The 140206-nt window shown below is 48.9% G+C and overlaps 23 protein-coding genes across 23 annotated transcripts in view; 10 read left to right on the plus strand and 13 right to left on the minus strand.

Annotated features, from left to right (window-relative positions):
- Nucleotides 1-14329: 14329 nt before the first annotated feature.
- UCRPA7_6629 (hypothetical protein) lies at nt 14330-14829 on the minus strand (the record flags this gene model as incomplete). Its single annotated transcript, XM_007919166.1, has 2 exons — nt 14330-14632; nt 14692-14829. The coding sequence occupies 2 exons, from the start codon at nt 14827-14829 to the stop codon at nt 14330-14332; spliced, it is 441 nt and encodes a 146-aa protein (XP_007917357.1).
- Nucleotides 14830-18898: 4069 nt separating this feature from the next.
- On the plus strand, nt 18899-20109 carry UCRPA7_6630 (putative annexin-like protein; the record flags this gene model as incomplete). Its single annotated transcript, XM_007919167.1, has 3 exons — nt 18899-19008; nt 19066-19099; nt 19153-20109. The coding sequence occupies 3 exons, from the start codon at nt 18899-18901 to the stop codon at nt 20107-20109; spliced, it is 1101 nt and encodes a 366-aa protein (XP_007917358.1).
- Nucleotides 20110-24919: 4810 nt separating this feature from the next.
- UCRPA7_6631 (putative permease of the major facilitator superfamily protein) lies at nt 24920-25547 on the minus strand (the record flags this gene model as incomplete). The annotated part of the gene is made up of 4 exons (XM_007919168.1): nt 24920-25005; nt 25063-25183; nt 25236-25393; nt 25445-25547. 4 exons carry the CDS (start codon nt 25545-25547, stop codon nt 24920-24922), a joined length of 468 nt encoding a protein of 155 aa, XP_007917359.1.
- Nucleotides 25548-30256: 4709 nt separating this feature from the next.
- UCRPA7_6632 (putative gibberellin 20- protein) lies at nt 30257-31321 on the minus strand (the record flags this gene model as incomplete). Its single annotated transcript, XM_007919169.1, has 4 exons — nt 30257-30399; nt 30449-30674; nt 31026-31231; nt 31282-31321. 4 exons carry the CDS (start codon nt 31319-31321, stop codon nt 30257-30259), a joined length of 615 nt encoding a protein of 204 aa, XP_007917360.1.
- Nucleotides 31322-36423: 5102 nt separating this feature from the next.
- UCRPA7_6633 (putative alcohol oxidase protein) lies at nt 36424-37936 on the plus strand (the record flags this gene model as incomplete). The annotated part of the gene is made up of 4 exons (XM_007919170.1): nt 36424-36432; nt 36480-37128; nt 37341-37372; nt 37445-37936. The coding sequence occupies 4 exons, from the start codon at nt 36424-36426 to the stop codon at nt 37934-37936; spliced, it is 1182 nt and encodes a 393-aa protein (XP_007917361.1).
- Nucleotides 37937-40629: 2693 nt separating this feature from the next.
- Nucleotides 40630-42444, plus strand: UCRPA7_6634 (putative dynactin arp1 p62 subunit ro2 protein; the record flags this gene model as incomplete). The annotated part of the gene is made up of 2 exons (XM_007919171.1): nt 40630-40925; nt 40983-42444. The coding sequence occupies 2 exons, from the start codon at nt 40630-40632 to the stop codon at nt 42442-42444; spliced, it is 1758 nt and encodes a 585-aa protein (XP_007917362.1).
- Nucleotides 42445-42620: 176 nt separating this feature from the next.
- On the minus strand, nt 42621-43549 carry UCRPA7_6635 (putative 40s ribosomal protein s7 protein; the record flags this gene model as incomplete). The annotated part of the gene is made up of 3 exons (XM_007919172.1): nt 42621-42987; nt 43045-43127; nt 43388-43549. The coding sequence occupies 3 exons, from the start codon at nt 43547-43549 to the stop codon at nt 42621-42623; spliced, it is 612 nt and encodes a 203-aa protein (XP_007917363.1).
- A 2741-nt stretch (nt 43550-46290) lies between these two features.
- Nucleotides 46291-46732, minus strand: UCRPA7_6636 (putative integral membrane protein; the record flags this gene model as incomplete). Its single annotated transcript, XM_007919173.1, has 2 exons — nt 46291-46658; nt 46714-46732. The coding sequence occupies 2 exons, from the start codon at nt 46730-46732 to the stop codon at nt 46291-46293; spliced, it is 387 nt and encodes a 128-aa protein (XP_007917364.1).
- A 2146-nt stretch (nt 46733-48878) lies between these two features.
- UCRPA7_6637 (putative glycoside hydrolase family 31 protein) lies at nt 48879-52418 on the minus strand (the record flags this gene model as incomplete). The annotated part of the gene is made up of 10 exons (XM_007919174.1): nt 48879-49166; nt 49241-49363; nt 49415-49521; nt 49572-49836; nt 49895-49936; nt 49984-50251; nt 50340-50738; nt 50803-51766; nt 51823-52280; nt 52345-52418. The coding sequence occupies 10 exons, from the start codon at nt 52416-52418 to the stop codon at nt 48879-48881; spliced, it is 2988 nt and encodes a 995-aa protein (XP_007917365.1).
- A 3087-nt stretch (nt 52419-55505) lies between these two features.
- UCRPA7_6638 (putative fg-gap repeat-containing protein) lies at nt 55506-57092 on the plus strand (the record flags this gene model as incomplete). Its single annotated transcript, XM_007919175.1, has 5 exons — nt 55506-55548; nt 55671-55744; nt 55877-55968; nt 56019-56701; nt 56755-57092. The coding sequence occupies 5 exons, from the start codon at nt 55506-55508 to the stop codon at nt 57090-57092; spliced, it is 1230 nt and encodes a 409-aa protein (XP_007917366.1).
- Nucleotides 57093-61893: 4801 nt separating this feature from the next.
- Nucleotides 61894-63279, minus strand: UCRPA7_6639 (putative alpha-amylase protein; the record flags this gene model as incomplete). Its single annotated transcript, XM_007919176.1, has 1 exon — nt 61894-63279. The coding sequence occupies one exon, from the start codon at nt 63277-63279 to the stop codon at nt 61894-61896; it is 1386 nt and encodes a 461-aa protein (XP_007917367.1).
- Nucleotides 63280-67254: 3975 nt separating this feature from the next.
- UCRPA7_6640 (putative membrane protein) lies at nt 67255-69342 on the plus strand (the record flags this gene model as incomplete). The annotated part of the gene is made up of 11 exons (XM_007919177.1): nt 67255-67495; nt 67559-67604; nt 67671-67702; nt 67760-67884; nt 67969-68132; nt 68194-68277; nt 68327-68503; nt 68567-68650; nt 68699-68982; nt 69036-69138; nt 69192-69342. 11 exons carry the CDS (start codon nt 67255-67257, stop codon nt 69340-69342), a joined length of 1491 nt encoding a protein of 496 aa, XP_007917368.1.
- Nucleotides 69343-76274: 6932 nt separating this feature from the next.
- Nucleotides 76275-77565, plus strand: UCRPA7_6641 (putative endoribonuclease l-psp protein; the record flags this gene model as incomplete). Its single annotated transcript, XM_007919178.1, has 3 exons — nt 76275-76357; nt 76409-77447; nt 77506-77565. 3 exons carry the CDS (start codon nt 76275-76277, stop codon nt 77563-77565), a joined length of 1182 nt encoding a protein of 393 aa, XP_007917369.1.
- Nucleotides 77566-83398: 5833 nt separating this feature from the next.
- Nucleotides 83399-84532, minus strand: UCRPA7_6642 (putative snare complex subunit protein; the record flags this gene model as incomplete). Its single annotated transcript, XM_007919179.1, has 1 exon — nt 83399-84532. One exon carries the CDS (start codon nt 84530-84532, stop codon nt 83399-83401), a length of 1134 nt encoding a protein of 377 aa, XP_007917370.1.
- A 1145-nt stretch (nt 84533-85677) lies between these two features.
- Nucleotides 85678-86635, minus strand: UCRPA7_6643 (putative microtubule-associated protein rp eb family member 1 protein; the record flags this gene model as incomplete). Its single annotated transcript, XM_007919180.1, has 4 exons — nt 85678-86204; nt 86265-86377; nt 86469-86540; nt 86622-86635. 4 exons carry the CDS (start codon nt 86633-86635, stop codon nt 85678-85680), a joined length of 726 nt encoding a protein of 241 aa, XP_007917371.1.
- Nucleotides 86636-87356: 721 nt separating this feature from the next.
- UCRPA7_6644 (putative atp-dependent rna helicase drs1 protein) lies at nt 87357-89699 on the plus strand (the record flags this gene model as incomplete). Its single annotated transcript, XM_007919181.1, has 1 exon — nt 87357-89699. One exon carries the CDS (start codon nt 87357-87359, stop codon nt 89697-89699), a length of 2343 nt encoding a protein of 780 aa, XP_007917372.1.
- A 10402-nt stretch (nt 89700-100101) lies between these two features.
- On the minus strand, nt 100102-101896 carry UCRPA7_6645 (putative general amino acid permease protein; the record flags this gene model as incomplete). Its single annotated transcript, XM_007919182.1, has 3 exons — nt 100102-101066; nt 101337-101693; nt 101749-101896. The coding sequence occupies 3 exons, from the start codon at nt 101894-101896 to the stop codon at nt 100102-100104; spliced, it is 1470 nt and encodes a 489-aa protein (XP_007917373.1).
- Nucleotides 101897-107619: 5723 nt separating this feature from the next.
- UCRPA7_6646 (putative short-chain dehydrogenase protein) lies at nt 107620-108672 on the plus strand (the record flags this gene model as incomplete). The annotated part of the gene is made up of 3 exons (XM_007919183.1): nt 107620-107642; nt 107754-108064; nt 108539-108672. 3 exons carry the CDS (start codon nt 107620-107622, stop codon nt 108670-108672), a joined length of 468 nt encoding a protein of 155 aa, XP_007917374.1.
- Nucleotides 108673-121932: 13260 nt separating this feature from the next.
- UCRPA7_6647 (putative solid-state culture specific atp-grasp domain protein) lies at nt 121933-123489 on the minus strand (the record flags this gene model as incomplete). The annotated part of the gene is made up of 1 exon (XM_007919184.1): nt 121933-123489. The coding sequence occupies one exon, from the start codon at nt 123487-123489 to the stop codon at nt 121933-121935; it is 1557 nt and encodes a 518-aa protein (XP_007917375.1).
- Nucleotides 123490-125417: 1928 nt separating this feature from the next.
- On the plus strand, nt 125418-126452 carry UCRPA7_6648 (putative flavoprotein oxygenase protein; the record flags this gene model as incomplete). The annotated part of the gene is made up of 2 exons (XM_007919185.1): nt 125418-126185; nt 126246-126452. 2 exons carry the CDS (start codon nt 125418-125420, stop codon nt 126450-126452), a joined length of 975 nt encoding a protein of 324 aa, XP_007917376.1.
- Nucleotides 126453-126932: 480 nt separating this feature from the next.
- UCRPA7_6649 (putative camp phosphodiesterase class-ii protein) lies at nt 126933-127460 on the minus strand (the record flags this gene model as incomplete). Its single annotated transcript, XM_007919186.1, has 1 exon — nt 126933-127460. One exon carries the CDS (start codon nt 127458-127460, stop codon nt 126933-126935), a length of 528 nt encoding a protein of 175 aa, XP_007917377.1.
- Nucleotides 127461-131802: 4342 nt separating this feature from the next.
- UCRPA7_6650 (hypothetical protein) lies at nt 131803-134211 on the minus strand (the record flags this gene model as incomplete). The annotated part of the gene is made up of 2 exons (XM_007919187.1): nt 131803-133976; nt 134052-134211. 2 exons carry the CDS (start codon nt 134209-134211, stop codon nt 131803-131805), a joined length of 2334 nt encoding a protein of 777 aa, XP_007917378.1.
- Nucleotides 134212-136185: 1974 nt separating this feature from the next.
- Nucleotides 136186-140206, plus strand: part of UCRPA7_6651 (putative acyl- ligase protein) — a gene marked incomplete at both ends in the record, with an annotated part of 5848 nt that continues 1827 nt past the window's right edge. Inside the window, 3 exons of the mRNA XM_007919188.1 lie at nt 136186-136245; nt 136378-136400; nt 136500-140206. The exon at nt 136500-140206 is cut by the window's right edge and continues 886 nt beyond it. Of these exons, the coding sequence (XP_007917379.1) occupies nt 136186-136245; nt 136378-136400; nt 136500-140206 (3790 nt within the window). The remainder of the gene's footprint in view (nt 136246-136377; nt 136401-136499) is intronic.

The raw sequence follows: 140206 nt of genomic DNA on the forward strand, positions 1-140206 counted from the left end.
ATATAAGATTGATCTTAAGTCTATAGTTGATAAGGATGGTTACGTTACTATACCCTCGATCAAGAAAGATCGTCAGCAGTATATGTCTGCCTATGCTAGATATTTGGCGTAAGAACTCTTATAGTCTAATATAAGATCGTATAAGCTAATATAAACTAGGTTCGACCTTATATATATTGGTATAGATTACTATAATAACTGTAGAAATATATGTGTTGATAATCCTTTTCATATATATGTAAGCGACACTGGTTATACTTAGGGTAGTGTATATACCTACTGTCAGTTTCGTTCATAGGCTAAAAGATGCTTTTATAAGTTAATATAGTTTCTATAATAGTATATAAATCTATACTAACTTATATAGTCTTGACTATATTCAAGCCTACTATAAAGTCTTTTAAATATACTTATGATAACGATAATCTAAAGTCTCTTCTTAAGTATAACTTTCCTTCTAAAAAGATTAAGCTTATATAGTCTCCTATTCTAACTATATAGACTTCTTCAGAGACCAACTTCCTTAGTCTTATAAGTAATAATACTCTTTAGGCTTTATAAAATGCTATAAAGTATGAGTTGACGATGCGCTATAACGAGTAATCGTATACGACGATATAGATAACCGTATAGATGAGTACTAAGCCTCTATAAGCCGGTATATAACCATTTGGTTAACATCCTTTCGTTATAATAACATTTTGATTCTATACGATTCTATATGTCTTCGTTTAGCTTCATTCAGCCTAGTATATAACCTTATTGGTTTTGGTTGGCCTAATATAAACTTCTGCCATAATAAATATACTTGTTGGAGGGAATCTTGCTTTTTTGCTTCCTTTGCTTACCTTTATGGTATTATACTTTAGATGATACCCTTACGCTAGGAAAATACCATTCTTATACTCTTTAAAACGGCTCTATACTAACTTATACTATAATATATGTGCCTATATACCGCTATTTCGTTATATAAGCCATTTTTAATAATCTTTACCTATAAAATCTTTTCTTAAGTCTAAATCTATAACTTTATATAAGCTTATTTTTGGCAAATCAATATTGATTATATCTAGCCATCCGTCAATCAATCTTGATCAATATCAAGATATTATAAAAAGTCTATTAAAAAATAGTCAAACAATTATTAAAGTATATAAATATATTCAGACTCTTATATTAGTAAACTTCTAAAAATATACCTTGATATGCCAAATTTAGCAATGAAGGCTTAGGCGTCAAAAGCATATAAAGCTATCTTCTAAATTATAAGATAAGGTGATATCGATGTTCTATAAATTTGGTTTATTAGATTAACAACTATTTATATACCTTTATAACAAAGAGTATATAGTATCTCTTCATAGTATTTTCTAGATCCGAAAATAAGTAGGTATATTCTATCGATATAATGATTTAGAAGCTTTTTAATCGATGATCATTAAAGTACGATACTATTTTAAGACTAAATCAACTTAAGATAACCTAGTATATAATATAGGAAGAACTTATCTTTATATATATATTTAACAACAACTATTCAACATTCTACAAGATTCTTTATAGACGATTTACCGCAAATTCTATCCAAACAAGATTAAATAACGTCGACAGAAGGCTTATCAACGCTATATAGGTTAGATCTATGATGAACCAAACTATATTTAGTTAATTGATAGATATTGTAAATTATAATACTAGGGAATCAAGATCTATGCTAGAATTAATGTATATTCTCGATATATTATATAGTTTTATGTAGGAGTATCTACTTTAACTATATAATCTGTTTTGGCTTAGTATATTAATGTTACTAGTCAGTATAGCTTTATATCTGCTTGAATTCAAGTAGATTAAGGAAAAGAAACACTACTTATAGTAGGAGCTTATTACTAGCTTATATCTACTAAACTAAGGCTAATCTGATTTCAACAGCTTTAACCATCTTCTTTCGATAATATATAATCGTCTATAGAAGAGTATTCAACTAGATCTCCTTCAATTAAGTCTCTAGATAATGACTTAAACTCTTTATCTTTATCTATAGTCTCTTTCAAAGATTGCTAGATATATAGAAAGAGTATATAAAATATCAAGATTGAAAGCTAGTGGGGCCAGTTATATGAAGGGTATATACTCTTTTGGCATATAAGTACTGTCTTTTACAAAGCTATAAGATAGTATACTAATAAGTAAAAAGAAATACTTTCTTTAACTATCAGAAAATAATCTCTTCTCTACTAGTAACTTAGCTGATTAAGTTACCTTACTATATATCTATATATTATAGCTTTGTTTAGACTTTGCTAGGTTTATATAGCTTTAGAATATTCATCCTATCTATAAACAAACTTATAAAGAGTATATTGTTTCTAAGATTCCTTATATACTTTATCATACGCCTAATCCCGTTAAAGTAAGAGACTATAAAGTCTTATTAAACTTTGAGCGATAGAGATCTCTTAAGAATATTGTTGACTAAGACAATATTGACCTTGATTAGTATCTTTTATCTAGTATAAAGTAAATCTATGACTATATCTCTAAGACTTTTGGTAGAATTCTATTATAGATCCTTAAAGATTAATAAGATAACTTATACTTTCTTTAGTATAATATTTTATAGTATAAATTATGATAGTATATTGACTAAAAAGCTTAGCTAAAGCTTATATTTCTCTTATCAACGTTAGGAGGCAAACAATATATTCGGTAATTCTTTGAATAAAATGAAATAAAGTTAACTAGCCTTAATGTTGAATCAGAGGCTAAAGAAGAGACTACTTTAAACTATATCTAAAGAAATAGCTAGTAACTTGGTTGTTTTTATCTAATCATACTTAATCTATATTGATTATATCTAATATATTAAAATTCTCTTTTATTTGATTATCTTCAAACCCTAATATATCCTAATGACTTTGCTTTCTCTCAAGACTATAATTAGTCTAGCATATATTCATCTCAAATATAATCGATTCCTTCTTAACAATACTTTACTATACTATTGGTTTGTCTTCTTTAAATATTAGGATAATTCTAATTTTAGCCTTAATCTTTTTAGCTATAATCTTCTCTTTACTATCATCTCTTTAGATAGCTTCCTTCTTTATATAAGGGTTTGACTTTGATCCTACTTTCTCAGCCTTAACTTTTGCTTTATCGATACTTATAGATACTATATTTACTATTAACCTACTTTGCCTTTTATGTTTAGCTTTGTTTATACTTTTTTATAAGCTATCATCATCAATCTTCGATATAGAATCTTGTATATTATCGTCTAGTTTCTCTAAGCCTTTAGCCTTAGGTCTTCTATATTATAGGATCAGAATTTCCTTCTCTATAATAAATTGCAGAAAATAAGGAGGCTGTTTATAATCTTTATAAGCTAAATCAAGTACCTTTCGAAGCGATTTAAGCTTAGTCACTTCTATACCAAAGTATATAATACTTAGACTACCTCTAACAGTCACTTTTACCACTAAAGTCTATTATTCTTTCAAAACCTTCTCTTTAATATTAAATAATCGAAATAATATAAAGTAGAACTACTTAAAGCTATTATATATATAGTCGAATATAATTATATAGGCTTCGAATTTCTTATATATCTATATAAGATAGTATTTCTTATATAGAAATCCTTAACCTAACCAGTAGAAATCTACTAAGTATAAATAAAGTTTGACTTATACTATAAGCGACTATACAGTCTTCTTTATCTCTTATATACTCTATAGACAGTCCTCATTGACTATTCTAAGCGATTCTTTAATAGTCAAAGGTATAGAAGATACAAAAGTTGTTAACCTAAGATAGTTTGTTTATATACAATATATTTTACAGATAGGTTGAAAAGATATAGTTCGTTTAGACGACAAAGTAAGATCATATACGATAGATAACGAAAGTATATACTAAAGATAGGTAGAAAAACTTAAATTTTCGCTTATAATAATAGAATAAGACTTATTTACTTCTATATAAAGATATTTATCCCTATAAGCTAGAATATCTTTATTATCGTTTATTATATAAATGCTTAAGAATCTATACGATTTTATACAACTTTGAAAAATCATATATATTCGTATATAGCTCAAAATCCAACCTATATAATATAGTTCTAAGGCTAATCACTATAGTAATATCATCCTCTAAATCAATTATGTCTATTTTTTATTGAACAACTGAATACTATTGGCTTAAAGTATGTACACCCTGATACTGCGGGGTGAATGCATTGACAAAAAATGATTTTGGCACAGTTCGCCTTATCGCCTTCCGTACCCAGCGAGCCCAGCTCTCTTTTTCGCTACAAGGGTCTTTTTCGAGGATCGCTGCAAGCACCTGCATGAAGGCACTAATGGAAAATCAGTGCAGGGGGCATGGTGAATAATCCTGGATGTGTGCAGGTGCTCTGCAGATTTAGTTATCTCTCATCACCGAACGTGTGAGAGTTTCAACAAGGAAATTGACGAAGACAGAAAGCCATAACTTCAATTGTCTCAAGACAATGGGACTCGGTGGCCTTTTGACAGAGCCTCGAAGCTCCCTTCCCCGGAGCTGCCCCCTCCCTTTGACGAAGATCTCATGCCGGCAAGAGACCGATCCAGAGAGTTGTACCGTACCGATAAGGCTACGGCTACGCACAAGCCGAGAGATGCTCACCACACCTGCGGCGTCAATGGTGGAGTGTTGGACTGCTCTGGCTCGTCTAGGCTTGCACGGTATTCCTGTCGAGCTTGATCCCGGGCAAGCCACGTCTTAGCCCGAACTCCGCTGGCTGGCCAGGGTCTTCCACCCGGACGGGAATACCCCTGTAACACTTGCACCGAGGGCCAACCATGGCTGTCCCATCAGCACGGTGAGCTGGCAGTCTAGCAGCCTCCTGTGCAGCTCAATGGCCCAGCTATTGCCACCAACCTCCCTCTTTGGCGGAAACCTGCACTTGGGAGGGTCTGATATTGCACAGCTGAAAAGGACCCAAGAACGCCAGCGGAGCCTCCCGAGCCTCGAGTATTGCCGCTCGAGAGACAACGGAAAATTGGCACTGAAGACTGAGAGACGGCAGGTCGCCAGGACGACCAAAAAGCTACGATCAATCTATGATGCAGTGATTCATGACAGCAATTGCCGCTATAACTTCTCATCACTCAAATAACTCATGCCGACAGTCGCCGCGACAAGTTCAAAATGATCGATCTTTCCCAGTCTCGCCGACTGGGCGTGCGGACTCGTTGGGGGGATCATCGTCTTGTTTGATGCACCTCTCGGCGTTCGCCCACAGCTGAATGTACCCAATCGTCCCGCTGTGATTCGCCTAATCCTCCACCCGGGTCACACTAATCTGATAAAGGCTAAGCTGTGAAATGACATTGCCCTGAGAGTCTTCGGTTATCACCATCTCGCTCTCCCAATTCACGGCGCCAAAAGTTGACAGGTCCCGTCGATCTCCCGGACGAGATGACAGCCGTGATTTGCTCTGCGTGTTTTATTTCACTCATCTCTGGGAAGTCTTGACATCCGTGACATCATTCGTCTTAGCGGTTTGGTTTTAGTCGACATCGTCTATGAGCATCTAATCACGGTGGTGGGTGGGGGTGCCAGTAGTTATGGTGAATTTGCAAGCCCGGTGGCTGAACAGCTCATAGAACGGAGTCGCTGAGCTCCTAAGCCTGTTTCACGGCAGTCATTTGGTGTGGCAGCCGGCATTCATGCGTCTGAGACAACAGCGGCTTGTGCGTCTTACTGTTCTGATATTCTAGGCTGTGTGGTCTTTGGGTCTTGGGTGACTTTGGCAGAAGGACATCGCCCGGTGGATGTAAATTTCGACACTCTCTCACAGCTCCCACGGTGGGATGTGTTCGAGACCTACTGCTTAAACAGGGCATAAGCACAAAGGTAGTGCGCATGTGATTTGCTGTATTCCTGGGGATCTGCTAGCAATGTGCACTGGGGAGTCAACGCAAGGTATCCATATATGTGGTATCCATGGTAATGGAAGCACCCGATCTATCTCCTGCGGCGTCTCGCAATCGCCAACAAAGAAGTAGCCTCATCAACCATATGTATCACGTCCGGGACAAAAACCCACAAGAATGGTTCCAGTATACCCAAACCTACCATCTCGATAACCACGAAGAGATAAATCAAGAAAAGGAGTAGTATACTCGTTCTAACGAGTCTTGAGCTATACGGATCATATTCCGGCGCCTCCATGTTATGGGTTCCTCGCATACTTGTGGCACGGCAATTGTTAGCATCATTTCATCAGGTGGTATTTCGCTGAACATACCTTTCATGATTGCTATTCTCCCTATGCAGATTTGCCAACTGCTCCGGATCCGCTTCGATAGCTTCTTGGTCCAATGCTTCTTGATGATCACCCTCGCTCTCTCGGGTGTTGTTAACGATGTGTGTCATATTTCCGGTGATATTAGACAATCTGATATCGGAATGATCTCGCTGAGTGATCGCTAGAATAGTGAGCAGAATTTCGGAGATGGTGATGAAATCGAATGCGCGTACCAGGTTCTTGTTCAAAAAATGCTCCAACGAATGAAAGTATTGGCAATATCAACAAAACCAATGGGACTATTTGGCCAAAACCCATGCTCAACGCTGGAGTGAGACATGTAGCCGGATCTTCACCTTGATTCTCTTGGAATCGATTGAATGAGTAGCATAAAGTCCAGCTATCTATGCTTATTCTGACTCCGTAGCCAAAACTGTAGACAAGCCATATGATCTGCCACGAAAAGCTACCCGAGAGCTCTATATATGCAAAATACAAAGCATTAGCACGGAATATCAGCTTTTTGCTCTGGTGGCTGTTGGCCTCCAATTTGTCTAAGACGCGGTCGCGGACTGTGCGCTTATGATCAAGTCGTATTCTGAGGCGGTCAAATATGCGGTTATGACCGGGCGCCGATGGCTCTGATACAAACACTTGGATCGTCTTCGTAATGAAAGCATATATTAGCCATATCATACTGAAAACGTCGATGCCCATATCCTTGGACTGCTTTCTGTATGCACAAAACACGGCGTCTGACGGCTGGTTCACAGAAAAGGATACGTCTGTGCTTGTGCTTATCACACTAGCTGCCAGGAGGAGAACGACAACTACGAACATCATCACAACTCGAAGGATTCGGGACCATTTATTCCTCCGTAGATATCTAAAGTGGATCGGTTAGTGCTTGGGTGTCGAGTCATCACCTACGTGATAAGGTACTTTACCTTCTCAGAACGATCAAGGTGGCAAGGTGGATAGTGGAGGAGAACCAAGCAACCGCCGTAGCGACCTGAAACGAGTAGATAGTTATATCTCCCTTGGTGAACATTGCTACTAACATAGCGAAGCCGGTGACAAGCTGTTGATCACTGAATGAGAGGAGGAATCCTTCAAGGGCCTCTTGAGTCCTCGACAACTTGTCTTGTACAGGTTTGACGGGTACACTCCTGCGTTCTTGTCCCTCCTCTGACCTTTGGTTTGAGGCCGATAGAAAGGATTTTAGAGACATTCTCCGCCGGACAAGGTCTTTGATCAGGCGGTCTGCCTCGTTCTGCGAAACGCCTGGGAGGACATCACCGAAGTATCCAGTTACGATAGTCAGAAACGTGATTGCTGCCGACACCCAGAACGACACCATGACCTAGGAGGTTAGTTTCCTTTTCTCTGGTGTGATCTCTTGGAGTTTACGTACGCCAATTCCAGCAACATCTGGGTCAATAGCCTCGTCTTGCGAACAGTTGTAAGTCTTGCCGTCAATATAAACGAACGTCTGGTTGTCTAGGCTCATAGTGTCGTAGCAGGCAAGCCTATCGCCAGTGCTACATTTGTCTCTTGCCGATTCAAAGGACTAAGCAGACTATGTGAGCTTTGATGTCGCTATCGACAGCCTAGATGCATTGTTGGTTGCTATGGTTTTGAAGATGATCTTCAATCAGGTCTGAGCGCTAAGAGGCGACATTTGTTAGGCTGAAACAGCTGCCGTCTACGAAGGATGTGCAAGGGTTGTTCAGCTGCGGGCTGACACCAATGGAACCCCTGCACGCGAGGCCATTCGGACAGGGGTTTGCGTAGCATTCACAACTTTCCCATTCGTTAGGCATATCAAGCCTTTGGCACTACAAATTGATCGGACCTGGTATTTTTCATCGCTCTATAATGTAGATGAACTAGGGTCTGACCGAACTACAAATGCGTCCCATGTCTCCAAACCAAAATCATCGGCTTGCCAAGCAAGTGTCAACATGCAAGGAGAAAGATCTTGATACACGCAGGAAAGCGTAACAGGTGCACACGGAAGGAGCAGCTTTGCGGCAGATAAAGGTCAGTCCATTTTTGCACCTGGTCTGTTACTCGAGGTGTGTGCTACTCTTAACTACTCCTGCAGGCTTCCCTGAACGAATTTCAACTTGTCAGTTCTCTGCCTGAATTTTCTCTCCCGGCTTTACGCCTCTTAGGAATGCCAGTCTGGGCTCTTTCCCCACGAGGAGTACCCCATCTCAAATATTTAGTAAGGCTGGCGACCTACCTTTGAGCATCTGGTTTGCTTTCTAAAAACCTCTCGCAGGCCATCTCTTCCATGACTCCTCCACGCTCCTCCATTCCAGTCGCTATAACTATTGAACAAGCCCGCTCTCAGGTAGCCCTCTGGTGAAGAGATACAGAGAGTTTTCAAAAAGAATTGCATTTTGATTTAGTAAGGCAAGTTTGACAAAGCACGAAATTGGGTATCGATTGCTAACACTGCCACCTACTGTTCTAGTCTTGCTTCAAGATAAACATGAGCAGCTAGACGCCCAAACAAGTTACGGCTGCAACCGCAGGCTCGAGCAGCGACCAAAAGGTCGCGCTCGAAAGCGAAAAAATAACACAAGATAGGTCCTTACCCGAAAGTCTGCACAGAAAGAAAGAGCAATTGTCAAAGCCCAGCCATGGGAAATCACTCATGTCGTCGATCCGGAGGATTTGCCTAAGCGAATTTCTTCATGATCTGCCTTGGTTTGCCAATCCTGACTAATATCCTCTGAGTGATTCGGATTATGGGGCTTAACTCTCTCTTTTGAATCTCGGTGTTTTTGTATTGTATGACAGTTCTCAAACTCGGGCTAAGGAAAACATTTCTTCACCCTGATGTCGTGTTTGGAGCTATGAATAGTTATGATAGTCTTCTCGCTTACCAAAATAGCTTGCCAAGTTTGAATAATAGAAATATAATGCAAATGGATTTGTTTTGAGCTTCTACTCTTTGCATCGGCCCATAACCATCCTTCTTGTCGGATCTCAAAAGTTGCATTACCCCTAAGCAATGTTGCCATACATTATCAGTAGGCTGTTGGTCATTGAAACAGAGAAAAGGTCAAATAACAACACATGAGTGGCCGGGGAACATCCGGAAAGTGGACGCAGGTTCTTGATAGAGCCAATTACTGCAATTGATTCTGTCTCGCTTCTGTCAAACCCTGCGGCACAACTGCCTTTCCGGGCCTACCGCCATGCAAAGGCCTGCCAACTTGGCATCTGTATCATTCGCCATTCATGAGGTAAAATGATGGTCCTTTCCTAACTTTTCTTGATAAAACAACCCTCGTCCCCGCACAAGGAGTTAATGATTCCGCAATCTGTTCCAAGACAACAGACTCTCGACGGTCGCAATGACCACAGAACCAAGCGATGCGGAAACGCCCGCTGAAGTTATTACCGCTACCTCAACTGAAGCCCAATTACCTTCCCCAGCAGAAGGTCTATCAGTTCTTCCCCCAGACCACTGGACAGAAGTTGCACAGGTCAGTCGGGTGATCCTGCTCTATGTGATTTGTACTAACATTATGCATAGAATGCTCAAGATGATGTCGATTCAACACTTGGTGAAGATGCGGCGCAGTCCACAGCGTCACTAACGTCGTCAATCCTCAGATACAGAACCATACAAGGACGGACATATCACACTGAGAGTGGCAGTGCTAGCTACTGGTAGGACAAAATCTTTTTTTTCCAGTACCGATTATTTGACGAATGCTAGGGGTGCAAATGATAAGGGACACAACGAGTCTCTAGATATAATGTGAGTATTTGTTCAATTTTCCCGTCTCGGCAGGGATGAGAGCTCAAATCATAGGCACCACTTGTTCACCCTTTGTCTCGGAGACAAACTCTACCTCGCGCCTGTCGTTAACCCCAAGGTCGGTTGAGTCATATAAGGCAAGAACGCTATACTTGCTAAATGAACCTAGAAAGTGCTTGATGTAGGAACTGGCACGGGTAAATTTGTCTTTCATCCCCTCACTCTACTCAAGAGACTGACATGTCACATTTATTCAGGTATATGGGCAATGTAAAGCCTCGGGTTTGCCAATAGAGCTCTGGGCTTTGCTAATGGTCACCAGAGACTTCGCCGACAAATTTCCTCAATGCTCTGTGATCGGAACCGATATTTCGCCAATCCAACCAACCTGGGTCCCTCCCAACCTCGACTTGTTCGTCAAATCAACATATTTGGTTTCCTAATAATGTTACTGATCTGACTTCTTAGCGAGATAGAAGATTGTACGCGTGAGTGGACTTTTCCAGAAAATGAGTTTGACTACATTCACATTCGCTACTTGATTGGATGCATTACGGACTGGCATCAGCTCTTCAAAGAAGCATACCGCTGCACTAAACCTGGTGGCTTCTTTGAAACATATGAGGCTTCTCCTCATGTATACTCCGATGACAACACTCTCCCCGAGAACAGTGCAACGGCTCAGTGGGGCCCTCTCTTCATAAATGGCGGTAAAACAATTGGAAGGAGTTTTACAGTTGTCGATGAAGATCTACAGAAAAAAGCAATGGAAGAAGCAGGATTTGTTGATATTCAGGAAACAAGAATAAAGGTAGGGCTTAGCTATCCTTACAGAACCACTGGAAATAGGCTAATTTTGGTTGCCATGATAGTGCCCAACAGGTGGATGGTCATCAGATCCCAAGCTCAAAGAAATTGGACAATACTCTTTACTAGCTGTTTTGTCGGATATTGAGGGTTTCATCCTATTCATGACAACCGTTCAAGGTTAGTGTCAACTACACATACTTAAATCGGATGACACTTTTGCTAAAGTATACAAGGCTGGACCAGCGAACAGGTACAAATTTATATAGCTCATCTTCGAAGAGAACTTCGAGCTGGAAAATATCATGTGTATTACTGGCAAAAGGTCGTTTGGGGAAGGAAGCCAGAAATATGAATGATTGATGAAGCCAATGGTTTACATGGGTCATTGAGACTCGCGCTCAATGTTTTGCTCCATTCTCCTCTAAGAAAGTATCGTCTTATTGTCATTGGGCTCACGAAATCTGGCCCACTGTCTATTGGTTAGTGATTGGCGGGCTGGGGGGTTTGACGATAACGTTTCCCTGATTGTAATCAGTAGTCTAAACCAGATAATGGGTAGCAGTATCGTCGATAGCTGCGGGGAATGAATCTTTTCCATAGGCTGGACTTGCATGTGTGAATGTGCTGTTTTATTGGTCCCAGATCAAGCCAGTAGACACCGAAAACAACCCTCCAATATGGAAACATTAAATGAGCGGGGCTCCCTGGACTCATGAGACTCTGTTGAGGTTTATAATCATGTAAAGGGCCAGGCAATCAGTGGAGAATACAAATTCGGTCTCTAAAGGCAGAACTGATACAAAATTCGCACCTTGTGTGTAAAATATCGCTGCTCATGGTGGTATGCTTGGACATGGCGGGCCGTGGTGCTCCTCGATATACACAACTGAGGCCCTGTCAAATAGGTCTGAGAGTTACTTACCAATGAAACACATGGGTGCCGCGGCATCGTACTATATCCTTAGATTGAGCCAAATAGATCTGAGAATTTAATAGTATAGTAAACTTAGTTATAAAATTCAAATCATGAGGGGTTAAGATTACTACAAAAGTCTACCTCAATATGACGCGACGAAACACCGATGGATACCAGTTTCGGCCGAAAAGGGGACTGAATCGATTCGGCCGACCGCGGACGAAGTCGTGCGGCCGCAAACCCCGCTAGGTAGAACTGCAAAAATCAATCATTCTCTCTTCATACCCATATTTTCGCTGCAATAACCTTACTCAATTCCCAGAAGATTTCCTTTCAAGTAGATTTCGTGCCCCTAGTGACTTTCGCTAAGACCATACTATATCCCTATGGCTTTCTGTACGGTATTTCGTAGCTCGGACTTCACCATGGAGACCTCGCAATTGTGTAAAGAACGCGGCGCCAATTTGTAATGCACACTCTCCGTCACTACGTGTTTGCGTGGTCAATAGCTGCAAACCGTAAAAACTACCACCCGATTCATTTGGTCGGCATTTAGATTTGTCATGCCGTTTTCATGGGCCTTGGTGTTATATAACATCACCACACCACGACCGGCAACGTCATCCTTGACAGAGCGAAAGCATTCCTTCTTGCTCTAGTTGTCAACAATTTAGATAATTAACTATGGCTATCCCGAAAACATATTCCGCTTTTCGGCGTACCACGGGTGACCTTCCCCTGACCATCGAGCAATCTACCGAGACTCTGCCCGAGACGCTCGGTTCACAAGATGTTCTCATTAAAGTCCACGCCGTTTCGTTAAACTTTCGCGATGTTGGGATGTTGGTCGGACGGTATCCGTTTCCAACTGACGAGCGCGGAATCGTTGCATCGGACTGCGCCGCCGAGGTCGTCCAGATTGGATCGGATGTCAAGGACTTCAAAATAGGCGACCACGTTGCACCAAATTTCGATCTAAATAACATCACAGGATATGAGGATGGCGTACCCCTTCTTGGCTTGGGAGGGAATGCAACAGGCGTCTTGCGTGAATATGCTATTTTTGAAGCTAAGCACCTCGTGCAACTGCCGAAATACATGTCATGGGAGGAGGTAAGTTTAGAATTGGTGCAGGGTTTTAAATCACTGACACTCTTCTTTCCAAAAGGCGTCAACGCTCGCCTGTGCTGGAGTTACAGCATGGACTAGCCTCGACTCTCCAGCTTCCGTAGCACGACCGGATGCCAGCGCTCTCTTGGAAGGCACGCGTCTCTTAAGCTTTCTATCTTCATAAACCTATATGCTGACAAGCAGGGCAGGGACCGGTGGGGTCAGTATGATGGCTGTTCTTATTTGTCTGGCCGCTGGCATCAAACCGATCATCACGTCTTCTTCCGACGAAAAACTAGCGTCAATCAAGAAACTTGGCCAAGGTGTTGAGGGGATCAACTACAAGACCACGACTGACATAGTGGCCGAAGTACAGCGGCTCACTAATGGTAAAGGTGTCGATTTTGTCATCAACAATACTGGAATTGGTTCGATCCCTGAGAATATCGCATCGTTGCGCTCAAAAGCCGGGGCCATATCACTTGTTGGTTTTCTGAACGGGTTCACAGCGGACTGGAATCACAGTGTGTTGTTAAATTTGATGAGCAAGAGGGCAAAGTTGCAGTAAGTTACATTCCACTTCCTTTCTCAGCACCACATCATGGTAGACAGCACTGACTTCTGTTACTATCAGGGGCATTGGAGTTGGATCCAAAGCTGATTTCGACCGGCTCAACAAGTTTCTCGAGGAAAAGAAAATATCATTCGCTCCAATCATTGATAAGGTATTTTCTTTCAATGATTCAAAAGCTGCGTTCGATTTCCTACTCTCTGGGAAGCATGTTGGCAAGGTTGTCATCAAGATATGAGACCTAATGCTTTCATGAAGCTTGCACATCACCCTAGGAAGATCCTATGGTTAAAAATGGGTTTTTTGTTACTGTATTTAAAGTTACGTCTTCTTTGGAAATCGATCCTAGATCCATAAGTCACACAAATATATAAAACTCAATAGGATTCACATGGGTTCAATTTATTTCGGATAACGTGAACACTCCTCGAAACTTCCGTGATGACACAATCTTGGCATTTGCAATCTTCAAACCGACCCTTGGCTCAAATCCGGTCATGCTCCGCGGGATGCCCTTTTCAACTCGTGCAATATCTCAGCATCAGCCAAATCATTGATCCAATAACTGGAACTACCAACGCAGCAACTCTTAACATTGCTATTTTTATGTGAGGAGTTATGACGGCCCCAGAAGCTGCTTTAAATTTCTCTGGTTCGTTTCGTCCAGGATAATCTGTATTTGGGACAGGTTTCTGCAAGAATGGGCAAATCTCTTCCCATCCGAGTCCGTCCTCCAGGCGAATCACCAGTAGCCTCTCTGGGGGTATTACACTTTTGACAGTTTTGATGCTATAGAAGCCTTTAATTGCGTTTTAGTGCGAGAATTTGGATTGAGCCTTACTATTGTATGTAGTTTTGTCTCATGTCGGCATGTGAGTTCTTGTCCTCTGGGCTCTTGCCATTGCTGAAAACCCAGTACATCAATTGATTCAGGTAGAAGAAGCGATTAGCCCAATACTCGAATCGTTTCAAAACGGCAAGTGGGAACGTGTCGACATCCTTGATCAATTCCCCTATTGACGAATTCATTGATTGGATCCACTTGTCGGGATCTCTTTCAGTGAGGATAAACTTGACATCGGGGTCTTGGAGATACGTTTCGATCACATCAATACCTAGGTAGCTTGCAATCTCGACAATGGCCTGTAGGCAAGCAGCTACTTTAGCACAATTGGCGTTATATGCTCTCAAGCGTGACTTACATCGTAGCCAGCAAACCATTTTTTATATTCAGGTGGTCCATACTTCTTGATTCCACTAAATTTGTCATATTTGGCGAGGAGAGCGTTGATGAAGATGTTCATATGAGAAAGACCTCCGATTGATACAAGCTCAAGCATGTGGTAGGGTCGATAGCCCAGAATCTTCAGAGCCTGGTACAACCCAAGAGTTCCTGTTCTATGTCAAGTAAGAACCAGAGCTAAAGCTTTCCTGGTAATGATGGGATGTTGGCCCAAAGTCCACTTACCGGCTACAGCTCGCAACCACTAGCTTCACGCGAAGTTCAGACTTCGGCGTAGATAGATGATCGATCTCTCGAGACATTATCAATTTTGCTGTCAACTCAACATTCAGAAAATAGGTAGTGCGTGGCAACTGTTCTACATAGATGGTGGGCTTAAGGTCTCTCAATATACTCGCCAGCTCCTCTCGTTCTGAGATTACCAGGTCGCACGGGGCGGGTACGGAGGCAAGCTAATCGTTTTCTTTTCGTCCATTAGCTACTGTTGCACCAGCTAGACTAGGTTTCTGGCTGATTCCGATAGCTAGCGCTGACATCTCAAGTGTCACAAAGAACCAGAAAATATGGCCAAGGATTAATTACCTAGCTGGGTATAATGTCTACGGAATCACCACAATACAGGCCAGGACGTACAATGCGGTAGCACGGCGTCGGCCACACGAAGTGCTGATTTCACATAAGATAAAATAGAGGCAGGGACAGAACAGTTTCTCATTCGGCTAATGCTTGTGCACCGCAACGCCTTCCCCGTAGATTCAATTCAAATCTGTGGCTTTCCCTTGGCTCTCTGGCACGTGGCACGCTCCTTTGGTTTCAATCAACAACCGCGAGCCGCTGGTATTAGAAGAGGTGTTGAAGGTATTTTGGGAATGACTACTCTGTGCATTCTCATTTTTCTTTCTCATAGAACACGGATTTCGAAGTAACAATAACATATTTGAACCTTCTACCATGCCCTAATTTTACGGAGTTGGTAATTACTGGGGCTCCTCGAAACAAGGCCTGACTGTGGCGGTTGTTCTAGCCGATTCCAATTCATCTCAAATTAAGAATACTCCACTTCCACTTTGGCATCGCAAACTTCCTCAGAGCTGTCCCAGTCATGTATATGGAGCCTAGTAGTGATGTCGGATGCGAACTACCATTCTGTTGGGTACTGATTTGGAAAAGAAAAGAGAAGAAAAGAAAAAATAGAGAAACGATCGTTGTGAGACCTGTTGCAAGACTTATGCTTCATCCTTATCATCGCAGTCCTTCTTTCCCTGCATGAAAGCCCTCGATGCATGTGATTGGCTACTAACAAGTCGTGACCACTCAATTGCAACTAGGTCATGTGTCAACGGCATCTGAAGTCAGGCGAGGCTGCGCAGCTTATCTACCTAATTCTAATTCAACAAGTTGCCGCTCCTGCACCACTGATCGGAACTGCTCGCTACTTGCTATTGGAAAAATACTTTATGTTTGAGGATTTCCTTGAAAAACAATGGCAGACAATAGCTTAGATGCCAAGCAACATGAGGCTCTACCGCCCTTGGCATCTCTGCTAGCATCGGGCTTTATCCTTGATTCAAGACCTAGAGAACAACAGCTGGATCCAACCCAACCTCAAATCCGAATACTACGGTTACTACGAGGCTTTTGGACAGATCCTATCCGTTGTAACACTTTTGTTGCCTATCTCAGAGATAATCCGGTGTACACTGCACTTTCATACGCGTGGGGCAATGAGCCTCCTCTCCGGGAGATTATGCTAAACGGCGTTCAATTCTTCGTCACTCCTAACCTCTTTTCTGCTCTGCGGCGTTTACGCAAACCCGATGTTGAAAGAGATTTGTGGATTGATGCAATCTGTATTAACCAGGAGGACAATGCTGAGAAATCCCACCAAGTACAATTGATGGGGACGATATTCTCGATGGCAACGGACGGTATTATGTGGCTCGGAGACTATATTGAACCAAGCCTTGCATCAGATCCGAAACTATCGCCGCTCGTCACATATGCTGAAAGGGGGAAAATTTCTTGGATCTATGCAGCTCATGATTTTGCTTGCATCAGCCGCCTAGCCAATAACGCACATTTGGAAGCGCATGATACTGGTACCGAGACATCATATCGTTCAGAAACACCAGACAGGGCATCATCATTGGAGTCTATAATGACGTTATCCTGGTGGGAGAGGGCCTGGACCGTGCAAGAAGTCGTTCTAGTCCCGAGCGTCACCTTTCAATGCGGTAGTTTCTCGATTGGGCTAGAAGCTGTTGAGAAGGCGAAAAACAACTACATGAGACACACAACTTACACTCGCTGCTGCAAGACAGATTCGCGGAGACAGTATGGCCTCAATATGATGTCTACGCAAATTAACATGATTATGATGATGCGGAACTATCGGAGCGAGGTTTATGACTTCGTCGATGCTCTAGACGTAGTCCGCAGACGACATGCATCTGATAAAAGAGATAAAGTGTATTCCCTCTTTGGGCTCTATCCAACAGGCTTAACTCCTTTATCAGTCGACTACTCTTTGACTGAAACAGAGGTGTGTAGGAAAACTTTGTTAGAGCTCATTCAAAATTCAGGCGACCTCCTTCCCTTTCTGAGAGGTATTGAAACAGATCGAAACCCGATATTGCCTTCTTGGGTGCCGGACTGGTGCAACACATCGAAAACATATGAGTCCATCACACATGACCTTTCACATTACCGTCATCACAGTGCAGCCAACAGTCGGCGTGCTGCCATCGTTGAGATATCATGGAGAACAATATCGCTCCTTGGCCATTTCGTGGATTATATAGCACGCATTACTAGAAATAACTTTGAGGAAGATGCCTTAGACGAGTTGTCTGTTCCATGGAGAAGTTCTCCGGCGTACCCCTGGGGTGGGAGTTATTCGGATGCTTTCCAGAAAGTCGCTGATTCATGTTGGGGCAACAACAATGGCGCATATGTTTACTTTGTCACGGAAAGAGGACTGCTCGGTGCTGCTTTACATGACGTGAGGATTAGGGACCCAGTGTATCTTTTATTTGGTGGGAATGTGCCATTTGTTTTACGGCCATCGTCTGCAGACATACCTTACCCAGCCCACACTTACGTATCGCACTCATATATTCAAGGAATAATGCAAGGAGAGGCAATGAATGATGATAGCGAAGGTCAATGGGTTTTCTTGGTATAACTACCCTCTCAAAATGCGACAAGTCATGGTTTGTCTTCCGAGTCATTTGCTTTCATTTGCTTTCTGCTTATGGGCTTGTTGCTTAAAGGTAACTCTAGGATGAAACTTGGAACGAAGTGACGAGCTGCGATGAGTTCTTTTGTGTAGGCGGCTTGTAGTTGTTTTGTTGCTGTCTGTTGGCATTCGGCGCATTTTGCGATTTCATTATATGGACAGGTGAATTGCCGCAGTCGTCCCCAATCAGGAATCGAGTGGCCTGATCGACAGTTATGGCTAGCTGCTGCGGCTGAGATCTTCTGGTGTTTTGGTCTGTTCTTGGTGGTTGGAGGAGCGAGGAACGGGCCTTGGCACGGTTGCTGCGCCGTTTTTCGTGACAACCAACGATTGGCTCTTAAACGCCATTTTGAGGCTGTACCGCCCGGGCTAGTCCGCATTGGGGGGAGGCCTCTTCCCTCGCACTTGATACGATGGTTGGGCCGGGTAGCTAACGTTATCTATATCTAGAAGCGACTCGTCCCAACAGGATGACGGGATTTGATTTTCTGTCTGCCTGTCTGACTGACTGACTGACACACTTTTCCCGCATCTTCATCCAACGTTCAAGAATACCAGTTCAAGTTCAAGATGTCTCAGCAGCCATACTACGGCGCGCCACCACCGCAAGGCGGCCCACCTGGCGGACAATATCCCGGTTACGGCGCGCCCCCGGGACAGCCAGGAGCCCCGCAGTATTATCAGCAGCCCCCGGCGGGCTCACCAGCTCCAGCTCCGGGACAGCCTCCGTATCAGCAACCCCCATACCCGGGCTACGGCGCTCCGCCTGGGCAGCAGCCACCACCCCCCGGCCAGTACCAGGGCTATCAGTATCCAGGAGGCGCACCTCCTCCTGGGCAATACTCTTCGCCCGCACCGGGCCAGTATCCTAACCAGCAATACCCTCCGCCTCAGCCCGGCGCCTATGGCCAAGCTCCGCCTGCGCCATATGGCCAGCAGCCATACCCACAACAGGGCCCGCCCATTCCCGGTGGCACTCCGGGAGCTCCTCCATATCAGCAGCAGCAAGGTTACCCTCCGCCGCAAGCTGGAGGCCCAGTAAGTGCAAGCACTCCCTGATTGGAGTCTATGATCTTGCTAATACAAGTAACGTAGCCTCCTAACCAACAATGGGGGCAGCCACCGCCAGGTGCGTACAATGCGCCGCCCACCCCAGCATCGCTGGGCTATGACCCTGCCCAGAAGGCCTGGGTTGGTCATGTGGACACATCCTCTGATGTCGAGGCTGTGCGCAAGGCCATGAAGGGCATGGGCTGCGACGAGAAAGCGCTCATTCGCGTCTTCACCTCGCCCAAGTATGCCAATCCGTGGGCCATGGCCCAACTTGTGCACGACTACAACTCGCGCTTCATCCGCGACCTTGCCAAGGACATCGAGAGTGAGACGCGCGGCGACCTGGAGACAGTGCTGCTGGCGCTCATCCGTGGCCCGCTGGAGAACGATGCCCGGACACTGCACAAGGCGCTCGACCGGGCAGGAACGGACGAGGACGCCCTGATGGACGTGCTGCTCTGTCGGTCGAACGCCGACGTGCGCGCCATCGCGGCCGAGTACAAGCGCATCAAGAACCGTGACTTGTTGACCGAGATTCGCGAGGATGTGAACGATGATCTCTTCCGCCTCTACAGCATGGTGCTCGCGGCGCACAAGGCCGAGGACGCCGCGCCGGTCATTGCCACCGAGATCGACCACAAGGTGACGGAGCTGCAGCGGGCGACGGAGGGCACAATTGGCGCCAATGCCGTGGCGACTGCCCAGATCTTCACAAGCAGCAACGCGGCGCAGATCCATGCCATGTCCGAGGCATACCAGCGCAAGTACCACCGCTCGATGGAGGATGTGATCGAGAAGGAATTCAGGGGCGATATGGAAGACGCGTTGCTCAGAATGTATGGACATGCGATGGATCGTGCGAAGATGGACGCTCAGAGGCTGAGAGATCCGCTCTACAAGACGGTGAGGAAAGACCGCCTGTTCATCAACCGTGTCGTGAGCCTGTACTGGGACCAGAACCGCTTCGAGGCAGCCAAGGCCGCCTACAAGAAGAGATATGGTGTCAGCTTCGCTAAGGATGTCAAGGACATCCTGAGCGGTGACTATGAGGATGCCATTCTAGCTTTGGCGAGGGAGAAGAAGTAGAAGACGGCATCGTGGGCGTGGTCGGGTAATGAGCGTGTACGATCTTATGGTCAAATAGTCGACAAATGATAGTTATGAACTAGATCCGCGCTCCAAAATCGACGGCAAAGTTGTCTGAAAACTGCATGGCGATATCGTTCCAATTCTGCTGCGCAAACCATTCGTCGTCCAGATTCGGTGGTCCACTTGGTGTCAGAGCCACTGGGTTGAACGTCTCATTCAATGCGGCCCAAGAGGAGCTGCTTTCATTGCGTGGCGTATTCGCAAAGGCATCCCCCCGGCGGTGGTTAACGTCTATCACGAGAATCTGGTCGATATAGTCATCGACAGTGCGACGACCTTTGTGGGAGTTTTGCTGGCGGTACTGCGTAATTGTGTCTGAAAAGGTGCCCAATATCTCTTCGTACAGTCTTGACTGGGGGCTTGCAACGCCGATTTTGCTCAAAACCTCTCGAATTGCGATGATGGATTCCTGTGTATTGGGTCCCATCTCCCCAGCAAAGGATGAAAATCCAAGGATTAGACCCGCCCCAAAGGTCCACGTCCTACATGGCATTAGTGATATTCGACATTAAAGGTGTGTGAATAGCCTTACGTGAAGAGACAGAGATTACCAACTGGAAATTCCGACACGGTAAAAGCTGCAGTGATCTTTTGGCATAGTTCACCCACATACGCAGCCGATCTCATGCAGACATGTGCTAGCTCAGCTGCTTTCGGATCAGCCACCTCAATAAGTGTACTTCCTCGACCATTATCGACCCTGGAACGGAGTTTCGTCATGAGATACCGGATCAGAAAGGGTCTTGTCACGAGAATCACTGAAAAGTAATAAACGCTAGAGACATGAACCTTGCCGAGGAAGACTTGCCGCTCCGTAGAGGTCAATGACGTAGCATCGTTGCATGAAAATTGGCGGAGCGCATAGGGGAGGTTGCGACTCCATACGCGCAAGTTTTCGAGGAGACCTTCTGCTGTGGTCACATCGATCATGGTATTCCGACTTAACACGCGACATACATCATCCAATACCACTGCTCCTTTCAAGATGGCATTGAATGCCGGTTGATTCGGGTCAAAAGGTAACGCGTTGATGTCGTGTCGAGTTGCTCGAGGAACAGTGATTGGCCGTGCCAAAAGAGAACTTGTGAGGACATCAAGTATGCACAAGCTGTGCCATATTCGCAGCCTATGGCCTTGTCAGTGTCTAGAGTAGGGAACATTTGTCAAGTGGGAAGTGGTTCCGGCTACCTTGGATCAGGTCCATTGGGTGTGTGAAGTGTCTTCCAACTCATTGGCTGGTGCAAGCCGATTGCAATTGCAGCTTTGGAGGCAACGCCCAAGTATATGGAGGCTGCGTTTTGGCGGCCAGCACCCAGCTTGTGAAATGCCAGAAGGACAAACAGTCGTACCATGGCCAGGCTAGGGTCAGCCAACATGCCTTCGAAAGCCACTTGTCGAGCTCTTTCGAAACATTTAGCCCCGTACTGTAGGCTTTGAGGGCCGGATGCACGAGCCTGGGTGCCTATCGCTATGGCTATATCAAACGCAGCGAGGTCATGCTTGCTCAGTTCTTTCGGAGTAATAGTATTATTCTGCTCCAGAAAAGTGTCAACTTCGGACACGGTAAATACGTTCAATAGGCCGCTGGTCTGTCCCTTGTCAGCTTGGAAGCTCCGAATGGAGCGTCTGGCGTGCCTACAGCTTCAAAATATGACTGCAACATCAAACGTTTCTCCTCCAGCGACAATTCAACATCATCGGGTTGAGCTTCGCCAAAATCCGTTTCTACGAAGATATTCTGGCCTTCCCCATCCGTGAACGCTGTAGGTCCGACATGAGGTTTCAGGGCTTGTCGCAAGAAATGCAAGAATGACAACGATGCAGAATCTCCGATGTAGACTTAAGATAAAAGTGGTCAGCAATATCTTTCGGAAACATTATGCTAGATGAATGCCCACCATTGTCACCATTTGTCCCAGGAAGGAATCTGTCTCTTGGTGAGTCGTGAGTGTGGCACGTCGTGTCTGGTGCAATAGGTATGGATATTGGCGGTGCGTGCTGAAGAGATTGAGCCGCTCCGTATGCTGAAGTGCTGGAGCCGTAGAGTGTGGGACTTGTTGCTACAAGGGATGGGGTCATCCCCTGGCCTGTGTCGGTGTCGTTGCGACGACTCGGCGAGCTCGGTTGACTGGGATAAGTACATGTACCTGGTCGGTCCCTCCTTATGCAAGAAGCACAGGGCAGTTGCGCATCACACCGTATCTTAGAAGCCCTGCATGAGTTGCAGGCCTTGGAGGAACGTTGCCGTTGTTCCGGCCGCACTCGGGGACGGGGCATATTGGGCAGGTTTGGGAGACTCAAGGCCGACTGGTGGCAGATTTGAGAGACTCGCTTCTCCCGTGAATTAAATGATCGCGGACCGTGAAAGGGCTAAGCAAGGGATCAACGGATTATTGGAGTTATCATCTCGGCGAGTGAGTCTCGGGAACTGCACATGAGTGTGATGATATGTGGTTCCTGGGATAAGTACGCCTCGGATCGGTCAAGGTTCTTTCGTCCTTTTCCAATCAGCACTGATAACGATCTCAGGTCAATTGCAATTGTTGTGATTGGCCAATTGGGTCGTGGAGTCTTCAAAAAGATACCACTAACACTAGACCAAGCCACCAGGTGTCTATCTTGATAAAGCCAATGCCGCCAGTCCGGAAATAGAACAAGGTCGACACAAGTGCCAAGGATACAACACCCTCATAAGGGATGCTTACATCTCGTTCTTTTCAGCCTCGATCTATTTCTTGTTCGCCGACGGCTGCCAGTTGGGGAAGCCCTGGTCTCTTGACGTGGGAATGGCTGGCTGTTGGGGTAGATGGCGCTAATAACGACCTAGCAGGGTGCACGAACCGAGCCCCTTGTTGGAATGATAAGAAATGTGGAGTTCCGAGACAATGCCTTGGCAGAAAAGATCGATGGTGATAATAGAACATTGTTCTGTTCTGAAGCATGATGATTGTATTGACTGGTCACGAGCCGAAGTAATGCATGGATGTGTATCCGCACCTGACTGGTGAAGCAGCAATGTAGCCGAAAGTTCACCTTACTTCCTCACCTTAAGACTGACTTCAAGGCTAGTTCACATCAGCTTTAATTTCTTGAGAAGTTTGACACGGCAATGGGTTGTAGGTGGGTGTGCTTTTTGTAGTCTTATCGCGTGACTCTGGGCAGAAACCTCTCAACCTTCTCAAGCAGTCCAAGTATGGATCATTCGAGTATCGGATAGACAGTGGATAACACTTTGAATAATGTTTTGGAGAATTAAGATTTTTTTTTACCTATTTGGTGCAGAAGGACTGAGTCCTGGCATGATTTTCTCACATTTTCTCGTCAGACGTATGCTCTAACAATTAAAAGAGGCACTCTCGTAATATAATTTACTTGAGTAAAGTACTGCACTTTTGTTTGACTCATTACAGTCCACGGCGTGTTTCTCACCCTTCATGTTTCCGAAACGCCGCCCACAAAGCACCGGTCCCAGGACCAAAATACGATCGCAACTTATCGATCTCTTCTGCGAACTCGGGGGTTTCGGTAGCGTCTTCATGAAGCTATGAAAATATCAGCACGACGGCAAAGGCTCTTTAGAGTGAGTGAATACAAACCTCTCTGCTTTCCCAGCCTAGGAAGTATAGACCTAATCTCTGGTCTGCCGGGAGCACGGTTTTCTCCGGTTTATAACACGACACTCCAGAAACGTCATTTGTGTTGATGGCATACGCCCAGTAACCCCCAGTAAATCCTAGAAGCTTGTATGTGTCTGTGTAGGTCTTATGCATAGAGTGTTGTAGCGAAGCGTCAGACAAAGGCGCGATGTCGGTAAGTCGAATACATGCCTAGGTAGACACATCAGCAAAGGGATGTAGTCGCAAACGGTGGCGAAGTAAGCGGCAGGGTTGCTTACGAACTCGCAGACTGGTGCTTCAAAGGCCTTTTGTAAATCCGACAATCTACTATCAGCAAATTTGAAGAGCAGAGTCTTCGCATCTTTCGTCAACTCATTGAGTTCGGAAAGTATTGGGCTTCGGTCGCAATCATCTGGCCAGTCTACGAGATTTAGCTTTCTATCTTGTTGAAAGAGAGATACGCATTCCTACGAATTGTCCAACATATCTCATGTCGTTTCCTTGGGAGAGAGAATGGCCTAGGAGACGATGTGTAGCTATAGTATTGTGCTCTCGCACCAGCTGCTGCGGCGCTTTGCCGAAGCTTCGTAAAAGCCTCGGCAGAAATGGTTAAAGGGACCGGGAGCGTGAACCGAATGATTTGTGATAACATTGTGTAATCGAGTTGCAGCAAACTCGATGATTGTTTGCTGCTTGGCTCGATTCTTGACATCTACGAGTTTTCTTGTAGTACGATATTTATCCCTTCGCTGCCGTTGTTGCCTAGCCCGGAGATGTACCGAGCTCCGTGGCGCTGTAAGATCCGGCGCTATTTCGAAACCTCCGTGGTACCGTGCACCGTGATTAGCAATTCGATCCGTCAGCGATCAAATCACAGGGGAGCAACAAGCCTAGGGAGAGACGTGATTACTTCAGCTGAAATGCTTTCGGTGGATTTAAATTAGAACTTGAAGGAGTATGCGTATTTGCGGCTCATAGGAGATCGAACACGTAAACTTTGTATCTTCTGCTCTTGGCACTACCGACTCGATGCGTCCCTCGTCCTCAATCATAGGCGTCCGCACCACAGCGACTAGTCCATACATGTCGCGTGCTTTCTAGAATGTCCGCCAATTTATGATGTTTCCAACCTAGACTGGATACCGCAGAGACTTGATTTGAAAGTCTGTCAAATCTGCGAACTCCTCATTCTCAACGTGTTCATGCACAATGCCATCTACAAGAGCGTCCATGTTAGCAAGTGCTTTGATTCAAGAGCGTTAGGAATCCTTACTCTGTGTATCCAGGGCATCTTGTCGGTCCCTTTGCTTATTCCAGTATACATGGATGCAACCCATAACTCCAAGAAGAATGAAACAAAAGACTAGAAACGACAACATTGTGTATTTGGCAATCTGTACGAGGAAATATTAGCAGTATATTTCAACAGCGAGTTGATTCACTCACATTGTAGTCCGGTGCATCCGACTGCCTGTATGTTTGCGGCCCAATGATGTTGCCAACGGTATATCCAAGCTGGTATGCCGCACCGAAAGCCAGTTTCTTTGTAGAACCACCAACTCCAGCGGTCATGAAGGTGATAACGAACAAAATACAGATGGGGACTAGTTCGAGTTTGTGAGAAATTTTTCAGAAATTTGTATGGGGCCACTTACATTGCATCGTCAGAATGTATCCTCCGTAACGAGCCGTGTTGTTAGCAGCCGGAATGGTGAACATCATTACAACTCCAGTGCAGGAAAGCGCCAAAGTGTACATCCCAGCAATGGTTCGATTGGTATACTTGGCTACTACCAAGGCAACAAATGTGCCAACGACAGCCGCAGCGCCCGGTGCCATACTTAAGAGGGTTGTTTGTTCAGTGGTGAAACCAAAGGCAGAGATGATCGAAGGTCCTGCCAAGGTGAGTTTAAATCACAGACACTGAAGTTAATGATGACTAACCAAATACAGTAATTCCTCCATTTGGTAGTCCAGTAGAAACGAGAATGAGGAAAATTAAGTAGAACCGAGGATCGCAAAAGGCTTCCCAGAGTTGTGACTTATTGAATCTCCAAACTTCTGTTCCGGTTCGATTGCTTCGACATCGCTCGAGAGCAATGACCTTTTCTTCCTCGTTCAACCATTTCGCATCAGTAGGTGAAGCGGCAAGGAAAAACCAAAGCAAAACGCCAAGGGCAAACGTCAACCCTCCCTCAAATATGAAGAGGGCCTGCCATCTAAACGTTTTCGCATGCCAGATTATCCAGGCAAAGAATCCGCCAAATAGATTGCCCCATCCCGAGCTAGTATACCATATAGCGACGCGCGATACTTGTTCTTCTTTGCTATACCATGACCCCAAAATATATATCACGACAGGTGCGGTACAGCTGCCACATCTGGAGTCAGTAATTTCCTTCTGAAGACAGAGAAATAGCAGGGAATTGCTGAATAACGATGTCTCGGGAGTAATTGACCAAATTGGGATCGTGTCTTTGTCTCTATGCTCGAACGATGGCTAAGAGATATTAAAATAAACTCTAGAAGATGCTTACACTTCAATGGCCCCGAGAAGAAAGCGTACAACCGCAAGTCCAGCAAAGTCATGGCATACAGCGTGCATTACCACGATGGTACCCCACATCATGACCATGACGGAGAAGAACTTGGCAAGGGGAACTCGTTGCATGAGGAATGTGACCGGTATTTCACCAGCAAGATAGCCAAAGCTGAGGAAGAGCTACGTTAGTCTCCGAAGAATAGCTCACAGACACATGAGACGCACTAAACGATTGATCCCAGCCATGAATACTGACTGGCAGTGAGATGTGTCTCTTGTTTAATGCCCATGATATTAGCGAATGATAGACTGTTTTTGTCTACAAGCATAAGAATATAGACGACAAGAACCATTGGTATGATTCGTCTATCGATCTTTTGCAAGACGCGTTTTGCCTCTGGGGAATTGGGGTCAAACTCGACATTGTGAACGGTCAGAAGATTCAGTGCTTTGTCTTTCATAGCTGCCTGAGTATCGACGGCTAGCTTTTCGGACATGGTATGGACATCGACGGTAGTGCCCTAGAACGGTAAGAATCGTTCCATGACATCTTAGGAGCTTAAATGAACAAGCTCACCTCGTCTATGTCGGGGGCAGCAGTCGAGTCTGCTGTTTCCTTCTTCGAGATCGCCATTTTTATGAGAGCGTAAAATATGAGAAGACTCAATAATTGCTCATCGGAACTCGATTAGAACAGACCGCTCGTCCTTATTAAGGTATTCTTTGGCTGTAATACGACTTGTACTTGCCACAACTAGCAAGCCCCGAGCCGGCACCTAATTTTGAGAGCTCTAGGCAGGCCGCATTATCTCGTTGGTCGTGGCTTTGATAGGGGTTGAGCGACGGCGCCAGGCTCATCACTACCCATCACTACCCCCGCACCAAATCCTAAGGCCGGAGACTTCGAAACGATAAGCAGATCTCTATAATTCTGATGTTTGCCTGCAGCAATTGCAAGCATTCCCATGCTGACCGGGGTCTCGGCCCGGTGGACGGGGCTTACTTATCTTAGTGGACCGACAGCCCCCAGAAAGTTGCGGGAACTTATCATACGCCACTTCAGCGATAGCTTTCACATTAAATTAGGACTGCTTCCATTGGATAAAACACAACATACAAGTGATGCCCATTGAGAAACATCTCTACTAGATAATAATTGAGGAGCCAAGAATGGCTGTATGTAGTTTGATAAACTAAGTTCTCCATAATTCACACGACATTGCTCCGCAAGTAGGTACTGACGAGCTCGGCAGCTAGTGCATTGCATCCGCTTTATATCTTAGAGCAGGCACAAGATCAAATTTGGAGCCTCTCAAGACCCTCAAAGTCTCGGACCGATACCTCAACGATAAGCATCAGGCTGGGAGACATCTCGTAGGTTTTGATTTCAAAGGGCAAGACGATTCAGGACCGTACTAGAGTTTCCGATACGTTGCAAGTGTCCCGAGAACCGTTCAGAGGCAAGTCTCTCACACACCGTCATGGTGACTCGGTCGGTCTAAGCCTCAATGCCATTCTTTGAACAATTCTAACGAACATAATAGAGCTGAGGTCAGCGAACATTCAACCAAGAGTAGTTGTTGGATTATTCTCCACGAGAACGCATATGATGTAACCGAATTCTTGGACTCTCATCCTGGCGGCAGAGCTATCATTCTCAAATATGCGGGAAAGGATGCGACAGATGCATTTGAACCTCTTCACTCGGAAGACACCCTAGCAAAATATATGAGGCCAGAGTGAGCAAACAATATTTCAAGCCCAATGCTTGAATTACACATTAAAATTTGTCGCAGTCAGAATCTTGGTGTTGTCATAGGGCCACCACCAGCAAATTCAATGGAGCAAGCCATGATACCGCCCTCAAAACCCGGAGAGCAGCACCAACCATTGAGAGAGAACAAAAAAATCGAACTTCGTTCCATCATCAATTTAAATGACTTCGAGATTGCTGCCTCTCAGCTGTTGGCGCCGAAAGCTTTTGCATGTAAGTAGAACAGCCACCTCAACATACTTGTGTCTGACTAGTATCGGCCAGTCTTCAAGGCTGGTGCTGACGATGAAGGATCAACCACCTGGAACCGTAAATCTTGGCATGCGATTAGATTTCGGCCACGAGTGCTCAAACCTATCAATGATGTGAGCATATCTACTTCGGTATTTGGGAATCCCTTCAGCGCTCCCTATTTTATCAGTCCTGCTGGGGGCGGAAAACTTGCCAATAGTACGGGCGAGGTCCTCATGACGAAAGCCGCGAGCAAACACGGCGTCTTACAGTGGGTGTGCAACAATGCGGGATGTACACAGAAGCAGATGGCAGACGCAAGAGGTCCCAACCAGGCCTTGTTTTGGCAAATTTATGCGATGAAAGATCTATCTGTGACTGAGCGGGAGATTAGACAGGCAGTTGCATCCGGCTATAAAGGATTTGCCTTGACTGTGGATGCAATACAAGTCGGGAAGCGTGAACGAGATATGCGGCTCAATATTGCAGAAGATGCGGTTAGTCGACCCCAATTCTTGACAAATGAATGTACAGCCAAATTTACATTTTGAAGGATATACCGGTGGAAGAGGATGATGAGACGAGTGGACTCACTGGCGGCATCTCAGTGACGCGACCGTGAGTCGCTTTCCTCAAAAATGGCATAGCTTATTGCTAATCAAGTTTGCTTCATAATTAGTGCTGTTTTCTCTGACTTCGATTGGCCTACAGCTATTAAGTGGCTCAAGACGATCACTGACTTGCCGATAGCGATCAAAGGAGTTCAATGTTGGGAGGATGCAGCCCTTTGCATGCATTATGGTGTGCACCCTTGGCTTTCCAACCATGGAGGTAGGCAGCTTGAAGGAGCACCATCAGCGGCTGAAACCTTAGTCGAGATTCGCCAGTACTGCCCTGAAGTCTTCGAAAAGTGTGAAGTCGTGGTAGATGGAGGCATTACTCGAGGGACGGATGTTGTTAAAGCACTGGCTCTTGGTGCGAAAGCCGTGGGGCTTGGCCGCCCATTTCTCTTTTCTCTGGTGTTCGGGGAGCCGGGAGTGTCTCGCGCCCTGCACATTTTGAGGCAGGAAGTAGAGACTGCAATGGCGCTTTTGGGAGTCTCATCTCTAGATCATTTGAATCCCTCATACGTAAGGCTGCAGTCTAGTAGACGCCTCAACTCTTTACTAATTCATGTTTAGGTTGATGGATCGGGGTTATCTCACGCTGCTGCTGTTGCACGAGCACATTTGTAGAAAACGGCCTTACGGTGATTAGAGATGCTTACGACGGAAAAGGACAATCACAACAGCCGCGCTCGTGGTTCATGATTTATACTTATGTATACGTTGCAGATAGAGGTCGTAGCTACAGATAGCCGGATTTGGTAATTGGGTTGCCATTATGAGCTATTATAATGTCTGACTTTGGAACTAAAGTCATTTGCTACCAGACTGAACGTCAGATATAAGATCAACTTCATGATGCTTCTGTCTGAGAGATATATGTGTCTCCCACAAACATGATCATAATGGTACTGTAGTAGACTCCGCGAATACGAACTATCATCTACAGAGAGGAAAGCTCCGGTAGCTTTCACTGATGGTCCCGTTCGATGTGAATAACCATTTCATTAAGTCTAATTTCACTCTGCTAAGTGGTGCTATACAATCGAAATCTGATGCAGAGAGCTCTCATTTACTTAAGTATATGTTCTATCCTAGACTGCCACAGTCGCGGCATTTGGTTGCTCTTTCTTAGCAAAGTTGTGACTATGTTCTCAATTAGTTGAAGTTCCTAATCATATCGCTTGAAACTATATAGCTCACCCAAACTGAACCTTGGTCTTTTCAAGGAAATAGTCTCCACATGTAATTGGAGGGCTGAGGCAGATTTGTGAGCTTTCAATCTTTCCAGAACTCAGATCTTGCGAGCTACTTACTACTTCTTCAATGGTCCTTGCATAACCACATTCTTCCGTCCAGTGTTGAAATATGCAATAGAGTACCGATCCGGGCTTTTGCCGATGTCCTTGGCACGAACTCGATGGAAGTTGGCCTTGAGGCGGTCATCGGACCATGCCACTACGGATAAATTAGCAATGGACAAACGTTCAGAAATCACCTGACTTACTAAGCATATCACCAATGTTGACAACTATTGGGCCGGTTTCCGCAGGAAGAGGGGTGAAGGTATCGCCGATAGCGAAGTCATTGTGACTTTCGCGTCCTGGGCAGATTTCTAGACCATCTTCTCCATCTCTTTGGAAAAGAAGCGTGAGGCATCCAATGTCAGTGTGATTGCCAGCTCGCCAAGTACCCACAGCATTTTCGGAGGCCATGTAGTGAATCATGCGCATCTGTGTAAGGTTGTCAGGAGCATGGACATCCATGGCCTTGATCAAATGGTCTTCGGGAAATCCAAGAGCGATGGATAGGCAGGCCACTAACGGCAAGGTCTTCGTTAGAAATACTGATACTAAGTGAGCCGACGAGATAGAACCTACAAACTTGCTCGGAGATGCGTTCGCATTTAGCAATGAACTTTTGTGTTGTGTCTTTGAAGCCAGGCACGTGCTCATCACTTGGCCATGCGGAGTTGCGTTGAAGCCAAAATGATTCCTTCTGGTCTGGAAGTCCTGTACTCGGGCGAATTTGTGACTAGATTATTGTCAATGACGAGCTCGGGTTCTATAATTTGGTTTGCATACCTTATACTCCCACCCATTATTCGTCCGAATATCGTGAGGAATTCTGGCCTTGATTTCCTGAGGAAGATCAAAAAACTTCCGAGAGAGCGCGAACTGGCTTTCTATCTCCTCAATGGTAATGCCATGGTCGACTAGTGTAAAGAATCCAGCCGTTTCAGCAGCCTCAACAAGCTCTTTGGTGATTTGCTCCTTTCTAGCCTCGAAGTCTATGAAATGTCAGGTCATTTCACAGTAAGGCCACTACAAAACATCTTACCCTTCAGAGAAATTGCGGGTACCGGAGGCTTGGAAGCCATCTCAATTGTTTAATGGCCACGAAAGGTAAAAGGAAACGCTAATTAGCTCAATAATACTGAAGAGTTGACCTCTACTTGTTTTAATGTGTGTTTTGAAGCTCGATCTGCTCCGTACATGCCTCGTAAATATAAATTTTAGCATCTAAATTTCGCTTCGTATTCCCGACGTCAAAAGTTGAACGTACTGTTTGAAGGCATCGGATCGCCACCAGAACCGACCACTCCTTGACGACGGCATTCACTTACCTGCCATTAATTACCTGTCAGCCTACAAGATCCGAATCTCTAATACTCAAAAAAGTTAGGGTGGTAGCGTCAAGGTGCCCGGCCCGAAGGGATCCACCTTTACGGCCCGAGATCCAAGTATGTTATCTTTCAAAATCAATGTACAAACGATCACGATTTCCTCAATATCAACCTACAAGATCAGAGATAGATAGGAAGTGATCGCTGTCTTATCCCCGAGACTATGCAATTCAGTAAACAATTACATGCTCTCGCTGTATATTTAATCCTATAATAAGAATATGCTCCACACAACATGGATAGTAACTAAATAAGTCACATACTGTTTCCGATCGTAAGTGGCCTGGATAACGTCAGAAATTACATTCTTACTAAATAATCTAGACCCTAAATAATTCGTCACAGAGAATTCTTGGCCATTTGGAGTGAGACCCAAAAGGGAAAGCTACTTGTTGCCTAGCCAGACCTATCGCCGCCCTCAGCTCCACTCGAGCCTAGTGATATGGAAGGGCCATTGATCATAGATCTACATTACCTTTAGAGGATTAGCCGAATGTCAACTCATTAGTCCAAGGTGGCTAACTTGTCCCACGTTTCACTGCCCAGGCAGCTTGTCGTAGAAGAGCTACGTCGTGTGATTTTAATCCAGTGAGCCCAAGACCCTCTACGCGTCCGACGTTCCACTTCCCAAGCAACTTTTCATTGCGCCAAGCATATATGTTGACATCAGCTGCACTGGTCGCTCCTTGGTTCACTTTAGCCCGGGGTATCTCGTCCGGAGGCATTTCCACGGTATAGAGGCGTGGCTCTTCCTCAGAATTACACCTGATTAAGTCTTTTGTTGTGATATTTCTAGGATAAAGATTTCGCCAGTTCCTTCGTAGTCATATGACAATTGGAGGTGGGTTGCTGGATAGAGTGCATTTGTCTCGCGCGCGGAAGGTATGGATATAGAGAGACGGAGTGGGGAGGTAGCAGATGCGATCGATGGTATAAGTGGGGAACGGAAGGCGGAATGTGGTTCGCCAACTGGTTGGGATGGTAACGTGGGAGGTGTGAAAGAATGGACGGAGAGACTGAACTTCGACATGCTGAATCCGTACTGAATATGATGATGTTATCAGAGGATGCTGATGGGATCTACTTATTCTGGTCCATTGCATGTAAGGACTCCGGAGCAGTTTGATGCGGGGTAGACCTTCACGTGGGGGCCATCTAGATTCTAGAAGGTCATGCTGGTCAGCGTGTGATAAAGTTTGTTACTTGTGGAAAATTCTGTCTACTAAATAGGGTATAAACTCTACAGAATCACCCGTTATTGCCCCTTAGCTCAGGCAGGTCAAATTTTGAAGTGTAAATTCTCAGTTGCTTGGTCGGTTTCAATTAGCGTCTGTTGAAAGCTCTCTTCGACATTCAACACTTATGTAGAACCTGCACAACAGATGAGTTTGCCTTCACACCCTGAGTATCAATTGCCTCCACTCTAACGAATGACATGGTCCCAGACATAACCGCCTTCGTCTCAAATCCGTCTCTGGGTTTCTCGTCGAGGAACTCAAGATTCGTGCTGGTGGTGCCTCCGTAGACCTTCCATTGCATATTATCGGTAGCCCCCATCCAACTCATATAGATGGCTGTGTTATTATTATGGTCATTACATGCGATTACATCGGGTGGGCTTTTTGGACGGCCAGTCCACGGCGAACGGTAAGCCCTGTAAGACATAATGTTACCCTGCCCTTGACCGAATTTGGCGGTCATTACGCAAGTGCCGTTTGAGCTATATTCTTTCATTGTAGGAGCTGCACCGTAACCCATAACAGCATGCCCGGTGTCCGAAAGGAGTTGGAGATTGCCTTGGGAACGGGCGAAAATTGGATCCAGGGAATCTACAAAACTTTCTCTCAATGTTGCCGTCATTGCCTCTGCGTCTAGAGTTAAAATGATTCCCGTAGTTTGATTGACTCCTACATGCTCAGCATTGTTGTCATTGTTGAAGAAACTGATTGTTAACAAAGATCCAAATTCCTGCCTGATGCGAGCATCATGTTGATAGCAGAAGGATATCCCAGCTCCTAGACTGAAATCGCCTCCATCGCGGCCCTTTGCCAGTATAAGTTAAGTGTGCAATATCAAAGATGATAACAATTGGTCTCACATACCTGTAAGGCCCACTCAACAGACCCATTTGGGGAGATTTTGAATATGGAGCAGTATGTTCTAGATGAGATGAGGTAAGAACCATCTTCAAATTTATCAACAGAGTTGATGTGGAAGTATCCCCATGGGTAAGTTTGATTTGTTCCCAGGTCCTCCAATGGATAGAGTTGAATAACGTTCTCTAGTGGTACTTGATCGATGTAGTCCAATGAGCTCCACCGGAAGAGGACTTCATTTGTGTGGACATCGATTTCGTAGAACAAAGAATCAGCAATCCATCCGTCACTTGGCCCTCCTATTGCACTCAAATCAAACTGCGTTACATTAATAACTGTAACGAGGATAGTGTTATCAGTTGTGATCTTGGACTCGTGCATATCAATGTAAGACCAGACATCGGACGAATCCATGATGCCTTGATATCCCTCGTCTGCTGCTGTCAAGGAAATGTTGTAGATGTTCTCATATGATTCATTTAAAATCTCGATAATTCCATAACCAAAACCCCAGGGTTCGGGGAATGATATTCCATTGAAGTATATCAAAACGTTTTGCCCGTCCAATACTTGAGGTTGGAAGGCGCTGTAATCACCCCTGGCACTCTGCCAGATGAGTTCATTATTGTCATCCATGATAAAAAGACTATAATTGTGTGCGTAGTCTCCATTTTGGTCAAAAAAGAGATAACCAGGACTTGTCGGACCTGTCTTAGTAACTTGGAGCTGAGGAGGTTGGGCAGAGCTAGATTTGAAAGTCTGCCACGGCCAGTTTGTTGAATTTGAGTTCTGGGCTCGTGTAAATGTAATGTGCAAGAGAATAGCAAAGCCACATGTGAGAGATTCGAGGAGCTTAGTCATTTTGAGTCAGATTGAAGGATACGAATTTGCAGAGAAATTGGGAGACTTCTTGTGTATTCGCACATTCGGCGGCAGCCATTTTCTTGTAGGCCTTCCAATGCTGCCGGTGTCGCTCTTCAACGCTGATCATCAATTGTTGCATCCTTGCAGCATTCTGTGGAGATGCTAGCGGACACTGTTATCTGCCGAGACCTTTGAAAAGCTTGACCAGGTTCTGAGATTTCTACAGCATCGTGAAGTGGATCCTACAAGGACTACCATGCGTATGTCAATTTTGGAATTTCTCCGATAAATGCCGAGGTCACGCTTGCCTCCGGCAACGATCCTCTTAAGATCTAGTAGGTAGAATAGACATGGCTGCTCTGATTAGGATTTGCGCCTTTCACCCAGAGTGGATTCAGAACGTAGTAATACCGTGCATGTCTCTTTGTAGAGCACAGTCTTTCCTCTGAAGTGTTTCCAGACGTAATGAGTGGGTACAAAGCTAGTCTGACACCCAGCAGCTGTGGGTCATACTCAGGTGCGTTATTTATCTGATAATCTGATAATCCACAGATCGCCATTACAGTCGGTCCAACTACTCTCGGAAGACCCATGAGTTGACGTAAAGTACCGCACAATTTACAACACATACACCCAACCATTATTCTGCGAATTTCTTTTCGCAAAGCGAGAAATCTTCTCAATTTACAAAAAGACGAAAATTCCCATAAACTTTCTCTCCAACATGTGATCAAAGCATCACATCTCAAGCAGAACAAGATCGATCTTTCTTTTATGAAAGTCGATCGACCAAGGTAATCTTAGAAGCTAAATGACTAGCCTAATAACGCAATCTAGAACAGTGTCTTCAGGGAGTTGATATTTGGGAGCCCAGTTCTTCTATCAAAGATGGGGTCGTTATTTCACGATCAACGATCGACAGAGCGCTGAAGTGACGGCTGACTTGGTGCAGAATAGTTTCTTGAGACCAATGATTCGCCTTCACTAAAGCCTTCAAGTGCAACTGCAAAGATCAGGATTCAGTGAGTGAACCTAATTCACAAGAAACGACTGAATAGGATTCGGGCCCTTCAAACTTTTCAATTATTGACATACAAATCTGGTGTAGCTTAAGTCAACTCTGAGGGAGTTTCTTCGTTATGATTGGGGCGGTGCTACAGCAGCTCTGACCTATGCGGTGCTTACTGGGAGCTCTCTTCTCTGTGGTATTAGCTGTAAGAAATTCAGTTTCTCTATGATTCTTTCTTGATAGAGGGTATTAGCTTTGAGATGAAAAAATTGACGAGAACGAATATGGCATCATTTCGTTCCATCTTCCATCTTGGCGCCTCTGCAATGGCTCCATTGGACATAGCTATATGATAGTGATGACTACCAAGCCCATAGCATTCGCGAAACAACAACTTAGCGCACCTCACTTATCTTGCCACGTCAATGGATTCAAGGACAAACAAGATAACGCAGCCCTCCGCATCTCTTACAGCCCGAGTGCTTTTCAAGTTGTCCCTACCGCAACTGCTTCAGTTGTCGGAAACTGTCATTCCTATTACTCGTGCTATATATATACGCAACCGGAGCGTTAAAGATGGGTGGAATCTACAAGCATATTGTCGATGATCTTCATGATGTCGATGTAATAATCGTAGGAGGTAGGTGATCTATGAGACCATCTTTCTTGCATTCAAAGACCTGACAAAGGATCTAGGTGGGACGGCAGGTTGTGTTGTAGCCTCGAGACTCAGCGACGCAGACCCGAGCCTTTCTATCCTAATTGTGGAAAGAGGTCCGGACGGTTGGAGAATGCCTGGCTGGTCGGCTAACGATCTAATACCTTACATGAGTAAGGTAAGATGAACACAATAATCATTTCCTTGACTAATTTGATGTGGCAGTTTGAAACCTATCACTGGCCAGGCTCACCTAGCGCTCACGGCACTGACGGACCCATTCATATCTCAGAGGGCCCATTTGGTCCTACAAAACTACAGGGCCAGTTTATCAAGGCCCCTGCCAGGGTCGGCTTTCCTGAGTCAGTCGATCTTCAGAACTTAGACTCCAACCAAGCTGTGCAACGAACCCTCCGCTTCGTCAGCTCGGACGGTATCCGGCAGGATGCTGCGCACGCCTACCTACAGCCCAGGTTCCAGAACGGCAACGATCGTAATCTCTTCGTACTTGTCGAGCACGAAGTAGTGCGTGTGATGGTTGAAGATACTCGGGTGGCTGGTATCGAGGTGCGCAGCAACCCTGTCTTTCAGAATAGCACTCAAGACCACAAGATCAAGGCCAGCAAGATGGTTGTGGTATCTGCCGGCACCCTCGGTACTTCGATGTTACTTGAGCAGTCGGGAGTGGGCGACCGGAATGTGCTCTCCCTTGCCGGAGTTAATGTCGTTGTCGAATTACCCGGTGTTGGCATGGGTCTCCAGGATCACAACACAATGCTGGTGTCGTACTACAGTAGCCTGGGCTCGGATGAGACGTACGATGACATTCTGGACGGTAAAACTATGTATCAGAAGCTATTGGAGCAGAAGTCACGTATGCTAATCTGGAACACTGCTGAAACCACGTCAAAAGTACGCCCAACTAATAAGGAGATTGAATCCCTCTTAGGATTACCAGCACTGAAGCTTTGAGAGCGCGATTTTAAACATCAAGCGAACAAGCCAGTTGCCACGATATCAACTGCTAACGGGTGAGTACCAGCTGTCATAGGTTTGGGTATAGTCTAATGAATCTAACAAGTCCAGATTTATCGCTCCAATACCGCAATCTGATTCAGGTGAGAGTTTCTAAGCACCGGCTCTTTCTCCTTTACCCTTATGCACGTGGTCATGTTCACATCTCTGGCCAGGCCCTGGATGGTGAGATCGACATGAGAACGGGCATCCTGACTGACTCGGCCGGCTTTGATCTCGCCATGGCTATGTGGTTGTACAAGAAACAGCTTGAGATCGTCCGACGATTAAATGTCTATCGTGGCGAGGTTTCTGCTTTACATCGTCCATTCGATGTCTCATCGGACGCTGTGTGCACGAAGCGGAGCGAGCCGCTACCGCCGGACGTCAAGGATATGGTATACTCAGCTGCAGATGACGCAGTGCTCAAGGAATGGGTCTTCGAGAGATTGTCTCAGAACTGGCACGCTATTGGAACTTGCAAAATGGCACCGTCGGGTAAAGAGGGAGTCGTGGATGAGGATCTAAGTGTCTACGGAGTTGATGGTCTTAAGATTGCTGATTTGAGCGTTGTTCCCGTAAACCTAAAAGCGAACCTAGCTAGCATGGCGTTCGCAATAGGGGAGAAAACAGCTGATATCTTTGCTCTAGACCTTCAGAGGCTTTAGAGATTGAAAAAGATAGCAGTGAAATTCCATTGGTATTTCAGTTCAAGCTAGACGAGAGAATACAGCCGAATAATGAAACTGCAGAAGTGAAGCAAACCTTCGTTGTCGTCTCGCCTTTTACAACGCGCTGAGTTGATATACAATTAAGAGATCCTGGATATAGCCCTTATTGGCTATCGAGTTGAGAATCCTAGGAGTTATAATAGCCGAGCATCGCCAACTTCAGATGAAAGCTTACAAAAAAGGCAGACAAGGGTTCGAGGTGAACAGATTTCAGAAAAATTACCAACCATTTCTATAGCCCAAAATGTCGCTTCATTAGTGAACACAACAAATATTATTTACATTGCCCCTAACTCCAACTACTCCTACCTACTTTTTCAGCCTTTCTGTAAGAGGATATCAGCGCATTCCTGACTCTGATTATGCCGTTACACACATATCTCTCCAGGGAAAGTGCCATAGAAGGGGATGATTGGCCCAAAAGCTAAGCGGGCTGCAGGTGGCCAACTTGCTCCGCCTCATGCAAGGCACAGCCCTCCTGTCCTTTCTTTTCTTTCCTTCACGATGAGCGCGCTTGGGGAATTATTATCTACGAGACATCAAATCCATCTTACCGAGATGGCATGCCAATATGTCAAAAGACAATATTATTCATGACTTTGAGGCGGTTGTCCTCGACCATTCAGAATCAGCATACCCGTACCGAAGTCTGGCGAAAAATGACATCCGACTTCTGAAAATTTTGCCCGGTGATGGCATCCTGATCAAGTGCTTACTCTTTCGTGTCTCGTTAGAGCAAGAGCCTCGTTACTGGGCTCTCTCATATGCGTGGGGAAACTCGAAGAGCTCTTTCAAGATCCTTCTCAACGATCAGCCCTTTGTTGTGATGGAAAACCTTTATGCAAGCTTACAGCAGTTCCAACAGATGACGCAGGGTTCTTTGAACATCGCGCATCAGTATTTGTGGATCGACGCAATATGCATCAGCCAAGAGGATACTACCGAAAAGAATATACAAGTGCCGCGGATGACCGACATCTACAGTTTAGCGGACCAGGTCATCCTCTGGGTGGGGATAAATCCGCCACTCGATGACAAGGGGATGGCGCTTCTATTTGAGCACGCCTCCGTCGTCGGAAAGTTGCTGGACACCATTCTCGAGGGCTAGGACAGCAATGAATGGATGAAATCTTACCCAATTGCTCAGGAGCTGGGATCGTCCTACTCTGCCGTTCTGTCCGCTCTAGAGAAACTTACTACTCGGGATTACTTCCGGAGGATCTGGGTAACTCAGGAAGTTCTCTTAGCACGCAGAGAACCTGTTTTGCTTGCTGGCCCGCATTCGACACGGCTAACAGATATATTTATGCTTACTATGATAATGGAACTAGACGATTCCCGATCATTAGTTTTCAACAAGAACTCAGGCATGAGCCAGCTGCTTATCGCAAGAACCCTAATCTGTTACGAGCCCCGTGCAGACGACGGCATGCGACGTATGATCCGGTTCTACGATCCTACGATGAAGGCAGCCGATGTTCTTGTGAGACTCTTGGGTATGACTTGTAGCAAACAAACGACTGTACCTCACGACCATTTCTATGGTCTATTGGGTATTGTCGGGGCCGTCCAGGGCGATGAATTGCCAGAGGAGCTTGCGCCAGACTACGACCAATCGTTTGCACAAGTGAGCCACCAGTACATGGCTTATATCATCGAAAGGACGCAATCGATTGCGATCTTTGGATGCTACAGCAATGATCTTTCTGGGGATGTCCCCTCTTGGGTATGCGATGTTCGGCACCTGCGAGGCGCCCCCTTCACAGATCGCGAGATGCCTACGACCACCCCGATCTTATCAGCAGACCGGATGAAACTTACACTCAGGGGCTCAGTCTGGAATACTGTTAATTGCCACATTGACGGCGACTGGGAGATGTTAGCAATTCTACGCAACAAGGTTGCGACGTGGAGAAATTATCCCCGTATCCTAACTAGCCGCATTACGCTCCTAGAACGAAGTATTTTCGCGCCGGCAGCTGTGCTTTCAGGACTTCCCCTTGAGACAGTCCGCCAACGTTTTATCCACGCCATCGATGACAGGGATGCGACCAGGGGAAATCTGGCCAAACTCTGGACTAAGGTCCAAGAAGGCGTAACCCATGACCAAGTCCAATTTCCGGAATTCGATAGTTCTCTACAGCTATTTCTGAACCGCTGCAGCCCACCGTGGCTCGTTCTTGACGATGGAACCATAGCACGCAGCGCCAGGAAGGATGCCATAGTGGATAAAGGGGACATGATATGCTTCTTCGACGGGGACACACAACCCGCGATCGTGCGCCGTCTTGAAGAAGTGTATGTCCTCATCGGGCATTGCACTTTCGTTGACCAGATTTGGTATTTTAAAGATTTTCTCGAAAGTCATCTTCAAAAAGAGGTGGATTAGGTGTATCTCGGGATCTGCTTGGAAGCTCCGGGGCCAGGGCCGTTTATTGCTGGCTCACGGAGATGCACGGGCCCTCGGCAGCTATCAGAGAAGTACCCACTGAAACGACTTCTGAGCATACAAACGGTGACCCGACCAGCTTAATACTGCAATTGTTCAAGATTCAGTATAACATTTCTTCAACTCGGACACTTCTTGCTCATTGATTGGTCTGGCTTCGATTCGAGATGCAGCACTCAAGATGGCGCCAATGAGTCCTTACACCTTCATTCAGTGTCCCTGCTCCGACCCCTCCACGATCTTGCAAGCCGATGCTAGCAGCCCGACGCAAGCTGAGCTAGACGATGATGATCGCACATTTGATCCTCGCGCTCCACGCTCTAACTATAGCCTATATCCCCTCGAGTATTTGTTGTACTGCGAGGACTGTCACCAGATCCGATGCCCGCGGTGCGTAGCAGAGGAGATTGTCACATACTATTGCCCAAACTGCCTCTTTGAGGTGCCGGGAAGCAACATTAAGAGCGAGGGGAACAGGTAAGCCGTCTTCTATGACTGTCAGGGCATTCCAGCACTGACGAATTCCCTCTGCAGATGCACACGTAGCTGCTTCCAATGCCCAATATGTATCGGGCCGCTCTCTGTGACAAATCTCGAGTCCGCGCCAGACCCGAAGCTCCTCGTGCCCGAAAACGCGTCGACGACGTCTGGCCCCTACGTGCTTACTTGCTCATACTGTAACTGGAGCTCAACCGAGATCGGCATCAAGTTCGACAAGCCTAATGGCATCTATAGCCAGCTGCAGAAGATTCGCAACGGCGGCAAGACGCGCCTAACCCCCAAGGAGCGGAAAGACAAGCGGAAAGATGCATCCTCTGGGTCGGCGCTGGCATCCATATCGGAGACGCCAAAGGAGGTGGTTGTTGAAGGCGACTTGGATATTGAGACACAGTTTGCCAACCTGAAAGCCTTCTATCAGTCCCAGCTTGCTCAGACCAATCCTGCGGGGCCGGGCCTTTCGGCATTGGGGGATCTAGGCTTCAGCTCCCCAGGTTCGCTTTCCAGGATCATGAGTCTATACACAGGAGGGAGCTTGGTAGACAAGAAGGCCAAGTCGCGAGCCGGAACGATGCGAGAGGCGCTCGAGGCCGATGAAGGCTTGAGGCTCGCCAATCTAGACGAACAAGGTGCTATTCACCAGTTACAACAGTCCGGCTGGGACGGCACAGTCACAGCCGATCAATTATCGTCGCAGCCTCCGAACGTCGGAGAGATTGATCTATACGGTCGGTCACGTTTTGCAGACGAGCTACGACCTATACCTTATCTACTGCGCACGAAGCGCTCAAAGCGATGTCCCATCTGCCGTCACATTATCAGCAAGCCCGAAGCGAAGGTTGCTACAACGCGTTTCCGCATCAGGCTCGTCGCCGGAAGCTACATCCCTAGTATAACCATCCGGCCACTCACACTGCCGACATCATCTTCAACGGGGGCAATTAACACTCCCACAGACCTGCTTGCTCCGCTCAAGCCTGTGCAGTATCTGCTCACGTTCAAGAACCCTATTTTTGAGACAATCAAGGTGACACTTGCAACCCCGGCTACTACACCAGGCCGGTTCGCAAGCAAGGTGACGGTTCTCTGTCCGCAGTTTGAGATCGACGCCAACACTGATGTATGGGATGAGGCGCTCAAAGACGGCGAGAAAGAGCGGCGACGGAGAAGGGGCGAAGAAGGTCAGCACCAAGCCGAGGCTGGAAAGATCTGGGAACGTGGTCGCAACTGGGTTAGCATCGTCGTCGAAGTTGTGCCAGCTTCGCTGCGCCTCGACACTCTTGCTCTGATGAAGAAGGATGGGGAGGACATTGATCTAGGGCCGTTAAGGACGGACGAGGACATCTTAGAGATACCCATGTTTGTACGAGTGGAATGGGAAGCAGACGCTGCCCATGATGAAGTCGGTGCAGCGCCAGGTAAAGACAAGGAGGCGAGGGAGAAGCGCGAAATGGCGTATTGGTGCGTGCTTGGAATTGGACGCATTAGTCAGGATTGAAACATGCAAAAGCCACGATACCCCAGATTACGTTTTGAGAATATTGTAATGCAGACAGGCAATGCAGAACCAAGCTTGTATTTGCACAACAAGCTATCTAAGACGCCATTTCCCTTTTCACATCCGTGATCAATGCTTTCATGAAAAGACGACCAAAATTCCGACCCTTAATCCGCTTAGAAGTCCGAGGCACCAGTCTGGGGGAACTCGAAGATGACACCGCGGCCAGTCAACCGCCTGTAGACCTCGGAGTAGGTGTCCAGTCTGTAGTCAACACCACCACGCTCCTTCTCGTCGAGGATGACCTTCAGGGTCTTGGAGCCGTCCTCCTTGGTGCGGAGACGCTTGCCAACAATCTCAACGGGGTAGACGAGATCGGTCAAGACAGCATCGTGGACAGCGGTGAGAGTCCTGGAGCGGGGGCGCTTCTGCTTCTGGGTGTTGCGAGAGCGGGTGGAGCGCTTGGGCTTCGGCAGGATGCGGCGAGAAGCCAGGATCAGGACGTGGCGGTCAGAGAACTTCTTCTCCAGCTCGCGGGTGAGGCTGCGAAAAGCTATCAGCGAATTGAAGAGCGAACAGATGTCATTGAAAAACACTTACCGCTGCTGGACACGGTGGAAACCCTGCAGGGAAGGGACGGGGACAAAGATGACAATTGCCTTCTTGCCGTGGCCAACTTCGATCTAGTCAAGACCCAAAGTCAGCATGCGAGCTCCAGGATGCTGAGAATCCTTGGACCGCTTCCCGTCCTATTCCACGAGCTGTGATGTTATCTGGGTGTCGGGTTTCGTTCAGGCGCCGTCAAAGCGCCCTTAGAAATGTAGACAGTCCTGCGCGTCGGTGACGACGAGAGACCTGATCACGGGGGACTCGGTGGAATAGGGATCTCGGTTGCGATTCGCGGGTTCATAGTCACTCATATCAGTGCAACGGCATTTCTCACCTCTCGGGCAGAGACAAACTGCAGAGGTCGGAGGGCGACCTTGAGATCGGCAGTGTTTGTCTCGAGATCGTACAGAGCACCAGCAATGCTGGTCTCCAGCTCAGAAGGGTTCTGGCGGGACGGGCTGTTCGCCGCGATCTTGTTGAGGGCTGGGCTGGACATGATTGCGGTGTTGTGTGTTTTGAATTGAAAGCACACTCGCGATGTCTGGTCGGCGGAGCGAAGTAAAAGTTTCGAGGTCCAGGCCCACCTGCCCACCAAAAGTCCTCGCTTAGTTGGGGTTTGCAAACCCTAACTCCACACCAGTCACGTGCAACCTCTCTGGGGCTGGGCTGTCAGCAGCTGGTCACCAGCTGCGCTAGCAAGCTTGGTCCCCCCCTTTTTCTCTCAACACCACACGTTCGTCTCGGTGGATTGCTGAATCAAATGTGATGGATACCTGAGCTTTTCGACATACACTTAGGAAGCACAAGCTTGGGGAAGGATCTGGCAGCAAGAAGACTTTCCGCAACAACAACAACAACGGATTAGGGTCATTGCCACGCCCTGGTCTTAGGGTTGCTCTTGCTGCCACTTTCGTACAGTGATTAGGTCAATAGTTCAATAACGTGGCACGATCCAAGAATACTGTGCTGACAGCCAACCAGCTCGTAATTTACACACCAGAAGATGTTGATCATTCTAAGGGCAACAAACTACTCTGGTAGGCTAGTTACACTCATAAGCTCTATAATAGGCGTAAACATGGTAAATGAATCTACCTACAATTTTGATCTGCCTGCAATATTCTGTCATTGGCGCCTGCCATTTACCACTGGTGACTGCCACGGCAATTGCGGTCGACAGTGCTCATCCCTAAGCTGGCATCGTCTCGTCCACGTTCTCTCTGAAACACGTTTTCAATCATTCTTTCAAAGAATTTCAGTAAAACTTCTCCTAGGACTCTTCACTTCTTCTCTATGCTTAGCTTTCGCTCATAGCAGCCTATTGCAAGCGCCTTGTTTGCATTCAGCTTCCGCCTGGTCCGATTGTCATGGAAAGCCGGATCGAGACGCCGGTGCTGGGCATAGCTCCGGAACTGGGTGCTAACCTGGCCCACCGGAGTAACGGGACTACGCGGAGATCTAAGCTGCTGGCATTCTACTCTCATCCATGGACTCAAATCATCCTAATCAGTGTAATTTGTTTTTGCTGTCCGGGAGTAAGAGGTTCTCATTAGCGTCTCGCATTTCACCGCTGACGTGATGCTCTCGTTAGATGTACAATACTTTGAGTGGCCTCGGCGGATCTGGACAGGTTGACTCTACCGTTGCGGCAAACGCAACCGTTATGATGCTTTCGACGACTGCTGCAACTTCTCTATTTTTCGTAGGTCCCATCTTCTCGTGGTTTGGTCCCAGGATTTGCTTCCTCGTTGGAGGCTGGACCTATGCCCTATACAGCGCGAGTCTCTTAAACTACAACCGTTAGTATTGGGCTTCAGCCGAGTATAATTTGGAAACTAATATTAGGACAGACCATCACAATGGGTTATTCGTCATAGCTGCCGGTGCCATATTGGGTGTTGGAGCTTCATTTCTATGGATCGTGCAAGGGGCAATCATGACCACCTACGTTCCAGAGCCCCAGAAAGGACGTGCAATCGGGATTTTTTGGATCATCTTCAACCTCGGAGGGGGAATAGGATCGCTTGTGTCATTCGCTTTCAACTTTCACTCCAAAAGTGGAACAGTTTCAGACTCAACCTACATAGCCTTAATGGCGGTTATGTTTTCCGGCTGGGTTCTTGGCTTATTTATCTGCAGCCCTTCCCGGATCGATTTGTCTCAGCTACACGTCGTTACCGCAACGGAAAAGCACACTATCAAGGGCACCATCTCAATTGCAGTGAAGACGATTGTCAACTGGCGCGTCGCTTGTAGTAAGTAACTCTAGATTTCATCGTTGACTTGATAGAAATGCTAACACGAGGATGTCAGTGCTGCCTCTCTTTCTTTGCGCGAATGTCTTCTATTCTTACCAACACAATGATGTAAATGGTTTGAATTTCAATCTTCGCACTCGCTCACTCAATGGCGCGCTGTATTGGATGGCGCAAATGATAGGAGGTCTTCTAATCGGCGTCATCCTCGATTTACCTTCCCTCCAGCGCCCAACTCGAGCCCGCCTTGGTTGGTTAGTGCTCTTCGTTACCGGCATGTCCATTTGGGGAGGAGGATACGCGTTCCAGAAATGGAAAGATAGGCGTACCGCAGCTGGTTACAAAGATAGTATTGATTACACTCATGGATCTGTCTCAACTGGGCCCATCTTTCTCTACCTCTTTTACGGCGCGTACGACGCCTTGTGGCAAGGCTTCTGCTACTGGATCATTGGAACAGAGTCAAATTCGACTAGTCGCGCGGCAGTTTTGGTCGGAGCATATAAGACATTTCAGGCCACTGGAGGTGCAATGGCATGGCGTATCAATGCGCTCAAAGTGCCGTCCATGACCCAGCTCGCAATGAACTGGGGCCTGTCAATGGGTGCGCTGGTCTTGGTCCTACCGACTGTTTGGACTGTCAGCAAAACTACTAGTGCAAAGGAAGAGACAGGATTCATCACCAACCTGCCAAGTCAGAAGGGTGATGCACGTATTTAATATTTCATCGTCACCCCACCCCCTCCCCCCGTATCACGCAGCCTTAGAACCTTATAGCAGATGGTAGCTTAGATTAAGCAATGTAGTATCAGTACAAGCGATACTTGAGAACAGACTCACATCCAAACAATGCAAGCATAGAAACTATAATTATTGTAATCCTAACTTTTCTCCAACCAAAATCTGGGTATACCTCTTCCCTGCCGCAGTAATGCAAAAAGTTCTTCCTTCCCCACGATATCAAGAGGTTCTTGGAGATCACCTAATTTCGAACATGAGCCATCTCAAAATGAGGGGCACCCTCACTGCCTCGATCCTGGAACTCAACCGCAATCTCCTTTGTCCGCATAATGCCCCAAGAGTCGGTGCTATTCTCAAGGATGCTCCTGTCGCTACCGTCATCACGCTTGCCACCGCTTTCTTGTCGGGAGTTATGCTGAGCGCTGACAACAACGGTATTGGTGTTTGAGCGCTTCAGGCCATTCTCGTCTCCTTCATCATTGGCAATATAGTATCTTCTTGCTGTTGTTTTAGCGTCGCGAATGAGCACGCGCAAAATTGGGATGCTGGCAGCGATGATGGTGACGCATGATTCCGCATTGCCCCAAATGAAAAGATCGATACCATCGTCTGTTTTCCTTAGAATTAGTCAAGGAAAATATTCTTTGAGGAAATCAAAACTTACAGTTGTCCATAGATCTCATTGCTGGAATCTTGCTTGTTTTGACAAGAGCTGTGATACCGGCGCTGGTAGCTATTAGCTTGTAGGTTTGCGAGCTAGCAAGAAGAAGACTTACAAAACGCCACAGCTCATAGCCACGGCAACACCAAACTTTTCCTTCTTTCTCATTTGGAGACCCCATACCAGTTTCCACGGAAGCAAAGCTAGAGTAATATCCATAACTGCGGAGTATACTATACATTGAGGGTTAGTGCTAAGCATTCCATCTAAAAAGAACCTTGATGATCTGTACCAGCAGAGAAGATATCATAATCAACAAGCACGTGAAGCGGCCAACACGTTCCGGCTACAAATATGTTCCTATGCGATTCGGAGTCAGTTATTACCATATAGAGAGAGAAAAGACTACAGGAAATCCTCCTAGGATATGTCTCGGGAGCAAGACTCCAAAATTTAACAACATCTTCAATACTCAAAATATGGCTACGAGAAGTCAAAGCAGACTCCGGAAGCTGCTTACCATGATCTCTCGACGGGGGAGCACTGAACCCAGATGAAGAGTGCGCTTAGGCCCATGGCAATATTTGACGAGATTATGATGAACCAGACGGACGCTCTCATCCAGCCTTCAGTAAGTCTCAAGAGGGTGAGTGCAAAACTTGTCTTGGACCAGATAGCCGCGGTCAATGAGAAGGTGCCCGCTAAGTTGATAACTTTGAGCATCTTTAAGTAGCTGGGATATTTATCAAGTGGCAAGTCCCAGATATGATAGCCATAGCCAAGTGTCACAGCATATGTCAACAAACAAGTGGTGACAGAGATGCACATCTACTGTATATCAATAAATGATTGCGGTGATGTGGTTTGAATACGCAGAGCTTACCCATGAAGCAATAAGAATAAGATCGTCCCACCATAGGCCGCGACGCCGCAAAAACTTGCAGTAAATTCGAAGTCCTAGGAATCCTGCGGCGAGTAGTAGTAACACCCAAATTGATGCTATCAGACGGCCACCGCCATTGTCATGAGGGAACGAAGCTATCTGCTCGGGAGTCCATGGCCAAAAAGAAGTTGAGCTGTTTGAGGAACCAGTCGAGTTAGAAGTTGATGACATTTCCTCGATCTACAGTGGCTAATATCATAAAGTATAATTCAAAAAAGGTGTAAGTGATGTCGGCTAGCTGAGATATTGACAGGTCTATCAAAGCAGCTATATAATTGCCTCGTGGCATCAGATTAATGAGACAGGGTACTCAACCGCAAACTCGGTAACGTGGGTCATGTCGATAGCATCTTATAGCTATTCTTGCTCCGTTACGGAACCAGAGATTCAGACTTTCCCGCACTCTACCATTATGCCTCAAGGTGTCTGCCGCACCTGATCAGGTCCGAGCGCACGCTGTAGATCTAGGACACTTCAAGGCAGGGGTGCTTCTGCAGCTGCCGGAACAATCAGAGCTCAGCTTGAATTTAGCCGGATGTGCACATCGTGTGGGGGAGGGTGTTGCGGGTGCACATGGCGTCGAATCAACTTAGGTGACCGACTCTTCAAATGCAAGTGCCCGCTCGCTCAGACACGCCAGCAAAAAACCAGTGTCCGCGAGGAAAGCTGATCACCTGAAGGCCGACCAGGCTGGTATTTCCCTAAATAATCACAGAGGGACTCGCTCGGAATGTTTGACTCGCGTCCTAGAAAAAGGCTTTGTCTGAAGGCTGCCCTGTGAGAGATAAGCTGAATGCATACAGAATTTTCAAACGCTCCAAGTTGCATGAAAAACTCGGACCAAGATGCGACTTGGTCTGGGCCAGAGTGGTGGCCAGATTCTAGGGTCAAGTTGGGGTAATTCTTGTTTGACAATCTGCAGGCGCGCCGTGGCTTGCATCGTAAAATCATCGTGAATGGCTCAATGGAACGAACTACTCCGCACAGCCTTAAAGCGGAGAGGGTTGCACTTTCAACATGCCATTGGCTGTTGAATCTGGAGGACCGCTCGAATCAACTCGATCACTCGTTGATGATGTCGTGACAACCTCCAGCAAGATGAGTAGTATGTGTCTGTGCGTGAGTAATGGCACAAATGTAGGACTTCCTGATCCATGAAGCAAGCTATTCTTCATAGAGATCCAAAAGAGCTCGATATGCAAAACAGATGTAGATCAGCTGTAGGTCACAGGTGAGCCAGTTGGATAGTAACTCCATGCTCGGAGTGCGCATCCGCAACGGGCAGGAAGACAACAGTCGCGCGTGAGTCATTCAGAGTCTTAGACGAGATTGTGGCAGCAGAGTCCACCCTGGCCGTGCTGATGTCAGCGGATGGATCGTGCCAAAAGACCACGGTGTACTCCCCGCCAATGATCTCAGAGAGGTCACCAAACCCGTTGGAGGGAGACCTAGACCTAATAGTCAGGGTACGTGTGAATTGAATGACCGAGTGTTCAGAGGAGATCTTGGTGGCCTGTCAAGTAAGTAGTAAGTTGATGTCAGAACAGGTCGGGTCTTGTCAATGGAGGGAGCTTTGTAGGCACTAACCTGCTCGATCGAGACCTGGCGGTACTTGTTGCCAGCCATCTCATCGTCAATGCCCAGGCCTGGGTCGCCCGTGATAGGGGCGCTTTCTCGCGAAATACCGTCGTCGAGGTACATTTGATATGCCTGTAAATCAGTCAGCTAATGTCTCACGCCAACACTACCATTTATACGTACACTATCTTTGCCCGGGTAGATGTGTAGAGTAATGGGATTGGCAGGCTGCTTTGGCAGGGAAGGGTCGGGGATGTAGTCTCGGACCTCGATCTTGGGAATGATACCTCCTTGTCGGTGTCAGCAATTGTATTTCAGGACTCATCTCATTGTGCTTCACCTTCGCGAATGTACATGGGAGTGGTATATGGAAGCTGAGAATCTTCATCACTGATGAGGCAGTTGTACTCGATCCGGCTACCACCCTCAGCGGGAGGGGACAACGCCACACCCAGAGGGTCATCAGGGCGCAGGTTCATGGCATACCACTTATCGGGATATGGCAGGTAGAGCTTGCGGGTTCGGCGCTTGTCTTCAGGGATTAGAGCAGGCGCAACGAGTAAGTCGTTTCTGACCATATATTGACTTCTGGTAAAGTATTGGTTCTAATACAGCCAGGTGGTAAGTACAACTGTTTTGTGGTGACCAGAAGAGCTAGCTTACGTCGGCCGAGAACAGACTTCGATCAACTTCATCGGTGATGACCTAGAGACGCGTTAGTACTGTGACTTGGAGGACACTTATGGACTTACCATGGCCCTCGCAATAGGCAATCCCGTTATGAGGTTCTCAAACATGGCATCGTACATGAGCTGCATCAAACTGTAACGGAGTCTAATTTGATAACGGCAGACAGGAAGAACAGCCCGATAAAGCATCGCTTCATGTCCCTGATAGTTGTCCTTGTTGTCTTCGTAGTGCTTCTGGTAGGCATAAGGCTCCTGGAACTGCTTGCCATCCTTTCTCATCGTACCCTGTCTGGGCCCGTCGACCCAGAAGCGTTTCTTGGTGTAGTGATTCCTAATACGCAGTGTAAGCCCACATTCGAAGCAAACAGGGAAGATAGTAGACTTGCCGGAACCAAGGCAAAAGAGAGTATGCGCAATACCAACGAATGAGAAGCTCGGGGTTGACAAAGTCATGCTCAGAGTCGATGAACTCGAAACCACCAACATCCTGCCCCGAGATAGTGATACCAGACATGCCGAGGGCTAAAACTTGGGCCACTGAGATGTTGAGAAAGTCCCAGGTAGAAGCGTTGTCTCCAGTCCAGAGCCCTGCGAAACGATGACTTCCAACGAAACTGCCACGGCCGATAATAAAGTTGCGCCTGTTCTGTCTCCAAGACAGTTGTGGACTGATCTTGTGGATGTTGTTCAGGCCATGGTAAGTAGCTTTGTGCAGATTGTAGCTGTACAGAGCCCATATCTCAATAGCTTTCTTCTGAACTGCTCGGTTGGAGTCCTTGGACCAGCCGTCGGAATCGAGTTTGAGCCTGAATGGTAGACTAGGACATGGATGTGATCAGCATATTGTAAGAAAGACCAAGGCCGGGCCATGCACGAGCTTACGCTTTCATGTCTCCGTACTCCTCTGCAATGCAAGGTCCGGTCATATCTTGCCAGACGAAGTCAAGCCCGCACTCAAAGAGATACTTGTATTGCTCTCCCCACCACTTTCTCACCTCTTTTTTGTTCAAGTTAGGATAGTGTCCTGGATGGCCGTTACCCCAACCATAAAAGACACCACCATGGAAGGGCTGTTTGTTGTTGAAGGTTTGCGCAAAATCAGACTTGTCGGGCTCGAAGTAATCCGGCTTCTGGTCAATGGGCGATATGAATATCTGTTTTCCAACACTCCAGCCCTGATAGCGTTGTTCATGAGCATCAGGTGCCGACGGATCGATATCACGATCATCAATGATAAAGTTCCCGTTCTTCAGGCCCTCATTTAGGGTGGAGTAGGTATCGCTGGGAATGGAGCTGATATACGGCGTGATGTTAGTACCGCATTTGACGCCTTTCTCTCTCAGTGTCTTGAACATGTTGACGGGGTCGGGGAAGTGCTTTTCTCTCTTGTCAATGGTAAAGGTTCGGTAGTCATCCTGCATATCAACGTCGATGTGCATACCATCAATTGGAAAGCCGCACTTGCGATACTCTTCAACTGCTTCGAGAACTGATTCCTGATCATCGTAGCCGTAGCAGGCTTGGTGGTACCCCAAGACATATCGGGGCTTGAGCCTGGGTTTGCCAACAATGGACGTATATGACTGGATCAGATCTTGCATGCTGTCTCCCGCGACCATGATGGCCTGAAAGCTGTTGAAGCGCGTAGCAACGCGCACAGCACCCTGGTCCTTAACCCCAACGTCAACGCAAATATGCGAGTAATTATCAATGAACGTCGAAATTTGAGACCTGTATCCAGGGTGCGAGTCAACTTCAATCCAGAACGGCTCTGAGTGATACAGAGGCTCTCGGTCATCGGTCGGTCCCTTGCCGTAGACATTCTGGTATCTCATGTTGTCAAAATCTAGAAGAATTCAATCAAAGCACTGATATTACCATAGAATGAAGAGATAAACTTACTGAAGTAGTTCATGTACGTCTTTTTCTTGAACAGGTGCTTGCCACCCTGTTCACCAAAGCCCATAAAGTCCGCTGTGACGGACTTTTCGATGGACAGAACAGTCGCGTTACCCGAGTATTGGAGACCTCTAGGTCTGGTCTTCCAAATAACGGCAGCCTGAGCGCCCTTGGAAGTGGACAGTTTCATTTTCTTGACAGTCTCAGAATCAAATACTTGCAGCTCAGGAAGCTTTTCTACAGGAAGACTGCTCTCCAAGACACGGACAGCACTGATCCTGAAAGGGTTTCTTTGTACCCACAGCTGGAGCTCGACTCGACGCTTTGGAGTCTTAGGATACAGCACGGACTGGAGAATGTAGTATATCGGGTCTTCCAAGATTTCAACGCCCCATTCAATGTTCTCAATGCCATCGAGAGTGGCGATGAGCACGCTAAGAGTATCCCGAATGATAGTTCGACTAGAAGTAATTAGAGAAATGGCCAGTCTCTTGGGCAGCAAAGAGTGATTGAGCAGTAACTGACGTGTTGAAATCAGTGAAATCGGAACCATTCTTGTTATTGGGGTCGAACCGGATCCTCCAGACCTTGGGACGCATAAACTGAATCAGGAGAAGGGAATCATCATTGAAACGAAACACAGCTCCATGACTGCAGGCAGGGTTTGGCTTGCCATCGCCCAGCAGTTGATCATTCTTTTGAAACGAAATTGTGACCGGCTGCTTCACATCTCCGGTGCCGGAGTCAAGACTTTGGAAGAAGTCATCGGCCTTAACAAAGGTATAAGGGTCGCGACGCTTGATATCCTCATAACTTCCCATTCTGCTCTCTATCGAACTAGGCCTGTATGGTATTCCAACGTATATAGCGTTGAAAGAGGTGATTGAGTTGTAAGAAGAGCAGATAATGGAGTGTTGATTCTTATATGTCTGTCGTTCCCGGGTTGACCGCCTGTGCTCGCTTATGTTGTGTAACGGGAGTCTGGTATGTAGTTAACCGCCACAAAAGTTTTGTGGCTGGAATGCTCCCTTGCGTGGCAATATTATGCAGTTTGACAGAAGTCATGGTGCATCGCTGTCATTGAATTCTGGAGTGGTGCTCCTTGACTGGGTTTCGGCCCCAATCACCTGTCATTCAGACGAGCGGATCAATGCAGGTGCAAGTGTAAGCTGAAATGCGGTGGCAACTGCAACTATTATTGCAACTATGGGTGTGACTGTAAATGTGAGTGTGAGGGCATAAGTACGTCTGTTGAGGGTGTGGTAAGAGTCCCTTGCGGAAAGGGGCACGCGGCTTGTGTGTCTTGGACTAGTGTATCTCCCGAACTCTGGACTAGTTTTCCTTACAAAATATTTAAAGCGGCTTGGATTGGAGGTTTGGCTCATTCAATACTTCTCCCGGCTTCTGATCTACTTGCTGTTACAGGAACTACAGCACCACGAAATTTGTGTTACTGGAATCGCTGTTGATCAGCCGCACAAAACGTCCACAGTCAGAGTGCTCTCTCGCCCAATAATCAGTTCATACAGATCGACAGGACAAGGAAATTAATGGTACCGCACCATCCGTTAATTTTTGAGTGATGATTCTGAACTGGACTCGGCATCATCTGTCTTTTGAGCACGCCAAGACTACCGGTACAAGTGCAAGTGTAAGGGAGGGTGTAACTGAAACCGTAATTGTAATTGTAAACTGCAACTGCAAGCGTGAGTGCAAGTGTAAGTAAGGGTGTAATTGCAGCTGCACATGTGCACAAGGATACAAGTAAGCCAGAAGGGGACGTTGTTAGAGTTACATCTAGCTCTCAAGCACACATCTCCTTCTCGGATCGCATGTGCATACATGGACTCTAAACTTGTTGTACAGAGGTAACACTTGGAGTAGATTGTATTGGAGGCTTGGCTAATTGCTGCCCAACATGATTCGGGTACTACTTCATCTCCCCAACCGACTTATTATTCTAGGAAGTATATGGATGATCAGATCCACTTGCGAAGGGTCGGCAACGAATTTAAGGCAACCATACAAGTATTGTTGAGTGTATGTGGCAAGTATCGCAGGAAAGGTTATATGGCCATTTTGAGAAGCCGAGCGCTATGTTATAGATTTGGAAAACCGATTGTTGAATGCCGATGAGTAGATTCACAGACACAGAACCAAACACAAACACAGGCACAGGCACAGGATACAGCGACAGTAGCAGAGATTCCAAGGACATAGCCGTGACTCCATCCTATACGCCTGCGATGGTTCGGAGTTCACAATACATTTAATTAGACCGCTGACAAACATAAATAGGGACGACTTACTTTGAATGAATCTAGTTCGCATAAAATAGGAACCAAATTGCTTGATCCTGTTCCCATATCACTTCGCACTGGGTCTTGCGCACCGTACTTCCTACATACTGTATCTATGTGATCATGTTACCACATATTTCTGAGCCGTCTTTTGGTGCCTCAGTTATTGAGGACACACGTCAAGATGGTTACTGGGTGGAGACGTTCCACTTCAGCAACACAGACCCTGTTCCAGGTGTTATCACGTAGGGAAAACACACACTTCTATGAGAGGAATGAGCTCATTCGATGATAGATCCGGATTAGTCTCGGGGGAAATAGGATTTCTTGACAACCCGATCGCTGCTCGGGCAGCTGATCAATGTGCTGACACTCACAAAGTGTTCGAGGCGGATGTCACAAAGCGTAAGTATCACATCATCTTACCTATATGGCCTAACTTTACTAAAGAGATAAGCTTGGACCAAATACTTGATTGGAAAATTCGTTAGTCCCGTCGCCGTAGTCGCCTATGATATTACAAAAAACGGCCTCATGGACTTGATTATTTGCCATGACTACGGGGGTTCTACGCTCGAATGCAACATGAAAGGAGGATGGATCTCTTGGTTAGAGAACCCCGGGCGAGATAAGCTTGGAGATGGGTTCTGGAAGCAGCGTAAGATCGGCCGGTGGCCTGCTATGTATCGATTGAAAGCTGGTTACTTTACACAAAGGTCTGTAGTATCTTGCCGCGACTTGGAGAATATTCGTGTCAGATAGTCTAACCAGGGTAGATCATTTCTTGAAATTGTCGGGGCATCCATAGTCCCGGGTGAGCGCGACAAGGTAATTTACCCCATTCCATACCTAAGATCTGACCATTTGCTGACTTCGGAAACAGACGACTCCGGTTCCAATTATCCGCTTTCTATCACCAGAGAACATCCTTGAGGCGTAAGACAGAGGAGTTCACTTTACGCTTCAAAGCTGACACCCATAGAATCGAGTGGCCTCGTGAAGTCATCGACGATGAACACTTTACAGTCATTCATGAAGTCACCAAGAAAAGGTCAGTCTAGTGGTCCTTCTATCGTAGTATGGTTTTAACAAGTCATTCCCAGGATTGGCGGGCCAGACAGCCTCGACTCTCTGCTTATATCGTCTCGCGAGGGCATAACCTGGCTGTATTTTGAGGGTGGTGTTTGGAAGCGGGATCGGATAAGTATTGGAGAGCCACAGGAGCCACGGCAGCTTCCTGGCTCTCTATCTCCAGGCTTAGGAGACCACTGGGGCGTAGGCTGCGCTGATGTTGGTAAGCTGGATGGTGATCCTTTCGCGTACATCGCAACTCTGGAGCCATGTCATGGTATCTCCGCTTGTGTCTATACCAAGACCAGCCGCGGGATGAAACATAATCTTTGGAAGAGACATGTGCTGGACACCTATGGTACGCCAAACCAAAGGCTCAAGAGAGGAGATGGCCCCGGGCAGTACATTGTCTGTGCCGATTTCGATGGCAGGTTCTCCATCTGAAAAGCCGAGTCACGCTAGATGCCTAACACAAGATAGGTGATGGTGATGACGAATTCCTCCTGGCGCTCGTCGGACCTCTTGACCGGAATGATGCGCAAGACGCTATTCCAGTGAGAGATATTTGCTCCCTCATTATAACCTACTAACAGCCGCCACTTAGCCGCCACCTGGGTCTCATCCTTACAAAGTAGGCGTATCCTCTGTTAATTGAGCCTCAACTTCCATAACTAATTTTATCATAGGGTATCATGTACTACAAAGCCATCGACATCCGAAGAGGATTGTTTGCGAAGTGGAGAATTGCTTCGGGGTCATCCGCTCGTATTGCTCTTGGGTCAGTCCACCTGATTCCTTATAAAAGTCGACAGTTTTCTCTTCTGACAGGCTCAGTGACTTTGGTGGCACCGGAAATTTAGACCTTGTGTCCACCAGCTTCAACGTCCGACTTTACTATGAAGAACCGAAGCCTGTTACTACTCTCCACCTGAACCAGATCGAGAATCGGGATAAAATCCCAACTGTTTGTCCCATTGTCCCTACTGCTTGGGATAATGAATGTCTAATATATCTTGCACGGGCTCGAGAGGTTCGAGAGCTGCACAAGTTATCTCTAATAGAGATTGCCAACTATGCGATAAGCGTGGAAATCCATCCCAAAGATGGTAAGATCTCTCTCCCGTCCGGCCAGGGTATCAAGGTTTTGTATGGATCAGTACATGGCGAAGACATCCGAAAGCCACTAGGACGTTCCGGCTTCCCTACAATTTCCCCGGTCACCAGTAATGGAACAACTCTCACAGCTAGCGTCGACAAGGGTGCTATCATGCTGCGTCTGGTTCCTCTAGGTGAGCCGGGAGAGTGGGGAAACACTGAAGACGTGCCAGTCAAGACGATCGTTGACTTAAGCAAGATGGGGCTCAAGCTTCCGCCTCTAAATTTCCGAAAGGTAGAGGACCTTTGGTTCGGCGGCAACTTCAAGGGCAAGAATTTCTGGAACCTGTCGGGGTTTCATTTCCGCTTTGCTGACGACAAGTCGGAGATTGCCCATATGCAATTCTGGACTGCCGGTATGTGTAATGAAGACTCTTGTCCAATATGTCATGCTAATGAATGCTGCCAGGACCTAATGTTGACTGTGGCGTACACAATCACAGCGCAGATATATTCCAGGAGATCCATATCTGCCTATCTCCCGGTACCGGCAATGGAGGGATGTCTCGTCTGATTGAGTCCAAGACAGAACCAAAGGTCAATGACTGTAGTAGCCAGGATTTTGAGCATGTCGTGCTTCCCCGGCTCTATGAACATGGAGGCATGTGGTATCGGGACTCGTACGGCACTGTAGTGCGAAATAAAGAGAATGCGGTCGCGTATCCTTATCACAAGTGGCAGGCTGGCAGTGGGCCAAATCTCGACATTTGGCTTGCCCTCGAATTCAACCCCGACCAGGACCTATAGGCAGATACAGCCAGTACCATAGGAGAGGTCCCAAGTGTAACCTTCAGCAATTGTTGAAGAAGCACGGTCGTTTAATTCAATGTCTATTCCTGTTACAGTAAATTGGAGCTTGGTGTCTTTGTGTTGGCTCTGATAACACCTACACATTATGCAGAGTGTGTCTCATGGAGCGCGGTCTGACATCTCAGCGACATCTGTGCGACGAATCTCGACAATTGTGCATACAGTTGACGTGAACGATTCCCCAGATACGACACTGATGGGTTACTAGTGTGTTGCTTCGTAATCAATATCGTCAAGACTAATGCAGGTTCATCTTCAAGCCGATGCACACATACACACAAACTCCCAATCTGTCTCTCTGGCCGCCGGCTCCTCTTGTACACAACAGAGCCAGTAAGAGGTAACTTTGGTAGCACTGCTCAAATTTTGAGGATACACGCAATTCAAACCATTTACAAGAGGCGTCTGGGCGCATCCTTGCTGCTGCTTCGCTGGTACCGCAATCGCTTCGGACCCCCTTGACGTCCGACGGGCTCGAGTCTTCTTCTAGTGAAGATATGGGGACAATCATTTCCTGGCTGTCACCCGTGTCATACGAGTCGTCGCGGCCAGGTGTACGATCGCGGGCAATAGTCTCCTGTGAAGGTGGTGGAAACGTGCGCCACAAAGACATTTCAATAGCTTGAATTGCTTTCTCTGGCTTTTCTCGCTCATGTTAGCAAGTGCTTGATGCTTTGTTGCTCGTGTATAAACTATGTGTCCTATTAGTACTTCGATATGTGAGTAAGGGCCTTCAGGTTTATGTCCCAAAGTAAGCTAAGGGTTACTTGAGCAATACTCAAAGGGGCAGGTGATCGTGATCTTGGCGGTCCTATTGAGTAGACCGTAGAACTGTATTGATAGCTGAAGAGCTAGTCTCTTCATCTTTAGGGTCATGGCTATGAGCGTGGTCTTATATAGAACTATGAAATGTTTAGCCCACACTGATGATCACCGCTGCTCAGTGGGGCTCCCTGACTCTCAGTGACTCTGGGTGAGCCGGCCTTGGTCTTATCCTTTTTCTTATGTGTATGTGATCCTTTGCCCTACCTTGTCAGGCCGCCACGCTCTGGCTCCTACGGGGTGGTCAGGTTTCTGGCCGTGACAACTACCCAGTCGCTTTCATGAAACCGGACAAATTACATGATAATCACCTAGAGATCACCTCGATTACCTCAAGGAAATAGCCTAGGGTGAGCTTATAGCAGCAAAGCCAATGCAGCTCACCCTATTGGTCGGAGCTTAGTGACCCGAGGTAAGTCCGTCTGCAAAACTGCCGTATTGGTATGTTTAGCTGGCTTTCAGTTGTCACAGCAAGACCGTCTCCCAAAATTCGGGCGTTCCCAGGTTTCCGAGGAAGGAAGCCTCAAGCTCAGCCTGTCATTACGGAGACCATGGAGTTTGGAAATTTGAAAGTTTATCATTCGGGCTTGAAAATGTAAGCTTGTGCCCGCGTTTAGCTTCAAAAAGATATATTTCAAAGGGGCCAGTGGCTTCACTTCGAGGTTTTGTAGTCATTAGTTGCTTGTATGATAACCTGGCATCAGAAATCCTTTTTAGCTTTTGCCAATTGAGCTTACAGAGCATGAGTGTATTTAAAATCCTCGATGATATACAGATCTCTGTTTTCGTTGAATAGGTCCCGACAACTATCGGCGTGAGAGAGACAAGTAGTAGAAAATCGTTCGAGAAACGTAAGCTATCAATATCAATGGAGTTCCAGGCTTATTTAAACCCAAGAACAATGATGATAGCTAGACAATCTGACAAGATGCTGTTTGTCAGGCACGGCAGCTCGCCACTATTATCGCGCCGCAATGAAAGATGATGACGCAGCCACTGGCGGATTCCACCCTGGCGGCGCAGGATTCGGGCACCATCCTTCCCCTGTTTCGATGGTGTAAGCCCTAAGTTACAAAACCGCTAGCCTGTTGATTGGCCGAATAAACTTTTGGTGGTTTGGATCAACATGACATGGCGTACACTGATTAGAAAGCAGAATTTTGCGAACACAACTGTTCGACAGTTACTTATCTCCACTCGGAAAAGGTGATACTTGTTAAGTCTTACTATGTATAATACTATTACTCTCCAGAGACTTATTGCTCTAAAGTCATCAAATAAATACAAATTAGAACTTTGAACTCTACGATGTTTACAAATCGAAGTTGCGGCAATTGCCATAATTGGGCTCCGCATGATGTACAGGCGTCGCAATAGTGAAAGTAGCGAGATATGTGGGGCATCCCACCTCCAGTGATCCTTCGCGCAGAGACATAAAGCGGCCGACAGTTCCCATACTCGAGCTTCGCCACGAATTCTCCCTCTATACTTCAAGGTTGTCCAGAGTGTATGCAGTGGACACCTACATATCAACATTGGAAAAACCCACTTGCAATGGCGTCAAGTATTAGCAGCTCGGGTAATGTGGAGGCGAAGGGATCTGTTGGCTCTGGAACGGATAAGCATACGAAAGGTACAACAAGAAAAAGCTTCAGCTTGGCCCATGCTTACAAGGTCTAAAGCCTATCTGCTCAACACCGCTGCTGAGGTGAGTCCAATTACCTCTCTAGTTCTTCGATAAAGTGGCTAAATCTAAGTAGGAGGAAAGGTTACGCCTTCGTAAGACTCCCAATTTGATAGTGATTACTTGTACTCACAAGTTCAGATTATCAGCATCAAGCTCTAGTGACATTACAAGGCGGAGACTTGCTTGTTAGCTCCTTGAACAAGGAGCCCCAGGCAGCACTCGATCTGGCAACTGGCACAGGTGAGCGGATAAATCTGCCCACACCTGATTTGCTTTGTGTACCTGACAGACATTAGCAAATTGGGCCTATGACTTTGGTATGCATATCTTGACGCTTTCAAGGAGCCATCTCTGATTTCAGTGCAGCAAAAAAGTATCCCAACGCAACAGTGTACGGAGTTGATATTACCGAAGGCTTGGACCCAGAGTATGTATCATCGCTGTTCAGCTTTCTAAGCACAACACTTACATGATCCGGAGCACACCCTCAAATTTCCAATTCCAAGTGTTGGATATACAGCAAGAATGGTCGTTTGCTGAGCTCTTTGACGTCATACATGGCCGCCTCCTGATGTCGCTTCAAGTGGACTTTAAGAAGGTGATGAATCAAGCCTACAACAATTTGAAACCCGGAGGCGTCCTCGAATTTCAAGAGTATGGGTTCCCACCTTCCTATAATGAAGGCCAGGACCCGAATGCTGCGACCAGATACTTCTTTGATTCTCTCGTGAAAGGCATTGGGCTTCTGGGACAAAACTGGGCGAAACCTGCCGAGTTCGATGTTCTGATGAAACAGCAAGGGTTTGTGGACGTCCATGTCCAGCGCCTGAAGCTGCCAATGGGATGTACCTCCGACGACTTGAACGAGAACGAATCCAGCAAGATCTATGTAGGAGAGGTTCTTCCTCGTCATAGGTCGATGTGGAAGATGGTTCTCAGTAAGACTCTTGGCTGGTCCGAGGAGGCCATTGTCAAAGCTATAGACGCAATGTTGCAAGAGATACAGACGGGAAAGTTCCAAATGTTTATTGATTATAAGATAGTCTACGGCAGAAAGCCCGAGTAGATTCTGACTATCGCGACAATTGAGACAGGGCGTGTCTTCCACATCGAGATGTCTCAACAGGTGCGTCAAAACGACAATCAATTGCTACATGTGTCAAAATATCAAAATATACGCAATAGCGCGTATTATATTCAAATGGCGTTTTTCAGAAGTCTACTCGGCTGGGTACGATCACAACTACATCAAACGGCTTCAAATTAGGCTATAGATGTGAGCTAATCATAAAATAGAGATAGATTGGGAGATATATAGACCAGAGGTATGTTATCTATGCGATGGGTCCATAGAAGCTGAATCTGCTCAATGGGTCGTACTTCGTTTTCAAAGCGTGGAGGCGCTCCTGTCGACATTGTTCACTCCCGTACCATTCCGTCGGAGCCTCGTCTCCATAAGCGTAGTTCACATACACATGACGTTTATTTCGACCACTTCCATCATAGAGGATCTGACGGAGCTGGCTTCCGAGCTTATAAGCGGCCGTCTCATGTTCTTACCCGGATCGGGTATATGTGATGAGGGGAGCAATCAAATGATTGTCTGCTCGGTAAGAAAAGGGGGTGGCATCGTTGTTGAATGCTTGCACGTCATGCATGGAATACCCCTCAAACATGAAGAGGGAGCCGTTGAATGCTGAATCGCCGTGAGTAGCAGATGCAAAGAGATCGTATACTTGCCGCTGGGCAGTAGTGTAACGGGCCCTGGGATACTATTGACCAGCCGTCAGAAGGATATAATGATAAAGTATAAAGTTAGCGCCATTGAGTTGATCCCCACACCACTACATCGACAAGCTCGCCGAGTTAGGTCTGTTTAACGTGGACGAGTAAGATTCCTTGGAAGAGTGTTATGACTATTGCACACAAGCTATCGAGGTGGCGAGACTGACACTGAAATTGTACTTAGGATACACGCAGCTGTCCGTTAATACTCTGGAAGGCCGATCTCAATCAGTATGGTTGCTATATTCAGTGACTCTTTTGGCCTATCATGGAACAGTATAGGGGAAGGAACACGTGAAAGCGGTCCCTAACTGATAGTGACTCTCTCGCCGTGACCAACCGGAATCATCAGGGTTCTATGTACACCGCCACCTCTAGGGCTACACTCTACGGAGGCGCTAAGGCAGCTATCAACATTCGTCGTCTAGCCGGTAGGACAGGCTCTCAGCAGGATGTCTTCCCAGCGTAGATGGCCAACGCGATATCGGAGCCCAGGGTGGCCGTGAACTGGCCGCTTGAGTCCACCGTCACGTACGTGTTGCTCTGCACGTTGCAGTACGTGCCCGCGGGCAGCGAAGTCTGGTACGTCCGGGTCACCGAGCCCGACTCGTGGTTGATGGCCACGTACCCCTTGTCGCCCCTTCCGAAGCCGATGGCATTGTTGCCGTTGTCCCACCAGTCCGTCAACCCCTGGCCGCGGACGGCGTTGCGGAAGGCGACCATTCGCAGGATCTCCGGCCACGCGTGCTGGCACTTCCAGCCGTCCTGCCAGCAGGCGCTGACGGCGCCGTTGTTCGGCGGGCCGGCGTCCGTGTCGGAGAACTCGTAGCCGGAGTGAATGTCAGTGGCTCCATAGGGATACGCGAGCATGAAGACGTTGGCCAGGGTGTACTTTGCGTTATCTTTATAGTTGAGAGTGGCACCGTTGCGCTCGGTGTCGTGGTTGTCGACGAAAACGGCGGCGACGGAGTTGCCCAGGTACCCCCAGCCCTCCCCGTAGTTCTTGAGATAGGCAAGTTTCTCGCTGTTGAGGACGCGCTTGAGGTCGTAGGCGTAGCGGAACTCCTGGACGTCGCCGTTACCGGTGTATTCCGTGGGCTGGACGGCTTCCCCCGAGCCGTAGATGACCTCCTGTTTCCAGTATGTAGACGGGTTGGTCAGGCGGGACTTGATATTAGCAAGGTCTTCAGTTGCCATGTGCTTGGCGGCATCGATGCGGAAGCCGTCGACGCCGAGACTAAGCAGGTCGTTTAAGTAGCCGGAGATGGCCTTGCGGGGGTACTCCTCCGGCGTGTCCAGGTCGGCCAGGCCGACAAGCTCGCAGTGCTGGACGTTCCACCTGTCACCGTAATTGTTGATGTCGGAAGTGCAGTCGTCGAAGTCGTAGGAGGAGTAGAGACCCGGGTAGTTATACTTGGTGTACGACGAGCCGCCGGTGCCGGTGCCACTGCCGGACGACATGTGGTTGATGACGGCGTCGGCAATGACCTTGACACCGGCTCCGTGGCACGTGTTGACCATGTTGACAAACGACGCCCGGTTGCCGAGACGGCCGGCAATCTGGTAGGACACGGGCTGGTACGAGGTCCACCACTGCGAGCCCTGAATGTGCTCGGCGGGCGGAGAGACCTGGACATATCCGTAGCCGGCTGGGCCGAGGGTCTGGGTGCACTCCCTGGCGACGGAGTCGAAGTTCCACTCGAACAGGACAGCCGTGACGTCCTTGGTGCCAGGCGGGGCGGCATGCACGACAGGAGGGGCCATGGCCGTGAGGCCAGCGGCGATCAGCGCTACGACCGCATTGAGGCCGGCCGTGATCGTGCGTGGCATGATAGAGATTTCGAAGGCTGCGCGCGCGAAATCTTTTATACCTTAGCAATCACCCCAAGGACGTGGGCGTGTGTGTTCTTAGAGAAGACACGAGTCAAAGGGACAGGACGACTCTGGTGGCGGTGGCAGTGTTGAGCGTTGAGCGTTGTACGACGAAGATGAGTGAGACGGCATGTTATCTGCTGTTGTACGGACGGGTATTTGATTATATTCGTTCGAACGAGACATCTGTTCACGAACATGCTACTCATCGCCTTAGGCAGTCAGTCGGACCGTTATCCATCTAGTCGGTCCTTTGTCAACACTCTTCGTCGACGAGCATCTCCACACGTTGCAGCAACTAACCTGGCCTCGACCAGGTGGTGCACCTAGTTGAACTACCTACCACCTGGGGTTGCAGCGGGTGTGCCCCCCTGACTTCCAGTGGGTCCAGCGTCCGTCAACCCCGCCCCCGCAGGGCAGACCTGCCAATTGCCAGTCAGTCTCAGCCCCCGCGCCCCCGCAAATGGAACGGTTTTGTGCAGCACCAGTCCCAGGCAAAAGGATCTTGTGAGCTCCAAGACGCAGAATCACCGAATCCCGGGCCGAGATATCGAGCCATTTCTAGATTTGAGACTTAGTTCTCGATCGATTCATCGAGGCTGAAATGAACGCCTCAATGAAGTGTCACAACCTGTAAAGAGAGACATGCAAAGAGATCACGTTACGTGAATGTGATGTTCATGAGCGAGCCTCTCTGTTTGTCCTGTAAAGACTGCATGGAGCCATAACATAGCTTAGAATGGATGCAGATTTCGCTACTAGTTGCTCAAGGAAGTCCTAAGCTGATAAAAGCCAGAAACTCATCCTGCAAAGATATAGTATGAAGTGTAAAGTAATGTGTTGTAAGGGAGTAGCTTAGGTGTGGCCTAGGTATTACCAAGATGTAGGCCATCCATGGATTCCCCAGTGCCCCACACTCTGCCCAGGTGATGTTTGGTGTTAAGTATCTTGGCAAGAGAACTAACTGCCTACCTACGTCTTCCCTCCTGCATCGTGGGAACTGCAAGGCCGGCCTACTCCGACAGCAACTCCGCCCTGCGCAAGGATGTGTGGCCACGTGCGTAGAGACGGGATCTTGATGGACTGCTCCTGGGGATGCGAGACCATCAACTCACATGATAGCTATTTCTCGCTGCTGTGATCACAGTCTTCTCAGCATGTCGGCCTTTCCACAAATATTGGCAGATCAATCCTGGTCCTGAAAGTAAGCTTTACGTTCTGTTCTCACGTTCGATGCTCTGATTAGAAAATAATTCTTGCTAGATTGAAAAGTCCTATGTCTGACGATATCTCCTATTTCCACAGATCGGTAGTATATCATAGTATTATAATTTTGATTTGTCTACAAGTGTCGAGAGATTTAATGGGTCATGGTCATCATGATTCCATCCAGGCATGTCAGCGAGATCTTTTGCAGGTGCACTTCGCCTTGACTTCAACGCATCACCTCCGGGCCGCCATCTCCATGCATGCGTCAGGTCTTCGGCCAAATTGCCCTCGATCAATTCAACAACATGTTTACCGATGTTTGGAAGTAGCTTGAAGCTATGTCTGCAAGATATTAGCCAACCGTACATCGTAGTTTGTTCAATAGTATGTACTCACCCGCTATCGCCCGTGGCGAGAATGAAGTTTCTCCACTTCGGATGCTCGCAGACGAGCAACGCTGCGTCGGCAGTATCTGTGCACCAACATAATGAGCGATTGAAGAGCTCTTTATTCTTAAACCGCGGAAGAAAAGTTGATATGGCCTTGCCAATGCTGGCCTCAGACGCGTCAGGATAAGTGTCGGTCGGGTGCTTGGCATGAGACCTTGGGACAGAAATACGCTTAGGCGCGTCAGCTCCATAGGGCTGATGCTTCTTGAATCGAGTGAAGCCTGGGAACTCGTCACAAACTTTGACGACATTGTGTCTACGCAAAATTAGTCTGCCTGCTGAGACAAGGATTGGTAAGTGAAATATGATTTACTCGTTGGGTTCAAAAAAGAAGCCGTAGTTCCCGTTGTACACTACAGGTGTATCTTTGAAATCTGCCGCTTCTTCAGGAGTCAACTGCATGTGAGCGTAGACCCAAGCCTATGCATTGCCATTAGCACAAACGCAAACAGTTCTGGAAGTAGAGAAACGCACTTTCGAACAGCACTGGTCATCCAAGTCTACCAATGCCGGGCTCCATGCACCTGCGGCCAGAACAACCTTGTCACCGTAGTACTTGGACCCATCAACAGTTTCGACGCCGATGCATGTCTTGCCATCGTCTGCAAACAGAGGCTTTTTAAAAGACCCAGCACTGAGTACCATTTTGTTAGTCTACTGCCATTGCTCGGCCGACGGGGCCATTAGTAGTCGCCTCACCTGCCAAAGCCGAACTCGACCCCTTTATCTCTCAATACCTCACCTATAGCGTTGATGGCCTTCCCCGCAGCCAACCACCCTCCATCTTTACTAAATATGGCTTTCCACCCCTGTCGAACATTTGAACTTTAGCTGAGCCACTGCGTTGTGTGGAAGCATCTGCTTTCACCTTGATTTGGTCCCGCTCCAACAGTGGCATCTTCTCCAATATCGCGTTCTCGTTGTCGAGCCACTCATTCGTCTTCTCTAATCCAGCACCGGCATCGAGAAGGGCTTGAAACTGTCGTCGGAGGGATTTGATACCCTCTTCAGAGTTGTCACAGTCGAGCTAGTCAGCTTTAGCGTCGCGACCCTTATTTAGACGTAAAGTTAAGGCGCCATACCCTACCAGTGTTGTGGAAGAACGGACTGAACAAGTCATCGTTCCTCCACATGTCTCTTGCCTCCAAGCTCAACTGCAAATCGACCTTATTTCGTAGCCGGATGCCCATTATCTTGTTTAGATCGTACCCGGCCGACTGGGCCGAAGGGATTGGGTAGGTGTCCAAAACAGTGATGTTCGAGGGAGTGTAGCCCGAACGGAGGAGGTGCAGGGCGGTCGAGGAACCGATCGTGCCCCCTCCGCCGACAACGATGACTTTCGTGGTTGCGCGTGAAGCAGTCATCTTGTCCGGTGCATTTACATCGTACTCTATGAACTCGAGAAAAGTCTACGTGTGATGTGGCGGTTATAAAACCGACGACGGAGAGCGTGGGAAGAAAGCCGCCCCCTGGTCGTGCAAGTCGTACGATATAGCCTCGTCTTCCCCAGGACGTCACGAAGTCGGCGTCTGAATCCGTGACGTAAGATAATCGTTTACGACACGATAGCGTCTAGGAGAACCACGGCTTGTGACGGCCCGCAATCCAAGAGTCCGATGCAGGAGATTGTTATTCTCACCAAGCAATGGCGCGGGTCGCATGCACTAAGCCAGAGATCTTAGCCGGCAACTCATGCGCCTAAGACCATGCGATCACGACAGCCGTAATCTGAGCTTGCAATAGCGGTAGCGCAACGTTCCAAAAGTTTGCTGCGTACAGTACCCGAAGAGATCAACAACCGTTGAGATCTAACCGGTACCGGCCGAAGAGCTGAGCGGGTGGGTATCTGGGAGGAGCAAAGATCGGGGCAAATTCGTTAGCGGCCGGACTAAGCTTGCCCAAAACTGGAAGGATTTGGAGTTTGGCGTGTAATTGTGCATGAAATCTCAGAACGTTGCAGTCGAGACCCACCACGATATGAATCCCCCACTCTTCAACTTCAGATGTTGGCTGGGTGGGTTCTCTCCACCGATAGATAGGAGAAGGGTCATTACCAAAGCAGGAAGAATTTCCGTTAAGTAATAGTAGTCTGCGATGTGTGTATCTCTGGAGTCTGGGGTAAGCTGAACAAGCCTCGTGAGATCTCCTACAAGTAGCCATGCACAACACCTGCTTCCATTAGATCCGTTTCCTCAAGTTCTCGTTCACCAATTCGCAGTTTCCGTTTCTTGATCATCGTCTGTGTAGCGATAACTCACCATATCAATCTCTTGACATGTCCAAATTTGATGCTGCACCCCCAAATACCCATGCGGGCGGTGACGATGATGCTCTACGAACTCATGGCACATTACCCATGAACAACCCACCAGCCGTGGCCGATGAGAGGGTAAACATGGCGGTGTATAGGCAGGATATCCCGCGCTGGAAAAGAATATATCAGAACAGTCTGACCCAGATGCTCCTGCTAAGTGTCCAAGGCTTCTGCGGCCCAGCCATGGCGGACGCGATCGCAGGTAAGTTTAGTGCCGACAGACCATCCATCTTCAGCAATACAGACACGAGTTGACACTGTGAAGGTCTCGGTGGTGGTGGTCTGGCAACTCCTCAGACATCAAACATAGCGTGCGTTACAAATCTGCGGCTCTGCAGCTCTCGTGACCAGAATCGACTAACAAAAGATTATTCCAGTGTTGCGGTGAACTATGCTTGTCTCGCAATCGGTATGTGCAAGGTCCTGTGCAACGTTCTTCCGATGATGAGAATTAACGGCTTCATAGTTTGTCTAATTGGCGGCCCTATTGTCAACAAGCTCGGGACAAAATGGTCTTTAGTCATTGGAGCCATGTCATTTCCCATCCGTGGCTCGTCCTACTACTGCAACAGTCAATTTGGAACACAATGGGTGAGCAATAACCGCGAAGAGATACCTGATTATGGATTGAACTCAACTCTGCACCATGGATCACTAACACTTGCCTTCTATCAGTATCTCATCCTTGGTGGTTTCTTCACCGGTATCGGTACCGGTTGTTGGTATGTCGCAGAGAGTGGTTCTATCATGTCACTTGCTCCATCTGGTTCTCGTGGAAAGTACCTGGCTTTGTGGATTGTCTCGCGCAATCTTGGACAGCTAGTTGGAGGTGCTATCAAGTAAGCCCTTTCTTCATAACACTCTATTCGAAGAATATACTGACATTTGCGTGTCTAAAAGTTTATCGAAAAATCATGTCAAGGGTGCCGTTGGCGGAGTTACGCCAGACACCTATATTGCATTTTTGATTATCGAATGTCTAGCGTAAGTTTAGATCGCATGTGATACCTTTGGCAACTGCTGACAGTTCCAGCTTGCCATTTGCGCTGCTCATCTCCCCCCTAGAACGGGTCGTACGTTCCGACGGGACCCGGATTCTCGTCTCGGAGAAGCTCAGGACCAAGGAAGAGTTCAAACTCATCAAGTCCACCATGTTCTCCAAACTCATTGTGCTTTCAGCTCTCTGGGCCGTCTGGTCGTTCTTCTACAGGTGTGCAAATTTCCTGATTTTGGTGACTCTCAAAGCTCGGCGAATGACTAATATTCGACGCAGCGGCACTTGGTCCACGTACCTGGGCACCTATTTCTCGGTTCGTGCGCGCGCCCTCTCTTCTCTGATTTCGCCATTTTTCTGCATGTAAGTAATCTGAGTCCACCTTGTAAGCACCATATTAACAAAGACTAGTGTTGGATGCTTCGGCCTTGGATTCATCCTTGATCTGAAAGGGGTTGGTCAGCGCCGCAGGGCCCAGCTCGGCCTGTATACCGTTGTCATCCTGAATTTGGGCGTCTACATCTGGTCCATCATTATGCAAGTGAAGTTCAACAAGACAAATCCAGGCAAGATTGACTGGGAAGACTCGCTCTATGCCTCCAGCTTCCTCCCGTACTTCTTTGTTCAGACTACCGGTCCCTTGTCGCAGTCGTACATGTACTGGCTTCTGTCGTCCTTTGCGACTGATGCACAGTGTAAGTGTTAACGGCGTGGAGTAAAGAGATGTCATATTCTAACGTGAAACTAGCAAACGTCCGTAACGGAGCCGCCTTCAGGTGTCTCGAAGCTGTTGGTCAAGCCATCTCTTATGGCATGAACACCCAGATCAAAACCAGCCCATTAATTGGATTGTAAGTTTTCTCAAGCCTCCTTACCCTCTGCCGTTGTTAACTGGATTATCTAGCTCCGTTACTTTCGGTCTTATGGCACTTGCATTCGGACCCATGCTCGTCCTAGTCAACATGACCCCGGAGCGGATCCCAGCCGATGTCATTCTGGAGGGACAGGAGGCTGAAGACAGGAAGATCGCCGAGCCCAAGGCCGGGGAAGCGTAGAAAGGGAAGCGGACCAGACTAAGAGGTTAGAATCAAGCTCACTTACGAAAGCTCACAGGATTAGGTGCCAATCCAAAACATAGGGTAGAGCATCAAATACTCTTTTGACTTACGTAGGTAATGTATATTACCAAGTTCGGTCCAGTCACAGATAGGTATAGCGAAAATCAACAAAGGATCAGTCGAAATATAGACTTATAGTGCTGTCAAGATGCCACTTTGTGTCCCTCGACCCCTCACCACGGCCGGTGACGTGATAGTGAACGGCGGTTTTGAATGCAACGAACTAAGCCCCTGGAGCTTTCAGCATGTTGGAGCGACACCGAGGTCATCGTGTCGCCGGGCTTGAATAGCAACTATCTGCTCAGGGTCGAGAACAGCTGGTACTGAGGTGACGGACGGAACAAGCCGGGTGCTATCGTGTCCCAGACTCTTAACACAGTTGCAGGAACAAGGTATCGGATCAGTTTCGACCTGTATATCAATGGTGGTACTGGCAATTACTGGAGCGTCCTCGTTAATGACGGGCAGCCAATGGCATCAGGAGATCGTGGGTTCGATGCGACATCTTTCGGGGGGGCATTCCAAGCTTCGGGTTCGGATACGCTGAAAATGAAGATATCGACGGATCAATGGGCATCTGCGTATTACGACTTTGACAACTTGGTTGTTTCGCCCGTTGGCTCCCAAGACGCCCCTTCTTAGAAGTTGGGTGCCTAATGGTCGAGATCTAGGTTAGCACTTAGTCGTGTAAAAGGATCCTTCAGAAATCCTAACAGATTTACGTATGATGCAAATCGTATCAAATACAATGACTTTGCGGATATTAACGATGGGTCCTTAAATCCGCCCGAAACCTGTTTATATAGAGAGAGGCTTTGTTACGCATCTGTGCCCCTTTAAGGGGTGGCGAGAGCGTATTCTTATCCGTGGAACTCCGTGCAGTTTGAGATTCAGTTCGACCAATCAAATACGTACATTTTCCCGGATTCTGCGGCGTACACAGTTCAGCCCCACAAGGTGCTTTCAGGTGGCTTTTTAGCACGGATGCATTCCAAGTTGGCCTGGGAAAAACACGACTCATGATAAGACTACAGCGCCTGGGGGCAGCAATTTCGGAAGCTCAAGCTCTTGAACAGTTACAATTCCAGGTCCTTGACAAGCGGGAATCTCCCCGGACATCACAAAATGACCGAGGGGATGGAAGTTGCACCACATGCTCGCAGACGGAAAGGTAAGAAGAGCCATTTGGGGTGATAGTGAAAGCACAGTCGATCGAGAAAGTTGCTAAGTGAAACTATTACATCAAGCCTGCGACCTGTGCGTCACAAAGAGAATCAAATGCGATGCCTTAAAGCCTATATGTTCTAACTGTGTCCTTTACGGAGTGGATTGCAAGATCACATCCACGAACAAAGCAGCCGCCGCGTCGCGAGCTAAAGCGATTGAAGCACGGCGGAGCACGCAGTCAGAAGAGTAAGAATGGGCCGCAGAAGACTCTTCGCCATTTCAAGAGCTAATGCTTCCACAGACCAGCTCGGATAGCCGCGGTAGAAGCCCGATTGTCCGGGGTAGAAGCGAGGCTGCAAGATCTCGAGTATCAACCAATTGCCCAGCTTGCTGACCTGGCAAGCACAAGCTTGGATGCAACTCATATGCATCCAAGCCTCGGTGCTTCGGATTATGAAGGGTCCATAGGGCTTAGCAACTCCACGGAGCCGCTCTTTTTTGGAAGTCTTTATGACCAAGGTCCAGCAGAAATCGTGGTTCAGACGCAGCAGTTGCAGCTGCCGCCTTTGGCGGAAATATCGCCAACGATTGACAGTTATTTCGAATTTATCAATGCCATAATACCACTCTTCCACGAGCCGTCATTCAAGCGCATGCTTTACTACTGGTACTCGCCGTCCTCGCAACGTCCGGAAGCGGATTGGGCTGCAATCAACATCGTTTTAGCGCTGGCGTATCGCATATTACAAGATCTGCCCATGGAGCATGGAAAAGTGGCGCAGTGTGTCCGTAACGTTCAACATGTCATGACGAACTTGTTACTACGAAATGATGACCTCCTGGGGCTGCAGGTGCTTCTAGGAATGGTGATGCTTTATCAAGGAGCCAAAGATTCACGACTTGCTAATGTGCTGATCGGGTCCGCGGTGCGGCTTGCGCATAGTATGCGCTTGAACAGAAAGATACCAGGCGATTCCTTGTATCCAGAGCTAGCACAACAAAGAAATAGGGTATTCTGGATTGCATACTGTCTTGATAAGGTGAGTCACCTAATATAATGCGTTCTAAATTCCTGACTGATGTTTGAAAGAGTATATCACTTCGCTGGGGCATTCCCAGCAGCCAGTCAGATGCTGATATTCATCTTGAACTTCCCCCGTCAAATCCCCACGACGGCTTTGGTCAAGTCTGCACGCTCGATGGCACATTGGCATTTAATTATCACCGTGCTCGTGTTCAGTTGGCACACATTCAAGGTCAGGTTTACGAAGCTTTTGGTACCTCTGGGTCTAGCGATATGCCACCGGTTGCAAGAACCGCTGCCACTGAGAGGCTCAACACCATGCTTGACAATTGGCAGCGTTCAATACCACCCCAATTTCGGGTTGAGGTAATTGTGGAATCCATGGCCTGCAGTCATTTACTTCACATGGCATCCCTTCATCTTATGCACCTAGAGTGTTGGCTTATCGTCCACGGTATCTATCCAGCCGATTCGGACTGCATTGTACGCATTCAGACATATAGCCGTGCGAGACTCAATGTTCAGGCGGCATCAACGCCACAGCCATCGCAGTCTGAGACTTGGAACAAATGTGTTGAACTTAGCAGGGTATGCCTAAAGTTAGCCGTCATTGCTGACGTGTCAGAATTCTCTATGTGGTAAGTATTTCATCACCTTACAGAGAACTTATGTGGCTCAGCGCACTAAACCCAAGAATTAGGATTCATGTATATCCATGGATGTCCTGTTTGATCATCCTCCTTGGGCAAATGATCATGGTCCCGGATCATACACTTGTCAAGGAAGATCGGCTGCTCACCACGGGTGGCATGGAATTGCTTAGCAGGAAAATGAATCCAGAAACACAACATGAACACGATATATATGCTGCCATTTCACAACTTCATCAGCAGGCACTAGAGGCAATAGACCCTAAAGGACCAAGAAATTCGGTCGCGATCTTGGCTTCGATTACTATAGACAATCCCCCTGTGCCGGACACGTTAGAAAATTGGTCCATTTTTGCCTCTTCTCGACCTGAAACGGAAACAGTAAGTTCTTTTTCCCCACAAGACGAAGCGGCGGATTAAAGGTATCAGTAGCGTGTTGGAAGCTCGGCAGGTGCATCTGTTCCAAGTTCGTACGATACTGGGGCTAGTGCGGAGGGACGCAACTCTGACCGACAAAGTCGTTTATCCTCATGACTTGCAGCATTTGGGGGAGCGTATGGGGGTGGCAATCGCGACCGTCTAGACTTTCTGCGCATATAGAGGAACCACGCCAGGAAGCATGTCAGTATAACGCCGATCCCAGCCCCTATACCGATACCTGCAGCTGCCCCTGTGCTAAGCATCGATTCACGCAATTTGGCCGCACCACTAGAAATGTGACTCGTACTTCTCAACAATTCGGAGCTCGAGCTTGTGAAGTCTGTGGAGCCCGTTGGGTTTATTGAAGCCTTCGTACTCAACGTTGGGCCATATGTCATTGTTTGGTCTGGTGTAGAGACTTGAAGCGCTGTTGTCGATTCTGGACTGAAACGCGCTGGACAGTCGTCGAGGGACTTGAGCTTCTTGTCTGTCAATTCTATAAGTACGTGGCATTGACACGCAGAATACCTTTCTCCAATCTACCTACAGGGCCTACGAATACCACAGCCAGAGCAAAGAGGTGGTTGTCTGTGTATACTGCCGCAATGCCTACAGTTTTCGTGTGAGATACAAAGTTGGTTGTCGTAACCGTCCACTCATCCGAAGAGCCATGTTGCGAGCTGTAATGAAACAAGGACTCACGAATTGACGAACTATGTGTTCCGACGCAACTGAAATTGTAGACTCTAAAAGAAATTTCCGAATTGAGTTCGTGTCCTATTTACTCGTCTCAAGAGTGAAGGCAAGTGTAACAGACATTAGACAGCAGGTTACCGCTTCAACTATGTCACCAGCTTGACAGGCTACAGTGTACTCTGGTGGACACTCAGTACCTGTGTATACACCGGCCGGTAGCCAAGTCGCAGGAAAATAATCAGTCGTTTGTGATGGCCCACCAAGGACGGTCCTTCTACCTAGTGGATTAGTGTTATCATCCCAGATCCAGATATCAGTCGGATTGAGATAGCCTGGGGCAGTAGGACTCCAGTCCGGAGACAAAGTTGGTGATGCCATTTGTCAACGTATCAATGTTCTGTGCGCCAAAAACGATATTCCTCATAACTAACCGTGAGAAAAAAATATAGCTTTAAGGCTTTTTGAAAAGAAAAGGGAATGCTGCAGGGGGTCATGCGAGAAGGGAGTGAATTGGTGGGCTGAAGTCGCGAACGATTCCATTTTAGGTTCAACCAGTACTTTTGTTCCTGCAATGGCCTGGGCGTTTTGCAATCACAGCGGTCTAGGAGCCCGAAATGGACTACCGTGTTATTGCCTACTTGTAGTCAGCCTAATGCATCATTGTTTCTGATATTGAGCCGATTGACTCTGCTACAAACCCATATCTAGAAGATGCCGGTCCATGTGATTGGTACAATAGGTCTGTCAACGTCTAGTATCAGCAATGAACGAGCACAAGTACAAGTATCGGCTTCCAACGAATTATTTAGGGAATTAATTGCACATTCTCTATCTTCTGAGAGTAAAAAATAAGTGAGATGGAGGCTCCTACAACTTTCGCTGACTCTGCGATGCCCGTGATAAAGATTTCGACTCAATTGGGAAGAGATTGTGTCGGGTAGATTGTTCCGCTGGTCAAAGCATTTGTGTTTAAGTATGGCTATTTATTGTTGCGTAGTGAACTGGCCGATGGTATGACCGTCGAGGTAACGCCCCCTTTCACTCGTAATCAGTCTACCTCCGCTGCAATCTCCTTGTGTAATCTTTCAAGATAGTTTCCTCTATGACATTTCCATCATCCTAAAATAGAATGAAGAGACAATGATTCCCGGAGGATTCCTGCTAGACGATCTCATCATTGTACAATAGTATTGGGCTACGGCGTGGTGTTTCTTGCCCACGGAATTCCGGGCGTTTTTCTGCCACACTGACTTCTCAATAGTAAATTAGCAAAACCCTTCATCAACCCATCTCCCAAGAGCTCTAATAAAAAGTTGTAATTATAGGAGTTCTTCATCTTTGCAATCATGGAAGGAACTATCATTGTGACTGGTGCTAATAGCTCTTTAGCACTCGAATACGTCGACCTTCTCTTGACTCATGCTCCCAAACAGACCTTGATCCTGACTGTGCGAAACCAATCTCCCGAGCCTGACCAGCATACTGCAAGACTCAAGAAGATCATATCATCTCACAATGAAGCTCGGGCATCTATTGAAGCACTCGATCTGGGCTCACTAAATGCCGTTCGATCATTTGCAGATGGGATCTCTCAACGCATTACAGGCGGCCAACTCCCACGCATCTCGGCAATAGTATGTAATGCCTTCTCGTGGTCGCTCAATGGCGTGAAATATACTGTCGATGGATACGAGGCTTCGTTTCAAGTCACTCATCTCGCCCATTATCTCCTGGTACTCAAGCTCTTGGGATCCATGGTGCTGGATGGACAGGTTATACTCCTCGGGTCGACCGCACAATATCCAGCGGATGAGAGACCCAATCCTATCGCCAAGCTATCAGCTGATTTTCCGGACAATATCGATACCCTCATCAAGCCAGAGCCAGACGTACCGGGAACAGAACATGCTAGGGGCTTCCAGCGGTATGGTACTGCGAAACTGGCGGTCGTCATATTCATGCATGACCTGAATAGGAGGCTCAAGGCCGTAAGAACGAATCCACCGTTGATACTACCGAAAGTAATACTAACCATAATAATTTCAGGATCCCAAGCTTTCCAACATTGCCGTGCGAACCATGGACCCAGGAGGTCTGACCGACTCTCGAGCCCACACAGAACAACGTGCACAATTGCGAATGGTACTTTCTGTTGTGAATTTCATGATGCCTGTCGTCAAAATGTTTACCAAGGGCGTGCGGAAGTCGGCTGATGCAGCGAAAGATCTTCTCGACATGACCATTGCGAAAGAGTTCAAGGGTAATCGGGGTTATTTCGAGGGACTGAGGCCAGCAGAGCCAGCCAAGGCTAGCTTCAATTTACAACATCAACAAGCTTTGTGGAAGGCATCTTGGACGTGGTCTGACCTAGAGGATGGAGAAACAAGTCTTACTGAGACAAGTTAGCTCTCAGGGGGTCGAATGTCACTTGGGGAGTGGCCAAAGATTCAGAGACACCTCTACAACTGTCTGTAGAGCTGGGAAATGAACCTCAGATTGGGGCCATTGCCATCTTTTATTAGTTTACTTATACACAATATCACCTGCTACCATGATCCGGGCGCTTAGTTCGAGACAACACTGAATACCTCGCATATTACTTCGAGCACAAGTACTCTATGCAACTATCATCTTGCCAACTGTGGAAATACTGGCTCAATTAATTTATTCAAAGGAATAGTTGCAAATACTCGATGTGTTTGATCTCCGCGAACATTACCAGACTGCATCTCTGTGTGTGACATCTGGGACACACTTACCCCACTCAGCGGCTTCGTTTACATGTCCGGAACTCCTCTTTACAGCCGATCTAGATAGTAGACGAGACTAGACGTATGATGTCTACAATATCCTCGGATTCCTTACCGCTAGTGGAGCGGACTAAAATTGGTGGTTCACTCGAGATCCCTCGGATGATCAATGGGCTATGGCAACTTGCCGGCGGGCACGACGCGGATGTTGATGTTGAGTCAGCCGCCAACGCCATAGGACCACTGTAAGGACATTCATTGAATATCTAAACTGCAACATACCAATCGCTACATAGGATTGATCATGGCCTATCCGCTTTCGACATGGCCGACCACTACGGCGACGCCGAGCTCGTGGTCGGGGCGCACATTACCGCCTCTGCCTCCGCACGACCCATCACGGCCTTCACCAAGTGGTGCCCAGCCGAGAACGGCATCAAGTCGCTCGCCAATGCCGAGGCAGCTGTCGACCGCGCCCTGGCCAGGATGAAGCAGTCGCAGATAGCGCTCATGCAGTATCACATCTGGGATTATAGCGACGACACATACCTGTGCAACCTGGCGCACTTGCGCACCTTGCAGGAGCAGGGTAAGATCCTGCATGTAGGATTGACGAACACGGATGCTGCTCACCTGGAGCTGCTTATCCACTCGGGGTATCGCATTGCTACGAATCAAGTGTCCTGCTCACTCCTCGACCAGAGGCTGGTCCAGGGACGGCTAGGTAAGTTGTGTGCAGAAAACAATGTGGGGATACTAGCGTATGGAACGCTGCTGGGCGGCTTCTTGAGCGAGAAGTGGGTGGATGCGCCGGAGCCTACGGAGATGAGCCCTCTCAATTGGAGTTTGCGGAAGTATCTGCGCTTTATACAAGCGGCGGGTGGATGGCAGGCTTTTCAGCATCTCTTGAAGGCTGCGGAAGCTGTAGCGAAGAAGCACAATGTCCCGATTTCCGCCGTTGCGACACGCTGGGTGCTTGATATCCCGGTAGTCAAGGCGGTGATTGTGGGCTCAAGACTCTCTTCAGACAGCGAGAAATATGCTAAGAGTAATCTCGCAACTTTCTCTTTCTCGCTCGATGACGAGGACAGGGACCTCATCTCAGAAGCACAGTCAGGATTGACGGACATCCCAGGAGATTGCGGCGACGAGTATCGCCAACCGCCATATCTGACGGCAGCGGGCGACTTGAGCGACCACATCAAGGAGACAGCCGAGCTGCGAAATGTCGAGCAAGCTATCGCTAAAGGACATCGAGTCGAGTACCGTTCTGGCAGCAAATGGGAGCCAATAGCAGGCTACTGCCGCGCAGTGCGAGTCGGCGACACTATCAGAGTGTCAGGAACGACAGCCAATCCGCCACCCGAGCTTCAATCCCAGCTCACAGTCATAGGAGGCACTTGCCCCCGTTGTCAAACTGTCGCGGTACTCGACATTATCGCGCGCGCACTGAAAAAGCTCGGCAGTAGCATGTCAGATGTTGTTCGTACCAGGGTCATGATATCACGAGAAGAGAATGTGCAAGGTGTCTCTGAGGCTCATGGATGGGCGTTCCAGTGTCACGGCATCCGACCATCAAATACGCTTACCTGTGCAGGTTTGATTGGAAGTGAAATGCTTGTTGAAATAGAGGCCGAGGCAGCCATTGGATGTGGGAAATCAGTCATGGTGTTAGATTGAAGATGGTAATCTTCTTGCCTTCAAGGAATTAACATGCTGATTGATGCAAGTTGCGGTTAGTCATTAATTACACAGACGAGGGAATGCATTGTCTAAAAGACATCTTTTCAGGGTTCAATTTTCTCATGTTCCCTCCCGAGTACCGTCAGGAATGTTGAACAGGTGGTGTCGTTCCATGAGACACTCTGGCTCATACAACCACATTCCAAACAAAAAATTCATTTCTCATCCACATGCATGATATAATTATAAACAGTCTTTCTTAGTATTTTTCAACAACGTTTGCTCCTACACACCGTGATCGCCAAAGCTTCCACTTTATTTCAACAGCCAGCCCGTCGTCGGGTATTTAAGTGTATATGTACGAGATTGAACCGAACGGAAGCGGCTGGTGTTGGCCAACCTGAAACCCCATCGAGGAATAGGACCGTGGTCCTCGACTTCATACCCAGCCAAGCGTCTCCAGGGTGCTCTTTGTTTCCAACCCACTGAGTCCTCCCACACCAAGCGCCCGTACTTGTGTTCCGCGCCTCAGCCTCTGCAGGCCGACGGCAACCTTCCAACTCTCCTCCTCGCCGATAACGAACAGGTATCTCTTACCCTCCTGGTCGCGTATAGTTGCGCGCAGGAGATGGAGTCCTTTAGCTTTCCAATCGCCAGTCTGTGATGTGGATGTCCTATTAGTACGACTGCTGCCGGTAGTGCTCTCGACATCGCCATCTAAATTCGCAAATGAGGAAGCGCAAAGGCCCAGACGACAGCAGTCTTTGCAGGCGCGCAGCATTTCAGTGAGGTACGCATCAGCGGCCTCGTTGGTGAGTTTCTTAGGCTCACTTCTTTCTGCTGCGCGGATGCGCGTGCCGCCCATCGCCCGGGCGAAAAAAGCAGTATTAATGTTGCTACTAAGGGTCGGTTTCGCACTGGGGGAGGAATTCGAAGCATTTGCAGAAGCCAAAAAGTGCGAGGGGCACCATACCTCAACGGCTTTCAGCGTCCAGGCTTTCACGTCCCACTCACGCTGAGGCACGTTGCGTACGTCGTCATCGATGAAGAGGCCTTCGGTCGTGATGCGAAGGATTAGGCCATCTGTCACCGAGCCGACGCCAGAGATGAGCTGTGATGCAGGTGTCTTGGCGTATTGGTTCATGAAGCTGTAGACCGCTTTTATGACAATCTTGTCAGGATCCTTGGTTGTATACGGGCCACGGACGGAAGGTGGCGGCGTCGTTCGTGCTGTCGACTGGGACGGAGCCCAGGATGATTCGGACAAGTCGGAGTTTGACTTTCGGTGAGTTGGTCGTTTCGGTTTGTCGTATGGTCGGAACGAGTAGGCGTCGTCGTCGGTACCTACAAATGTTCTTGCTGTCGGTGCTGGTGGTTTCTTGTTAGAGGAGGGATTTGGCGAAGTGCCTGGTTTAGCAGCACGAGGAGACGCTGCTTGTGGTGTTGCTGGTGGAGGCTTGCCGTTTGGCCAGGGATTTGTCTTCTCTCCGACTCCAGAGAAAGCATACGAGCTTCCCTTGCGGGCTTGACTCTCCACTTCCTCGCGTTGCTTGGCCTCTCTTTCCAATCGATCTCGCAACTCTTTCTCCTTTTGCTCCCGGTCTCTCCTGTCCCTCTCGCGCTGTTCCCTCTCTCGCGCCTCTCGAGTTTCTTTCTCCCTCTTCTCTCTAGTTTCCCGCTCTCTTGCTTCCCTTTCTTGGCGCTCCTTTTCCCGTTGCTCCCTCTCACGAGCTTCCTTTTCTCGCAGTTCACGAAGGCGTTGGGCCGCTGCCTCTTTGCGTTTTTGCTCCTCTTCCTTGGCTTTACGCTCTTCTTCCCTCTTCCGAGTTTCTTCTCGAGCTCTTTCCCATGAATTCTTTGGGGTCTCTGTCCTTGTGGTGCCGGGCTGTGGGGGTGGTCGCTGCTGCCAAGATGGCTTTGGCTTTTCAGTGCCTGGTGTTGGTCCTCCTGTTGAGTTCGGAGGTGGACCTGTATTTGGAGGAGGCTGTGGTGGAGGCGCTTGACTGGTGTGGGGGCCGGAGCCCATGTTGTTGAAGCCAGTGCCCGATGATGTGTGCCCACCACCTGCTGTTGAGCCCCCTCCTCCTGTTCCCGGTCCACCAGGCCCGTCTTGCTGTTGTCGGCCTAATGACCATGCTCCCAGGCCAACGGCGATGACCAACATCATCATTCCCATGTTGCCCATGCCTTGGAAGTTAGCCCACCATGCCTGAAAAGCAGGAGCCATGCTCTGAAACATCACCACCAGGACTAGGGCGCTGGCAAAGCCGGCGACGAAGCTGTTGGTGTTTGTTCGGAGCGAGGGCAGGTAGAGGAAGCCGGATCCTGCGGAGTGCTCGGGTATGATGAAGACATCATACTTGCCGGGAGGCAGGCCAGTTGTCTTGGGCGACTCGCCGTGCGGCGGCGGCGGCGGAGGAGGGCCGCTCATGCTGGTGAAGGCTCCTCAGAACTGTTTGGCTGGCGGAGGCTTGACTGACGATGCTCTGTGTTTGCCGGGGTAATCTTACGCTCGGCTCAGTGGCGGAAGAGACTCTGAAATCATGAAAGAAAGGAAATCTAATGGTATCTCGGAAAGGCCATGGAAGAAGGTCGTCAAGTCGTTAAGAAACCTTGGTGGTACTGGTTAGCGACAGCTCTATGACAGGACATGATTATATCGAACACAAAGAGCAAAGTTTATTCGTCCAAACAAGACAGCTCTCCATTCCTAGGCCATGATCCCGCTAGAGGAGGTGGAGGGTGAGAATCGCAACTGACTTACCAAAGAAACAGGAAGAGAAAGCAGCAAGCGAACGCCGGGCCCAATGCAGAACAGAAAAGCGGAGAGAAAAGGAAAGCAAGACGAAGGAGGAAAGAGAGGGTGACTCCAATTGCCTGTCGTTCTCCTTTGGCTTATCTATCCAACTGCAACTTGCTCCGAGAAGGGGGGTATCGATCTCTGTGGACTGAACTGCAACTGCAAGCCAAGTCAAGCGAAACAAAACAAAACGCAAAGATCGCGAAAGATCGTGTCGTCGTGTTCTAGTGGAGCTTGTGTGAGGAAGACGACGACATAGGCGGAGGAGCAGTGTGAGAGAGTTTTAATCAGACTGGCCGATGCAAAAAAAGTGGTGGTCAGCCAAGCAACCCTGGCTGGCTGGCTGGCTGGCTGGCTGTGCTGCTGCTGCTGTATGCTGTCAATGATGGAGAGGCGGACAGGGGGTCTGTTTACTTTGGGTAACTTTTTTTATGGGTGCAGAGCTGTTTGGGTGGGTGGGAGCAACGAACGGTGCTGCAGGAGCTCCCCACCAACTAATTCTCACTTACCCGGTGGACTCCAAGGGCGGGCTTGGGTTGCTTCGGCTGCAGGTCTCTCGGTTCGTTCCCCGCACACACACACTCACACAACAAATTGACTTGCCGATTGACGACCTGTCAAGTTCTGCTGGAACAAACGACATCTCACTGTTCGTCTCAAATCGTCGATGTTCAAGGACTGTGGCCATCTCATTCGCTATTGCAGCTGCTTAGGCTCTTCGAAGAGTCTCCTAACAAGGTCCTGGTAGCCTGCAGTATTGGGCACAAAGGGACGAAATGAGGCCAATTGACGCCGTTTCTTCAGGAGATGATGCTAAGGAATCAGTTTGGTGTGGCTTGTGAGGGAATATCCCTGCTGCTTTCGAGGGTAACCTCTGACGCCAGAATCACTTCTGAACCCTGACAGCGATGACACCCATAAGATCGCCAATTGTTCTTTCTAGGCTCGCTAGGCTTATTATTAACGCCTCTCTCGGCTCGAACATCCCAATGAATCTCTAACCGCCACTCTCGCCCATCACCGTCACGGCTGCTGCTCTGATCGTCGGATCGTCTACGGTATCAAGTTTTCACCCTCCGCCTTTTCGCCTCCTGCACTTCCGCCTGCACGCTGCGAGTCGCGTCTCCACCGTCAAAGCTCCTGCGCAGTAGGCGCATGCAAGAGCTCCTCCATACAAACGAAGAGCTGCCGCCCAACAGCGAATTGACGCCGTTGTCGGTCAAAACACGAGGGCAAACGAGCCTGCACCAGCGACGCAGCTTTCTGGAGCTCCGGACGGTCCTCGCAGCATCGTGAAGGCGTCCAATGCCACGAAATTACTCAATCTCCTCGCTGTGACAGGCTGTCCCCAAGCCCTTGCTCAGCATCCTGGCCCACCCACCCTAGGAGGCTCGCAGCGAATCGCGGAGTGACAGAAAGCTCCCGCGAGCGCCAGCAAATCGGTGTGGGGGGTCCTGGGCTCACTGGCTGGCAATGACCTCGTTGTGGCTGTCACTGAATGTGCCCTATTGCTGCTGCTGTAACCATTCTCTAACTAATTTGCGTTTGGCCACACGTTCTGTCATCTCCTGAGGGGTAGCATTCGCAACTGTCATCCATCCATCGCCAGCCAGATGGCCTTTTTCCGTTGCTGCAGGTGCAGCAAAAACGAGTGTCACAGAGTGTGGTCTGTTTACTGGTCCTCGTGCCAATACTGAAATAATCCATGTGGCCATAATCAAATGGAAAAGGAACAGAAGGCTTCTATTGCATCCACTAACGGCCTAACCAGGACTCAGCGGATGCACCGGATTGGGCAGGATCGACCCACCCTCCACGTTGAGGTTGCCTAGCAACGACCAGGACCAGCGGGTCGTCCCTTCCATCCGCTGCTGGCAGCCTGCATTGGCTGTCGGGTGACGTAGCGTCCCTTTAAAGTGCCTCTACGCACTTGGAACTCCCAAGCGCCCCGCGGGGCTCGTCACTCGTCGCTGCAGGTCGCTCATCCGGCTGCCTGTCGCAGCCACGCGCCATGCAAACGAACGTGACCCGATGAATAGCACGTTGCATTGTCACGGATCCCGATCTATCCCCCTTGAGGCAAACGGTGGTATCTGAGATGAGGAGAACACACGGAGCTCTTTGTCCTTTGACATCTCAATTCATCTTCCATTTCTTCGTCAAATTCCTTCTTCGCCAAGGGCGAATCTGTATGTCACAAGAATAGAATGTGACGGCGCACAGACCTAATAGCAAGGACTCGCTATTAAGAAACACTTCGCAGCCTGCAGCCTGGATCGGTCCGTTCTGTCATCCCAACAGCTGGGAAGCCCCTGGGCCTGGATGAAGGGTCCCTTCGAAGCCTGAATGAAAGAAACCGCAACTTTCCCGCTGTCAATGTGGTTGTGGCAGAGTACCTACCTTAGGTAGGTACCATCGGCTTCGTGAGGCATGCCTTGCAGTATCCTTAAATTGTATTTTCAGCTGAAGATATTGATCCGAAAACCCATCGAATTGAACCCTTTGCTTGCTATGCTACCAATAATCTCAAACGACCAAAAGATAATCCGTAGATTATTTGTACAATCTTCTTCACATATATGCCCCTCCGAATGGATGCTTCGTCTTTTCATCTTGGTGGCCGGAGTAGATACATTGCTATCTCCGTGATCCACGCCAGAGCCGCCCATGTCTTTCCAAGAAGCCACTGCAAAAGCATGATCCTCTCAGCCGTCAGCAGGATGGCTCTCACGACCATCTCCATGGTGTAACGCACAACGCTTCTCACTGAATCCAAAGCCGCATCATCTCCAGCCCAGACACGTCAGCCCAGTCGCCGAGTGCGGTCCTTGGCGACCTTGACCTTGCCTGATACGCGGTCCACGTCCGCGTTCATCTGGTCGAGCATCTCGGTCTGGCGATCGACCTCTTCTTTGATCGCAAGGCCCATCTCCTTTTGTCGTCGGACGATCCTCGTCAGAGCTTCCACGTCCTGGTCTTGCTCCTCCATCTGTTGCCTTTGTAGTTGTAGCACGCCGTCATTGCCGAGCTCCCGAGTCCGCTCCGTCTCCGCCAGCGGTGCTCCGAGGACACGGCCGCCCGCCCTCGGCCCTGATGAGGATCCGCCGGCGAGCAAGGCCGACTTGTCTCCCGCATTGGGCATGCCTTCCCTTGCACTTGCCCCGCGTGTGCTAGCCAAGCTGGCAGAGAGTTTCTCGAGACCATCCCGCTCAGACCTCGCCGCCGATATCAGATCTCTCCTCCTCCGTAGCTCGCCTTCGCCCACTCTCTTCGACTCGCTCATTGCCCGTAGCCCCTCGTTAAGGGAAGGCAGTAGACTCCCAGCCTTGACCAAAGCTCTCTTGGCCGCCGCGCCCGCTTCTAACGCAGCGCTGTTGCCCTTGCCTTGTCCATTCTCCAGTGCCGCGTCTCGTCGTGCAAGACACAGCCGCGCCTCATGTAACGCCGCCTTGAGCTCGCGGTGCAAGTCGAGCCACGTGCCCGGGTCCGCCGCAGCAGCCGTGTTGGCTCCCGGCAGTCCAATCGCCGGCACCCTGCCGTCAATGCCGATCCCGCTCGCGCTCGCCGCCGAGTTGGTCGTGCTGCTGCTCGGGAGGTTCAGGAAGGCCCGCCAGGCGGGCGTGTCGCGCCACCTGCGGTCGGGGCTCTCGGCGATGGCGCGCAGGTACTTCTCCAGCCCGAGGCGGCGGTCCTCGGTCAGCTCGGGCGACGAGATGGTTGACTTGAACCACGACTTGCCGGGCAGCGGGGCGGGCGGCGCGGCGCCGACGAGGTGCGTGAGCGTCTGGTGCAGCGCCGTGAAGTCCGAGTAGCGCTTCTGCACGACGAAGGAGCGCAGCGGCAGGCGCAGGGTGATGTTGTAGAGCGTGTAGGGCTTGGAGTCGGTCACGGAGGAGAGGCACGTCGTCGGAATCGATATCTCGGCCGGCGGTGCCATGGTTGGGTGGTTGTAGGCGAGCGACAGTTCTGTATGGTCTGGCGTGATTCACACTTAAAGCCCGTGTTGGAAACTTTGTGGAGTTGCAGGGTGGATTGTAAAGCCGTTACGACTTGTACAGCACGTGTCTCTGAAGAAAAGGACTGCTCGCTTGGGTATCAAAAGCAAACAGAGATTAGGGAAGCAAAATGTTGAGAAGATGTGATGAAGGGGAGGTTAGTATGGAGAATTGGTCTAGACCCTGGATGATGGTGACGATGGAAGCGGGTTGGGAGCTGCATGCAACAGCTGCCTCCACCAGCGTCATCAGGGGATGTGGCGCGGCGCTTGGAGCAGCTACCCCATCCAGTGCTACTCAGCCCAACAAAGGTCACGAATCACGAGAGACATGTCCGTTTCAAGACTTATTGACTATTGAGTTTTTGCACCACTTTGTCTTTCATTGCACTTCCAAAACATTAACTCCATACTTTTTCTTTCGGTCTAGTTTCCCTCTTTCTGGACTCTAGGTTTGATTTTCAGTTTACACCCACCCAAGTAATGAAGAGGGTACCAAACCAACGTATGTCAATGTTGTTTTACTCAGGGAGAAGCCTCGTATTTAGACAACCTATGGAGCATTCTCGTGATCCATCCTGCGAGCGAAACTTAATTAAGCTAGCATACTTGTTCATGGATATGTGCTTATATATTTGCGATTAAGCTCTCGTGTTTGAAGCCCTAGACCGTTTAGCTGGCAGATTATTGTACAATGCAAACGTCCGACATCTTCAACGACGATCTCTGACCTAGGTGAATATGTTGTGGTCTGAACTTTTCCAGGAGCCAGATGTTTTTGAGACATGTCAATATATCACAGAGTCCACCAGTGTTATCTTCCATGCAAATAGAGAGAATAGGAACCTTTTTTGGTCTATCATAACGACGTCGTTAACAGTGCTTCCGGCATTGGGCTTCTTGCCTATTGGCATCATCTACCTGCCCAACAGCGATAGATGAGCGTCGAACTCAGGGTCCAATACCAAGTGACGCCAAACCAAGAGCACCCGTGCTTCAAGCCCTACCAGTATGTTCATCTTGCCTTACATTACCCTCATGCGAAGTACATCCTCAGATCTAGCTTCAATATTCCCGTACGTGGTGTCTCAAAACGTCTCCTGGTCGTCGAGACCTTCACCCTCCGCAGGGATCTCAAAGCCCTCCTCGGTCGAGTATAGAATCGTCTGGATTTGCTTGACGAGGCCATCTTCTTGCTTCTCGAGCTCGGGATCCTCCTCGACGGCCTGCTGGACGAGGAGCTCGATATCCCGTAGCTTGCTGAAGTAGAAGTCTCGCTCGCGCTCGAGGCCGACGACAGTCTCCTTCAACGTAGCATTCTCCTGCTGAAGGGCAGCAGAGGCCGGGCCGGCTTTAGCACCAACTCGCGCACCAGTTGTTGGGGTTGTGCCACCTCTTCTTGCACCCGCGCTGCCAGCTGCTACACGCGGAGCAGGACCGCCGGCCGCGACTGGTGCGCCCTTCCTTCGCCCGACCGCATCGTAATCGCCACCGGGGTAGTACTGGTCCCAGAAGCGCTTCGTCCATTGCAGGAACTCGAGGTTGTCCTGCATCTTGCACTTCACCAGGGCCTCGACGGGGATGGGCTTATCAACACGGTGCTTCGCGAAGCAGTCTGTTGGCGATATAGCTTAGTAAACATCATCACACTATGGTCAATGTGGAGGCTTCGTACTCTGTAGCACTTTGAAATTCTGGATGTAGGCGTACTCCGTGTTAACGTTGAACTTGACCCTAGACATCGGAATGTCCATGAAGATGCTGTCGAAGATCTGGCATAGTGCAGCTCTGATTCGCAAAGCGGTCAGTGTTGGCCCCGTATGACGGCATCGAAGGTAGGTGCCGTAAAATGACACACCGAAGGCATCGCGACACTCACCCTGTTCCGCACTGCTCGACCTTGGTGATGTTGAGCTGCAGCAGGCTGTTAAGCCACTGGACGAGCTCTTGTCTGTGGGCATATTGTGGTTAGAGCGTTCTGGCCTACATCGTCCAAGGCGGCTCGCGACTGGCGCGAGGCTTAATTACTAACCTTGATTCACCCATTTTTGTGCTCTGGCTCCGCGTATCGGTGGTAAATAAACGTAAGGATGTCGTGTATTGAGCCGGAGAGATAACGCTCTGTACGGTGGGAAGGGGAGAAGAAGGAGGCGGCGGGCAAACAAGAAGGCTGCAGGAACGTGTATGGGAGGAGCGAAATTATTTTGATCAGAGATCGCCGCCGTTGATTTGATGCTCTCAGAAAGTTGCAAGGCAGTCGAATTCAGGCCGTCGTCCAATCAACACTGGTGGGGTGTGTTGCCATCCCCCCTCCCTCTTCATCGCTTGGCCCCTCCGCTATACCCCCTGCTTTCCCTCACGTGCATCCACACGGGACGTACTTTCACCTTCCATTTGATATCCTCATACCGTCTGTACTTTGCAATATGCGCTTAAACGTGTCTATGGATGAGTTAAAACTTCCGTAGCTACTGGTTCTCATTGTCATCAAGGTAATATGTTTGACACACTTATTGTCCATGTTTACAGGCTCCTGTTTACTGAACGGGAGCTGTCGAGCCTCTGCCAGCTGTGTGCCAGGTGCAACAGAGCTGTTGCTGCTAGCCCTGCCGAACCTTCTCACCGCCCAAAGTTTTAGTGCAACATTCTGCGGCAGAAAAAAAGTTCCCAGGCAAGGTAGGAAGCTGCACTCCGAAGTTTTCGCTGCCATTGAAACCCCACCAATTCAAGCACATTGCCTGTCGGAAGAGGCAGCCTTTGAAGCATAATGGCGCCCTCCAAGCGGAAAGCGGATGACGACTTTATCCTCACCCTCTCAGACAATGAAGCTGGACCGATAGAAGAAGAAATTGTCGAAGCTGCGCCTCCGAAAAAGAAGACCAAGACGAGCAAGAAGAATAAGAAGCCGAAAAAAGATGAGGTCACAGAAGAGGAGCAGGAGGGCATTTGGGGTCAGAAAGATGACGATGATGGCGCCATGGACTCAGATTTCGAATTCATGGTCGACAACGCCGTTGATATTGACGCTGCTGACTTTGAGGGCTGGGGCTTTGATGGTGCCAAGAAGGGGATGAATGGTGTGGAGAAGAAAGGCGTTGACCTGGACGAGATAATACGAAGGAGGATAGCGAAGAAAGAAGGCAAGACCAACGGCGCAGTCAACACGGTCGCTGAGCCCCAGGAGGAGAGCGCAGATGTTTCTGGAGACGAGGATCAAGACCTTGATCTCGACGACGAAGATGACGAGGTGCTAGCAGACGACGCTTTTGGCATGGCAGTAGCGTCCGATGCCGAGGAGTCAGTGGACGACGAGATGCCCGATGTTGATAGCGACGATGACGACGATGCCGCATCCGACAACGACTCAATCGCAACGCCGGTCGACCATCCCGACGACGCTGAACCTGGGTCAAGTGATGACGAGGACGAGGACGCGGAGGAAGCAGCAAAGAGAGAAGCGTTCTTTGCCCCAGAAGAGCCGGCAAAACCTGGAAAGAAGGATGGTCAGTCGTCTTTCCAGACAATGTCTCTCTCACGACCAATTCTCCGTGGCCTTACATCAGTGGGTTTCACAAAGCCTACTCCAATTCAAGCAAAAACAATACCTATTGCTTTAATGGGCAAGGACGTGGTTGGTGGAGCCGTCACTGGTTCTGGAAAGACAGCAGCTTTCATTGTCCCTATCTTAGAACGACTTCTCTACCGACCGAAGAAGGTGCCAACTAGCCGAGTCGTAATTCTTACGCCGACCCGTGAGCTTGCCATTCAGTGTCACGCAGTAGCAACCAAGTTAGCGAGCCACACAGATATCAAGTTCTGTCTTGCTGTCGGCGGTCTGAGCTTGAAGGTGCAGGAGGCAGAGCTGCGACTGAGACCCGATGTTATTATTGGCACGCCTGGTCGATTCATCGATCATATGCGAAATTCTGCCAGTTTCGCCGTCGAGACAGTGGAGATCCTCGTCCTTGATGAAGCTGACAGGATGTTGGAAGATGGATTTGCTGATGAACTTAACGAAATTCTGACTACATTGCCCAAATCGAGGCAGACTATGCTCTTCTCGGCCACTATGACATCGTCAGTCGACCAGCTGATTCGCGTGGGGCTCAACAAACCTGCGAGGATTATGGTAGACTCGCAGAAGCAGACGGTCACTACTCTTACACAAGAGTTTGTCCGACTTAGGCCCGGCCGAGAGGACAAGCGGATGGGGTACCTGCTTCATATCTGCAAGACTCTTTACTCTGAACGGGTCATCATATTCTTCCGGCAAAAGAAGATCGCTCATCAAATGCGCATTATCTTTGGGCTTCTGGGACTTTCATGCGCTGAACTTCACGGTAGCATGAATCAAGCTCAGCGAATCGCCAGTGTCGAGGCTTTTAGGGACGGAAAGGTGTCCTTCCTCCTAGCTACAGATCTTGCGTCTCGTGGTCTGGATATCAAGGGCGTTGACACCGTCATAAACTACGAGGCACCTCAGAGTCTTGATATCTACCTCCACAGAGTCGGTCGTACAGCAAGAGCAGGTCGAAGTGGTGTTGCCGTCACACTTGCGGCTGAGCCAGACCGCAAGGTCGTCAAGGCAGCTGTAAAGGCTGGCAAGGCACAAGGTGCGAAGATCAGCAGTCGCATCATCGAGCCGGCCATAGCAGACGAATGGCAAGATAAGATTGATGACTTAGAGGATGAGGTTGAGATGGTCATGCAAGAAGAGAAGGAGGAAAAGCAGATGGCACAGGTTGAGATGCAAGTCAAGAAGGGCGAGAATATGATTCAGTATGAGGATGATATCAAGTCTCGGCCAAAGAGGACATGGTTCGAAACGGAGAAAGACAAGAAGGCTGCTAAAGAAGCAGGTCGTGCCGAGCTCAACGGTGTGCGAGAATCGTTGAAGAAGAAGCATGACGGTGGCAAACTGAGCAACAAGGATAAGAAGAAGCTCGACGCCAAAGCTGCTCGAAGCGATGGCAGGTCTTGGAAGAAGGGCAGGGCTGAACGAGATGGCAAAGGAGCTGTGTTAGCCCTGAAGAAGGACAAAAAGGCGAAAGCCAAGGGACCACCGAAAGGGGGTTCTAAGAAGCCTGCAAGCAGCGGAAGGAGAAGATAGCATGAGTTGACGTAGATAGATTAAAATTTGTTCATATGTTCATATGACAACCTAGGGGTATTCCTCGTATCCTACCAAGCTTGTTACTCCCATTTACTATTTGCATCCTGCACACACATTCATATGACATGTGTAAATATATTCCTAACTCCTGTTTCTTCCGACCAGATAGACAGTCCTCGTTAAGGGTACATGTCAAAGATACACGGACACGAATAAAGCCAGGATCATGAGTCTGTGACCCACTGAGTTCAACCAAGCATCCGAACTTCCAGTTGTCGTCGTCGGAGTTGCTGAGACAGTGACTACAGAAACGGACACGCTTATTTGGGCACTAGTTGTCGCCGAGTCATCGTCAACACTCGTGCTTTTTGCTTCGAATTCGGTCGTGGTGGTTGAATCATCGCCCACAGTCTGGGTAATAACAATGGTCTTCGGCGCCTCAGTGATGGTAGCATCATCTGCCTCGGTAGAGGGCTCGGGCGTCCTGGTCGGTGTCTCACGCTCTGTCTGCGTTGGTTCCGCGTCATCATCGCCACCATAGCACGAGTCGTTCCTCGTGTCGCAAGTCGCGCCCGGTGGGCACTTATACGAACTCAGACCGTTGCTCCCTGTGCAAACGACACTTGGTTTGGGTATCTGATCCAAACTATCAGCTGGCGCTACATTGTTGATCTGCTTTAACTCACCGGTCCTGTTCCACAGCGGGTTGCGTCGTTTATGTCGCAGCATGTTTCTTGGCTGGTGCCAACACCAACACACCAAGAGACTAGATCACAACATCCGCCGGCACAGCAATCCGTGCCAACAGCGCAGCAATTTGTATAGTCCCCAGCACTGCATGCTGTGTAGATTACCTGAAAATTTGGATTCGTGCAATCGAACGAGGGATCTGAGGCTATACTTTGAGGATTAATTACATGGCAAATAGCCAGTGTCAACAGAACGATTCGCAACATCTTTCCTGAGAGTAACTAGCAACTATTTCTCAAGCTTCGGCCATGGACACTTTTTGCAACTCCACAAGAGAAAAAGTGCAACAAGCAGATAATCTCGCCTTTTAAGCTTAATTGTACATATTCCGGCCTCTTGACCTAACTTATCCTATTGGATGTGTCGGTGTAATCTAGATGCCAAGCTGAGAGATTGCGGCTGAGAGTTATTGGCAACGAGGCGCCGTCTTGACTCTATCCGGATTAGTCGAGGCGATCTTCAGTCAATGCAGGATAATACTTCACTCGAAAATGCCTGCCCTAGTCTTTTTCCAGGACAGCGTGGAGGATTATTTGGGTGTGAACGGTCAATCAGGAGGCTCTGTTACGGCGAAGTGGTAGTCCCGCCAGGCCGCCCACGTTTTGAAACTCGAGGCTCTTCTTCACCCAATGCGTACGCTCAACACAGTCATAAAAGTCTTAGATCGTTATTAATGAGAATATTTCGCTGATACACCGTAATGCTGTCTGACGGATCTGAAAATCAGTTGTCACTGAGGATTTAGTGGCGCCCCGCCATCGATTCGGTTACTTCAGATTCGTTGACAAGTATAATCACCTTGATACAGTCAGGAACAGCTGCCCGTACATCCTAACTAGATCACTGTCTTGAAATCTATAGAACTCATCAATTATAACGACAAAAAGGCCATTATCATGAAAACAGTAAGTTAGATCACTTTGAGGATTGCCGGTGTTGAGCTAAATAAGTTTTATCGAGTCAAATTGGTGAGGCGAGAGGAATTTTGACCCAGCGTTTACACCCTGTATGACTAAGCTCATTGCATCGTCGGCCTGGGGATGCCTGGAGATGATGTTTTCCCGTTTACGGCATGGGATGAAGTTGCACTTGGGCTGGGCCGCGTGCTGGGCATCGGGGAGGTGGCAAAGCGAAAAGACTGTGTCCGACTTTTTCATCCAAGGTACAGCAGGGAAAAGTCTATTGGTCCAGTGTGCCTGTCTTGGGTTCTACTAGAGGATAGAAGAAGGATAGAAAAGACGTGAAACACAACACAACAATAGCGACAAACCCATGTTTTGCGTCCACGTTGCGTCTACCGTGAGAAGCTGAAGTGAGTCTATTTGTGTAAGAAAAGTAGTGCTGTAGATAACTGATCTAACTAAACTGAACTAAGAGAGCAATAGCTAATTTCAATTCGTGAGGGCGGCAGTCAGGCATCTAGGCGTGTTTAGTGATGCGCTACCATAGCAAGCACGAACAGTTATTGGTGCGCAGGAGCGTTGACGCTGCGCTTCCCCTTGCTGTTTTCATTGAGGAAATCGAGGCCTCTCTGATCGAGTTTGTGGACCCCTTTAAGGTGCTGCGTGAGGTGGTCGCGCCGAGCAAAGCCTTTGGCACCATCGTGATCGGTGCAAAGCGGGCATGGGATGTGCTTAGGAGTGAGGTGACGTGTGAGGGCGTCGGACCTTGAGTAACTCTTGCCACACAGACAAGCGAATGGGGGATTTCCCGATGGCAGTCTACCATGTGTAGTTTCAATAGGCGGCTCCGCAAGGGAAAGCTGACGCTCAGGGCCAGTCAGGCCAGGGTTCTCCAAGACCAAGTTGATGGGCCATGCTCCCGGCAATGGATTCATGTCGATGGGCATTGGCGTCGAGTAACTGATTGGCTGGGCGTTGGGTTCGGTCCACCCTGTTTCACCACCTGCAGGGCGTAAAGGCTCACTGACACAGTGGAGGCAATGGGACACATGTTCCATTTGTTGTGGCCTCCAAAAGTGGGTCAGTAAAAAAAAAAAGACCGTGACTAACAAGATGAATCCAGCGGCCATGGGGTTGTTCAGAGTGGTTTGGCCATCGAGAATGGGAAACGCCAATTCAATGCTTCCTGCATTGAAGCAGTTATCGATAGGATAGCTCAAGGCTGCCACGTCAGAAGAAGAAGATGAAGAAGAAGATAATGGTGGTGGCGCTTGTTGGTGGTCGAGCGGCCAAGTACGACGTTGGGCGTCATGGTCGAAGTAGCTGGTCATAGTTGTCTACCAGTTTGTAGTCAAGTTGGTGAATCTGGTTCGAATAAATGGACGTGGATCGTGGAGACTACAGGCGCAATGCTTGCCTTCATCGTGTGGGGGACTGCGACATATTTAGCTTATGTTAGTCAATAGTCCAGCAAGCCCAAAATTGATTGTGCATTACTCTCTATTAGCCTGGCTGCCTGGGTGATGCAGCGGCAGAGATGCAGCCGCCACCACCCTGCAAAGGACCGGGGAAGGGTCGAATGGCAGAGGAAGTTTCTGCGCCACCACCCTGAAGTGCCTCCTGAATCTGGGTCTGCGAAGGCGGCCGCGAAGTGTTATAGGGTGTGTGTTGAACTGATCTCTCTGAAACCCCGCCAGCGATCGCCTTGTTGGGATTCTTGGACGAGCCTTGTTACCAACAATGGCTCCCAGAACACAACTTACCACCAGCCTCTTAAGGATTTTCTCGACTACCTCCCTAGCTATCACCCTCGAGTGTCTCTCAGCACTCGCATCATATCACCATCGTCGCACATATGGATTCCGCAGCTGACGAGGTGTTGGAGTCATTGCCAGCAACTCCTGCTCGACATGCCCGTCAGATCAGGCGACGACCAGGGCCCAAGACTTCAGTCAAATGTGGGGATTGTGGCCACGTCTGTAAATCTTCAAGACATCTTATGTATGTATGCGTCCCGAGTTTTATCTCTCCTGCACTGCTAGCACATATGCTTTGGATGATGGCACTGACAAATTGAGTAGCTGGCATAGACGCTGTCATACCAAAAGCTTTCTTTGCCTGGAGGAGCCGTGTTGTCGAAAGACACCTCCATCCGGCTTCAGTACCTACCGGGACTTGGAACGGCATCGAGAGCATGTTCACAGACGTGGTCTAGAGAGGATACAGTGTTCTTATTGTTCCAGAAGCGTGAGCCGACGGGATAATCTCGGGAGACATATCTTGAGGCTACACGGACAGGAGTTATGGGTCGCCGCCGCGAACGGGAATAAGAATGTTGTCAAACTTCTACTCGACAATGGAGCTGATGTTGAGGCGAAAGATCCCAAATTAGGCCGGACACTGCTGTCACTCGCTGCTGAAGGAGGGCATCGGGATATCGTCAAACTTCTACTCACTTGTGGTGCTGAAGTCGAGGCAGCAAACACGTTGCATCAAACACCACTATCAATTGCTGCCGAAAGGGGGCACGAGGGTGTTGTTGCGCTCCTCCTCGAGCATGGTGCCTCAATTGAGGTAAAAGACCTAAAATATGGTTGGACGCCACTATTACTGGCTTGCGAGAAGGGCCATGAGCCCGTCGTCAAGTTCCTACTTGACAAGGGAGCTAATATCGAACATAGGGATAATTCTAAGTTCAGATGGACACCACTCTTTCTAGCTGTCGATTCGGGGCATGTCACAATTGTCAGGCAGCTAATTGAGAAAGGGGCTAATGTTCAAGCAAGAAGTGGCCGGCCAACTGGTCTAACGCCACTATTGCTAGCTGTCCAAAGAGGGCACGGAGCTATTGTCAAGGCACTTCTCGAGAACGGAGCTGACATGGAAGCCACTGATTACAACTATAAATATGAGAGGACATCACTCTCATGGGCAACTTGCCACAGCCATGTTGCTATAATGATTATGCTACTTGAAAAGGGTGCCAATATCGAGGCAGGCAACTACCGAGGGGGGAGGCCGTTATCAATTGCAACTGAGGCTGGGAATGTAGCGTTGGTCAAGCTATTGCTTGAGCATGGTGCCAATGTCGAGGCAGGCAACTACGCATGGAAGAGCCCATTATCAATTGCAACTAGGGCTGGGAATGTAGCATTGGTCAAACTATTGCTTGAGTATGATGCTGATATCGAGACGGACGATACCGTTATAAAGCCATTATCAATTATAACTGAGGCTGGGAATATAGCGTTAGTCAAGCTATTGCTTAAGTATAGTGCTAATGTCGAGTCAAGAAACATTATATAGAACTTTCCATTATCAATTATAACTGAGGCTAGGAATGTAGCATTAGTCAAGCTATTACTTAAGTATGATACTAATATTGAGACGGGCGACACCATTATAAAGCCATTATCAATTGTAACTGAGGCTAGGAATATAGCGTTGGTCAAGCTATTGCTTGAGCATGGTGCTAATGTTGAGTCAAGAAACATTACATAGAACTTCCCATTATCAATTGCAACTGAGGCTGGGAATATAGTATTAGTCAAGCTATTGCTTAAGCATGATGCTGATATCGAGACGAGCGATACCGTTATAAAGCCATTATCAATTATAACTAAGGCTGGGAATATAGCGTTAGTCAAACTATTACTTAAGCATAGTGCTAATGTCGAGTCAAGAAACATTACATAGAACTTCCCATTATCAATTACAACTGAGGCTAGGAATATAGCATTGGTCAAGCTATTGCTTGAGCATGGTGCTGATATCGAGACGGGCGACACCGTTACAAAGCCATTATCAATTGCAACTGAGGCTGGGAATATAGCGTTGGTCAAGCTATTGCTTGAGCGTGGTGCTAATGTCGAGTCAAGAAACATTGCAAGACGAACTCCACTACTGCTAGCTGCTATGAATGGCCACACGGATATTGTCAGACTACTTTTGGAGAAGGGAGCAGACATCCATGCGGAGGATTACCTACGTCGGACGGCACTTGACCGCGCTGCCGCGCTAAGACATGAGGCGGTAGTCAAGCTATTGCAAAGCCACAAATAAAAAGCTCCCCGTTCTTCCATCGAGAACCTAGATATTGCCACTGAGTGGCGTGCGGATAGTCTGTGTAGACATCTTTACAGATACTTTCTAGTCGTAGAATGCAGGCAAGGACAAGAGCTAAACTTCTTGACACCATTGTCATGAGCGCAGCGTTACTCCGGGAGGATACAAGTATTGTTACTTAAACAGTGGCATCAATCCGACTTGATACAGATTCCGAGTTGCAAGATGTATTTGCCGTGAAAAGTTCTCATGCACCGGTTAATACTGGATGATACACGAAAAGTGCATTAGCAGTGGGCTTAGACTGTAATATCTTCTTGGGCGAGTTTCTTGCGGGATAACATGGAAAAGACATTTAGAGATGAAAACAGCTTGATTGGGTTGACGAAACTTACCTTACCTCATGGGAATGTCCAGTCATTGATTGTGGCTCGAAGAGAGGCGTGGAGGCAGTGCCTTGGAGAAAATAACCGCTCTAAAATGTGACGTAACGACGTCCCGGCCCCATAGCATCCCGATTCTAGACCCAGGCATCTCTCCAGAGCTCCATCACAGACAGCCAAACGAAGTTGACCTTGGCACCACGAGCTACACTACGATCACCGTCGACCACCCTCGTGACGCTGATTTGGAACAACTGTCAATCAATGATATTCTGTAGCAGCTTGATCTCTACATATCATGCGTTAGAAGCATTCCTCCACTCCACGCGCGCCCCAGCTGTGTTAAAACTTGACCGCGGGGTCACAAGCCCTTGCTCAGCTGCCTTAGTCACCGCCGTGAATACTATCGCACCAGTAGCCTCTATCAGCCTCTTCCTCTGTATCGTATATACTACGCCTGTCGGACGCAAGCGGAGGAGCTCCGTGGTGGAAAGTGTAGGACAAGGTGGCTCCATTCAGACCCTTCCGCCGCTTCGGCCACCCGCATCATAAGCAGAGCCTCTTTCGCTATCTGTTTCCTCACGCCGTCCGCGAGCACTACCGCGAGCGACTCCTCAACTTCCGCCTCGATACCCTCCCATACTATAAGAACCGGCTTCAGTCTCGCATCTATCGGTACCTTGTCGACCGCCAGCGCAAGCGCCGCGAGCAAACAAGGCTCGTCGACCTTGTAGCCCGGCACAGTCGCCGCCTGCTGCTCGGGCCGGTTTCGCGGACGACGCGCAGGAGGCAGGGCCGCAAGAAGGATGTAAAGGGGACAAAAGAGGTGGAAGAGAAGAACATGTCACAATGGGGATATCAAGGTGGGGGAAATCCAAGCGGCGCGTCAGAATATGGAGAGCCGTATGAGCGAGAGCGTGGTGCCCGGCGGAAGAAGATCGCGGCCATGGCGGGCAGCGTATACCGGGCGGGAGTTGCTGCTGCATCAGAGATTCGAGATCAATACAGCAATACAAGAATACGCGGCGTGGTAAACATAGACGAGTCAGCGTCCAAGATCACTATACCCGGCTCGTTCCCTGATGTTGCCATCGTGGTCAAGGGAGACGAGCAGATGGTGCTTTTCCCATCTTACGCAAAAAGACACATCAGGCAGTTCGATGACAATGGTCGATCGACTACAACCACGTCAACACAGGCAAATATGAACGACGAAGACTATTGGCGACATGAATGGGCTAGGATGGAGGATAAGAAGGCTATAACTGATGTCGATGTTCGCGGCTGGGTCTACTCTCCGCAGAAGGGTGCCATGACCCGGAGGAATCGAGTTCTGGTCGGGCTTGCAAGGAGACTCAGTGGCATCCCTGCCCCAACGACCAGTGGGCCCGAGTCTATGACCACGCTGCACGAGGATCATGAAGATCTCCGGGAACAACAAAAGATTGCTCGAGAAGCTGAGCAGATCGAAAGGAAAGGACAGGCTGAGAAAGAAGCCGCCGTGAAGGGAAGCTACAGCGAGGAACCTAGAGAGGATGACTCGGACGCCGACTCTGGACGATACTCGCCTCGAAGAACACGGAGCGGAGCTCGCACGCCACTATCTGCACCATCCTCGCCAACTCTTTCAGCAAGACCTTCTGCCAACGCCGTGGCAGAACTTACCGAGCAGGAGCTTGCGGTCGCAAATGCAAACCTCATGGCCCGCCTTGGACCTTTCATGACAACACCATTAGTCCAACTTCCCATCACCATCTTTTTCTATAACGATGAAACAAGCGCATCCAGGACTGTCACAACGAGTGACGCGGGCCACTTTTCAGTACGAGCGGCTTTAGATTTTGTTCCAACCCATGTTCGCGTACTCGCAAATGAGACTCTATCAGCTACGGAGCCGGTCCAGATCATCGAAAACACGGGCATTAGTCTCATCAGCGATATCGATGACACGATCAAAAAGTCTAGTATTTCGCTAGGTGCCAGAGAAATATTTCGCAACACTTTCATCCGAGATCTTGCCGACCTCACGGTTGAAGGCGTGAGGGAATGGTATGGAGCTCTCCATGACATGGGTGTCAGTCTTCACTACTGCTCGAATAGTCCATGGCAGTTGTTCCCGGTCATTGCGACATTCTTCAAAACTGCGGGACTCCCACCAGGGTCACTTCACCTCAAGCAATATAGTGGCATGTTGCAAGGCATTTTCGAACCTGTCGCGGAAAGAAAGAAGGGCACACTCGAAAAGATTCTACGCGATTTCCCGGAAAGGAAGTTTCTTCTCGTTGGCGACAGTGGCGAAGCTGATCTGGAGGTGTACACCGACTTAGTAGTTGCGAACCCTAAGAGAATCCTCGCCGTCTTCATTCGGGATGTCACCACGCCTGAAAAAGCCGGTTACTTCGATGCTGGATTTGACCCAGCTCCGAGACGTACGAAGACTGCTAGTAGTAGAATCAGAGTCAACTCAGGCGATAGCAAGGAAGACGATCCTTCTCAACGACCTAATCTACCTCCACGGCTTCGAACTGAGCCCGCAAAGACTGATGGCCCCGTAATGGGGACATTAATTGACTTTTCCGACGAGCCTGAAGAGATGACGACGAGTGAATCGCAGAACCTTGCACAGCTCATGGGAAATACGGCTCTCAAGCCCAACAACAGTGCGGTCGACCTTCTGAATCGCAAAACACCACCGCCACGTCCCGTTAAGCCAGCCGCTCTTAGAGGGAGCCCATCGGAGATTTCCGTCGCTAGAAGTGGTATATCTGCCAAGTCAGATCCGACGCCACCGGGCAGTCGCAAGCCTACTGGTCCAACGCATCCTCTTTCCCAGATGTTGAATTCTTCCGATCCAACACTTTCCAGCAACTATAGTCTGCCCAAGACAAGGGAGGTTGCTAGCACTCCCACCTCAAAGGCGTCATCAAATACGGCGAAGTCTACGTCTACGACAAATGCAGACTCTGAGAAGCCCCCGCCCCCTCCACCTCGGCGGCGTGGCACTCCATCCTCTATTCTCTCCATGAGCCCGCGGCTTCTCGCCCATCGACGGACAAACTCGAGTTCTGATCTAGAGGGGTTGGAAGCCCTGCCAGCCGCCGGATTCACAGTAAACCCAGGTGGTGGAAATCCCAATGCGGGCCCAATAAACAAGAAACTTGACATGTGGAGGCGTAGACTCGAGCGTGCTCATGACACATTGGACCAATATGGTGTGAAGTTATACACATGGCGAAAAGGCGACGATGTGATACACGAGGCTATTGGTATCGTGAAGGAAGCCATGGCCAAAAGGAGAGATAGGTAACATGATATCAATTCGGGGACATGGTTTTGCAGCAAGGGGTTTTGGAGTGGCATAAACGGAGCTTAGCGTGGTATAACAGTGCAACTCGATTATCTACAAAGCAGAAAGAAATGAAACACCAAGTATATGCCTGGAACTAAATCATAACTTCCTAAGGTGTTGTGTTGCAAGCCGCTTCTGTCGGCAGGAGAAATACCAACCTGTCGTAACACAACTTCAGTAATCATGCTAAGCCTCCTTCATATGGTGTGTCGGTAGGAGGATCCGACCAAGCTTCAGCCTTGCCATCCAAGTATTTGGACTTGAGTTTGCTCAACTCGATAATCTTCGAACCGTTTGCTTTGCTATCCAAGGTGCCAGCATTGATAAAAACCTCCTGAACCGCCTTCTCGCCAATCTTCAACTTCACAATCAGGAAGCAGTGGACTCCGCAATGGGGACAGAAGTGATGATGCATTGTTTTGGTGTGGAAGGTGTAATCAGGGAGTTGGGAAACTCCGAGCTCAGGGGAGATGATTTTGAATGAAGAGTTAGGCTCGGGCGTCTTGATCAGCAATCCTTAATCAATGACATGCCGCAAGGCGGCTTAACATGTTGGGGAAATGCTGAAGGTCACACGTCAGGGCGTGGCGGTGGTGTCCCGTGGGATATGCGGAGTTGGGAGGCGAGACCGTGGTTCTTGAAGAAATGGTGGTTCCTACTTGGAGATAACGATGAGATACGAGACATTTCTCGATGGTGTTGGCAGATACGTGGAGAAGACACTGACGAGACTGCGTTGAAATCGTTTGACGGGACATGGGCTTGAAAGGGATACCCCTTCTATCACGATATTCATGTAAAATCCATGGTGTTCTTATTGTTCAGAATCCTTGTAGAGTTCATGCTGCACCTCGAATCTCTCAGTCCAGTTGGTCGTTACACACTATGGTCTGTACTAACGTCATGCTACATGACATGCTGAGGGCTATCTATGTAAACCCCTTACTATATCAACTCTTATGCTTTTTCAAAACAGCAGCTTTGAGGTCCTCCCATTCCCACACGCCACTAAATAGCCTCTCGATCCAGCCTTCCGGCTCCGGCTGCACCAGATCCTCATAATCATCTACTTCTTTAACCATGCCACCTAATCCTAGGTCCGCTGTACCAATTCTAACATACTTACTCTTCTTTACAATCTTCCACATGACAGCTGCAAGAGGAAACACAGCCAACAGTGTGTAATCCAAGAAGAACCATTTAACGGCGAAAGGGTGTATTGTATCAAATCCGAGAAGTACCATCGCAAGGATGGCGCAGGTTGCACCGATGTAAGCCGCATAAGGTTGAAATGGTGACACGTAGGGCAATGTGCTGCGAGAGACGCCTTGTCGTTTCATGTTGTGGTAGAAGTGGATGTACGTGATGCAAACGCACATGTAGTTGAACTGGCCACAGACGGTGCACAAGTCGACAAAGTAATGCAACACCTCAAGTGCACTGGCATTAACGCCCATCATACCCAGCAATCCAATGAGCATTACAGCGCAGACGGCGTAGATGGGGATGCCGCGTTTGGTTGTCTTGGCGAAAATCTTTGGCGCACGGCCAGATTGGCTCATGGCGAAAAGGGCGCGTGATGATGCAAATAGCACACCATTACCGCAGCTGAAGATAGATGTCATCATCACGGCATTGATGAGATGCGGCAAGCCGTTTATATTCATCCGTCCCATAGCAATGGTGTACGGTGAAGCGGCACTGGTGCCGCTACCGGGGATGGACCCTTCAATAAGGGCCGCAAGAGTTGGGTCATTGTAAGGGATCACGATGCCAGTGCAGAGCGCTGAGCCGATGAAGAAGAACAGCAACCGCCACTTGAAGCTACCAAAACAGGTGGGGAGAATACGTCGGGGCGACTTCGTCTCTGCGGCAATAGAGCTGGTATACTCAGGTCCGCAGACGGCGAATGTGGCTAAGGTGAAGCAACTTAATACACCCCAAAAGCTACCGAGTGATCCGGTTGTTAAGTACTCAGAGAAAGACCCAGCTATGGTGCGGAGACTTGTGTCAGCGTTTATATAAAATTGTAACCCAGGATTCATGGATCACTTACGATTGTTCCAATACCGAAATCCATATGCATCATGCAACGGGTTGCAACCAACCATCGTGAAGAATGTAAAGCCGAAACACATAAATATGAGGAAAACTTTCCCAATGCTAAGGTAAAACTCGGCCTTACCGAACCATTCCACGCTGAAAAGGTTCAATAGACCATAGAGAACAAGACAAATGACCACAGTAGCCTCAACAGGAAACTTGTCCGTCCAAAATGTGATCAGAATATGCAGGGCCGTGATCTCGAAAGGAACGAGGAGAGCCTGTGCTAAGAAAAATGCCCAAGACTGAGCAAAGGCAAGTGCTTCGTCCACCCAATATGCCGTGAACGTGATAAAAGCGCTTGGTACAGGTGCATAGATCGTCATCTCAGCGAACGTCTCGTTGACACACCATACGTTGAGGCACCATATGCAGTACGCAATCAGCAGTCCAGCCGGTCCTCCGTTTGGAAGATACGAGCCCATGGTAATGAATACGCCTGTAATCTCTGAATCAGTCACTGAATCGAAGCAACATTTCGTATGTGAGCGTACTTGTTCCAATAGCACCTCCTATGGCGAAGAGCTGGACTTCTTTGCCACCCACTTTGCGCTCAAGGTGTGGTCTACTTGGAGGAGGAACTAAGCGAACCTCTCCTGCGCCGACATCGACACTAACACTTTTGTCGTCGGCTTTCTCCATATTGTTTTTAATAAGACTTGATGACGGTGAAACAGCGCGCAATGTGGAAACGCCAACATCAAGCCGATGGATGCACACAGCAGCATTTAACAGTTAAATAATGTCTATGGCTGCTGAGTTGGTAGAGCCCAGGCAAGTCACTGGCACCTCGGTTCCTGATAAGTAAGCTCCGAGAACTAGGGCTCTTGCATTATCTAAGTCAGGCTGTGCCTTATCATCGCATTGACCGGTTGATCAACCTGTCGGACAGTCCGCCCAATGCGGTCGTAAATATCGAATTAACTGTAACTGATCCATGTATCGCAAAATAAACTTTCTTAATCCGACAAATTGGTCCTTTAAGTGATTTAGGTTGTAAGTACGGTGTCTCGAATTTACTATGAACTGCTGACTCTAGGCCTCGTAGTTTAAGGTGTAAAAGACCGCAAATATAGAAAAGGGGAGGTTAGGGGGGGGGGGGGCGTTTGGGCTTCTAGATATGTCCTGAAACAAATCACGTTTACGGTAATATGGGCTGATAGCTATGTAGCGTATGAAATAGGTATTTGCGATTTTACAGAACATTGAGATGAAGATATTTCTAGTCCTCGATTTGATTTGGGAGAGTGTGTCATCAGCTTTCTCATGACTAAGCCATTCAAGCCAGTGGTTCATCAAGACCTGGCTTTTCATGATGCTCCTTCTGCTTCGAAAGCTTGTTCGCCATATACTGTTGCGTGTCAGATACTATGAAGTAAGCATAATCAATGGTCACTTGCCTCATACAGATTCCGTGGAGGATATCTGGCTGGATTCTCAGCAGTTGTACAGCTCGGCAAGACCTAAGCAACAATATTGTCAATCGTAGCTCCAATCCAAGTCAAATACATCAGTAGAGTGGGAAGCCTACACCAATACTTGCGTCCATATTGAAGCCGAAGAAAAATGGAATCGAGTACCGTTCCTTTCCAGAGGTATTGCGGACACGGTGCACCGTGGAAACAAACGAGTCGTTTGATATACGCTCAAGAAAGTCGCCGATATTTACAACAAAGGTTCCCGGGATATATGGAGCGGGAATATAGATACCATTTTTATTCAAAACCTCCAAGCCTCCAACTGAATCTTGGTTCAAAATAGTAAAAGCTAAATCTCTAGGTCAGACCCAGGTACATGAATCAATCCGATATGGAACACATTACTTACTTTCAAAGTCTGTGTGAGCTCCCAAGCTGTCTGGGTCTTCTGCACCAGGATGGGTGGGTAGATAATGTTGTAAAATAATGGATACGAATGGCGCAGTTACGTAAGTATCGAAGTAAGTCTCTTCTGTTCCAAGCCCCAGGGCAAAGGAGCGTAGTAAATTTCTTGAAAGTTGTAGCAATTCCCTTTGGTATACGAGCATCTTTTCCTTGAAACCGGATGGTGTGCTAGGCCATTGATTATAGGTTCCTAGGCACTTCTCCCGCTGTTCAATTGTTAGCTCAGGGGAAGTGGGATCGTTGTCCGGATCATAACTGTAAAGAAAAGCCCCTTTGCGCACTACTATCTGTTAGCCTGTCCATTGAATTGATGATAGGCAGCCGTACACACTGGTCCCTCGGGTGTGTTGACATAATGTTCGTTGTATCCACGGAGCTCCTTGTTATTGTATACATATTCTTTCATTTTAATTTCAGAAGGCTGAGCGTGGTATCGACGTGAGAGCTCAAACACATCATCGATAAGGTCTTGTGAGATTCCATGTCCTTTGATATACATGAACCCAACCGTCTTGCACACTCTTGCCATCTCTTTTGCGACAGCCATGCGATCGGCTAGATTGTCGCTATAGATGCGGCTGATGTCTACAAGCGGGATCTCATTGAACGTGTCCACAGCTCTATCATCCAAAAGCACCTCGCGTTTGTTATCATTATGGTTATCTCGATAGTAGTACTCATATCGAGGGGTATGGGCTTCACCACTCGTGATGGTTGACACAAAGGTGGTCGACATGATGCTGGTTGTTTGATATTGTTCTGCTCATGGCCTTGCTAATGGGTAAGCTTACCCCTGTAGACCATAGAGAGACGAAGCCTCAGTATATATGTCGGCACGTCCGTCAAGCAGGCCGCGCATATGTTTGGTTGCAAACAAGCAAGACATTGTTACCGACCTTCAAGACTTAGATAAGGAGCGAAGCATGGTTGCAGAGCTATGATAAGCAATCATAGACTGTCTTACTGCGCGGAAATGAGCCGGACATAATGGAAGCATCCCTGATTATGATAACAGGTCGGGCCTTCCTTTCCCTGTTATCATCCTCCTACGCTAACTATATCTGCAACTCTGATCTCGGATGTGTTCCGAAAGTGCTTTTGTGTCGCAAATGAGATATAAGCCGTTATTGCGCACTTTGCACTAAGGCATCGTTTTTGCTCCGTGACATGTTGAGTCTCTACAACTAGTGACATGGATCCTCGGCATCATTCTAGCTACATGAAAGAAAGGACGGCCTTCTGATTTCTAGTGCGCTCGCTGCTAGAACTATGTGAATGACAAGCTGCTGCTTACGCATGGCAACCCGGTTGAAATCGGAAGTACTAGGGCACATATTTGTCGCGTTGGCTTTGTATCCTAGCTTATGTTATATTTATTTCTACTTACAACCGCAAGGATTCTAAAGTATGCGAGTGTTGTTGTTATCGCTCCTAAACATCGTCATAGCCATGTATCAAACTGCTGATCTGGCGCGAATGCGTTTTGTCCTCCTGGAGTAAAGTCCCACGGTGTGAACATGTCTGCAATCCAAGGCTCTTCTGCCAAATTCAAATAGAGATCATCCATACTTGCGATATCACCCATCATTCCAGTCATGGCATCATCACGCATTTGTACGGCGTCCACTTGGGCTTCCGGTGCTGCCTCTCCCATGAACAGAGTCTTGATAGCTCGGAGAAGGACCGTCGTCTTGAAGAATAGCCCGCTACGCGGACCTTCTGCATCAACTACGCCTAATAATCCCGGTATCTGGTCGATCCTTTCGCAGACTCGATCCAAGACCGTAAATACGTTTGCACGCCTCTTGATTTCCTGCAGGTCCCAGCCCTCCTCATTGAGAGTATTGAGTTTGAAGAGCGCCACGAGGCAATGTGTGAACTGAGAAAATGTATCGACAGTGATACCGGGCCAGTCAATTGTAGGCATGTCGAAAAAGAGATCTAGCCAGCGCTCGACACAAACCAGGACTGATTCCAAGTCTTGTATCCTTTGAAAGGATGAGGAGGCTGTCAGGTGTGGGGTTTTCGGTCTGCTGAGATAATATTCCCTGATGATGAGCTCTGTGCTATGCAGGTAAAATTGAGTTGTCCCTATCGAACGAAATGAGTCACTGAAGATTACGGATGAGCGAAGAGTGTTCAATCTTACTTTCTGAGCGGAATCGGTCTGGGAGGCTCTTCCGAATGACATTAAGTTGGCTAAGCATGGCCGTGAATAACGCAGTGGATGGGGCCTTTGAATTTTCGCCTTCAGCGGAATCTTCTGTACAGGAACATGTCACTTGGTTTGTGATTACATGACACTTGACCTGCGTAGCTAGGAGTATATCAAGTTGAGTCTCTTGGCCTTCACTCAGAATGCGAATGCAGTCATCCATATATGATGTCCAACGGAGGGGCTCCGTTTTCCTATACGCTGTCCAGGTGCTATTAGCCTCGTCATGTTAGTAAGATGATCCGAGGCTTCGCTGATTCAGGAAAAGTAGAGATGGAATACTGACGAGGAGGTTAGGTGAAATACAGCGAGGAAGGTACGTCGTTCTTCAATGGTCCGTACGCGTTGCTTCGGAGGATGTGGGACAAGCCAACCGGACTTGCGTCGCCGGACCACTGTCGTAGTTATATCTTTCTGTAGATCAAGCTCGAGTGCTAGCGAGACGGCTAGTTGAGCAAGAGTTGTCATGAAAGGCTTGTCTTGTTTGAAGTAATGGGACCTAGGATAACGCCAGTTTAGGAAAGGAGCGACTACAACAAATGATTGCTAGACTATGGGAGGCCACATACCAGGACCCAAAACATATGACCCCAAGCAGAAGATCCAGGTTTGCCAAGTGTTGAGTCACGGTCCTATGTGATATGACTTTCCAGATAGTCTCTTCCATCGCAAATTGCTCTGATACTAATCTAGTAGTTAAAGACATTATGACAAGCCATAGGAAAGGTCGTCGCTGGCGGAGCTCCGCTGCACTAATCGTAGGTGGAATGTGCACGAATGGAAATTCCGAGATGAAGGCACGACGGAACGTTGCAAGTTGTTCCTCTGCAATGAGTTCTGGAATGTGATGGCGGGAGACATCATCGAAGACAGCTAGCAAAGATGACGTCGCGCCCGACTGGGAGTCGTCGGGATCCTCACCAGGACGAGAACAAAGGACCGCGTTGTTGCTAGTGTCGATTTCGACTTCTGGGTAGCGTGTTGGGGTTAAGGAGATGGACTGAGCAGAGTCAACAAGAGTGCTCAGAGTAGATGGGGTGTTGTTCTCTGTAGACGGGGGATGCGTTGCTTCCCGATGTTGCGCTTGCTTATCAACAGCCTGAGACCGTAGAAGGGAAACTAAATCATCAAGCTTTTCCTCGAGCCGACTGGCAGGAGCTAACTGTGGTGCCGGAGGTTGTCGTTCATGGTCCCGGACTTTACGCTTGCGGATAGCGACCGCTGGCTCGCAAGTCTTTCCGAGTCGATGACACCTTCATCCCGTCAATATATCAGACGAATTCTAGAGACAATGGCATTTGTGTGCTGAAGTAGATGCCCTGGAGCAGGCCATCCAACAGAGTAGGGAATATCTCACCGTTCACATCCAGGCCCTTCAGAACGGTAGAAGCACTTGCATTTGGCACGAGAACACCCAGCACATGCTTGTCCATATGGCGCAGGGTTGCATGTCTCCATATTGCAGTTCGGCCTCTAATTTAGCCTTCAATACGAGGAGGCCTGCTATCTAGCGATAAGCCAGCCAATAGCATGGACCGTTAACGCATCTGAGTCGCTTGGAGAGGCCGAAACGGAGTTTCAGTCTGATGGTTCGCAGGGGTAGAGTCTCTCCGTTGCAGCGAGAAGATGGTGTGCAAGTTTCAATTCCAGCTGGAGGCTCTACACACGGGTTTCGTGTATCACGAGGGATTCGGAAATTCCAGTGCGGCACAGTCGACAAATCATACTATCAGCTGCATTCAAGCTAACTCGAGCGGGCAAAGTGTCTCGAGCAAGCCTGATAGGCACACCCCACCGCTCGCTTGCAAACCAGCTAATCCCGCGGGATGTGCTTACTCCAGATATAACAACCTGCCACGCCGGTGGAATCTCGACCCGACCGTCGTCTCGATAGACCGTTTATGACGCCTTGATATCACCGACAACACAACCGATATGTCTCGAAACTCATTCATATCACCGACGATACGACCGATGCGAGTCGAAGCATGTTCTTGGTGCAAATCAACTCCCGCGGGAGATTCAGCCATGACTTTAAACAATCTTATATATTGGCTTCCAGAGCCAGCGTTCCAAGGAAATCAGAAGCCCAGCAAGACAGCAGAGCATCATAATAGCATTCAACTATTATACAGTCTAATCTTGTACATTTATTAGTTTTTTGAGGACTTTCATATATCCACCACCAGAGCCCTTCGTCGAAATGGCTGGTTTAGTGAGCTCCATTGTCCAAGCATTTCCTCCGAAACCAAAATTTACAGACCAAAATGTCCCGGATTTGCATGGCAAGGTAAGTCTGTTTGCTATCCAGTCGATTTCTTCTTGTCATTGAACCATTGCGTTATCGACAACAGATATTAACGTATACATATCAGGTCTGCATCGTAACTGGCGCAAATAGTGGTGTTGGCAAGGAGGTCACTCAGATTCTTTACGCCAAGAATGCCAAGGTTTATCTTGCAGCACGATCAGAGGAGAAGACTTTGGAGGCTATTGAGAGCATCAAGGCGACAGTTCCTAATTCATCTGGAGAGTTGATCTACCTCCGCCTCGATCTTGCCGATCTCACGACCATCAAAGCCTCTGCCCAGGAGTTTCTTGAGAAGGAGACGAAGCTCCATGTCCTTTTCAATAACGCCGGTGTTGGTTACCCAAAACAAGGTTCCAAAACGAAACAAGGCTATGAGCTCCAGCTCGGAGTGAACTGTGTTGGTCCGTTTTTGTTTACCCGACTCTTGACGCCGGTTCTCATCACTACCGCTAAGACCTTTCAATCAAATTCTGTTCGTGTTGTGTGGGCTTCATCATCGGCCGCCGAAGGCACTAGCCCCAGCAACTTCATGGACAATCTGGACTATCACAAGGATCAATCATCTTTCAATAAATACTGTACCAGCAAGATTGGTAATTATTTCCACTCTACCGAGTTTGCGGCTCGCCACAAAGCCGACGGCATCATCTCCGTCTCGTTGAACCCGGGAAACCTTGACTCGGACTTTTGGCGCACGCAGGGAAGAATTGTGACCTGGATCCTCCGCCACACCGTTCTATACGCACCAATTTTTGGAGCATATACAAATTTATTTGCCGCCTTCTCACCTGATGTGACAATAGAGAAGACAGGAAGTTTCAGTGAGCATTGAACTGACCTTATCCTTGAACTTTTCCAAGCTAATGTTGACGCAGTTGCACCGTGGGGTAGATTTTGGACACTGACCAAGGTTCTGGTTAATGCTTCCAAGACCACGGCCGAGGGTGGTACGGAACTCGCACGACAGTTTTGGGATTGGACCGAGGCACAAGTCAATCCTTACCTCTGATATAGTTCTCAAGATACATACCTGAGACAGTTCCGAATTTTCATAGGTCAAACTTTCGGGCTGTTTCGTTGATTGTTGATTTTTTATTTACCAAGTGCCTGGAGGAGAGCGTTTCCTGACTAGAGAATTTCCCTGTACATCATACCTCCGTATTCTTGGCTTTTATACTTTTGGAGGAGTCATTAGGGCTGTCTTTTTGTAATATCTGTTCACATTCTTTAAATAGATTTATAGCTGAAAACCGTTGTCGAAAATATTTTGTTGTTTTGGCTAAACTAACATCGTTACACAGGCGGAGGGATAGATAGCGTGTTTTACCAAGTCACCAAATATACGTTGCCACGACCTTAGCTGATCATGGTGTAGAATATTGATAAATTCACTTTCATTCTTAGTCGCTTCATTACCTGTCTAGAAGTAAACACTGTCTTTTGGCTGCTGTACGGCTTGATGATCTAGCTGGGTTGTTGAGCCACGTCGGCTGTCTTCTTCGTCTCTGGAACCTCGGCCGCAACTTTCGTTTCCGATATCTCACTTCCTTCAATTGCTTCAACACTTTGTACCATGTTGGTATCCTTGAGCCAGTACTTGATGATTGGAAGAACGAATATAGGGCCTGCGGACACAAACTTTAAGAAAATTAGATAAGAGGTTAAACCTTGATAAAAGGGTACGTGACTTACCGCCCACGAAGTGCCGTACATAAATTCCTTAGAGTAACCTTGGAGATCCAGGGAGTAGGCACAAATCTGGCAAGCTGCGTTCAGGAGGCGATACATAGCGGCATAGACAGAAAGCTAGCTTCAGATCAGCACCAAGAAGCAATAGAGATATTGATTCACGGAACTCATACCTCTTCCGGCTTGTTGCTCAATGCGCCAATAAACCAATAAGCGTAGCAATTATATGTCGCGTCCATGAAGCCGTACATCACGAATAAAAAGGCTGATGCTCCGTAACCAGAATCGAATACATCAACTCGCTCTTCCTCAGTTAGTCCGTGCCTCGTATCTTTCATCACCCAGTATCCACCTATCCAGACCGCATTGAAAGCAACAAATACATAGACTAGAGCCCAGAAGGCTCGCTTCCGTCGACCAAAGGGAAGTTTGTCGGTGAAAATGTTGAGAATCCAAGCTGCGGGAATCTGAACAACTCCCGAGAGGAAGGTGTTGAGAGCTCTGCCGCGCACTGTAAAGTAGATTCCGTTGAAGTCGTTGTTCTGGTAGACAACATAGTAGTTGACGGCCCAGCACATAGGCCAGAAGAAGATGATCCACCAATTGCGTCGGCAAACTGCAGCAGACGTAGCGAGTTCTTCACGAAATGTTTTACGTCGCTTCATCATGACAAGAGAGCCGTCTTCGCGAACAATCTTGTGCCATGGATACATCGCTAGCCCCAAGAATGCGCCGCACAGCATCAGAATGAACAGACCAATATAGGTTCCGTCATTCACACGGCTGTCATTGTTGACGCCCGTGTTCCAATTTTGTCCCACCGGGATTGCCGCGCCAATGACGACACCGAACTGGAAGATTGACCAGAATATGGACACGTAAAGGCCCTTCTTCTCCTCCGAGGCGAATGCAGTAATCGCGGTTCCCTCTGCCGTCCATAGAAATGCAGCTGATAGGCCACACCAACAACCACCGAAAATAACGAATGGGACATTTCCAGTATGATTGTAGCACCATAAACTTGCTGCATACGCAGCATATCCAAAGCCACCGAAACATAGCGTAGTGCGAAGCCCGAAAAAGTTGAGACACGCCGGTGCAATGAGGCAGAAGACCGTAAATACAGTGTAAAGTGCGATATTGGCAATATCAGACAACCAGGCGGTCTGTTGCCCAGCTCCTCCAATGAACGTTATCACGTTGTACATCTATTACATAGTTTCAGCAATCGCTTTACTTGAACAGTCGAAGACCAGGTATAGGAGTTGTCTCCTAAGAGCACTTTCCGCTCAAAACATAGCTACAACTGGTGAATTTGCTTACCCCAACGGTCATAAATAATACACATCCAAGCATGATCGCCTGAACTCGAGGATGACTATATGCCCAAAGCTTCAATCCGAAAACCGTATAAGGTCGAGGGAGCTACATAGCATCAACATGTTAGGTAATGTTGTCAGAATATCGGATAGATGCGAAACTGACCTCATAACTGCCCTTCACATCGACAGCCACCGGGGCCTGCCCATCTTCGATGTCACTCCCAAGCATCGTAATCTTTACTTGTCTTCCGTTTGGATTGAGGTGATGACAATTTCTGAGACTCCTTGATCGCTCCCTTCCTTCCGTCAACTCACGTCCTAGGCTAGGGCTTTATCCCTCAACCTTCATGTTAGATCTTGAAACAAATCCATCCTTTGCTGGTACAGACTGCCCCACAGCGAGCTGTGATTGGCAGTGGGGCAGATAAACGATAAGGAAATTCCCTAGTTAGGATAATGACAGGACGGGTGGGTCTCTATTCAAATATGGCACTTTAAGAGCCGACCGAGCAGCGAGAATTCGCGATATGCCGAATGAGGCATTACGTTACTGACAGAATAGGTCAATGAATGATAAGACTAAATCAGTGTTTATGAAAGAAAGGCATACAGTATCTACACTGTGGCTGTGCTATGAAGAGCTCCGCAAGGATGCCTCTGTTGTGTACCAGCCATTCACTATAAGAGGCTTTCTGCAGAGATATGTGCGGTTGTCAATAACACAATAGTCAATGATTAGTCGCCTACATTTACATCCTTCAAGCCAATTAGTCGCGCCCACGATCAGTCTCGATATGGCAGCCTTTTTCCAGTACGCCGGCTCCGTTGGAGAGTCATGCCAGAAGCACGGCTTCAGCAACGCCACTGTCCTTCCCGCCAATGCACGTATCGCCGTGACTGCTGGCCAAGCAGGTGTCGACCTTGTTACAGGAAAGCTGGTTGAATCTTCTCCGGCCGACCAAATCGGTGCAGCTTTTGATTGTTGCGACGCAGCGCTCAAAGCTGCCGGTGTTGCTCAAGGCCTTGCCTCGGCACACAAGATATTAAGCTTCTTCCTCGACACTAGATATGAGCCTCTTATGATGGAGATTTGGAGATCTCGGTACCCAAATCGTAGGCCAACTTGGACCTGTGTTGGGTCTAGTAGCCTTTGCATGCAAGGAATGATATGCGAGATCCAGGCGGAGGCTATCTTGGAAGACTGAGGCAAGCGGGCCGATCGGATAAGGTTGACATGCTAGACTCCGGAGGGAGGATTCGTGGAGAAGCAATGAATTTGTCCCTCTACTCTCATCGTAGAGATTGTAAAACGGTCCACCTGATTGGTAGTCATTCGCCGAAGGAGATAAAGTCACTTATCAAAACGGTCTGGGATTTGGTCCGTGCGAATGTGCGGCTTCGTACTATACCTTAGATAGGGGAGGGGCTGTTTTTGGTATCGCCCTGACGCTAAAAGAGACTAAAGGGTTGCATCTTTCCAAGAAACATATTATGTCATCCTTCTGCTGGTGATCCGTTGTGAGGGAGATATCTGAGACTCAGTGCGGGGGCATCTGGAGCTATGTATCGAAGTGGATAGTCCTGATAAGGCTAAAAGTGTCTTTTTTGAACCTGGTAGGATCCGAACGCCAACGGTGAGATCGTCGTGTGCCGCTTCTTCCAAACCTCTTTTCACAGCTAGCACTCTATGTCTCGATAATGCAGAAACACCAAGTGCAAACATCAATGGAAGGCTCCTTCCGAAAAGAAAAGGCAGACTGTTTCAACTGTGCGAAATACCGTCGACACTGCGATCGAGCACTCCACAGATGTGATACATGCTCCGAGACAATGGAGATATGCCAAGGCTACCCTCGGAATTTTCAGTGGCAACTTGGGATTGCATCTCGTGGTAAGATGAAAGATAAAACGTACAACAACAGGAACGATCCTTCAACCTCTCTGAGCTCGAAGCCCAGTCACCTGCACCATTTCAGGTTTAAGGAAGGAAGGCCACAGAGAAAGAGAAAGATCACACAGAACACGCCTCAATCGAGTCCATCAGAGACAATCCAGACCTTCGCTCTGTTGCCATGTCAAGCTGAAATGAGCAGAGAATCGGCCATTACGCTAGAGCCAGTCGCTAGCAAATCGAGATCATTCAACAAGACTCTAGACAAAGTTGCCGATCACGATTGGGATGTTACGACACATTCAATTCCAGAAGCAGACAGTCCTCAACTACTTAATACCTTAGTTGGCGAGTCTTTGCCGTGCAGTGGTGTGGGCCATAGTTTATCATGGAATTTTGGAGAAACATTTGACTTTCCGGAAGCGTCTCTGTCAAGTGAGGCTCCGATATGGTCTATCTTTGACGAGATCGATGAACTACCTGCCCTGGAAAGTCCTGACAGGACTCACATTGACTCTTCTTTGATGGGTAATACCAAACCACTGATTTCATACCCTCCAGCGTCACAAATAGACGGGTTGCTCAACATGTGTATGATCCCGAAGATTTTATTCAAGTCTGGGTTTGAGCTAATACTTTTTAAGATGATACCGAACTATGTTATACTCCGCTAACGTTCGATATCAATGCCAACCCATTTCGATGCCGGCAGTCTACCTCTAGTGGATCCCAATACCTTTTACATGCTATCTTAGCTTACTCAATGCAACATATCAGCCATATGAATGAAGCATCCGAAGATGACCCTATTGTACAGCAAGCTAAATCGTATAAAGAATCTGCTGTTACATTATACAAGTCTGCACTCAAAGAGGGGAGGAGCAAACAGATGCTGGCTTTTCTCGATACCACACTGATTTTGTGCACACTTGAGGTATGGCTCTACAAAGCGCATCTTGCATACCGTCTATTGGTTGTTAATACATATCACAGCTTCTGGTATCCGCAGTGGGACCCTGGCGGAACCATCTGACAAATGCAAAGAATATTATTGAGTCTGCTGGCGGAATTCAGGTCATAGCGGCGTCACCAAGATCTCAAGCACAGCTTGCAATGTTTAGCTGGTATGACCGGAACTCTCCTTCCGTTGCCTTAGTTTATATCATTAATAAACAGCCCAGGTGGGATTGTACTTTGGCATTACTATCGAGGACGCCTTGTGTATTCCCTACCAGATACTACGACTACGTACTCGCCTGCGATGATGAGAACGACTCATGGGACATGTTCAGCTTATCTGGAGTTCCCAAAAACCTCTTCAGCCATTTAGTTGAGCTAGTCCAGCTTGCAAATGAGAAAGAAAAGACAGCCCAGATGAGGTGGGCAACATTTAACATGGATCGGGTTTTCGAGCTTGAAGAGAGCATACTCGAGTACTCGCACCGAGATATGAAACCTCCGTTGACTGAAGCAAGCGAAGAAGCAATTCAGCACTGGCATGACTGCTGCAGTGGTGTGGATGCATGGAAGTACGCTTTGTTATTATACATCGCGAGAGTTTTCAAGTGGGAAAGAAAGTCAAGCATTCGACCTGTCGGCATGTCGTCGCTGGCACGCCTCACTCTTGACAATGTGCGTTGTTGTCGAAACACATCAATGGTTCAAAAGCAACTCTTGCTACCCGTGTTTCTCGCTGGGTCTGAGTCCGATGACTCTTACTCTAGAATGTACGTACAAGAATATTGCGAACATTGGTTTCACAGATGCAGGTATCGGATGTTTAGAGATGCATCGGCGCTTATGACGGAAATATGGGCAGCGCGGGATGGCGGCAACAGGGATGCAAGAGCTTGGTGGGGTTCTATCACTGATGAGAAATCTCGAGAAACCGAGGACGCCGACTCGGGTAGGCTACAGGAATATCTTCTTGGCTAGTTTATTGGGATAATATGTGCAAGCTCCCTACATCTGCCATGCTTGCGACGCACCATAACGTTGTCCCATTTCGCACACTTGTCCCTAGATGAGGCAGTCCTTTTGATAAGCTTGAAACCTCGGAAGAGCCTTGCCGCCCTCTGTTTTCTGACTGGCAGACTTCTCAATAGAATGGATAGTATGGACGAACTCGCTATGCTACTAAGGCTGGAGGCGCTTCGTTCTGCACCATGTCTTTGTTCCCCTGTTCTCGTGTTAGTTCTTTATATGATTCCCAGTAATTGCAATGCAGTCACAGAGGAAAGACGTACTTTTGTACTGGGGTCGAGTACAACCCGTGGATTATTAGAATTCACCCATCCCAAGAATGGTTCGCTCAACGTGTAACCAGCCACGTCCTGAATTTCTCTCGGTAATGTTTTGACAGTGTCCAGGTTCATATTGAGGTAGTGATTCTCTTCTTGTCGCAGCCAACCACGGGTCATGAAGCAGCTGTAAAGCAAGCGTTCTTCGTCCTTAGTCTTATTGGCACCACCACCATGGTAACATGACGCGAACATCATGAAGGCATCGCCCTTCTTGAGTTCGGCGTATGCGCATAGACTATCATCTGGCTCGCGTTCATGCTCCCATAGGTGACTTCCGGGAATGAAGCGTGTACATCCATTCTCAAAGGTCGCATCTTTTCCAGCTACAAACCATCCAATGCCAGTATCACGCTGCAGATCGTCTGGATATTTATCAGCGCGGTTGGCAACCACATGATAACACCAGTCGTCGCGGTGTAGAGGTTGCTCGTGTGCCCCAGGACGAATGGAGAAACAGACCGTATTCATGATCTGGGGCTTGGAGGTAGCATAAGTCTTCTTATGGCCGCTCCAAAACCAATTCTTCGTAGTCAAAAAGCGATCACAAACTGCTTGATATAATGGGTGCATAATGACTTTTTCGGCGCAGGTTCGCGAGTTGGGGATGAGAGCATAACAGCGACGAGTCTCTTGGGGGAAGAAGTCGCCTTCCCATGGCTCATCAGCTTCAAGAAGAGGTCGTAAATCCTCTGTCCAGTTCGTTAATTCAATGCGATCTTGTCCAATATCTAAATATTGTAAAACAAGGCTTACTCTCGATCTGATCAAGGTACCGAGTCTCAACGGCATTCTTGATAACGCATCCTCCAGCAACCTAGCATAATACACGATTAGTGCCCGCGAATACCTTTTTGAATGTACGCCATACCTTTAGAGCTTGAACAACTTCTTCCACGGATGCAGTGTTCGATAACACAGGGACTGCTGGAAGATCATCTTTGGTCACCTTTACGCCATTTGACTCACTATTCACAGGCTTGCTAGAATGGTAACTCGTAGGGTCTGTATGTGCCAGTCCTAGTCCGGGGGCCATTTCGATTTACCAGAAGAAGATCCCTAGAGGAACAGAAGAAAGGTATTAGACCAAGGGGAGATTGATTATCTGTCAATGACTACGGCGTCAAACACAGTAAGCGGAGTATTCAAGGCTTCTGCTATCTCACTGATATCTGTTCTTTTATCTATTCGATTTTCTTCTTTTCGTCTGGCTTAATCATTTCTTCGCCTTCTTCAATATCCAAACATCTCACGAGTGGGACCATCCTCCACTCACATCATTGTACCTCACGACTGTTCTACTATTCACTATCTCGACATGTGCCATACATGTCCGATAAGAAAACCGTTGGCCTAAACAAGTAATGATAACGAAATTACCACTTTGAGGCAGTCGATCATTGTGGGGTCGAGAGGGGCGCAGGAGCTTGGCCAAGGTATCGGTTCGGAGATGTTCGTGCGCTAAGGGTCTCTAAGTCTCCACATAAGCCTGCACAGTGCGAAATAGGCCTGGTGAGGTGGGTGTAGATGAGATAACAAGATAAGAAGATACGATGCAGATAAACTCGGGGTAACAAGTAAGTTCAGGTTGTAGAAAGAGGGTATAATGGGGGCTACTACTAGAGTGCAAAGATCCCTAGACAAGGGGCATAGAGAGCATGCGACTTCGAAAATGAATGCAAAAGCTGTCGAACAAAGGGTGGTGGAAATTTCCGCCGGGAGTCAGCTCAGTTCCGATGAGCTACATGAAGAAGAGATCATTGGTTATGTCGAACCTTGGATTGCCTCGCCAGGCCAGGAGGTTGAAGTCAAGGTACGGTTGTGCGCGAATCATTGGTCGACATCCTGCTGAACAATCCCGGATTTAGGTCTCAAGCACCATTCCGCAGTACACATGGAGCTTGGTAAGGCTTGTCCAATGTTTCGAGCACTCGAAAGCTCCTCCGTACCAAAGGGAGGAGATCTTTCGACCTTCCGGAAAGAGTTTAATTATGGAAGGTCAACCTCAAAAGGCAAACTCAGGATCATATGCGCTGGTGAGCTCGTGGACTCGATTGGCCACTCTCAAGACACCCGTCAAAGCAATCCGTTGCAGCCTGTATGTTCAACCCTGGCTTCTTGATGCAGGCCATGATCAGACACTAGTATCGACGCTGGATATTGAGAGCGCAACTGGATTCGCTATTGTCCTCAATACTTCGGCAAGTATATGTATCTATGTCGGAGACGGGCGGGATGTTCACATACATGATTCGGGAATACCTTTGCGACGATGGCGCTGGGCGGATGTCATCCTCGATATAACACCTGATTTTCTAAAAGTACAAATCCATCATCTCAATCGACTAACGGAAAAGGCGCCGCAGCCACAAGTATACGGATCGCCTTTGGCCTCAGCTGCGGTTGTTGGAGGAATGACACCACTCGCTTTTGCGGGTGGTTTCTTTGATAGTGGGCTAGTCACCACAAATTCCCCAAGGAGCATTTTCAACGGGCGTTTGGATTCTCCTCATATACAAGTTTCCACGGATGGAACCATTTTCCAGACTTGGGCTCGATACGACTTTGCGTTAGATATATCGTCAGACAGCATCACAGACACATCAGGACACTCAAGACACGGCATATTGATAAACGCCCCAACAAGGGCCGTTAAAGGACATGACTGGGACGGATCAGAGCCAGATTGGACGAAAGCAAAGTATGGATATGGCGCTATTCATTTCCATGAAGATGACCTAGATGACGCCGGATGGGAGACGAGCTTTAAGGTCACAATACCAGAGGATGCAGTCTCAGGAGCTTATTCCGTCGCGGTGCAGGGGGTCGGCAGTGACATCAGCGACGATATCACCTTCTTTGTGCGACCAACGCAAAATTCCAAGTCATCAAGGCCAAAAGCCGCAATGATTCTCTCAACATTCACATATCTAGCATATGCAAACGAACATATGTACGACGAAGATCGTGCGTCGCATATGGAGCTAGCAGGAGGAGTGAAAATCCGCAAGGATCACCACTGGCGACGAATGGCACGTCGGACAGATCTTGGACTGAGCATGTACGACGTGCATCGAGACGGGTCTGGCACTGTTTTCTCAAGCTCCAAGCGGCCAATCCTGAATATTCGCCCAGGCTACGTAAATTGGGCGTTTCATCGGCCTCGCGAGTTCAGTGCTGATCAGCTCATGCTCGGCTTCCTTGAACGGACCCTCGGACGAGGTGGATATGATGTAGTTACTGACCATGATCTGCACTTGAAAGGCGTAGATTGCATGACCGATTACGATGTCATAATCACAGGCTGCCATCCTGAGTATCCCAGTTTGCAGAGCTTGAATGCGTATGCAGCATTTGCGCGTGGTGGCGGCAATATCATGTACCTTGGGGGAAATGGTTTCTACTGGACATCTGTGACGGATCCAAAAAGGCCTCATCGTATGGAGGTTCGTCGCGGCGATCAAGGCTGCCGTTCTTTTGGTATGCCTGCCGGTGAGCGTATGCATTCACTGACCGGCGAGCAAGGTGGGCTATGGAGAAGTCGCGGTCGAAACCCACAAGCGCTTTTTGGGATTGGGAGTTGTGCATGTGGAAGTGGACCAGGTGTTCCATATAAGGCATTGGAAGGACCAGCGTTTTCACCAGACTTTGCATGGCTTTGGAATGGCCTTAAAAAGTCCGAGTCGGAGCCGTTGCCCTTGATAGGGGTTGAAGGCTTTGGTGGCGGTGCCTCCGGCGATGAGATTGATAGGCTCGATTTCGATCTCGGTTCACCAGATAACACAATTCTCCTGGCAACGAGTACCGGCCACGACGACTCATTCGGTGTCTTCAACGAGGAGATGATGTTTCCCTTAGTTGACACGCTGGGAACTACTTGCGATAAAGTTAGGAGTGATATGACTTACTATGAAACTAGTGGTGGTGGTGCTGTGTTTAGTGTGGGGAGTATCAACTGGTATTGCTCCCTAGGTTGGGAAGGCTATCAAAACCCTGTTGCTATTATAACGGGGAACGTGTTGCAAGAGTTTCTTAGACGTGGGCAATCACTTCGTCTTGAATGAGTTACTTAGATGGACGAAAAAACATAAATTCTATCGGATGATTACGACCAGATTGGAGTTCGAAGAATCGTAGCAGAATTCACCAAGAGCCCTCATTGGTTTGCCCTCTAGGCATTCAAAGAGCCCACTTAGTGTGTTAATCGATTGTTATGTATCGGGGCATGAAGTTTGCCAGCCGTCCCAATCATGTGACCGTATGCTTTGGCACAGGGAGCAGGTACAATCAGTCGGCTCGGCTATGAAGAGCGCTGCTAGGGTATACCGAATCAGTCTCAAGCCGAAAAAAGGGTTCTGCGGCACTAAGAGGCTTTTCGTAGCCGATCTCCATAGGTAGTCTTTGAGTGGCCAAATTCAACAAGTCACTTTTTGTCTAAACTGTTGGGCAGAAGTAAGGGCGTACGTCGTTACTCAAACTTATTCCCTCCTATTTTAAAGACTTACAGGCCGTTTAATTGCATGTGTCATGGCTAACTAGGCACGCGCCCAGGTGTGCACATATGTAGTCCATCTGTACAGACACAGTTCATGGTAAAATCAACAACTATCTCCATACTCTTACGCGACGCAATAGTGCCAGAGAGAGGCTCTCTTTGGCCATTAACATGGTCCCTGTATGTAACAGCTGAATATCCCATACGGGATACCGAGTCAGCTAGGGTTCGCGGCAAAGCAGGGCAGGTAGCCAGCTTCCCCTGACAGCATGGCAGTGCATTCTCTAATATGAATCTACTGAAGGTGTCATTCTAATGATGTAGGGAAACACATCTGCAGCCTAACTTTATTATTAAATCGGCGAGTGGGTAGAATATCATCGCTCCACGTGACGGCGTACTAACATAGTTTAGTGCGGGCGGGGCCTCTAACTCCGGAATATGATGTACCCATATATTTCTGTTATCTGACAATATTAATGCCTTCGGGCATTTGGTCAATTTGAAACGATACAGTAAGCTGAGCTCCGTCCGCCGTGTTCGATCCCTGTGTTAACCATCTTTGTAGGAGAAGATTAGCATGGCCCCTGCACTAAGGATGACACGCTCAATCAAAGAGACGCTTCAAATTTTTTTTCCTCCTATTTTCTCCTTCTATGTGATGTGTAGGCAGTGTTTGTTAGGAGTGGGTGAGGAGGTAAAAAAAGGCCTATCTCACATTGATGACTACTGGATTGGGCCCTCGACATTCATACGGGGCCCCTTTTTTATCCGGATGGGACATTTTTTGCTAACAAATTGCTCAGTATTTCTCCTACCGTAGTGACAGTCCTTTGGAAGAAGAAATCCAAAGCGTCGATCAGGATATCATCAGTTTTACGGAGAGACTAGCTGCCGCTGTGTTAGAGCTTGTCGAATATCCTGCTAGACTACCTATCTAGAATTCAAGAAACTCCCACGACACCTCAGCTATGGGGACGGCTTTCGACATCATCCTCAACGTCAGCGAAGCTACACAACTTACAGCTATGATACTCACAAGAGTTTCCCACCAGGTTCAAGAAGTCCTGGGCAATATTCGACCAACAGTCTTTGATCTTCTCACGATACCAGAGCCGAGTCTCGAGCAGAGAAAGTGCTGGCTTGTTTATCTCGACGTTACACTTCGTTAGAATGCTTAGGCCTCCGGATGATCACCACGAGACTGGCACAATCCTTCATTGTGGGAAGTACGTTGGCTCGTCTGTCGATTCTCGTGGTGGGTGCCCACGTCTTGACAGGCATGCACTTGCTGCTTTCACTAAATCAAGTAGTGAAAACAAGCAGCGTCACCATGAGGGGCTTTGCAAGGAACCAGAGCGAATCTTCGAGTATTGGCAACCTTTGATCGTGATGATCAGATCAAGCCAGATGTTCCACTTGTAGAGACTATATTTATGATCTTGATTGGGACTTTGTCGGTCGAAAGGAACCAGGCTTGTATAATCCACAGGCATGTTACGATCTATATGACAGAGCTCGCAAGAATGCGAAGATGCCAGATATTGAAGGAAATGGCCTCGATGGCGCTTTGTCTATTCACCAGGGAATGATCGGAATTTCTATCGGACGACAAACTTATTACTGCGTCACCTGTGGACGGGAGCTGGCCCCACAATCAAGCCTACGAGACCATAGCCGACTTACTGAACCTGGCAACCCGCTTGGGTTACAGCGATGCCAAGCGTGCGAGCGAGTTTTCGCGTACTCTGACAAAGCACGAAGACCAGGATTCTGGAGATCATGTGATGCCGAATTACGGAACGAACATATTTTATGGGTTGCTGCAGGACATGTCGATGTCTGTGGGAATCTAGCTTGTTCTGCACCTCGTCTACCTAGAGCCGATTTTACTGGCTGGTAAGAGACATCAAGATGTCAAAACTGCGCTTTATTCCTAAGATACCAGCAAAATGAGGACGTTCCTAGTTCAGAGGTCAAAGAACGACAGCCACAGAAGCAAAAAGTTAACGCTAGGCATTATCATTGGTTGGAGGAGAAAGACCAGATTCTGATGGCAAACTGCATAGCAGGTATCAAAGTTAAGGATATTATCGCCAAATACTTTCCACTATCAATAGCTAGACTTCTCGGAGATCGTTTCAGGGTTTTAAAGCGTAAAGACTAAAAGCAGAAACAGAAGCTAAAAAAGAACACCAAAGCACCTAATTGGTCGTATGACGAAATACAAATCTTGATGTATGTCATAACTCACCAGCAAACGCAAGGCCCGCAGAATAACACTAGAGGAAAAAGAAGCGGATAAGAAAGAAGCCCTACGAATATTGAGGACGTAGAGTATGTCATTTTCGAGTTATTATCACTGTGGCTCACCTCGCCTAAGTTTCTCCCTTTTGAAAGCTGGGTCGGAAATTATTCGCTTATACGGAGAGAGAGAAAGTGAATGTATTCAGCATTTAGTTTAACACATCCACAAGCACTACTTGCAGAGAATAATTCTCTTGCAGTGGAGATTTACCTAAGTAGGAATACCGAGTTTTACCTAATTTAAGCGCCTATTACATTCAACTCCCTAGAACGTCACTTCCTCAGTAGCATCTCGGACTCTCTTCATCTGCTTCTGTAATTGTTCCTCGCTCTCCGCCCCAACAGCCACGTCCGCTATGCTCTCTTGTGCGTCTGAATCTTCATACCAACTCAAGATGCACATTTGGCCCGATTCAAACCCGTCTTTCCATTTCTCGATGAACTCGTCTCGTCCCCCCTTCACTGTGATGGAGAAGCTACTTGCACAATTCATACTACGGCTTGTGAAGTGCCCACGCAACAAAGGCAGGCACAAGGATCCAGATGTCCGCACATTCAAGTCGACAATATGATATGCCGTTTGCTCCCCAGTATGGCTATCTGTCTCTCCAGGAGTTCGTGTCTCCAAGATGTCCATTCCTGCAGGACCGTAATAACCGTGCTTTGACAGCCAAGCAGCCGTCTTTTTCATCAATGGTTCGAACTTCTGGTATAGTTTTCCTTGATGCGTGTAGTTGATCGTGCTGCCAATCCACGCATTATTGCCATCGATCATCTGCTCCGAGACAGCTAAGAAGGTTGCCTCGCCAGTGTCATACACAAAGAAGGTCAAGCCATAATCACCGATGGGGTCCTTCACCAGATCACTAATGATGAATGTCCCAGGCTTGAGGTGATAATTATCTTTCGTCACGCTCGACAATAGCTTACGAAGTACGCCATCCTCGCCATTGAAGTCGGCGAGAAAATCTCTCTTCTGCTTCTCTGTGCTGATAACCCAGGTACCTGCCCCGCCGAAAGTCTGTTGGTTCTTCACCACGAATGGAATCGACCGGCGCTCGATCGCGGCTATGATCAGCTTTGTTTGCTCCCGGAGCCACTCGCCGCGACTACCGGTGCATTTCGATGGGATAAACACCAGCTCGCCTCTGTCCGTGGTGCAGATATCACAACAGGCATCTGCGGTAGGTCCAAAGCCGGCTACCTCAATGACCTCCGCTCGAGGAGTTGGCAAACCAGATAGTGCAAGTGCGGCTTTGCTGTTGAGGTACCAGTGCGTCTCCAAATCGATAGTAAGGGGGTATTCCTGGAGTCCATCTAGAGCCAGTTTATACGCGATCTTATCGATATGGTGCTCTTTTACGGGGATCTTTGCAGGGCCTGGACAGAAAATGAGTTCCGGGCGCTGGGACGAATCGAGAACTGAAATAGTAGCTTCCGCCTCATGGCGATCGTGCTCCATTTGCTCAGGGGTTTGATCCACGTTGAAGAGAACCACCGCCGCGTTGCCAGAGATGAACGCATCGCGCTGAGGAATAAGGCTGAGATATTTCATGGCTAGAGACTTCTGCAGCTCAATGTTCCCGTTCGACAGATCCTGCCGCGGGATGGTGTTGAAGGGGCTATCCTGGTACAGAAATTTTGTGTTGCGCGGGAAGTCTGGGCTGAGGTCCATGCCACAGTTTACGCCGCAGAGGACGAGGCCGAGTCGCTTCTCGGCATCTTGAGGCTTTGCGCGTTTGAACAGTTCTGCGATAGTGGTGTCAAGCTTGATTTTAGGCAGCTTTACCGCCGGGAGATGCGGTTTGTCGGCCGCAGCCATGACGCGGCTAGACACTGTGATGTAACGGCTGGTTGCTACGGTGTGGTCCACGATGCGGATAACGGTTGGGAATCTGGGCTTTTTAACCATCTGTTCTACCCTGCCTGCCGCCCTGTGAAGGAATCGCACGTGGTTTCATCTGTGATCTTACGGGAGGACGGAGGGTGTGCGGCTGCAGGATTGGCGGTGCGTCAACGTCATTTGGGACGGGTGGTTGCCGTAGAGGATGCATTCTGTCCTGGATAAGGCTTGTGGGATGTCTTGGAATGCAGATCTCTTTTCTAGGTGCTCCATAGGGCGCCGCTTAACCAGGGCCGTTCCGCAATCGTCTCACTTCGCGGAGAAGCTTGCCCGGGGATTTAGACGCCCTAGAAGCGCTCGATATACGATCTGAAGAGTGGTCGATGTGCTTGTTGGAACAGATAGATGATGTCATATGCAAGCGCGCTACCTCCACTAACACCAACGCACGGCCCGTTTCGAGCGCGTATTGGCTTGTGACACCTCTTTTACGATCCCTCACTATCCTACAAGGAGTAATAAGAAGACACGTCGAAACCTCGTTCCCAATTGCATACTGTTGACAGCTTCCTTCTATTTGTGTGCATAGACCTGCAATGGTGGTGGTCCAGCTGGCTGACTTGAGCACTGTGTGATTGGGGTGGGCTTCATTGCAGCAAGATGCCGCGTCTCAGCTGTTCGCTGATTGTAGGTGTTTAGGACCTCATTAGTAGTTGACATGCCGTAGAAAAATAACCCTTGTTTTGGACGTTCTACCTCGAATTCGTGACGAAATGTGTCTTCTATCGGGGGCACCGAAGACTCTACTACCCAGTTATGATACCCACCTCGAGGCTTCGGAGGACTTTGCTCAATACGAAGTTGTTGATTATGAGACGAGTGATGGACGTCGACTTACTGGTCTTCTAATCTGCTGGGCTTCTCGATCCTGCTTCCCTCCGCCTTATACTAGGAAAGGGAGAACCCCATGGGTAGGGTGTGTAATGTTCGATTCGACGATCCAAGCAAAGCACCTCAGTCCCTACCCGGGACGGTCAATAGACCACAGAAGTGGCTTGCGGGTCACGATATTCAACAATATGTAGCCCAGATACACGTGCGTACCATGTATGGAGTCATGCAAGCCGTTGACAATCGTCTTGGAAGTCTTCTCAAGCTCCATGTCTCTAGGGTTCCGAATTGGATCGGAACGGAACGGCCTATGATTGGTTGTTCAACTCGAGTCGGTCGTCTTGGAAAGACTCCACAAGTCGGGATCAGATCTCATTCGCTTTCTCAGTTCAGCGCATCTTCTTGCTCCATTTTGGAGCGATTACACTATATTCTAAGAAAGGGATATCCATCTGTCATGACAAAGCCATGATTCCAGGCGATTATTGACCAGACAAGCTGGGTAAGACGCAGTTCTGGAGAGGTTGAGGAATCCATGTTTCCTCTTTGGCGAGGTAGAGTGCGGAATTCTGCAAATCGGCTTCCACCGGTCTAAATCGCAGCGGACCTCGGGATTAGGGGTCCTTATCCTGCCTGCCGGGTAGGAATTGGAGGAACCGAGTTGCCGATAAGCACCATCGATTACTGGAGTGGCCGCTATTCCCCGCGATCAATCAAGCCAGTGATGCCCTTGAACCCCACTTGCCGAGTCGAAGCAATGGATACGGTATCGGAAGACAATGTATGGTCTCCGCCGCAGTCCACTTAGCTCAGCAAACTGCATGAGACTATAAAGCCATAAAGCGCGCTGTATGTATGACTTCTGCCGTCTCGGTGATTGGTGATCCATGAACTTGCGATTCGCTCGACAAGCCTCCGTCGTCCTCCCTCTTCGACCTTCTCCTCCTCGCTGCCGCCGACCCCTGACCCGACTTCGACCTCACCTAGCCTGCCTCTCGACCACGGCGCAAAGCAAGATGTCTCTCACCGAGGCGCAGCTCAAGGCGAAGTCCGAAGCCGAGATCAAGCGCAACCCGCACCCGGACTTCAAGAAGGTCGAGGGCTCCCGGCCCGCGTTTGACGCCGCCAGCAACTTCCGCTACAGCAAGACGCCCGCGCCGCAGTGGCAGTTCGGCAGCGGCGCCAACTCGCTGCAGACGGCCGCGGACGCGGCCAAGGCGCACGTCGCCATCGACCCCTACGAGGAGGGCCGGCCGGCCGCCTTCAACTACAAGCTGCTGATCAGCGCGATCGTGCCGCGGCCGATCGCCTTCGTGTCGACGCGCTCCAAGGACGGCCGCGTCGAGAACCTCGCACCCTTCAGCTACTTCCAGATGGTGGGCAGCGACCCGCCGCTGTTCGTCGTGGGCTTCGTGGGCGCGCTGGCGGCGGACAGCCGCGCGCGCGACTCGCTGCGCAACCTGGTCGACAGCGGCGAGTGCGTCATCAACATCATCAGCGAGCACTATGTCGAGGCGGCCAACTCGACGAGCATCAACGCGCCCTACGGCACCAGCGAGTGGGCCGTCAGCGGGCTGACGCCGGCGTACGACTGCGTGGACGTCAAGTGCGCGCGCGTCAAGGAGGCCGTCTTCAGCGTCGAGGGCAAGCTGGAGAGCGCGCGCGAGTTCGAGAGCAGGCAGACGCCCGGGAAGAAGACGAGCGTGCTGGCTGTCATTGAGGGGACGCGTTTCTGGGTGCGTGAGGATGCGCTGAACAAGGACAAGAATCTGATTGATCCGGCGGTAAGTTGAATTAAGGATAGGGGATGGTTGGATGATCGCCGTGGCTAATATTTTCGTTAGGTTTTGAGGCCCATGAGCAGATTAGGAGGCGTCACATATGGTCGGGTAACGGAGGCTTTTGAGCTCCTTCGCCCAGACTGGGACAAGGACTTTGGTGGGCAAGAGGCATATGAGAAGCTAGAGAAGCAGCGCTTCGGCATCAACGGAGATGCTGCTAACGGGACAAATGAAGGCAGTCAAGCGGCATCGGGAGCTGGTTCAGCATGATTTCTTTTGAAGAGAAGATAAGAAGGCGCCGTTTGGAGGTTGGTCCAGGATGGCGAATCACTCGCAAACAAAATGCACAGGCGTACGGTGGAATAACGATATATATATATATGCATAGACATAGACATCTGACATGCCGGGTTTAAGACAAATACTTGGTCGAGAGTCCGAACCACCCAACTGGATGTATCGTAAAGTGACAGCCAATCATCAGCCATATCTCGTGACGCCCGCAACACCGTCAGCCTTCCCGTCTCCTGTAAGTCGGTTGAACCAAGTCCAATACCCCTGGCGTAAGGTCCAAAAGTCACCGCCGGTTGGTGTTGAAGTCCAGACCTAAGGGAGGTAAAAGTATAGAAAAAACAAATGACCCGACCGGAACCCCCCGCTATACGTGCCCAACTTCTAAGTCAAATAATTGTACAACTCCAGTCTTCAACTCCGAGAAGACCGACTGGTAGAGTGGAAAGAGCTATAAGATCAAAAGTAGAGACTTTGTCCGGGGTAAGAGATGATCCACTCGCACCCTAGCTGCGCTTCCTCATCGTGCTCCTTGAGTTCCTCGAGGATCTTGTCACCGGCCTGCAAGCCATCGATGAGCTTGTCCTTGACGTGAATCACGACGACCTTCAACCCCTTGAGGGGCGGGCCTGAAGATGCGGCGACAAGGTCGCTGATAGACGGTATGCTGGAGCTCAGCTCTGCTTCTCTCAAGCTCAGCTCTGCTGTTGGTGTCGCGATGTGTGGGCTGTCGAAGCCGAGCATATGCTCCTCGATAGACGGCTGCGATCCGGATCGATCTCCGGGTTTCACCGTCTTGGGACTGACCGGGTCTTCGCTGGCACCACTGTCACCGCTGTATCTGGGTCCTGAAGTAGCTGTTTTCCGCCTCCCACTGACGAGCCCCTCGTCTCCTTCCCGTTTCCTCTTCTTTCTCTCTCTGGCCTCTTTCGCTTCCCTCATGATTGTCGCGCGCGCAGCTTCCACCTCACCAGCTAGTGCAGTCATTTCTTCCACAATGAACCGTGGTGTAAGATGGCCAAATAACCTATCCACGCTCTGGCTATCATCGTAGCTGCTTTCAATGAAGATAGCAGCCAACTTCCCCGCGGCGATCTTAGGCGCGGCCTCTTGCCATATGTTTAGATTGCGTGGTGACAGGCTAATGCTGTCTGGCTCAACATCACCAAATATCAGCACCTCATGCCCGGTGTATACATCTCGGATAAAATATGCGCTGCTGTCATACACACAAACACTTTCGCTCGGACTGTGCGCAGCGCCGAGGCTTAAGCTGGATCGTCCGTTGCCGCCGCTGGGTGCACTAGACCCAGGGAGAATAGACGGACTCCGCTCCTGCCCTTGCTGCTGTTGTAGAAACACTGAGAGATTCGAGCTCGTGTTGTGATGTGCCAGGCTCCGCGGGCTTAGCATGCCGGTGCCAAAGTTCATCCCGGCACCCGATGATGCGTCCATGGAACCGAATCGCGTGCTGGACCCGCTCCCGCGATGCGAATGTCTCTCGATGCAATGGCCGTGGCTGACACCCCATACCTTGATTGCTAGGCCGTCGGTGAGTTCTAGATAGCCCTTGCCGTCACCCTCCCCGAGAGCTGGCGAACCGCCTTCGTTAAGTCGCATGTATGTCACCAGCCCGGCGCCATTGTTCTCGTCCGACAGATTCGGCCATATTACATTGTTGAAGATGTGCGTTTTGAAAGCAGATATCGTCCCCGGTAGACCTGCCAGCCGTTTCGGCCGTGTGCCCGGTAGCCCGGCGGTGTTGATAACAAAGCCGGCGATGTGGTCTAGGTGAGGGTGTGTGATGAGGTAAGTATCAATGAGGTTTCGGTGAATATCTCCTGCATTTGCGCCGGCCGAGGCATGTTGCACTTCCAGGCCAGCAAAGGGACCGGTTTCCAGAGTGTGAGGTAGCGGCAGCTCCTCCGTTGTCCCAAGTCCTTTGGGTAGTGTCTGCTCAAGAATGCGTGTGATGGCACTCAGATGTACGCCCGCATCGACAGCCACTATGGAGCCTTTCCGCCATCCCGATGCGATTGACCGCACGAGGAATGCGGTTGTGTTTGCTTCTTGAGGGCCGCCTCCAGAACCCTATTTGCGCAAGTTAGAGAAATTGACTCTTCACCCTGCTGGTGATAAATTGCTTTGATGAAAGGTGGAGCTTGAGCAAGTTTATTATTCCAGCATAACGGTTCCACGTTCTGAGACCAAGCTTTTGGGAGGATCAAGTCATATGTGACATGTACCTTGAACGCTGCAGATGGTCATTGCTTCACTTGAAGACGTCACTTGTCATATGTGTCTTCACGTGGCGCATTTCGTCAGCAGACTTGCGACCAAACAAAGGAGACGCAATAGACAGAGCTGTTGAATGGCGTTCATTCAGCCCACGTATACAACGTGTCCCACAGGTCCGGCTAGGTGGCGGCGGGCCTTTGTTTGTTGGTATTGCTGCCTGCTAAAACCGCATGGGTGAACAAAGCATTGACACCAGGGGGAAAATGACTGGTCGAATATGTCGCGCATCATTGACAACCGCAAGTGAATGCGCCGGCAACTAACCCCAAAGGTTGCGCTTCATCTTGATGCAACGATTCAGAGCAGACGATGATGCTACATGTTGAGGTGGAAGAAGAACCAACAAGCGGATCTCATAGGGCGGGCAGGGGCATGCAGGGCTGCGTGGGCCAGGCCAGACCACCACCTGGCGGCGTGGCATGGCACTGGCAGGCAACGAAGTGCCGAGGACCACCTGCACCCACGGCTGTCTTCTAGAAGCCTGCTTGGAACACGGCTGCTGCGGCGGCAGCGCGCGCGCATGAAGCGAGGAGGGAGATGCAACGAATGAATGAGCGAATGCGTGCGCGCGAGACACGAATCGGAATAAAGCAAGTCCATGGGACGAAATGCAAGGAGCAGAGAGCAGAAAATGAGAGAAACTGCGAAAAGACGGATGCCGACTTACCAGGACAATGACCTGCAGGGCAGGCGAGGTCGCCTCGTCGCCCTCAGCTCCACCGTCTCCCATTTCAATGCGGGAGATTTGTCGTCAGTCCGTCGGCGTCAGAAGCGTCAAGGTCGGTCGGTCGGTCGGTCAGCGAGCAGGGTAGGTAGAGGGCAGGCAGGGATGCGAATGACACAATCTACCGACGTGCGATGAGAACGACACGGCTTTTGTCCTGGCCAGTTGTGACGGTCAAGAGAAGCCTGTTGTCGCCGAAAGAGGTGGAGCGTTTCGCGCGCTGCAGGAGCCCGAGGCCGTCGTGAGACCTGCTGATGAGACCGACAAAGAAGGCACCTGCAGATTGTGAGGTGCGAGGTGAACAAGGTGAAGTAGGTAGGTGAGGGTTGTTGCTGTTGCGACAAAAGATAACTACCGAGACACCGTCTTCTTCAGCTCGGTCCTCAGCCCAAAGACGCAGACAACCAGGCTACCGTATCCTGTCTTCAGCCAAGTCAAGTCAAGGCAAGGCAAGGCTAGTCTGGTCAGTCACAGGTCAGAAGACTGCCACAGCCCACCACCACCAAGATCGAGAGGTAAGAGGAAGTCCCCTGATTTTTTATTCGATTCTGATTTGATTGATTCGATTCGGCTTCAGCTTCTGATAATGATTTTGGTCCGGGAGGGCGCTTGCCGTGGTTGGGAAGGTGGACAGGGCAGGCGGCGGCTCGATATGCTGCAAGGACCGGGACGGTACTGTACCGTAAGATGGGATCCCTCGGTTCCTCCACACGTGACGTGAATTGATGTATCAGATGTCGGTCCTGATGAGAGATGAGGTGGTTGCCGTTATGATGAACGTGAGATGTGGGCCGTCGAAGGTTATTAACCGCCTTTTTCGGTCGTCTGAATTCCTGCTGCTGTGAACGACTCGTGCACTCGCCGTGTGCAGTCCGTCTGTCTGTCTGTCTTTCAACTCAGGTAACGCTGAAGGCCGTCTGTCATGGTTATATGTGGGGCTAATTAAGTCCCAGGTATACTGCGTAAGGTAACTACCTACTGTAGGTATGATATGACAGCGGCCTTGCCGTAACTTTGCCTTATGCTCTCTTTCTATCAAGTCTCGCCTGACTCAAACAACAAGGAATTCCAAGACACAATCGGCTGAGGAAAAACGACAACAAAGGCACTTATCCAACCACGGAATCCTGTCGTTCTTATTATGTCCTCCTTACCTTGCCTGGCCTCACTCTAGCGCACTCGTTCTGCGGCTTGTCCATCTGTCTGCTGCATGGGGGATACAACGCCAACGCGGGACACGCCGTCCCCTGCAGCATTCACTCATTTACTGGCCACATGCCTGTCAATCGCCTTACTGCGTAGTACTATGCAGTACCTACACACTGCAGGTAGCTTATATATTGGGGTGGCCGACCCGCCTCTGGCTAGCGGGAGAAAAGAATCATACCGCTCCGCCAAATGGATAGCGCCAATAGGTTTCGAACCATATTCGGTATAACAACTACCCGGAGTCACCAGCGGGCACCTCAGCTCGCCCTCGGTCTCCAGCCGTTCGTCGCTAGCTTAAGGGCCACCTTCACTCTATGAGACGCACGAGGCGAGCCTGCAGCACAAGCAGCACATGCAGCCCGACGCCAGACCGCCCGCCCCAGCGCAGTGGGACCCTCCATTGGGATGGGAGAGGAGAAGAGGGGAAGGGGGGAAGGGGCAATAGGAGGAGGAGCAGAGCTTCGGTGGTCCGCCGTCGCCGCCATTTAGTGGCCCCTTCTCGGCTTCGCCGCGGCTCACTTGCTCTGCTCGTCTACGGGGCTACCGCTGTGCTACCACAAGACGTTGCTTTAGTCTCCGCTGCCTGCATTCAAAGAGCCCGGAGATCCCTTTGTCAAGTGTCAAGATGATGACCAACGGGGCCGTCCACTGGCCCGATGTTCCAATTAACACTTGACCGCAAGGGCGCCCGCGACACGAAGCAGCAGCTAGCTTTCTAGCCTGCCAGCTGTTCTTCTTACTTGCAGCAGCACTTGTCATTACGTATGTCATGCGGCCATTTGATCGTGTGGCGTAACGTCGTTCTTCTTGACTGTTATGTTGTATTGTATCGAGTTGTCGTATGTCAGATCTGCTTGTTATTCTCCTGCTACATTAGTTCAATGGGACTCGTTCATCTCTTATCTCATACGTGTGGAGTTCACTTAGTCACTTGTTGCAACAATCATGTTCTGAGTTTTTGAGATTATATTTCCTTTGAGTTATACCTTTTTTTTCCTATTGTGATTTTATCCCAACGATCGAGTGATCCATGCCCAAACAAAGGGAAACTATTCAAAGGAGTGTAGAAGTCTAAGAAAACCTGTCAACCTACCGCTTTCAAACCCTTGTTCGTTTGCGTCGAGGCTCCTGGACCTCGCCCTGACTCTCGGCTCTTTCTCTCTTGGCCTTGTTCACAGCGCTCGTTTGGGCGGATGACCTACCTTCGTCGCCGCGCTTGCTCAGTCCCTGCCCGTGGCGCGGGGATCTTCGCAGCTTCGGCGTGCTTTTGACTTCGATGCACTCCGTGGGTTGCGTGTCGAAAGGTGAGTTGAGCAGTGCCATCTGCGGGGTTGGTAGCTGCTGGTGAGACGAGTCCGCTGCGTCAATGTAATTGTTCATATCCTCCTCGCCGATGTTTCCCATATCGAACTCGGGCAGAGGAGGGTACATCTCTGGAACAGGCGCAACGCCCGCGATGTCGTTTTGAAAAGCCTGTCCGGCGTATACCTGGTCCTGATACAGCGGCATCAGGTTTTGTCCGGGTAGAGCACTGAGATCTGGGTCAAAAAACACAGGTTGGATGGCAGGCGCCGGCGCCTGCACCACGTGTGGAGCCTGCCCTTTTTTTGATGGTAGAATCGTGTGATGAGGGACCATCAGGACCACCTTGCCCTCGACTTCCATGTAGAACGGCTGTGGTGTAGTCCCCAGTGGAACTTGCACTTCGATGGCGATTGGCGGATCTTGCACAGGCGGGCTTGTCTCCGGACGTTTTCCCTCCCGCTCTGAGAGCTCCTGCGTCTTGGATTTCGGCTCCTGAGACAAACACCCCGAGGGCGCTTCTGAGGGGCGAGAGAAGCCACCAGTCGGCTCCCAATCTTCGTCGTCAAACTCTCCCACCTCCTCGAATCTCTTCTTCTTGGCACGCCGCTCGACCAGTCTGGCCCACACTTCCAGGTCGCCCTTGTAGATGTGCAGATCGGCGCACTGGACTGCCTCTGCCTCGCGCTGCTCGCGGCATTTCGCTTGCGCCACTCGCTCCTCGCGGAGCTTGTACATCGTCAGCCAGTGCCAGAGGCAGTCCTCCACGCGGGGCGTGCGTCTGGGCCGCCGCACCGGGTTAGGGAAGATGCGGCAGTGCTCCTCGTACTTGACCTGCTGATTCTTGTACCAGCGCGTGTACGCCCTCATGGAGGTGCCCTCGTTGTGGAGCAGCGACATCGGGTTGCGGGCCTCCTTCTTGAAATGGCGGTCGTCGGGGCGCACGTCGGCGTGCTGGATCAGGTCGAACAGGTCGAACTCGCGCTCGATGCACCACAGGTGGCAGTGGCCCGCCATGTGGAAGGGGTCGAGCTCCGCGCCCGTCTGGTCGGGGAACTCGTCGATGCCCACCTGCCACATGCCCTTGAAGATGGTGCCCTTCTTGACCGGGCAGCTGGCCATGCGGCACTTGAACGACTGCATCTGCCGCGGGTAGCGCTTGTTGCACATGGCCGGGTGGGCCTGGATCCAGAGCGTGGGCGGCCGGACGCCGGGCTCGTCGGCGTGCTTGTTCGTCCACCACAGGTATCGGCGGAGCTCGTCGCGGGTGAACTTGCGGTCGTAGGGCAGGATCTCGCCGTACCTGTCGTACTTGATGAAGTCCTTGCCCGCCTCGTCGATAGGACCCTGCCGCTCCGGCGCTGCCGGGAGCGGCTCGTAGAGCCCGTCAACGTCCGGGTGACCACGGCGGCGCTTTGGTTTGTTGTCGTAGTGACTAGATCTCGACTCGCTCTTGCGTTTACCTTTGCGCGAGAGCGGAGAGCCCTGGATAGGAAGTGATTTAGTCTCGACCAAATGATGGCCGGCACGGTGAGTAGGAGGGGGGCGAGCCATGAACTGATACGGCTGCTGGGGGTAAGGATTGCCGAAGTGGATGGGGTGAGGAGGGAGCACGTACTGGGATGGCATGGGTGGCATGGCCGTCAGTTGGTGCTGGGGTGGAGGATAGCCCTGGAAGTAGGGGGCGTTGGGATGGGCAACGTTGAATGCAAACCGTGGATCTGGATATGGGCTAGGAGTAGGGAGAGGGAGGAAAGGAAGGTTGAGGTTGGGCATCTGGGAAGAGCGTTCTTGCTCTGCGCGTCGTTCAGCCCCTCGCAGGCACTTTCGAGAGAATGCCTGAGAGTTTTGGCTGGATTCAGAAACGGGAAGCTTGGGGGACTCTGTGTTAGTTAGAGTTTCGTTTCCATTGAAGCCTGTCTTGAAAGCATTTGCAGTCGCCTCTTGGTTCGCTCGCGAAGGGACCTGCCCTGGGAGAGGAGCCGTCGAAGGGCTCATCGAAGATGAAGACTCCCCGGTGAGAAAGAGAGCAGGATCAAGCGCACTTGCGTCGCCGATGCTGAACTGATTCTGATCAGCTGTGAGGAGACTTGGATCGATGGGAATCTCCCCTGTATCGAACCAACCAAACTCGGTCTTCTCCGCAGTTGGTGAATGCCAAGAGGCCTCGCCGAACGCATCGAAGTCGAGAGTGGAGAAGTCCATTGTATGCCGCGTGATGGGTTCCTGCTCTGGGAAGTGCTTGATACAATTGGGGGTGAGTTGACCTTTTTATATATCTCACGATGCCTTCAAAAACAAAGACTTGAACAAGACGTTGTCTTCGCAGCAGCACTGCCGAACTGCGGATTGGCTTTGTTGGAGATATGCGATAGAGAAGATTTTTGGAATTTGAACAAGACGATTGTGCGAAGAGAGACACCAACACATATATACACGGGAGAAGGAGACAAAGAGCTTCACGAAATGCTATTGTTGGATTCAACCTTTGTGACTTGAATATAGAGTTACAAAGAGTCCTTTGATCTAAACTTGGAGCAAGTGAACAATGCCATCATGATTCGAGCACTGGATTTTCGAGCACAGGAGAGGCACTGAGGCCGCCCCTGACAAAATCATTACAGCCACGCTTGAGGCGCCGTGATCGCAGCGGAGGAGACCCTATATTGTCACGAAACTACACATTCATCAGTCTCAATGCGAATTTGATTCGTGTGTGTGGTGGGGTAGAATAATATTATCAGAAAAATGTAGCACTTTCTCAACATAAGGATTCAGAACAGGTCTGTGAGTAATGCGAATATCTCATCATTTGAGAAGCGGGAAGTTGGTGTCAGAGGAGGGGTGGGTTCTTACCATGGTGGCTATCTGTCTGCCTGTCGACAAATGGGTGTTGAGATTTTATGTAAGAGTCTCAGGATACATGAAGTAGACTACATGAAGGAGAGCCAGGCAACGCTGTCTCAAGGCCTACTGCTTCGATCATAGAGATCAAGGAGCAGCACATTCGAGCATCGAGACTGCTATACTGTACCGTGTGACGCGGTATGCTAAAGACACGAGTCCAGCTCGTTCACTCGCTGCACGCCAGCTATTGCTTTGCCATGGTCTCTCAGGCGAGCGCAGATACTCTGATGTGCGATCGTTGACCACTATATTCTGGGAGTCTGTTACCTCGGATGAGTGAGAAGGAAGAAATTTTGGTGCAGAGAATTTGTATGTGGATGTTGAAAATATGGGGCATCCTGCGATGGACGCTGAATTGGGACAAGCTCCATCCAGCATCAATTTAACCAGACTGGGCTGATTTAGCCGAATTGAGAGAAGGACCCTTGTTTCTGTAGCAGGCCTGCGTTACCTCAAGGAGCTTTGGTGAATGAAGCCAGTTGAAGACAGGTACTATGCAGTAAGCAGGTAGGCCGGTCCACGGCTGCGAGTGGACGGCAGAAGCAGTCTTTGCTTTCCCAGAATAATTCTTGGTCTGTCGTGCTCCCAGCCTCTGCCACCACTAAGCAGTGCCGATCGCCTCGTGTTGGATGTGGCCACGATGTCTTTCCTCTTAGTGCAAGGTACTCGTCCGTGTTAGACCAAGATACAACACCAGGCGGTATAGAGATCTCTCGTATTCGGAAACTACCGAGTTGACGAGTTTTTAGGTGAACAAACAGAACCGTTGAATGTGAAGAGACTCAGTTCCTCGGTTCCCGGTTCATGTGAAGGTGTGTGAGTCGTTAGTAGCAGGCGTTCCATAGATTGAGTGAATCCTCTTCGTCTTCTTCTCGATACGGCAGCCAAGAGCCGGCCAATCCAGCCGCTCCGCTGTCTCTGGCCCCGTTTCACCCCCGCCAAAGCCCAACGCCAGCGCCAACGCAGAAGCCGTAGAACCTGGCAAGCCCAGCCCGTACTGTACATACCCCCTGCTGCCCCTGGCGCCATCGCTGAAGGACAGGCCACCTACTGTCCTGTCGCCTTACGTCACGAGACTCATGCAGCTTCCAAACCAGCACCAGCACCAGCCAACTTTCGCATCCTCCCGCCGTCCCACCAAAAGACACCGACCAACCGATTGCCATCCCGCGGCGACGAACACCTCTTCAACACCACGAAAGCTCTCCCCCATTCTCTCGGCACAGCATACGGCGCCATATTCGATAGAGCCATCGCCGCCGGTCCGCGAATATGGCTGACTTCAGCCCCGACCTACGGGAGAAGCTTGACGAGCTAGAGAAGGAATTGGAGGTGCGTTGGCTCTCCTCCTTCACCGTGGCTTTGCTACCTCTGGCGGGATCAGCGCCTGTCCCGAGGGATGGCAGCTCGTGGTGTTTCCTTCAATATAAGCGATGTTTGCTAACGACTTCCTTCTGTCTATAGGAAGGCGATATCACAGAGAAGGGGTATGTCGGCTCAATTGGCACTTGGCGATGCCTCCTCTTGCGCCCCCGCATGGCGATGCAAGCTGTACGGGGCGACATCAAACACTGACACACTTCCAGGTACCAAAAACGAAGAACACAGCTCTTGTCTCAATTCATCGGCCCAGGAGCATTTAACGAGCCAAGAGGAGGTCTCACCATCCACTCCCCAGACACCGCTTCCTATCCCGGCAGCGATGGCCACCGAGCCGCCAGCTTGGCTGCTCTCAATGCCAATTCCAACTCCCCAGATCACGGCAACCCTTACTCGCCGACCTCACCCACCAGCTCCTACCGACCACAGTCTCCATATACTGCACAAGGCCAATTCGCGCCGCCCGAGCAGCACCCCGCCTCGCTGCTGGCACCCGGCGGCCCGCTCGCCGACCACCGCCCAACTTTACAGCAGCACGACTCGCTATTCCTTGCCCCTGCTCCGCAGGCGGGCATGAACGATGCGTCTACTCGCTCGGGTACAATGGTCTCGACTGACTATGCCTTCAATCCTGAGCGGCACGGGGGCTACGGGGAGCAAGGCGGGCAGCAGAACCAGTACGACAGTCGCACAGGCACTTTGCTAGACTCACAAGGCTATTTCTCGGACTTTGCTGGCCAACAAGCCTACGACCAAATGCCGGCAGAACAGTATGGCGGGGCACAAAGGTATTCGGCGAGCGATGCTTTCTCGCCGACGGTGGCTATGGCTCCGCCCATGCTGACAGCAAACGATCTGCCACCGCCCGATGCCCTCGAGTACCAGATGCCGCTCGAGCCTCGGGAGGTCCCTTTTGCAATCTACGATCCACATGATTCAAATACCCCCATGTCTAAGTTCGACAACATAGCAGCAGTCCTTCGACATCGCGGGCGCACAATAGCAAAGTCTCCTGCATACTGGGTATTGGATAGCAGAGGCAAAGAAATAGCTTCCATCACTTGGGACAAGCTTGCGTCAAGAGCAGAGAAAGTGGCGCAGGTCATTCGGGACAAGAGCTCCCTCTATAGAGGCGATCGCGTGGCCTTGATTTACCGTGATACAGAGGTCATCGATTTTGCAATTGCTCTTCTGGGGTGTTTCATTGCTGGCGTTGTTGCGGTCCCTATCAACGAATTGCAGGATTACCAGAAGCTTAATTTCATCCTTACCTCTACGCAAGCTCATCTGGCGCTAACGACGGACAACAACTTGAAGACCTTTCAGCGAGACATAACGACTCAAAAGCTGAATTGGCCGAAGGGCGTCGAGTGGTGGAAAACAAACGAATTCGGCAGCTACCATCCCAAGCGAAAGGATGATATACCCCCACTATCAGTACCAGATTTGGCATATATCGAGTTCTCTCGCGCTCCTACGGGCGATCTACGGGGTGTGGTGTTGAGTCACCGAACCATCATGCACCAGATGGCATGCATGAGCGCAATTGTTTCTACAGTCCCTGGAAATGGCCCTGCTGATACGTTCAGCACTACACTAAGGGACAAGAATGGACGCCTAATCGGCGGCGGTGCAAGTAGTGAGATATTATTGTCCTACTTGGATCCGCGTCAAGGCATTGGCATGATCCTAGGAGTTCTACTGACAGTCTATGGTGGGCACACCACTGTTTGGCTAGAGAACAAGGCAGTTGATGTTCCGGGACTTTACGCCCACCTGATCACAAAATACAGGGCAACCTTGATGGTTGCAGATTATCCAGGTTTGAAGCGTGCAGCATACAACTATCAACAAGACCCAATGACTACAAGGAATTTCAAGAAGGGGACGGAGCCGAACTTCCAGACGGTCAAGCTGTGCTTGATTGATACCTTAACAGTGGATAGCGAATTCCACGAGGTCCTTGCCGATCGATGGCTTCGCCCGCTACGAAACACCCGGGCTAGAGAAGTTGTCGCTCCAATGCTCTGCTTGCCAGAGCATGGAGGCATGGTCATCAGTATTCGCGACTGGCTCGGCGGAGAGGAGCGCATGGGATGTCCGTTGAAGCTAGATATGGGTGAAGACACTGATTCCGAGGAAGAGAAAGAAAAGAAAGAAGAGGAGAAGCCCGCGCCATCCAATGGATTTGGCAGTCTTCTCGGTGGAGGAACAACAAATCGCACGGAACAGCGCGCTAAGAACGAGTTGAGCGAAGTTCTTCTTGATCGAGAAGCACTCAAGACTAATGAGGTTGTGGTTGTTGCTATCGGTGAAGAGGCGAGGAAGAAAGCTGGAAGCGACCCAAGTTTGGTTCGAATCGGGGCATTTGGCTATCCGATACCAGATGCTACTTTGACTGTTGTGGATCCTGAAACTGGTCTTCTGGCATCACCGCACTCTGTGGGCGAGATTTGGGTTGATTCCCCATCACTCTCAGGAGGCTTCTGGGCATTGCCTAAGCATACTGAGCAAATCTTTCACGCGCGGCCCTATAAGTTCGACCCCGGAAATCCAACACCAACACCTGTCGAGCCAGAATTTCTCAGAACCGGCTTGCTGGGTACCGTTATCGAGGGTAAGATCTTCGTTCTGGGACTGTACGAAGATCGAATCAGGCAGAAAGTCGAATGGGTCGAACATGGTACGGAAATCGCGGAATACCGATACTTCTTCGTGCAGCACATTGTTGTCAGTATCATGCGCAACGTTCCGAAGATATTCGATTGTTCTGCCTTCGATGTCTTTGTGAACGAGGAACACCTACCCATCGTTGTTCTTGAATCGCAATCAGCATCAACAGCTCCGGCCACATCAGGCGGTCCACCAAGACAGTTAGACACTGCCCTGTTAGATTCTCTTTCAGAGCGGTGTATCGAAGTTTTGATGCAGGAGCATCACCTGCGAGTATACTGTGTGATGATTACCGCCCCGAACTCGCTGCCTCGAGTGCTAAAGAATGGTCGGAAAGAAATCGGTAACATGCTTTGCCGCAGAGAATTCGACCTTGGAAACCTACCATGCGTGCATGTGAAGTTCGGAGTGGAGCATGCGGTTCTGAATCTGCCCATTGGTGTCGATCCTATCGGCGGCATTTGGTCACCAATGGCATCCAACTCAAGATTGGATATCCTCGACCCAGCCGACAAACAATACTCTGGGATCGATCGCCGAGAGGTGGTCATTGATGACCGCACGTCAACCCCGCTGAACAACTTCTCGAGCATCACGGATCTTATCCAGTGGCGAGTCGCACGACAGCCAGAAGAGCTCGCATACTGCACCATTGATGGTAGAGGAAAAGAAGGAAAAGGTATCACCTGGAAGAAGTTCGATATGAGAGTGGCCGCGGTAGCTGTCTATCTGAGAAACAAGGTGAAGATCCGACCGGGTGACCACGTGGTACTGATGTATACCCACTCTGAGGACTTCATTTTTGCTGTACACGCTTGCATCAACTTAGGTGCTATTATCATCCCTGTTGCGCCGTTGGATCAAAACCGGCTTTCGGAAGATGCTCCTGCTTTCTTGCATCTCATAGGCGACTATCGCGTTAAGTGCGTGTTAGTCAACACAGACGTGGATCATCTCCTGAAGATGAAACCGATATCACAGCACATCAAGCAGGCCGCACAATTCCTTAAAGTTTCTGTTCCCAGCGTGTACAACACTACGAAGCCCCCGAAGCAGAATAACGGTCTGCGGGATCTTGGCATCACAATGGATCCGGCTTGGATACAGCCTGGCTACCCTGTCATCATTTGGACTTACTGGACACCGGACCAGCGCAGACTCGCAGTTCAGCTCGGCCATGACACGATTCTTGGCATGTGCAAGGTCCAGAAGGAGACTTGTCAAATGACTAGCTCGAGGC

Source organism: Phaeoacremonium minimum, assembly GCF_000392275.1.
Source record: "Phaeoacremonium minimum UCRPA7 unplaced genomic scaffold PA7_03_scaffold_480, whole genome shotgun sequence".
Taxonomy (NCBI): Eukaryota; Fungi; Ascomycota; class Sordariomycetes; order Togniniales; family Togniniaceae; genus Phaeoacremonium; species Phaeoacremonium minimum.